At 37.2% G+C, this 138051-nt stretch overlaps 19 protein-coding genes and 1 pseudogene across 24 annotated transcripts; 8 read left to right on the top strand and 12 right to left on the bottom strand.

The window, feature by feature from the left end:
* Positions 1-4682: 4682 nt before the first annotated feature.
* LOC149400150 (uncharacterized) lies at positions 4683-5918 on the top strand. Its single transcript, XM_089610390.1, has one exon. The coding sequence runs from the start codon at positions 4683-4685 to the stop codon at positions 5916-5918; it is 1236 nt and encodes a 411-aa protein (XP_089466516.1).
* Positions 5919-8706: 2788 nt separating this feature from the next.
* LOC149400151 (60S ribosomal L18a-like protein) lies at positions 8707-10959 on the top strand. 2 transcript variants are annotated; one of them, XM_089613839.1, is made up of 6 exons: positions 8707-8971; positions 9508-9574; positions 9728-9820; positions 10088-10202; positions 10264-10381; positions 10487-10959. In XM_089613839.1, exons 2-6 carry the CDS (start codon positions 9565-9567, stop codon positions 10538-10540), a joined length of 390 nt encoding a protein of 129 aa, XP_089469965.1. In that variant the 5' UTR covers positions 8707-8971; positions 9508-9564; the 3' UTR covers positions 10541-10959. The 2 variants fall into 2 exon arrangements, with proteins under 2 accessions (XP_089469965.1, XP_089469964.1); XM_089613838.1 differs by having other exon boundaries at positions 8733-8975.
* A 1053-nt stretch (positions 10960-12012) lies between these two features.
* Positions 12013-14621, bottom strand: LOC149400152 (zinc ion binding protein). The gene is made up of 6 exons (XM_089613671.1): positions 14407-14621; positions 14154-14228; positions 13761-13891; positions 12997-13396; positions 12577-12690; positions 12013-12448 (listed from the first exon to the last, which is right to left on the bottom strand). Exons 1-6 carry the CDS (start codon positions 14491-14493, stop codon positions 12386-12388), a joined length of 870 nt encoding a protein of 289 aa, XP_089469797.1. The 5' UTR covers positions 14494-14621; the 3' UTR covers positions 12013-12385.
* Positions 14622-17249: 2628 nt separating this feature from the next.
* Positions 17250-21421, top strand: LOC149400153 (U-box domain-containing protein kinase family protein). Of its 2 annotated transcripts, none has more exons than XM_089612656.1 (9): positions 17250-17514; positions 17829-17947; positions 18025-18140; positions 18293-18414; positions 18502-18725; positions 18839-18940; positions 19496-19924; positions 20064-20813; positions 20925-21421. In XM_089612656.1, exons 1-9 carry the CDS (start codon positions 17361-17363, stop codon positions 21117-21119), a joined length of 2211 nt encoding a protein of 736 aa, XP_089468782.1. In that variant the 5' UTR covers positions 17250-17360; the 3' UTR covers positions 21120-21421. The 2 variants fall into 2 exon arrangements, with proteins under 2 accessions (XP_089468782.1, XP_089468781.1); XM_089612655.1 differs by having other exon boundaries at positions 17251-17514; positions 18827-18940.
* Positions 21422-34607: 13186 nt separating this feature from the next.
* On the top strand, positions 34608-37387 carry LOC149400154 (pollen receptor-like kinase 3). The gene is made up of 2 exons (XM_089610391.1): positions 34608-35895; positions 36628-37387. Exons 1-2 carry the CDS (start codon positions 34608-34610, stop codon positions 37185-37187), a joined length of 1848 nt encoding a protein of 615 aa, XP_089466517.1. The 3' UTR covers positions 37188-37387.
* A 2152-nt stretch (positions 37388-39539) lies between these two features.
* LOC149400155 (organic solute transporter ostalpha protein (DUF300)) lies at positions 39540-42156 on the top strand. The gene is made up of 8 exons (XM_089612201.1): positions 39540-39695; positions 39808-39864; positions 39998-40106; positions 40484-40692; positions 40791-40879; positions 41061-41310; positions 41544-41774; positions 41868-42156. The coding sequence occupies exons 1-8, from the start codon at positions 39540-39542 to the stop codon at positions 42036-42038; spliced, it is 1272 nt and encodes a 423-aa protein (XP_089468327.1). The 3' UTR covers positions 42039-42156.
* Positions 42157-42274: 118 nt separating this feature from the next.
* On the bottom strand, positions 42275-47091 carry LOC149400156 (inter-alpha-trypsin inhibitor heavy chain-like protein). Its single transcript, XM_089612200.1, has 13 exons — positions 46381-47091; positions 45754-45909; positions 45429-45641; positions 45229-45318; positions 45015-45131; positions 44647-44916; positions 44316-44472; positions 44071-44148; positions 43829-43935; positions 43484-43654; positions 43306-43380; positions 43082-43180; positions 42275-43015 (listed from the first exon to the last, which is right to left on the bottom strand). Exons 1-13 carry the CDS (start codon positions 46792-46794, stop codon positions 42653-42655), a joined length of 2310 nt encoding a protein of 769 aa, XP_089468326.1. The 5' UTR covers positions 46795-47091; the 3' UTR covers positions 42275-42652.
* Positions 47092-49083: 1992 nt separating this feature from the next.
* Positions 49084-51947, bottom strand: LOC149400157 (protein trichome birefringence-like 14). Its single transcript, XM_089612516.1, has 5 exons — positions 51766-51947; positions 51278-51438; positions 50504-50962; positions 50200-50395; positions 49084-50070 (listed from the first exon to the last, which is right to left on the bottom strand). Exons 2-5 carry the CDS (start codon positions 51423-51425, stop codon positions 49242-49244), a joined length of 1632 nt encoding a protein of 543 aa, XP_089468642.1. The 5' UTR covers positions 51426-51438; positions 51766-51947; the 3' UTR covers positions 49084-49241.
* Positions 51948-54423: 2476 nt separating this feature from the next.
* On the bottom strand, positions 54424-57486 carry LOC149400158 (eukaryotic initiation factor 4A-9). Its single transcript, XM_089611492.1, has 5 exons — positions 57292-57486; positions 56323-56392; positions 56085-56191; positions 55506-55936; positions 54424-55241 (listed from the first exon to the last, which is right to left on the bottom strand). Exons 2-5 carry the CDS (start codon positions 56388-56390, stop codon positions 54606-54608), a joined length of 1242 nt encoding a protein of 413 aa, XP_089467618.1. The 5' UTR covers positions 56391-56392; positions 57292-57486; the 3' UTR covers positions 54424-54605.
* A 2867-nt stretch (positions 57487-60353) lies between these two features.
* Positions 60354-64340, bottom strand: LUT2 (Lycopene beta/epsilon cyclase protein). Its single transcript, XM_089612250.1, has 11 exons — positions 63778-64340; positions 63277-63448; positions 63052-63187; positions 62800-62910; positions 62590-62692; positions 62307-62450; positions 62111-62218; positions 61512-61608; positions 61300-61401; positions 61067-61199; positions 60354-60794 (listed from the first exon to the last, which is right to left on the bottom strand). The coding sequence occupies exons 1-11, from the start codon at positions 64096-64098 to the stop codon at positions 60629-60631; spliced, it is 1593 nt and encodes a 530-aa protein (XP_089468376.1). The 5' UTR covers positions 64099-64340; the 3' UTR covers positions 60354-60628.
* An 8410-nt stretch (positions 64341-72750) lies between these two features.
* Positions 72751-73216, top strand: LOC149400160 (non-specific lipid transfer protein GPI-anchored 31-like; annotated as a pseudogene).
* A 692-nt stretch (positions 73217-73908) lies between these two features.
* Positions 73909-77867, bottom strand: DWA1 (DWD (DDB1-binding WD40 protein) hypersensitive to ABA 1). The gene is made up of 13 exons (XM_089613792.1): positions 77563-77867; positions 77444-77478; positions 77262-77360; positions 77004-77080; positions 76778-76823; positions 76428-76488; positions 76218-76271; positions 76050-76124; positions 75277-75316; positions 74968-75077; positions 74636-74746; positions 74417-74533; positions 73909-74252 (listed from the first exon to the last, which is right to left on the bottom strand). The coding sequence occupies exons 1-13, from the start codon at positions 77761-77763 to the stop codon at positions 74163-74165; spliced, it is 1116 nt and encodes a 371-aa protein (XP_089469918.1). The 5' UTR covers positions 77764-77867; the 3' UTR covers positions 73909-74162.
* Positions 77868-79615: 1748 nt separating this feature from the next.
* Positions 79616-83026, bottom strand: LOC149400162 (single myb histone 4-like). Its single transcript, XM_089610471.1, has 6 exons — positions 82665-83026; positions 81976-82178; positions 81365-81449; positions 80801-80884; positions 80171-80459; positions 79616-80079 (listed from the first exon to the last, which is right to left on the bottom strand). Exons 1-6 carry the CDS (start codon positions 82812-82814, stop codon positions 80048-80050), a joined length of 843 nt encoding a protein of 280 aa, XP_089466597.1. The 5' UTR covers positions 82815-83026; the 3' UTR covers positions 79616-80047.
* A 7434-nt stretch (positions 83027-90460) lies between these two features.
* PRXQ (Thioredoxin superfamily protein) lies at positions 90461-91920 on the bottom strand. Its single transcript, XM_089610291.1, has 4 exons — positions 91665-91920; positions 91435-91572; positions 91248-91337; positions 90461-90796 (listed from the first exon to the last, which is right to left on the bottom strand). The coding sequence occupies exons 1-4, from the start codon at positions 91854-91856 to the stop codon at positions 90578-90580; spliced, it is 639 nt and encodes a 212-aa protein (XP_089466417.1). The 5' UTR covers positions 91857-91920; the 3' UTR covers positions 90461-90577.
* A 9098-nt stretch (positions 91921-101018) lies between these two features.
* Positions 101019-101812, top strand: LOC149400164 (uncharacterized). Its single transcript, XM_089611284.1, has 2 exons — positions 101019-101219; positions 101330-101812. Exons 1-2 carry the CDS (start codon positions 101065-101067, stop codon positions 101463-101465), a joined length of 291 nt encoding a protein of 96 aa, XP_089467410.1. The 5' UTR covers positions 101019-101064; the 3' UTR covers positions 101466-101812.
* LOC149400165 (Riboflavin synthase-like superfamily protein) lies at positions 101643-107607 on the bottom strand. Of its 2 annotated transcripts, none has more exons than XM_089611283.1 (14): positions 106781-107607; positions 106523-106682; positions 106112-106160; positions 105621-105734; positions 105097-105528; positions 104217-104600; positions 104050-104145; positions 103855-103970; positions 103661-103764; positions 103359-103546; positions 103085-103273; positions 102878-103006; positions 102715-102793; positions 101643-102327 (listed from the first exon to the last, which is right to left on the bottom strand). In XM_089611283.1, the coding sequence occupies exons 1-14, from the start codon at positions 107394-107396 to the stop codon at positions 102218-102220; spliced, it is 2766 nt and encodes a 921-aa protein (XP_089467409.1). In that variant the 5' UTR covers positions 107397-107607; the 3' UTR covers positions 101643-102217. The 2 variants fall into 2 exon arrangements, with proteins under 2 accessions (XP_089467409.1, XP_089467408.1); XM_089611282.1 differs by having other exon boundaries at positions 103359-103512; positions 103594-103764; positions 106781-107606.
* Positions 107608-116581: 8974 nt separating this feature from the next.
* LOC149400166 (uncharacterized) lies at positions 116582-119995 on the bottom strand. Of its 2 annotated transcripts, none has more exons than XM_089612292.1 (8): positions 119774-119995; positions 119518-119632; positions 119259-119326; positions 118820-118923; positions 118187-118293; positions 117296-117345; positions 117094-117176; positions 116582-116971 (listed from the first exon to the last, which is right to left on the bottom strand). In XM_089612292.1, the coding sequence occupies exons 2-8, from the start codon at positions 119576-119578 to the stop codon at positions 116857-116859; spliced, it is 588 nt and encodes a 195-aa protein (XP_089468418.1). In that variant the 5' UTR covers positions 119579-119632; positions 119774-119995; the 3' UTR covers positions 116582-116856. The 2 variants fall into 2 exon arrangements, with proteins under 2 accessions (XP_089468418.1, XP_089468417.1); XM_089612291.1 differs by having other exon boundaries at positions 119518-119646.
* Positions 119996-122357: 2362 nt separating this feature from the next.
* Positions 122358-124871, top strand: LOC149400167 (SAUR-like auxin-responsive protein family). 2 transcript variants are annotated; one of them, XM_089612988.1, is made up of 3 exons: positions 122358-122893; positions 123549-124092; positions 124394-124871. In XM_089612988.1, exons 2-3 carry the CDS (start codon positions 123603-123605, stop codon positions 124414-124416), a joined length of 513 nt encoding a protein of 170 aa, XP_089469114.1. In that variant the 5' UTR covers positions 122358-122893; positions 123549-123602; the 3' UTR covers positions 124417-124871. The 2 variants fall into 2 exon arrangements, with proteins under 2 accessions (XP_089469114.1, XP_089469115.1); XM_089612989.1 differs by having other exon boundaries at positions 122814-122893; positions 123579-124092.
* Positions 124872-126171: 1300 nt separating this feature from the next.
* LOC149400168 (putative pectinesterase 63) lies at positions 126172-128982 on the bottom strand. The gene is made up of 4 exons (XM_089610392.1): positions 128488-128982; positions 127489-127695; positions 126703-126938; positions 126172-126389 (listed from the first exon to the last, which is right to left on the bottom strand). Exons 1-4 carry the CDS (start codon positions 128980-128982, stop codon positions 126197-126199), a joined length of 1131 nt encoding a protein of 376 aa, XP_089466518.1. The 3' UTR covers positions 126172-126196.
* A 2282-nt stretch (positions 128983-131264) lies between these two features.
* On the bottom strand, positions 131265-134257 carry LOC149400169 (putative pectinesterase 63). Its single transcript, XM_089610393.1, has 4 exons — positions 133775-134257; positions 132650-132856; positions 131712-131947; positions 131265-131457 (listed from the first exon to the last, which is right to left on the bottom strand). Exons 1-4 carry the CDS (start codon positions 134255-134257, stop codon positions 131265-131267), a joined length of 1119 nt encoding a protein of 372 aa, XP_089466519.1.
* Positions 134258-138051: the final 3794 nt, after the last annotated feature.

Raw genomic sequence — 138051 nt, forward strand, 5'->3', positions numbered from 1 at the left:
TGACTAAAACTGTTAGAATGCTGAATTCTGGGACTGACAGTCTTGACAAAATCCTCACCATCGGCAAACCCGCGAAGAACATGAAGGGACTTGGATATACCCATGGAGCTTCATCATCCCAGACTACGTTCGTTCCTCAAAAGCAGACTAGCCAGATGTCACGAAACTTGCCTCAACCATCTGGTAACAACAAATTTCATGACATTTCTCGATATCATCAATCTGGACCAAACAGGTCTCCTGTCAACAGACCTCGCTGGGTATGCCATTATTGTGGAAGAAAGGGACATATCCGTCCTTTATGCTATCGTTTGTATGAGAGAAATATCCGTCAACACAGGTCCATCCACAGAAGTGTCTCTTCTCATCAACAACCTGCTACTCGGCTTGAATGGAGAGTGAAAAATACCTCTTATCGTGCCAATATTGCCTACACCTCTCTGAGTGCTTCCACCGGGAATGACTGGTACTTCGACAGTGGCTATTCTCGTCACATGACTGGTGATCACACCTTCCTGACCAACGTAAAACCTTACTCCAACTGCCATGTTACCTTTGGAGATGGAGTCAAAGCCAAAATTGTGGGTAAAGGTCAATTAAACTATCCTGGTATGTCTTGTTTGACTGAGGCTTTGTTGGTAGAAGGACTCACTGCTAATCTCATTAGTATTAGTCAACTTTGTGATCTGAATTTGCATGTCAACTTTACTCGTGATAAGTGTGTGGTGATTAATGAAGATCAGGATGAACTTATGCGAGGAAACAGATCTCGTGACAACTGCTATATGTGGAACCCCGTACCAACCAGCAAGTGTCTCTTGACCAAAGCTGATGAAACCAAGCTGTGGCATCAAAAGCTTGGTCATCTAAATCTCAGGAGTATGCAGAAAATTGTCTCTGAGAATGCTATCATCGGTGTCCCAAACCTGAAGATTGTCGAAGGTAAAATTTGTGGTGAGTGCCAGGTTGGGAAACAGGTCAAGAAGTCCCACAAGATGGTGCAACATCTTACCACATCTCGGGTTCTGGAACTTCTCCACATGGACCTGATGGGACCAATGCAGGTCGAGAGCCTTGGAGGGAAGAGATATGTGTTCGTCTGTGTGGATGACTACTCCAGGTACACTTGGGTTGATTTTATTCGTGAAAAATCTGACACTTTTGCTGTTTTTGAAGCTCTTTGTAAGAAGGTTCAGAGAGAAAAAGGAGAGAGCATATGCAAAGTGATCAGAATTCGGAGTGATCATGGGAGGGAATTTGAGAACATGAGTTTTGCTAAGTTTTGTACTGAAGAAGGGATAGCACATGAGTTCTCAGCTCCTATCACACCTCAACAAAATGGAATTGTTGAAAGGAAAAATCGAACCCTTCAGGAAATGGCCAGAGTAATGATGTTGGCCAAGAATATTCCACCACATTTCTGGGCTGAAGCTCTCAATACTGCTTGCCATATTCACAATAGAGTTACTATTCGTCCAGGTACTTCCAGCACTCATTATGAAATATGGAGGGGGAGAAAGCCAAATGTGAAATACTTCCATGTCTTTGGTTCAGTGTGTTATATTCTTGCTGACAGGGATCCACGGCGTAAATTTGACCCGAAAAGTGATGAAGGTATATTCCTTGGATACTCTAGAAATAGTCGTGCATACCGTGTTTTTAACAAACGCACTAAGACTATAATGGAATCAATAAATGTGGTGATAAATGATGATGATCATGATGCTACTAACAGTCCTAATGATGAGGATGAAGTTTTTCCCAGTAACCCAGATGTCAGGACAGATGCTGATAACTCCTTGGACGACATCTCCACTGGAAATCCAAATGTCAGGACTGATGCTGATGACAAAGTTAGCGACATTGTTCCAGATGAAGGCTCCCCTCCTGAGACTGAACAGAGAGTCCCCTCTCGAAGAATTCAGAAAAATCATCCTGCTCATGAGGTGATTGGCGAAATCAGTGAAGGAATAAAGACTCGTCCAAAACCTCCTGTTAACTACCGGGAAATGATTGGTAATCTCTGCTTCGTCTCTAAGATTGAACCAAAAAATGTTAATGAGGCTATTGATGATGAATACTGGGTTAATGCTATGCAAGAAGAACTGGTTCAGTTTGAAAGAAACCAAGTCTGGGAGCTGGTCCCCAAGCCTGACAATGTAAATGTCATTAGGACTAAATGGATTTTTAAGAATAAATCTGATGAACATGGTAATATAACTCGGAACAAAGCTAGACTTGTGGCGCAGGGCTATTCACAGGTGGAAGGCGTTGATTTTGATGAAACCTTTGCCCCTGTTGCGAGACTAGAAGCTATCAGACTTTTGCTTGGCATCTCGTGTCACCTGCAATTCAAGCTCTATCAGATGGATGTTAAGAGTGATTTTCTCAATGGGTACCTGAATGAGGAAGTTTATGTTGCTCAACCAAAAGGGTTTACAGATCCCAGCTCTCCACAACATGTCTACAAACTCAGAAAAGCTCTATACGGCCTTAAGCAGGCCCCTCGTGCATGGTATGAAAGACTGACCCAATTTCTTGTGCAGAATGGGTATACTCAAGGTGGCGTTGACAAGACTTTGTTCGTGAAAAAGGAGAATGGCAATCTCATTATAGCTCAGATTTATGTTGACGACATCGTCTTTGGAGGAATGTCAAGCAAGATGGTGGATCTTTTTGTTCGACAAATGCAGTCAGAATTTGAGATGAGTATGGTCGGCGAATTAAACTACTTTCTGGGCTTTCAGATCAAACAAATGAATGATGGTATCTTCCTTTCCCAAAGTAAGTATGCCAAAAACTTGGTGAAAAAGTTTGGCATGGAGAAATCCTCTCACAAGCGGACCCCGACCGCTACTCACATCAAACTCACTAAGGATGAGCATGGAGAATCTGTTGATCAAAGTCTCTACAGGAGCATCATTGGCAGTCTTCTTTATCTCACTGCCAGCCGACCAGACATAGCCTACTCAGTAGGTGTTTGTGCGCGCTATCAAGCCAATCCCAAAGCTAGCCATCTGGCTCAAGCTAAGCGAATCATAAGGTACATCTCAGGTACTGCTGATTTCGGTTTACTATATACCTATGATACTTCTTCTACGCTTGTGGGATACTGTGATGCTGACTGGGCAGGTAGCACGGTTGATAGAAAGAGTACTTCTGGTGGATGTTTCTACCTTGGAAACAATCTCATCTCTTGGTTCAGCAAGAAGCAAAACTGTGTTTCCTTGTCCACAGCTGAGGCTGAATACATCGCTGCTGGGAGTAGTTGCACTCAGCTTCTCTGGATGAAGCAGATGCTCGCTGAGTATGATGTTGGACAAGATGTCATGACATTATTCTGCGACAACATTAGTGCCATCAACATCTCAAAGAATCCTGTTCAACACAGTAAGACCAAGCATGTTGAGATCAGACATCATTTTATTCGAGATCTTGTGGAAGAAAAGAAGATCAAACTCGAATACATTCACACCGAGAAACAGCTTGCAGACATTTTCACCAAGGCTTTGGATGCTAACCGGTTTGAAAATCTCAGATCTTCTCTTGGGTTATGTGTTATTGATCAATAGCAATTATTGTTTATCGAAGGATTTTTTGGTCTTAACTTTTGCGCTAATCCTTCGCTGACTCTTGTTCGTGTTACTGGTGTGTTATTTTTCTCATGGGCCCATGTTTCTGGTTGGCCCATTCGACTGATTTGCCGGGCTATATTGCCAAGTGTTGTCTCTCAGGGCCTAGGAACGTTCAAGGCCCACTTGAAGTTGCGACGTCGTTTTTCTTGCCATGTTCTCACTCATGCAGACGGTTACTCTTCCGAGAAAGAAGGGGAAGTTATTTCCTGTTTGAATTTCGAAATTTTCTATTCTTCTTTAGTGCTCTTAAGATTTGTTTCCCGAATTTGCTTTCTTACCCATTTTGACAGTTACCCTTGTGGCAGTTTCCCTAAATTTTTATTCAAAATGGTTGGGACGAGAAGTGGAATCAGTACTACCACTCCTTCTGAGAAAGCCACGATGAAGAAGAAACATGTCGCCTCAAAGAAACCTGGGGCTGAGAGTAACATGCATGGTGTCCGGGTTCGAGGTCTGAAACCCAGCATACGCGCCGATGGTCAGGCCGGAGGTGCGAACGCTGGGTTGACGGTCCCTCCTAAGAACCCATCTCTCTCTGCCGCCAGAAGTGCTATTCTGAAGAAAGCTGCTCTTTCCATCGCCGACATCACAGGAGAAGCAAGCTCCAGCAGTTCCTCCTCGGAAAAGGGACAAGACAATGCTGATCGCGAAGAAGAAGTTAGGTCTGGAGAGTCTCCTATCGAGAGCCCTCATAAGATTGTTCGAGCTAACCCCAAAGCTCCTAATGTCCCTGATGTTAGTTCTAGAAATAAGATTTCGCGCCCTGATGATCATGAGCCTACACCTGAGGATGTCATTAGTGGCATGATGGGCTTGAACAAAGATGTCACGAAAGATGTGCCCACATCTTCCCTAGGGCAAAAGAGGAAGGGTGATCAGGTTCAAGAGGCTGCAGAGGACATCCTCGCTTCTCTGAAGAAGAAGACTCAGAGAGATGATGATGTGTGCTTGGCTACTCTTCTGTCTGAAAAGAGGAAGAAGATGAAGTCTTCATAAGAAAGCTCTCCAGTTGTCCCCATCCCGGCTCAGAAAAAGAAAAGGGAAAAGATGGGCATGATCAAGAAACGTGTGAAGAAGCCGGCTCAGACTCCCTTGTCCCCAGTTGTTGAGGACCAGGTGATTGAAGAAGAAGACTCTGTTATCCCTCTCGGTTTGGGAAACAAAAGGTCTGTAGGAGGACAAAAGCTGCCGAAGAATATTCCTGCTGCTCCCATGGATAATGTCTCCTTCCACAAAGAAGACGGTGTTCTCAAGTGGAGATATGTCTATCATCGCGCCATTTTTTCTGAAAAGAAACTGTCCACTGAGGCGCTGAAAATTGATGCCATTATGGAGCTTCTTCACGACGCCGAGATGCTGAGGACTGTCACTGGCATTGGAGTGTTCTATCCGGCGCTGGTCAAAGAGTTCATTGTTAATCTCTCCTCTTCCTTTGATTCTCCAGAAGACCCAGAGTTCAGGAAGGTCTTTGTCAGAGGTCACTGTTTTGAGATCTCTCCTGATGTGATCAACAAGTTTTTGGGCCGTGGGAAGATCATCACAGCTGATCGTGTTCCCTCTCTAGACGTCATCGTGCAAGAAATTACTGGTAATAAGACCAAGGTCTGGCCCTCTAAGGAAACTTTGCCCTCTGCCGAGCTCACCGTCAAGTACTCTGTCCTGTATCGCATTGGCATCGCCAACTGGGCTCCCTCCTCTCATGGGTCCAGCATCACAGCAGATCTCGCTCGGCTCATTTTTCAGATAGGTACTCGCTCCTCTTTCGACTTTGGTGATTTTGTTTTTGATCACTTGGCAAAACATGCCAAGTCTTTTGCAGTAAAGCTTCCCATCGGCTTTCCCTCTCTTATCACTGGGATTCTGCTTGATCAAAACAAGAACATCTTGAGGAGCTCTGATGTGGTGGGTAAGCGTCCTGGTGCCCTTTCCTTCAGTCCCAAATTATTTGAAGGGAAACATGTTCAGGATCTTGTCAGACCTTCTGGCGAGACATCTGACGCACCTGCGAGCAATCTTCACTTGAGTTCCATGACTGAAGGTGTTCAGAGAAAAGTGGTGAAGGAACTCCTTGAAGAGGTTGAGATTCTGAAAAAGACCATCGAGACTCTCTCATCCAGGAAAGTCATGTGTGAAGCTCTTCTCAAAGATCTTATTGCCCCGAGCTCTGCCACCTCGTCTCAACCAGGTCCTGCCGCTGGGTCTCATTTCTCTGAAGCCACTGAAGACTCTGATTCTGAAGATGATGTGTATGTCTCTGAGAATGATCAGGATACTATTGGTTGATTCTTTCCTGGTCTGTATTTTTTCTCGTTTCTAGACATTTTTTTTTCTCTCTTTTGCGCTTCAGACTGATGTGGTTTGTTCTTGGATGGTTTGTAAGACAGCTTTATCGTACTTTTTCTGCTGAATGATATGCTGTTTTCCTAGTTCTCATTCCCTTTTCAGGCTTCTGTTCCTCCCTCTGTGTTGGTCGATTCTTGCCTTTGGTATCTTTTTGAGGCAATCAGGGGGAGATGCGTCATGAGGTCATTTATTTTGACTCTCTTTCTGGTTTTGACGCTTGTATGAGAACTGATCCTGGAAGTGCTTGCCTAAAAAATAGCCAAAGGGGGAGATTGTTGTTACGTTGTTTTGTTGGCTTTATTTTTTAGTGCAAGTGGTATGGAAAGATGTCGGGTGTTATGTTTCATCTTCTGGATTGACATCTTTCCTCGTGTGTGCAGACAGTATTTCAGGCAAGTTTCCAGTTTCGACAGATTGCTTCGCTGGTGACTTATTGCTGAGTTATTGCCTCGCTGCTGTCTTCATTACAAGATATCTGCCTCGCTGGAGCCTTCATTGCAAGATATCCTCCGCTGCTATCTTCATTGCACGAATATTCACTTTGATGGAGTCTTTACTTTGAGATATTCGCATGAGGCCGGGTAAGGAAACCCGAGATATCTTCCAGGATTGTCCAGCTGCTATAAAAGCCGTGTGCTCTCCCTTAGCAGCCTCGACACTTTTGATCAAACACTTAGAGCTCTTAGACGTGCAAGACCGGCGGACTGGGAGGCTGAGTGTTTTGGTTTTAAGTGGTGTATTCTCTCAAACACTTTTCCACAGATTGAGTGTATGTGAGAGTTGGGTTCTTGTGCTTTTCGTGATTGAAGGTTCACGTACAACTGAAGACTAAAGGTCATCCGAGCCAGGAGGTTGCTCGAAGAGTGGAATTGAGACGGAGCTCAAATTCAGGGGGAGTCCCTGTCTAGGTGATCACTGGTAGTAATAGTCTCTAGGTTTTATTGATTTGTTGATTGTAATCAGATATAACCTTGTGTGTACTATTGACTACAAGATAGTGAAAATCCTTTCCACTGACAGCGTGCCCCCAGATGTAGGTGTGTTTCACCGAACTGGGTAACCATATCCTGTGTACTTTGTTTTCTGCACTTTTGTTGTTTATCCATATCTGTGTTCAAGCAAGTTGTCGGACACATTGTCAACACATTGTGTGCGACATCTTGCCATTGCAACTAATCAGAATTTCATGTTGTAACTAGCCAAGTTTGTCATTCTTATTGGGGGAATAGCTCAAGTTTCATTTTATTAAGCAAATAGCCCATATTTTCGGCTCAGACCATAACGCCCTTGGTAAATTCGCGAATAGGTTAATTTAATTAACCTACCGGAGTGAGTTAGGTTAATTAATTAACTTATTGGTTGAATATTAGTTTAGGTTCTGATTTTTTTGTGAGTAAAATTAATTTACTAAATGATTGAATTCGGAATTAGGTTAATTAATTGAATGCTTTGAATATCAATTGACTTAAGTTATGATTTTTGTAAATTTTTTGTGAATTTCAAATCATTCATGAATCAGTTAATTAATTAACCTAACTCACTCCAGTAGGTTAATTCAATTAACTTACCGCGAATTTGGGGGTTCTGGGGTTCGTTCCTGGAAATTTCAACGCAGACCACGTGCTCGCCGGAAAAACCAGAAGAAAATGGTGGCGAAGCTTGAGAGTCGCAAGGAACCCCACCGCGCGAGACCGACGCCGGATCTGGAAGATCCCGCTCGGCACGCCGAAGAGAACGGGCTCGCCGAATCTGGAAGATCCCGAGCTCGGCACGCCGAAGAGAACGGGCTCGCCGGATCTAGAGGACCCCGGGCTCGACGCGCCGAAGAGGACAGGCTCGCCGGATCTGGAAGACCCCGGGCTCGACGCGCCGAAGAGGACAAGCTCGCCGGATCTGGAGGCGTGACTTTGGCAATGGTTGAGGAGAGAGAGAGAGAGCGTGTCTGTGTGTTCTGTGTGTACAGCTAGAGAGAGAGAGAGAGAGAGAGTTGTGTGAAAGGGTAATTTAGGTAGTTTAGATTAGTTGGGCTATTCCCTTAATTAAATGAAACTTTGGCTATTCTCTTAATATTAATAGGTTGATTTGGTTAGTTAGCAAAATAGCCCCTTTATTTATCTCCATTTTCATTAATATGAAACATTATAGATTAAAAAAAAGTACTGTTATACATAAAACTGCTTTCTAGAAATGTTTGCAATTGCCGCAATCAGTCGGGTCGGCTGAAGAGAAAATGCAATACAAGCAAAAAAAAGAACAGAACACAAGTTACTCAACGACATGGGCATATAAATTTCCAAGAAAATCCCGATATAACTGCTGGAATGCTAGTGTCTGAGTAAGGATATAATCGTCATTTCGGTTTTAGACTTCAAGACTGACCTACCATTGCATCTCTTGCAGACTAATTTAATTCAACGAATTTGAATTGAGCTACATATTTAATTTAAATAATAAAAAGCAAAACAAAGGGAAAAAGATTTATCTTTTTATTTTATTTTCTCTTTTTTACCTACTAGTACATCTCTTGCACAGACTTTAATTTAATGAAACGAAACATATTTAATTTTAATTAATAAAATAAAGGCAATAAGTTTATCTTCTATAGATTTTGTTTTTGTAAAAATAATATAATAAGTCAATTATAGCTACATATTCTTCCCAAAAGAAAAAAAAATTTGAAGCTACATAAATGCAATATAAAAAAGCCACATTAATGTATTTTATCCTTGTCCATATTCCCTTTAAAAAAAAAAAGTCCATATTTAAGACGAGAAAGTGAATGAAGGTCAATTTTCTCGAGCTTTCAAGTTGTTTAATGGTTGAAGCTGAGCTTTGCTTGCCATGTAAAACACTTCTCTAAATAACCAAACACTCTTCCTTCAGTTATCTCCGCATCCGTTTCTGATCCCTATGACACAACAAAATTAATTAAAATCAAAATTCAAAATATCGAAAGAATTGTTCTTTAGCCTTCCGAATTGCCAAATCCAAAGGCAGGTGATTCTTCTTCTTTCATGTTCTTATTGCTGACGTATATAAATACGGTTTAGGTTATGCATTTCTACCGCTGTTTTTCATACCAGATATGAATTTAGTATTAGCAATAGCATGGTGTTTGAAATTTTTTATGATCATTATGTGTACGGGTCAAAATTACAATTCGATTGTTCGTTCGTTTTTTTTCTTCAGTGATTTTACTTGTTATCTAGGGTTGTTTGGTTTGTGTTTTTTTAACCATGTACATGAGATGCGAATTTTCGGATGAATTAATCTGATTTGGATTCCAGAACTTAATGGTAAGGTTTCTATAGCAACGATCTGTGTATTCATTCCTAACTGTTCAGAAATTACATAGAAAGGGTTTTAAGTTTTCAATATGAATAATTGCGATTTCAGAGTATTCTAGTTAGTGCTCTTGAATTTCCGTACCCATCCTTCTGATCCCGAGTGACTTACAAAGAAATGGCATAGAATTGTGTTCCGAAACAGAATTGGATATTAATTAATGTCTTAATGTCTTATGAAATAGGTATATATATATACACTACACAACAAGGCAAAAGGGAAAACATCAGTGCAAGAGAAGATGGATCAAAGTATGACTATTCTTCCTTTATGATAAGAGCTATTCAACTAATAGATATATCATTCACCTTCTGTTCAGACGTGGGAATTCGGTTTGTTCAAACGATGATGATGTTTGGTCAATTTATTTCCAATCTCTCAACCAATTTGTTTTAGCGAAGCAGATCTGAACATTGGAGACGCGGATGGGTTGAGAAACGGGGTTGAGTTGGCGACATCTGTACCTGATAAGGTGAAGACTCTATTCAGGATTAAAGGTGAAGACTTTTTTTTGCGATCGCTAGAAACTATATGGCTATTGGTACAGGAAAACATAAATTGATGTGATCTTAGCAAAAGTTATGGTGGTTCCAATAATAATTTTGGTTTCATTTAGTTTCAAAGTAAATGGAAAATGGTCTCATAATCGCTCTCAAGTCCCCGTTTTATTTTTTTTTTCTGAAAAATAAATCGCTATCGATGTTTGTTATTGAGCGCTTGTCTGTGAAAGTTTGTGAGATTTATCTTGGTGATGACGATCATAGGGCAAGCGACTGATGTCAAGGGGAAATATGCTCTCATCCGAGACGTGGAGGACCCACAGACCGGAATTTACGATAAACCCCTGCCTTGCTTTGGCTGCGGAGTTGGATGGTTTTCGTGAGTTTCACTCATCTTTCACTCTCTTTCCATGTTCTTGGGCTTACTGTTCTTGTTTTAGTTTTCTGCTAGGCTTTGCGTTCCCATTAATGTGGTTCTACGGCACGTTCCTCTACCTCGGAAACCACTATCGCAAGGACCCCCGGGAGAGAGCGGGACTAGCAGCCTCGGCGGTCGCGGTAATTAATTCTCTCTTTTTTTTAATCGCCTATTTACTTTTTAGCTTTTGAGCTCAACTATGTCGGGAATTGTGATTGATATGGTTGTGACATTCTCTCTTGCAGGCTCTGGCTTGTTCTCTCGTATTGCTTGTCATCGTATTAATTAGGCTCTTCTAGCTGTCGCTGCTATCGGGGAACCCGGATTTGCATATCATTTTATTTAATTTTTCTCCCAAATGTGTTTTTAATTAATGATTGAGAAAGAAAGCGTCTAGAGGAGTTAATTGAGGCAGGTATCATGGAAAGAGAGTTATATTTTATATCACAGGGAAACAACGTGTAAAGCAAAGATGGATTCCAAGTCTTCGGATGTGTGTATATAGCAACGAAGATTCTTTTACCAAAGAAAAAAAAAAAATTCAATCTCTCTCTCTCCTTATTATGAATATATTATATATACATGTATAAGAGACGCCTTTTCTTTTGTCATTTGACGTGCCATGATGAAATAATGTCATTAGTTGTAATCAAGCTTTAAAGTTTACTTTGTTGATGCTTTATAATCATCAAAAGTTTTGTTCATCAATACAATACTTTCTAAATTTCGCAAATTTTAGTTGAAATTGCACGAAATTGCGTCTTTCGTTAATCCACCATCAAAATGATTGTGTCAGAATTTCGCTGAAATTTTGGTGAAAGATAATTTTCTGTGACGTTATTTTTTTTTACGTGATCCGTTTAAATTAATTTTTATATGAGCATTCCTCTCTCTCTCTCTCTCTCTCTCTCTCTCTCTCTCTCTCTCTCTCTCTACATATACATGTATATATATCATATACGTTTCCCATCATGCAAGGTTTTGAAAATTAAGATGATAAATTATAGAACACATTGTTATAATTTTTCTCACTGGAATTCATATCAATAGCAAGGTCTGAATTTTGTCCGAATTTTTCCCATAGGACAAAGCATGTTTTTCTTTAGTTTCGTGATCGATTTACCACAAACTACATTAGTTGTAACGATTTCATTTTATTTAAACTTACTATTTATGTATTTTTAAGATATTATTGTTTGACTTTGAGTTTTGAACGTATATACAAATTGTGAGGTAAAATATCGCCTCTACCATGTAACCAAGTACAATAAATGGTCAATTAATGGTCTAATTGACCGATTAACTCAAATGTACGACATGTGAAAAGGTCAAGAGCAGCTGAACTACCGAGCATATCATGGTCTCAACTTTGTTTGAGAACTTATCAAAGTTACTTCAAGATCGATAGCTATATTGACCCGATCAGGTTGATCCTCCAAAAGAAATTTGACGATGATAAGCGTCCTCTTAACAAACTTGTTTATGAGTAAACTCTAGAGGACTTGGTTCACCATGAAGGTTCATTTAATGTAGTATTTAAGCTATTGGTCAAGGGCAAACCTTGATCTCAAAGCCCTATCATACCTCAACTAGAGACATTCCTACCGACACCTACCCTGAATCGACAAGGTGACCGACCCGCCCATTTCGACTCAGTCGTATGGATCTACGGTATGTTATGTTAATCATGAATTAAAATAACTCATTACAAGATGTTCCATCTCCTCTTAAGTCTAGTCAAAAGTTATCGAGAGGGTCAAAACTTCCTATATCATTCAATAATCCAAATTTAGCTTTATCAAAATGCCACAACAGTACATTCATAACTCATTTTGTCACTCTTGAGTCTTTCTTGCAGACGTAAATCGGTCCTAACAATATAGTTCTGTCTGAAATATTCTGTAATGGAAAAGTGGATTAAAAAGCAGCAGAGGCAATCAAAATTTTATCGAATGAACTGATGATAGAAGCTCCAGCTGAACTTCGGATCCCAGCTCTTTCGACTAATGAGAAAAGAAGAAATATCAACTCGGTTCTGAATCTGATCACTGTCGAGTTCCAAAGAGGCCTAACATAAAAAAGTGTTTGCTAGAAAAATGTCCTCGGAAGAGTGTTAAAATTCCACTCTAGCAACTCTTTTACAGCTAATTTTTTGCCACCAAGCGAACATACTTGTTCTCAACGTTGAATCTCGAGCTTGATTTGACCTGCAATATACATGTTTACATTTATTGAAGGGTGACAGAAAAAGATCTCTAGGCTATGTTCCCTTATCATCATAAAAATGAACCAGATATTGAAATGTAGGAAAACCAAAAGCATAGAATGCACAAACCTTGCTTTCAAAGGTACTTATGAGTTGATCTTTGTCGTCTGTTATGCCAGATTCCCGAAGAACCTTGAGTACTTGCTTTCTCAGCTTCTTCATTTTCAAAATCCCCTCAGGACTCTAGTGGTCACCAGTGAGATAAAGATCAAAACTTAATACTATAAAAAAGATGCTAACTAATAAATACGGATGTATTATATAAGTTGTCAATGTAATGAAAGAACGATAGCAATAACTGCTTTCCCCTTTCACATTTCATACAATCCAGAGTATGGAAAATTCGAATCAGTATATTTTCACGCTACTCAATAATATCACAAAAGGCTTCATTTTCTCGCTCATGCAAATTCAACATTTTATTATGTATGGGTGCACAAATTTATTCATCGAAAAACAAAAGTGAAAGAAGATACGAAAAACACTTACCGATTTCAATGCTGAGGTAATCAACTTTTTCCAATTTATCGTCTCCTTGCTTACGCTCTGAACCACTTCTCCGTTGCCTAGCCCTTCCTTCGACTTCTTCCTCGAACCATCATCCTGGCCATCACCGGATTCATTCAACTTTCTTTTTTTCTCGGAATCCAGTTTTCCATTATTAGCTCCTCCGGAAACATTAGTTTTGGACTCAATTTCAGTAACATCCAACACTTTATGATTCTCGTCCACTTTTGAAGGAATTTCGGAAGGAGACTTTGCCTCTTGTCCAGACTCCTCTATCTGTTTTTGATTAGCGGCATGGATGGCTCGGGCTTTGCCTTTGTGCTTCTTTCCTTCCGCATGAAGAAGAAGTGTCTGTCTACTCGTAGCATTGGTATTGCAAAGACTGTATAACCACGACAAAAACAATTTTAGACGACCCAAAAAATCACCGCAAGCAAAGCTCATTCTTTTTTTTTTGCCTCTATATAGTTCAAAGGGAAAAAAAAAAACAAAAAATTAGAAAAATAGCCAACTTAAACGTTTGATATTGCTAAATGGCCAAAGTTTGGTAAATATTAGGTAAATAGTCATAAATGATGACGTGGCTTAATATGGCAGTGACTATTTACTTAATATTTACGTTTGTAAATATATAAAATTGGCTATTTACCTAATATTTACCAAACCTTGGCTATTTAGCAATTACCAACGTTTAAGTTGGCTATTTTGCTAAATTACGCAAAAAAAAATGGGACAGCCAAACCCACCTACAAAACCAGGGAGGCCGGTTTGACAAGCCAACAGTTATATCGAAATTTGGTTGCTGCTTGGAATCCTGGCTTTTCTTGGCACTCGCGCCATTCAAGGGCTTTGCTTGGCCTTTCGGACCATATTTTTCCTGAAGAGAAAAAAGGATAAAAAGGGAAAGCATATCAATTGATGAACAACAAACAATCACATTTGCTAATTGAAGTTGAACCGCAACAACGGCACCGAGTAGGAACAGGAAAATCAGGCAACAGATGCAAAAAAAAAAAAAAAGTACAAGACTTGTTATAAATCAATTCATGACCTCAAATCAGTCAACACAGCTCAGGTAGGATATTAAATTGATAAAACTGATAATATGAGAAAATTGATGACGAATCACTGAAGCGTACCGTCTCGGTAATACACTGAGTGTGACCCTGAACGCTTTCCTGGCCGAATATCTCTCCGCAATCAATGCACGAAAGCTGCAAAAGTTCATTTGTGGAACGAATATCACAATTTAAATCGGCTCGTAGTCGAAAAAAAATCCCTAAAAAAAAAACTTAAAGAACTAAGGAGCATCAACAGAAAATTCCAGGGACTAAAATGTCAGCGAACATCACGGAAGGGAATAGAGTCGTATCAAGGTCTGAGAAAGGAAACCTTGAAAGCAGAGCAAACGTTGAAGTGGTGGGCTAATTTAGGTTTCTTCAAGTTGTCTCCACAGTCCTCGCACTGAAACCAAACCATGTCTTCTTTGTTTTTTGGGCGTTTGTAAGAGAAGAGATGGAGAGAGACTGTGATTCGGCTCTCCCTCTCTCTCTCTCTCTCTCTGCAAGTTCTTCTGGTGGTGGGTTTAATAGCCTCGATAGGGTTTTAGGATTCAACTAATTTTGAACCCGATACTGAACTTCTTGCTAATTGTACTTCAGTCCTTTGTGCTTTTTAAGCTAGGTCATTCTATTTTCCACATTTTAATATCTTAGTGCTCTAAGTATTTTTATTTTGCAATTTGATTTTCATGGTGACTCGACTCTTCTCGTCTATTAGGCTTTGTGTGGTATGAATAAATAAGAGAGAATAGATAAATCCTTTAAAAGGGAAAAGAACAAAAAAAAAATGATTGAATGGTTTTTTAGGTATGTTTAGTAAAAAGGAATTGAGTAGATAAATTGTTTAAGAGTGTATTTGTAAAAAAAATTCACTTTTTTCTTCTCTATTTATCTTTTCTTGAAAAATTGTAGGGATTGAAAATAATAGGTTGATAAATTTGTAATCCCTTTAAATATTTTCTATTTTCTAACTTTTTTCCCTCTACCAAACAAGACAATAGAGAGAGAACGCTTTAATAACAAAGCTAGTCTTTCTTGTTAGCGCTCTAATTATTTAGTCAATCCAAGACTTAGGTTTTGTAAATTAATCTAAAACTCGAGTTTAGCAAATTACTCAACATTAATTTTCAAGAAAATAGCTAATGGGCTATACATGTTATTTTAATAAACAGTTACATTTTAAAATTACTTTTTCAAAGCATTATTTAAAAAATGTGAACGATTATCAATGAATTAAAAAAATTAGTTTAAGCTTTCGTGTAAGTCCACTTAACAAACATTAACGAATCTATCTATGTAGAGTTCCATTTGGTGTAATGTGAACGAATCAACTTTATCATATCCATTCTAAACTAAATTTAGATAATACACACAATTTATCCCCGTAACTTGGCCCAATTATAAAAAAAAACAATAAACACTTAGAGATTGGTAATTTTATTTATTACTCTCTTTCTTATAGTCAACCCAATTAAAAGCGGGTAAACTAGCAATGTAGCCATTTTGAAATATGATTTTTGGAATCTAGCCAACGTTTGGTAAATTTTGCAATCTAGCCATTTACTGAAATTTACGGATATAAAATATCTAATTTACCCTTTTTCTTATACTTACTTGATCAAAACACTAGCCCACGTTTGACCGGTTTGAATTGTATACAGCCAATTAATTTCAGATTTTTTCGCAATTTAATTGGATATTTAGCTAATTTTTAATAGGAGATTCGGTGATGTAATTAAAAGAGAAAATTTAAAGCAATAAATGCACAAAAAATTTACCATAATTAACAAAAATTAACAAATCAGCGGAGATTAACAAAAATTTACAACCATTTACACTGTATTTGCTTACACGGCTATAATTTCAGCAATTTAATTTCAGCTTTTTGAATTCATAATATGAGATTCGGTGATGTAATTAAAAGGAAAAGGAAATATTTATTTGATTGAATAAGTCAAACAAGATAATGAATACACGTAATTATGATAAAATCTCGTTCAAAATTAGAAAATAAATTTGGAAAACAAAAATACCGTATTAAATGCGTATTAAAGGAAAGGAAAGAAATCGGTTCTACCTGCACATATGTAAATTTACCATAATTAACAGAAATTAACAAAGCAACGGAGATTAACAAAAATTTACGAACATTTACACTGTATTTGCTTACACGGCTATAATGTTCATTAAAGAAAAAACGCTCAATAACCAACTTTGTCAAGTATATAATTTTTTTTAAAATTCGAAATATAAACCGAATATAACAAATTCGGTTACAAAACCAAGTTTCAAAACGTGAGCTAGTATTTTTGAAACCAAACCAAGGCTAATATAATAAATACCATCTTACATAAATATGACACGTCATCAAATTTGGTTAGATTCGAAAATTAAACGAAACGTTGACTAGATTACAATTGCAACATTTGATGTGGCTTAGATCGACTAATTTTTCATTAAAAACAACTATGGAAATTGATGTTGATGTATTTCTTTGTATTTTTGGCGTATCCCTTTTGATATATTATTTAGTCTATATGAGATATGAATACTATTTTATGAATAAAGAGCATACCAACAAATTAAATTGTCGTTTTGGGATGTGAGAAATCATGTTAATAAACATGACCAAATGATTACAAGTTAAATGTCGGTGCTCTACTTCCCCGTGATTCAAATCTCATCAGGCTATACTATATGAGATTCCACAAGGTTTGTTATGACAATTTCGCCATAGTCTTCAAGGTTCGCATTCAAAGAAATAAATAGAGACTACTCCTCTATACACCTTGGCTAATTATGAGGTTTTCAAATATGAAATTGTCAACATATTTGCCAAAGGAGTATGCAAAATGAGTGATCCATATTTTAAAGAGGCACTATTCTGTTTTTATCGAATTTAGATTTTTTTTTGTCTTATCTATCTACTATATTCTAACATGATTATTTAGGAGTCAATTCAGGCTTAGGTTGTCAAATTACATATTTTCTATGAACAACTAACTCATTTAGTGGAGGCTTATAATACATATTCAACAGTTTCCTAAAAAAAAATAATAATAACACATATTCAATTTCTAAAAAAAAAAATTAAGTTCAAAGTTCAAAGTTTGAACAGGCCTTTAAAGTCAATGGTCAGTCCCACCCCACATTAAAGTCAACACGTAGAACGTTCCCTGCTGGGCTCTGAATTTAATTAGACCAAAATAGAAACATTGCATTTGAAAAAAGGCATCAGATAATAATAATAATAGTAATACCGCGCGGGGCTAAGCGTTGCCGGAGATGACGTCAGTAGCGGTGGCCGTAAACGGCGGAGACAGCGGAGGAAGCGGAAGCAGACGCGCCGTGAAGTGGGCGGTGGAGAATCTGATGCCCACAGCCGTTCACTTCTACTTGGTCCACGTCATCCCTAACATCACCTCGATCCCAACGCCTAGTAAAACCACTTGTTCTTTCTCTTATTTCCTGTTTAAGATCGCCGATAGTTCTGTATATTACAAATTTGATTTTGAGTTTAGAAACAGATTATTTCAATTTTCATTTTTGGTTTGTTTTTTTTTTTTTTTTTTTTGGAATTCCTGTATTTTGCGAAATAGATTGAACCAAAATTTGAAAACGAATATCAAAATAATATTTTCTTTTTCTCGAAGGATCTTTATGCAGTATGTACAGGCTAGAAATGTTATGAATTACATGATTCACACTGTATCGTGATTGGTGTGTTTTGTGTTTGAATTATACGTTACTCAGCCGGAAACATTCCCATTGATGAACTCGAAGCAAACATAGTGGAAATGTATGTTCAGGACGTGAAAGAGAAGCTTGAAGAGGTTTTTGTTCCGTACAAAAAGCTATGCAAAACGATGAAGGTGTGACCTCAGTGTATAGGCTTATTATCGTTTGGCTCTGAAGTAAGAATCAAGTGTAATTTTTTTTTTCTTTTCAGGTAGAATCTTTGATTTTGGAGGATAACGATCCGGCAGCGGCTCTGCTTAGATATATGTCCGAATCAGAGATTAGCTGTTTAGTAATGGGATCATGTTCTTCAAATTTTCTAATGAGGTACGATGTATTCGATTTGCACTTCCTAATCAGGATTAGTTGATTTTCGTCTTAAAGAATAAATATTTGTTTTTGTTTTTAGTATAGGTAATTCAGTGTATGATATTTTTGCCTGAATCAAAAGCTAATTCTCAATCCAAATATTGGTTTAGGAAATTAAAGGGACCAGAGGTACCGGCAAGTGTTCTAAGATGCACTAATAATCCATGTGACATTTACGTCGTATCCAAGAACAACGTGATTAAAAGAGCGGCTAATCCATTAACTTTTGGTGGTATGTCTAAAGGCCTTGCTTTTTTTTCTTCTTCGTATATTTTATTTGTTGGTTAATTTTTGTGTTCTTTATTCTTTCTTTTAAAAGAATCCAGTGCTGCGAGGCCGAGTTACGCCGGAACATACAGCAGAGAAGGACTTGATGAAATCGATAGCCAGATATCCGATCTCCGTTCTCTCTCAGATGATTCTCAAGCTAATGAAAGTTTTAGAACATCTACGACATCAGTTCTCGATTACGGAAACTCTGCAAATTTTCCACAAGCAAGCTATCGAACAAATCCTAGGGGATATGCAAATCACCAAGACTTGGTAATTGGCTTCAGAACTCTTTCTTTGCAACACAACTCGGTTATACGGTTTCTTTAAATATTCTAGAAATTTTGGGTGTAAAACTAATCTCTAGTGTTTAGAAATTTATCCAGTCAGACGAAGAAGCCGAGGTTGAAAAGTTGCGCGAAGAATTGCAAAGTACATTGGCGATGTACAAGCATACATGTGAAGAGCTGGTCCATGCCCAAACCAAGGTGAGAGATCAAATATCTGGTATTTACGACCGCTATAATTTCTTGTCCATGTGGCGGGGTATTTCACATTTGCTTCAATATCGAAGGTAAAGATTTTGACAAAGCCTAGTTGAGAAATGTTTTTGCATAGTGCTTAAGGCATGATTTTGATAAACCCCCCGGTCCGCTTTACGTACGTGTTCGAAGAAAGTGGACGAAGCATCAGCAGTAAGACGCGAAGTGATGAAGTCTGCGTGGTTACATTTCTTCAGACAGTGATATCTCATGGGAACCATTTTTTAGCTTATTTCCCTTTTGAATAATTTGTCTTTTTCCGTGGCCAGCCATGTAGGCATTTTTCGGCCCTTTGTGTGAGTCAACGAAGTTAGTTATATAGGAGAAAGTGGAAGGGATGATGTGTGAAGGTGTAAGAAAAAGTGCGAGTACACTTCTGATAGAGGAGAGCCAAGGGAGTCCCGAACCCGAGTTTATGAATAAAATAGTAGATGATCCCCGTTAATTATTACTGTGTTTGTTATTCACTGACTCCTAACAGATCTAGATTTCAATATGCAGGTCCAGATAGTTTCTTCCGTGTGCCTTGAAGAAACGAGAAGACTGAACGCGGCCCTTGAAAGAGGAGAAGCCTTGAAGAAAATTGCCGCAGAAGAAAAAGAAAAGCATTTGGAAGCCGCGCGGGAGGCTGAGAGGGCCAAGCAGTTGCTATTGGAAGAGTGCCATGGAAGGCAAATTGCAGAAGAGAATGCCCTTGAAGAGTCGTTGGAGAAGAGGAAACTGGTCGACGCTCTCTTTACCGGAGATAAGAGGTACCGAAGGTTCACCAGGCAAGAAATAGAGATAGCGACGAGTTCTTACTCTAAAGAAAATGTGATCGGTGAAGGAGGGTACGGGAAAGTTTACAGATGCAATCTCGACCACACCCCAGTAGCCGTTAAAGTTCTTCAAAGCAATGCTGCCGAGAAAAGACAGGAATTCTTGAAAGAGGTACATCCTTCGTAGCCTGTTTCTTGGTTTAAATTGCCAAACTATGCATACAGAATTGTCTTTTTACTTAGTATTACTGCGAGTTCATGAAGCTATCTATCATTCTTGTTCTTGAAATCTTCTGGGTCGAATTTTTCAGGTGGAAGTTCTGAGTCAGCTACACCATCCCAACATTGTTCTGCTGCTTGGAGCTTGTCCCGAAAGTGGTTGCCTTGTCTACGAATACATGGAAAATGGAAGCTTGGAGGACTACATTTTCTGCCGAAGAGGAAAATCGCCACTTCCTTGGTACACAAGGTTCCGAATCATATTTGAAATCGCTTGTGGCCTTGCATTCTTGCACAACTCGAAGCCCGAGGCCATGGTTCACCGGGATCTGAAACCGGGCAATGTATTGTTAGATGGGAATTTTGTAAGCAAAATCGGGGATGTGGGTCTAGCGAAACTCATTTCAAACGTGGTTCCCGACAACGTCACGGAGTATCAAGACTCAATCATCGCGGGTACTCTCTTCTACATGGACCCGGAGTATCAAAGAACCGGAACGATCCGTCCGAAATCGGACTTGTTCGCTTTCGGAGTCATAATCCTGCAGATGTTGACAGCCCGTCATCCGAGGGGACTTCTATTGACTGTTGAGAAGGTCATTGCAAAGGGTTCATTGACCAGTGTTCTAGATAAATCGGTCACCGATTGGCCGCTAAGTGAAACAGAGGAATTGGCTCGACTCGCTCTCAAGTGTTTGAAACTCAGATGCAGGGACAGACCCGATCTCGATGCCGAAGTTCTTCCCGTTCTCGGACGGCTCGCTGACATGGCAAATGCAAGATCAAGATTGGAAAGAGACAGAAATATTGCACCAAGCCACTACTACTGCCCGATCCTACAGGTCTAATTAGCATCGATTTTTCTGTTTCAGCGTATTCATTGAAATATTATTCACTGTCACACATAAATAAAGTCCTTATTTGTTAAAATCATCGTTATGTTGTCGATACAGGAAATTATGGACGATCCCTATATCGCCTCGGATGGTTTTACTTACGAATACCGAGCGATCAAGGCGTGGCTTGATAAACACAACGTCTCGCCTGTGACGAAGGTTGGACTTCATCATTCTATGTTGACCCCGAACCATACATTACGTTCTGCCATTAAAGATTGGCATTCACGTTCAACATGCTCAGGTGCCTAAACTGTTGAAACTTTGTACAGTAAGCTTTCCTTTTAAATACCGTGTGAGTTGTGTAGTAAATATGTTTATAGCATCATACGGGTTTTATATTTGTGTAAAACTGTACACCTTGTGAAGAAATGATTGTCTTTTTTCAATAAGCTAATCATTGTTAGTCAGTCTTATGCGATTCAGTTGTAGAACAACAATGTTTGATATGTTCTGCATTAGTAGAACGAAAACAATAGATCATAAGTTTCTTTGATTGGGGTGTTTGGTATGTAATAGCTCATATTAATGAGATTTTTGAATTCCTTTTCAAAGTATTCAAATGCATCGGAATTGTACATTAGTGTTCCAGAATGATATGTGAATAAGATTTACTGAATAGATTAGTTTATAGCGCCGTTTTTTCATCGAGGAAAAACTACACTCTTAATGAAGAAATGACGCATGAACAATGGACCCGATCCATCAAACCCAAAATCAAGCCCAAGATGCCGAAAAAAGCGACAAAGCCATGCCTCGGCTGGACTTCTTGGATCCTGCCGGCCCCGGACTCCCCATGAAACCGGCAACAAGACTAATAGTCCTCTCAAGCCTCTCGTCTCGGCTCCTCTAAAACTAACAAGTGTCGTAATGTCGAGTAAAAAAATAAAATAAATAACAAGCCTTCATCAAGGCAAATTTAATCCTTCTCACTTGGCGAAATTCTCTCTCTCTCTCTCTCTCTCTCTCTCTCTCTCTCTCTCTCTCTCTCTCTCTCTCTCTCTCTCTCTCTTACAAGTAGAGATGTAGAGACAGAATGAGATTTTTACTCCATTTATGATAGTAGTTATACGAGTATATTTTTATACATAAAAGATATAATAATATAAGATAATAGTTATATAAAAGCCCCCCCTCATAAAAATGCTTCACATTAGTCCCTCTTAAACTAAGGTCTGGCTCCGTCATTGATTATAGGACAACTCTTTGACAGAATTTCTTTCGTGGGTTCCAATCTCGCAAATATAAAATTTTCCTATATTCTGAAGTTAATTTTTTTTTTCTTTCTATTTTTTATTTTGTGTGTGTGTGATTTGAACTAATATATTTGATTGTTAATTGAAAGTATGCTACAAATATGTAAAAAAAAAATTGTATCAGTAACTTTATATGGTATCTTAATTATTTTTCATGAAACAGAAGTATTTGAGGACTAGAATGCAAGTTTAAAGGAATTCGGCTAATTTAGCAAACCAGAAATAAATTTTTAATTTATCATTTGTTCATTTTATATTTTTGGGTTGTCCTCTTCCTCGTTGGTTCCTTCCTTGTCAAACGAACCTTCAACACCAGCCGCAATATTAAGCCAACGTTTTACCCTCGCTCAAAATCCACGTGTCCAAAGAATATAGAAAGAATCAATAATAGAAAAAACAAAAGAACCATGAATTCTTGAAGTCCACCCAACCGCGTAAAGCGTTCCCGCAGCACAAAGGAAATAGATATAACAATAATAAAAAAAACAAAAAAGATAAGAGTCAAAATATCGTCAAAAGCCCAATTTTCAGACGCGTTCACATTAGCGCGCAAACACGCTTGTCTCTGATGGGAAGCATATATGTAGAACGACGACTCTCATCTTCTCTTCACTTCCAATTCATCCTTAGACTCAATTCAATACTCAAACCCCCCCCCCCCCCCCCCCCCCCCCCCCCCCCCCCAATTAATAAGTAAAGGGAAAGAAATATTCAACCCGTTCACATCGAGCTCACACACACACCCCTGGAATTTTGTTGGCTATACTTACACATATATATATCCACATTCGAAACCCTCTAATCCAATCCTCATTTCTTTATGGAAATCACCTCTCTTCCGTTCCTCACCACGGAAGACCTCTCTAGCTTTTTCAACGCCATCAACGCAAACATGTTCCCCGATCTCGACGATGACAACCACATTGACTTCGCCGCCGACCTCTCCCCCGTCTCGAACAAACGCCGCCGCCTCGCCGCCGCCGCCACGGAAGACGAACACGAGAGTAAAGCGCGGCTCATCTCCGGCGAGATGAACGGAATCTTCACCCCACTTCTGTTGCTGGAGGAGGAGGAAGACGCGACGAAGCAGCAGGACCGGAGCTGCGCGCGGCGGTCCCGTCCGGCGTCCACCTCGGCTCCGGCGACAGGTCAGCAGCACCGGAGGCTATGGGTGAAGGACAGGTCGAAGGACTGGTGGGACCAGAGGAACCACCCAGACTTCCCAGAAGATCAGTTCCGAAAGGACTTCCGAATGAGCCGGTCCACATTCGAGTTCATCTGCAACGAGCTCGAAACCGCAGTAACCAAAAAGAACACGATGCTCCGCGACGCCATCCCGGTCCGGCAGCGCGTCGCCGTCTGCATCTGGCGGCTGGCCACGGGCGAGCCGCTCCGCCTCGTCTCGAAGCGCTTCGGGCTCGGAATCTCCACCTGCCACAAACTCGTCCTCGAGGTCTGCTCCGCCATCAAATCCCTCCTCATGCCGAAATTCGTCTCCTGGCCCGCCGCCGAGACCGACGACGAGGCCATCCAGAGCGGGTTCGAGTCCCTCTCGGGGATCAAGAACGTGGCCGGAGCGATGTACACGACGCACGTCCCGATCATCGCGCCGAAGGTGAACGTGTCCGCGTACTTCAACCGGCGCCACACGGAGCGCAACCAGCGGACCTCGTACTCGATCACGGTCCAGGGCGTGGCGGACCCGCGCGGGGTGTTCCGCGACGTGTGCATCGGGTGGCCCGGGTCGATGGCCGACGAGCGGGTCCTCGAGAAATCCGCCATCTTCCAGCGGGCCGCGAGAGGGGAGCTCGGCTGCAGGGACGGGGGGCGGGTCGTGGTGGGCGGGCCCGGGTACCCGCTCCTCGACTGGCTCCTCGTGCCTTACTCGAGGCAGAACCTGACGTGGGCCCAGCACGCGTTCAACGGGCGGGTCGAGGCCGCCCGCCGCCCCGCCAGGGAAGCTTTCTCGAGGCTCAAGGCGCGCTGGTCTTGCCTGCAGAAGCGAACCGAGGTCAAGCTTCAGGACTTGCCGGTGGTGCTCGGAGCTTGCTGTACTCTCCACAATATCTGCGAGATCAGAGGTGATCTCGTCGACCCCGAACACGCGTTCGAGGTCTTTGACGACGATATGCTCGCCTCTGAACTCGGATCTTCGTCGTCCTCTTCCGCCGCTGCTCAAACCAGGGACCAGATTGCACACCACTTGCTCCACCACAGCTCCCCCGGGACGGCGTTTCTTTGACCCGAGTTTTTTTTCTTTTTGTTGTTCTTGTTGTTTTAGTATGACTGTGTACAAGACACTGTGTTTGATATACGAAACATTATTGTACATTCTTTGTTACTTAGTTTGCTTAATCGGGTTGTTGTACTTTCGTTCTTTTGTCAAGTGATGATTGTATTTATTTTTTTGGGGTCCCATAAACGTAGAGGGAAGCGGTTTGTCATTGAATGATGGTCAATAATATCAGTATATAATATATACGCTAGTTCATGCCTCGTTTTTGGTCGCGTGATTTATTTATAATTTTGAGGTTTGTGTCTGACTTGCTCCTAATACTCCCTTGATTGATTCCAACGCGTTGATTCTCTCCCTAGTTTGACGCTACTTTGATGACGTTGTCGCGTTCAGATTGATTGCTCTGTTTTGGTCTGTTCCCTTTGACTTTTCAAAAATTCAACAATTAACGTTGCTCAAGTTTTATGTTGCATACCCTAATTTTTGTAACAGGATATGCTAATTCACTTTCCGGATCCACAGGCAAGAACTCAAATGAATAGATTTAAAATCAGATCGTGTGATCGCTTTAGAGCTAAGAGTTCTTCGAAATACACCTGTGAGAAAGAAAAGATACAATACGAAGTATTGAAGCGAACAGATTTGAAGAATGCGTGCGCTCCAAGATTTCCCGAGTGAAGCGATCAGCGCCAACGTTCATGGCTGGGACCAGGGCATTTGGCCCTAGTTGCGTCCACTTAAGGATCACAACAAAAAGAAGAGTACATGAGTTTTTTTTGTTGATTTTTCTAACATAATGACCAATAAATACCTTTTAGACGACACACCTTAAGTTATGTTAACGACCGATAGAGAAATTCAGTATGAAAATAAAGTAAAAATGACATCCACAACCTCTTTTATGTTCTTCTCCTAGTTTTAACACTTAAAAAAAAGGTATCGATTTGGAAATAAATTTGGAAAATTACGCAACCATGTCTAAATCCTGAAAATAAAATAGGAAAAACGACATAAACGTTGATGATAAACTTCCTCTGCAACATCACATTGGCCATACGTGGGCTATCCCATGTTGGAGAATTCTTCGAAATTGAAGACGTCGATGCTTGAATCACGCATGAGAACGCTTTCCTTATAGTATTTCGAGTACCCCAAAATGCCTTAAGGTTCTGTACAAGAATACCGCAGGATACGACAAGCCTAAATTCGGACTGCACCAAGACAGAGTGAAATCCGAATATAAGCAAGAACAGTGTTTCTGGATTTGTGTTTCGGGAAGAGAGAATGTAGGTTCAAAAATCTGTGTTGATTTCTGAATCTGAAGTCGGATTATATAAGCAATTGTACCCGTTCGTGAAGAGGTTCGACGAACAGACGCACTGTTTCGTTCGAACGACAATTACAGCCGCAAACGACACGACCGTTGGCCAAACGACCGTTCGTTTCGAAGCGACGTGACTGTCTAATCGAAAGGTAACAAAAAATAACCCCCGAATGAGGAGGCGCGACCGTTGGCGAGAATCGCCGCGAGAAGTCCGCGCCACGAGCCCACGTCTCACGAAGTGCCAAAGTGTGCCTACAAAGCGCCACTAACGCCTCTACGCCGGAGTCGGACGCCGGTGTCGCCGGTGGCGACACCGGCGAGGGCGGGTGTGAACGTGAAATGAAGCATAGGTCCGCCACCTCATCTCCACCTCACATCAACATAACACACTCTCCCATCATCCACTTGTTTATTCATGGTAATTGAGTGCAACATATATAAGGTGCTCTTCACCTTAGTGTTTGTTCCATGTGAGACTCTTTCCCACACACAAACACACTCTCTCAATCAACAACACACTATTTCGTCTTTTAGTGATCAAATTAAATTAAACTTTAAATAATTAAAACACCTAATTATTTAGCTCAATTTTCAACAATCTCCTACTTGTTCAGAAAAGACAAAATAGAATCCATAAGAGAAATAAAGAGTGTTAGTGCAGATAAATATCTTTCGATTTGAACTTATCCTTAGTATAAGCAACACAAGACTTTATCGGAAATTAGGTAGCTAGGCTTTGAACCTATTTTCCTTGTGACAAAATCGGTGTTACTCAACACACACCCTTTAGTGTTCTTTGCCTATATCACACGCTTAACACCGTTAATGGTCATGTGCTCATCCTGTCTCGTGAATTTTTCATGAGAGAAACTCCAACTCTCACTTTGGGACGACACCATCCCGAAATTCACATAGGTGAAGTTCTTACAACATCTCTGTTACTTATAGATACTTGTCCTCAAGACTGAACTTCATTAAGAGTTAAGAAACTCAACCTCCCGATTGTAATAGTCAACATTATTATATAATGTTACGAATATCCAAATCAATGACTTGTTTGTACCCATTGAACCTAATGTTAGTCATTTCCTAACCATAGGTTGGGTTGCCATCATTGTCAGATCACTTCTCAAGGAGTTTAAGACCAATACCTCTCGAGGTCGATTTAACCAAATCTCTTGCAAGAAGTTTAGTGAACGGATCAGCAATATTAAAGCTTGATCTTACATATGTGAGTGAAATAATTCCATCTTTGATCAATTTCCTCACATAGTCATGTCTAAGACTAATATGTCTAGACTTTCCATTATACACTTCACTGTATGCTCTAGCTAAAGTTGATTGACTATCACAATATATCGACACGGTTGATATATTGTCTTTAGCCAATGGAACTTCTAAAAGAAGATCCCTCAACCATTCAGCCTCTTGACCTGCGGAAGCCAGAGCCACGAACTCTGATTCCATGGTCGAATGAGTGATACAAGTTTGTTTATTTGATTTCCAAGAAACTGCCCCACCGACAAGTGTAAACACCCATCCCGTCGTAGATTTGTTATCTTCGACACTCGATATCCAACTTGCGTCAGTATATCCTTCTAGTACGGCAGGAAACTGTCCGTATTGAAGACCAAGATTTTTGGTTATCAAAAGAAATCCAAAAATTCTCCCAATGGTCTTCCAATGCTCTGCACTTGGATTGCTAGTAAATCTACTCATTTTACTAACGGCGAATGCTATGTCTGGTCGAGTACATTGCATCAAGTACATAAGACAACCAACAACACTAGCATATTCCAATCGAGCCACAGCCCTTCCATCATTCTTTTCAAGTTTTACACTTGTATCAAATGGGGTGTTCACCTCATTGAACTTTAAATGTTTGAACTTATCAAGCACTTTTTCAACATAGTGTGACTGACTAAGTTCATAACCCCCACTGGTTCTACGAACCTTGATACCCAAAATAGTATCAACTTGTCCAAGATCTTTCATTTTGAAAGTGGAAGATAGAAACCTCTTCGTTTCTAATATACATTTCATCTCATTGCTAATGATCAACATGTCATCAACATAGAGACATAGGAAGATCACAAGGTTACCACGTACCTTTGTGTACAAACACTTGTCACAAACGTTAGGAACAAATCCATTCGAAAGTATGACGGAGTCAAACTTTTGATGCCATTGTTTGAGTGCTTGTTTTAATCCATATAAGGATTTAACAAGTTTCCAAACCTTTTGTTCATTACCCGGGGGCACATAACCTTCCGGCTGCTCCATGTAAATCTCCTCATCGAGATCTCCATTTAAGAATGCCGTCTTGACATCCATTTGATGAACATTGAGATTATACAAAGAAGCCAAGGCAAACAACACTCTAATTGTTGTTGTCCTTGCTACCGGTGCATATGTGTCAAAGTAATCAATTTCTTCCCGTTGTCGAAATCATTTGGCTACTAATCTAGCCTTGTAAGTGTTAAGAGTACTATCACTATGGTACTTCTTTCGGAACGCCCACTTACACCCAATAGGTCTCGACCCTTTGGGCAGATCGACAATCTCCTAAGTGTGGTTAGACATAATAGAATCCATTTCATCTTGGATAGCATCCTTTCAAAAGGCGGAGTCCCGAGAAGCCATGGCTTCATTATAAGTCTTAGGTACATCTTCAACAAGAAGAATAATGAGAATCTTTCGAGCAAAACTCTCTCTATTTCCTTCTACTAGGTAAAAAGAAATAAGTCGAGAATCTATTTCGTTAGGTCCTAATTAAATCCTTAGTCTTACGGACTCTTTTGTTTAGCCGAAGTTCAGGTTGTTCTACAACTACCCTAGAAGAACTTTCCTCTTGAGGTTCGTCATTAGTGGAATTTTGAGATTTTTTTTCTTTCGAGTTAAGATTCTCAAAGAATTCCACATCTCGGGATTCTACTATGATATTAGACTTTAAGCTATTCGTAGCATAACCAACAAAAGCACTTCGTATCCCTCGAGGACCCAACTTGGTCCTTTTAGGATACATGTTTTTGTAGTAGGCTAGACACCCCCACACTTTGAAATACCAAATATTCGGCTTTCGCCCTTTCCATACCTCGTACGGAGATATTTGAGTTTTCTTTAAAGGAATACGCCTTTAAAATATGACATGCGGAAAGTAAAGCTTCACCCCACAAACTAAGATGTAATTCAGAATGCATTAACATGACATTTATCATCTCTTGAAGTGTCTTATTTTTACGTTCGACTAAACCGTTTTGTTGTGGTGTTCTAGGTGCGGAACATTCATGATTAATACCATTTTCTTCACAAAACGCATTAAAATCACTAGAAAAATATTCACCACCCTATCACTTCTAAGGACTTTAATATTAATTCCTAATTGATTTTCTACTTCAGCCTTATACACCTTAAAAGCATTAAAAGCATCATCTTTATGTTTCAATAAATACACATATGTAAATCTAGAGCAATCATCAATAAAGGTAATAAAGTACCTATTTCCCCCACGGGTTAACATGCCATTAAATTCACATAAATCAGAGTGTATAAGATCTAACAACTTAGAATTTCTTTCTACACTATAAAACGGTTTCTTTATCATTTTAGATTTCACACATATTTCACATTTATCTAATTTGTCAGATTTGAACGAAATTAAATCACATTTAATTAATCTTTTCATAGTGCTAAAACCAATATGTGCTAATCTACTATGCCATAAAGAAACGGAATCAAGCATATAAGCAGAATGAGAAATTTCATTAATAACATTGTCAATAATACATAGTTTGACCATCACTTCACTATGATAGCCTTTGCCAACAAATACACCATTACGGGTCAAGATAAGCTTGCCTGACTCATACACATATTTGATCCCTGGTTTGTCTAGGAGATCACCACTAACTAGGTTCCTACACATTTCCGGAACATGGAGAACATTGGTCAAAGTGACCGTCTTCCCGGAGGTGAAATTGAGATCCACGTTTCTGATGCCGACAACTTGAGAGCGATGCTCGTTTCTCATTTGAACCGCTTGTCCATCGTTGACTTCAAAATAGGTTTTGAAGGCAGCCCTATCATAGGTGACGTGAACGGTAGCACAAGTGTCGTACCACCACCCTTGAACCTTGCCGTTGACCGTCATGAGTTCGCTCAATGTAGCGACTATGTTAGCATCGGTCATAGTGGCGTCGAATTCTTTCTCATCCGTCTTGCGGTGTCGACAATCTCGAGCATAGTGACTGGGTTTGCCGCACACATAGCAACCCCCTTTGGACCCATTGGACACGGGCTTGTTACCGGACGTGGATTTGCCGGAATGCTTGAATTTCTTCGAGTCCTTTTTGGAACCCGAAGATCCTTCCTTGACATTCCTCTTCCTCTTGCCTTTAGCGTTCGCCGCATTGGCCTTGGAAGTACCGGCATCCGTCGTCTTCTCTCTCATCCTCGATTCCTCCTCGATTCGAAGATGTTTCTGGATTTGCTCCAAAGAGAAGTCCTCGGTGTTGTGAAGAAGTTTCTTCCAATAGTCTTTCCACGAATTGGGCAACTTCGCAATAATCGCACCAACTTGGAAAGTCTCCGGAACGTCTATCTTCACGGTCCTCAATTTGTTGACGATAACTTGCAATTCATGAACTTGAGCAAGTATAGACTTGTCATCAAACATCTTGAAATCAAAGTAACTCGAGACAAGGAACTTTTTGGTACCTTCTTCTTCCGCCTTGATCTTGTACTCGAGAGTCTTCCATATCTCGACCGCCGATGGATTGTTGGTGTAGAGATCGTAGAGTCGGTCCGATAGTGTGTTTAGAATGTGTCCCCGACACAGCAACTCGTCATCTTGACGCTTCTTCCGGTCCGCCTTGAGTTCTTCATCATCATTGTCCGTTGGCTCCGGGATGGGCTCCAACGTCGGGTCCAGCACGTAGAAGATTTTCATGGCGGTGAGGAAGAACCGCATCTTTTCCTGTCAGTGGGTGAAGTTGGTGCCGTCGAAGCGATCCAACTTGACGAAGTCCTGGCTCATCACTTTCAGACTCGAAACATGACGCCTCGGTAGCCATAGCACAAGATACTATAAGATTGTTGGAGAATTCTTCGAAATTGAAGACGTCGATGCTTGAATCACGCATGAGAACGCTTTCCTTATAGTATTTCGAGTACCCCAAAATGTCTTAAGGTTCTGTACAAGAATACCGCAGGATACGACAAGCCTAAATTCGGACTGCACCAAGACAGAGTGAAATCCGAATATAAGCAAGAACAGTGTTTCTGGATTTGTGTTTCGGGAGGAGAGAATGTAGGTTCGAAAACCTGTGTTGATTTCTGAATCCGAAGTCGGATTATATAAGCAATTGTACCCGTTCGTGAAGAGGTTCGACGAACAGACGCACTGTTTTGTTCGAACGACAGTTACAGCCGCAAACGACACGACCGTTGGCCAAACGACCGTTCGTTTCGAAGCGACGTGACTGTCTATTCGAACGGTAACAAAAAATAACCATCGAATGAGGAGTCGCGACCGTTGGCGAGAATCGCCGTGCGCCTACAAAGCACCACTAACACCTCTACGCCCGAGCCGGAGCCAGACGCCGGCCACCGGCGAGGGCGGGTGTGAACGTGAAATGACGCATATGTCCGCCACCTCACCTCCACCTCACATCCACATGGCACACTCTCCCCTCATCCACTTGTTTACTCATGGTAATTGAGTGCAACATATATAAGGTGCTCTTCACCTTAGTGTTTGTTCCATATAAGACTCTTTCCCACACACAAACACACTCTCTCAATCAACAACACATTATTTCGTCTTTTAGTGAACAAATTAAATTAAACTTTAAATAATTAAAACACCTAATTATTTAGCTCAATTTCCAACATCCCAATGTGTCGTGGCTCGGCTGGCTCAACTCAAGGAATTATAAATATATATATATATATATATATATATATATATATATATATATATATATATATATATATATATAACTAGCCCTGCTTTCGGCATCCCCTCCTTGCGGTTTTAGCGTACCCCTTGTATTTGCTTCTCCCGATGGTTGGTTGGGTAATAAAAATATTATATTTTCCGCATTAACTCTTCATGATCGTTGGTCTCTCCTATCATTCATTGAACATAACCCTTACTACGGATCACTACGGCAGATCAGGCAGGTATTAACTCCGGTATTATCAATGGCGATATATATATATATATATATATATATATATGTATGTATCGTCGGCCAAGTAAGATCAATAATATGAGGCTTTCCAAACTTGCTTTTGTTGGGTTTCTCTTCTGAGCCATCTACATTGAGAGTTACAATCCTATTCACAATCGCACCGCTCACCTTCCTGACTTTGGCCATGTGGAAACATTTTCTCCGTTAAAACATAACATTTTTACCTCCACACCATTATGGCATGCCATCTTGTTTATCTTTCGCATAGTAGCAATAATAATAATAATAATTAATTATTATTATTATCATAGTTATTATTATAATAATAATAATAATGAAAAACTACACCAACTAGAAATAAAATAAACGTGACACTTTGTAACTAACATGGATTTATTATAATATCCTTCTCATAAGACTCATTAAAAATACCCAAAAACCAGCATTGTTGAATTTTCTTTAAAAAAAATCTAGTCAAAATTTGAAGGCAATTTATGTTGTTTATTTTGCAATCTATATCCCTTAATATTATGAGGTGGTTATTAAGCAGTCCCTTCATTTATTTAGTCAGAATTTGAAAATTAGCTCGTATGTTATTTTGAAATTTATAACCTTAAATAGTACGGGAGGTAGTTATTACTAAACGTAATTATTTTATTCAAATTCTTATTTTGAATATTTGCACTTCATTTGTCTTATTCATTATCTTCACTGTCATGATTTATTTTTTCATCAACGTTATGGTAAGTTTTCGTTATATATTGTTTATTATCTGTTTTTTTTTTCTTTTTTTTTTGTTTTTTTTTGCTTATTCTAGTTTCTAATTCTATACTTTTTATTGGGCGCTCTAGCTTATTAGCATTTTTAAAACTTAGAATTGTGAAATAGCCAACGTTTTAGTAATATTTGATAATTAGCCAATCTTTCATGCAATAAGACATAATTACCTTTATTTTTTCCTCTAATTATTTACCAAAAATAAATTAAATGAAAATAATTTATTTATACCTAAATACTCTCTCTCTCTCTCTCTCTCTCTCTCTCTCTCTCTTTCTTTGTTACATTTTTAGTCATAACAGAGGTTAAAAAAAAACATCTCGCAGTTAATAGTCGGTAATAACAGTTAATAGGTTTCTACCAGAAACTTATTAACAGTTATTACCGACTATTAGTTAAAGCAGAAACCTATTAACAGTTATTAACGATTATTAACTGCGGTTTTTATGTTTTTGACATTTGTTCATAACTAAAAAAAGTGACGAGAGAGAGAGAGATGTGACGAGAGAGAGAAAGAGAGAGAGAGAGAGTCTGAACATGAAAAATAGAGAGAGAGAGATAGAGAGATAACTGAGATCCTAATAATTAGGGATTTTGAATAATAAATTAATTTTATTAATTTCGAAAATAAATTATATTAACTAATTTATAAGAGTAAAAATGGTATAAACAATATGCCACATAAGCAAAATGGTTATAAATCAAAAAAATTTGAAACGTATGACAGAATGGAATTCTTAAGTTTGAATTGGCTTAATCAGTTACAAAACTCCTTTTTATTTGTATACTTACAATTGTTTATACTCAAGAGTCTCAGATGAGCTTATTTCTAGTTTATTATATGTGTTTATAATAATTAACTAGCCTTTTGAGGTTGTCCCAATTAATGCTCACCTATTGATGATGTTATTAATAAGAGTATTTTAGTTTACTTCAATTTTGAGAGAGATAGGTTTTGTGTTTTTTTTTTTTTTTTTTTTTTTTTTTAAATTAAAAATCTGAGTAATTAATTAATGAGTTATGTTCCGAGTGGTTTTTATTTTGTTGTACTTTATAGTTTATATTTTTATTAATGACTAAATTATAGTATTAATTTAGCGTTAGGTGATTTATAATATATATGTTTGTCTATGACTAATTTGACTAATTTCTTATACTACCCCTAATGATTACATTGAGTCATGTAGCGACTTATTTATTAGTCTCCAAGCCAATTCACATCAAACATTTATTTACATAAAATCATTTCAGGGAAAAAAAAAAATAGATATGTATAGTAACATTACAACAATTATTCAAGTAATTAAGAAATACAAAAGGAAATATGTTGGTTACATTTTTTTCCATCAAAGTTGAAACAAATTAGAAATAACCATTTAATTTGACTACTTGACAAACTTTCCATTAATGTATTATTAGGACCCACAGTGGACTAGGCTAGGGCCCTGCAAATATTGTATCTATTACTCGAAGATGGTGGATTTCATGCACAGAACGAAATTTTTGGAGAAAAAAAAAATGGAATCACCCCTAATCTAGAATATGAATTATGACAAGGGCAAAAAAAAAAAAAATAACAAAAATCAAAGGTGTGGAATGAGCATTGACGAGGTCAACAAAGCTGTACCGACCTCTGTTAAAATTATAACCTCCTCATCTTGCTCTCTCCCTCCAAATCTATTCTTAGAATTTCTGATGCAAACCCTCACAAAACATCCAAAAGCGCACACGCACAAACGCTTCTCACCCAAACATGTCACACTTCACCCACCAAAACAACAACAACAACATCAACAATCGCCTCAAACAACAACAACAACAACAACAAGACCGAATCGAACCATCCCCTCGAAACAACTACAACAATCAATATCACAGCCTCTCCGAAACCAACTGCTGGCTCGTCTCGGATCGCCGTCGTCGTCATCGGCGGAGCCCAGCCGGAGCTCTCCGATGGCCTCTCGCCGCCTCTTGTTTTTGGCTCTCTTCTCGCTGATGATCCGTTCCTCGCTCGGGCTCACGGAAGCCGAGGCTCTCCTGAAGGTGAAGGCCGGGCTGGACCAGGGCGGCGCGGCCTCGGCTCTCGCCACGTGGACACCGGACTCGTCGCCGTGCAAGTCCAAATGGGCCGGCGTGATGTGCTTCAACGGGATCATAACGGGCCTTCATCTAACCGGAATGAACCTCTCCGGCGCCGTCGACGTGGACGCGCTCCTCCAAATCCGCGGGCTTCGAACCATCAGCCTCGTCAACAACAGCTTCTCCGGCCAGATCCCGGAGTTCAACCGCATCGGCGTCGTCAAGTCCCTCCTCCTCACCGGGAACTCCTTCTCCGGCGAGATCCCGCCGGACTTCTTCTCCCAACTCGGCTCCCTCAAGAAGGTCTGGCTCAACTCCAACAAATTCTCCGGCAAGATTCCCGACTCCGTCCGGTCTCTGAAGAACCTCCTGGAGCTCCACCTCGAGAACAACCGATTCTCCGGCGCGATCCCGGAGTTCCCCAAACCCATCCCCTCCCTCGACCTCTCGAACAACCTCCTCGAGGGCCCGATCCCGGAGGTCTTCTCATCGGTCCACGGCCTGGCTTTCACCGGCAACGACGGCCTCTGCGGAAAACCCGTGGGGAAGCCCTGCCCCGACCCAACCGCCGCCTCCGCCACGTCAGCGGAGACGGAGACGTCGGAGACGGCTCTGGCGAAAGAGAAGAACAACCACTCGAAGATGATCTTCGCAGGGCTGATCGGCATGATGGTGCTAGTGGGCGTGATCTCGATCCTGAGCTCGAAGAAAGACGAGGACTTCGCCGACAGCGGCAGCGAGTTCAGCCGTAAGACGACGATGAGCGCGCTGGCCGACGTGGAGGCCGAGAGCTCGCCGCCGCCGCCGAAGACGTCGAGGAACACGGAGGAGACGGTGACGGACCTGATAATGGTGAAGGAGGAGAAAGGGATGGTGAGGTTCGGGCTGTCGGATCTGATGAAGGCGGCGGCGGAGGTGATGGGGAGCGGGAATCTGGGGTCGGCGTACAAGGCGGTGATGACGTCAGGGGTGTCGGTGGCGGTGAAGAGGATGAGGGAGATGAACCGGCTGGGGAGGGAGGCGTTCGACGCAGAGATGAGGCGGTTGGGGCGGCTGAGGCACCCCAACATCCTAACGCCTCTGGCCTACCACTACCGCCGGGAGGAGAAGCTCCTCGTCTCCCACTACATCCCCAAGGGGAGCCTCCTCTACGTCCTGCATGGTAATTATTATATCATCTATACATGCATATTATTTTTCATTTTTTTTTTTAAATTTATAACTCACACTTAATACCTATTTGCACATTTTTTTTTAGAAAATCTTTGATTGTTTCACGTTTAAGACGATGTATAGCTAAACAAATATGATGATAATTGTCAGCTATATTTACTACTCACATAATTCATAGTTGCACATTTTTTTTTTCAAAACCTTGATTATTTCACGTTGAAGACGATATTATTTAGCTAGACAAAAATGACAATCCAATACGCTGATGGCGGTAACGTGCTCGCATATATTAGCGGTGGAGCTAGAAATTTCAATGAAGGGAGATAGATTTGAAAGAAAAAAGAAATCAAGAGAGACAAATTTTTTTAAAAAAATTATATGAATTTGGACTAAAAAATTATAATTTTCAAAAGTCGAAGAACAGTTCCGCCCCTACATATATAATGGATTCCACTTGTGAGTTCCACATACATCAGCGTCCCCCTGAAACAATCAGGAACATCATGTAGGGTTCAAGATGCATGATTAATGGGCTAAAGAAACCCATTAATCTTGATATTTTTGTTCGAAATAAGGACAAAAGTCAATTTTTAGATATTTTTGAAGTAAAATATCTAATCTTCATAATTTGTTAACTTCGAAGTCCACATGCATAATGAAATTTCTCTTTGTAAATCTTGTATAAGATAGTTTTTTTTTTCCGGAAAAAATTGTGGTTCAGGAGACCGGGGAAGCGTCCACGCGGAGCTGAACTGGGAGACCCGTCTGAAGATCGCGAAAGGCGTGGCCCGCGGGCTCGGGTTCCTCTACTCGGAGTTCCCGAGCCTCGAGCTCCCTCACGGAAACCTCAAGTCCAGCAACGTCCTCCTGTCCGACGACCACGAGCCCCTCCTCAGCGACTACGCGCTGGGCCCACTCATGAGCCCCGCCAGCGCCGCCAAATCCATGTTCGCCTACCGCACCCCCGACCGCGGGGCGGTCTCCCGCAAGACCGACGTCTTCTGCCTCGGCCTCATCCTGCTCGAGATTCTCACCGGGAAGTTCCCCTCTCAGTACCACACCAACGGCAAGGGCGGCACCGACGTCGTCCACTGGGCCCTCTCCGCCGCCGGCGACGGGGAGGCGGAGCTTCTCGACCCGGACATGCTCGCCACCGCCGGGCCGTCCGCCGTCGCTCAAATGCGGGCCCTGCTGCGGGTCGGGATCGCCTGCGTCGAGCCCGCGCCGCACCTTAGGATAGACCTCAGGGAGGCCATCTCCAGGATAGAGCAAATCCGCTGATGGTCATCAGTTCTAATTCTCTGCTTCTTTTGTTTGTTTGTTTGTTTGGGTTTAATTAATATGCGTCTCGGTCACATATGGTGTTTCATAGGGTTTATGTGAGCGGAGAGAGTGTGCGAGAGGAAGGTTGACTTATTTTTTGGTTTTTTATTTTATTTTAATGAATATACCTTATGTCCAGTCAGTGAGTCCTTGTATTGTCATCGTGTTGTGCATTTTTTTTTTTTTTTTTTTTTGAGAACATTTCTTTTAGCATGCATGTCTCTGTAAAGATATTGTCGTATGTGATGCATTCATATGATAGTAAAATATTAGTTTTTCTCTATTTGTGAATATTTCGATCTATTATACCGAGTTAGTAGTGATTTCCTTCATGTAAAGAGAATTAAATAGAAGAATGGTTTTCTTTTTCTTATTTTTACCATGCACTAGTTTAAGAACCGACATAGTATCTGAATTCCTAGTTTAATGCTTCTATATTATTTATGCGGGATTCACATATGATTAGGAGATCATCGATTGAACTGCATATTTATCTAAGTTAAATAGATTTAGTACATCCTATGTGGCACTAATAAATTCTTATTGTATCTACCGAAAACGTGAACTGCGAAGAGATGTTTATATCAATCGACATTTTTAGATTATTAATTGTGAGCTCCCTATCATCAAAGGAATAGGATAGGATGTTCAATTGGTTCTTAGGTTAATCATATCTAAAAGCCTTTTTTGTAGTGGTGACTCGCCTCAAATCTCATTTATCTTAGAACATATTAGTTATTTCAACTTTTTATTTATTATAAAAATAGTTATTTCAACCTTAATTTAGTGATTTTGATTGTATTAATTTATTATTCAATTCACATGTCATCGTGGTTCGATTTTCTATTCAACACTTTATTACCTTAAACGACATGTACACTTACATTTGATTACCTATAAATTATAAATAGGGTAATCTAGCGACGTAGCCAATTTCAAACATGGTTTTAAAGATGTAGCCAACGTTTGGTAAATTTTGTAATCTAGCCATTTACATAAATAAATGGTTAGAAAATATAAAAAATACCCTTATGTAACATAAATCATAGAAACCAAATACTAGTCAACGTTTCAGCCAGCCGAAGTTTATCGTGCGTAAAATAAACAGAAATTAACTGAAATTAACAAAGAAGCGGAGATTAACAAAAAATTAGAAAGAAATAGACGCTCAATAACTAACTTTGCCAAATATATAATTTTTTTTAAAATTCTCAATATATACACGTGTATTAACTTCGAAAATTCGTATTGAAAATTCGATCGACTTGTGAATAACACCGTATTAAATGCGTATTAAAGGAAATGAAAGAAATATCAATTGATAACACCATCGACCTCTACCTGCACATATGTAAATTTACGATAATTAACAGAAATTAACAAAGCAGCGGAGATTAACAAAAAATTAGAAAGAAATAAGAAAACGCTCAATAACAAACTTTGCCAAATATAAATTTTTTTTTAAATTCTAAATATATACACGTGTATTAACTTCGAAAATTTTGGTTGATCAAACGTGGGCTACAAGTTTTGTAAGCAAATTCTAGTATAGGATATTATAGTAATTAACATCTTATATAATTAAGACACGTCATCATTTTTTGCTAGAGTGAAAATTTGGACGAAACGTTGGTTAGATTACAATTTCAACGTTCCAGGTGGCTTAGTTCGATTAATTTTTCTTATAAATACTGATCTACTTTTATAGGAACATTTTCAATTTTTTAAAATTATTCTTAATTTTTATTGGCATGCATGATTTAATTTAATTTTTAAAAAACTAGATAAATTTATATTTCAATCTAAATAATACTAGTTATTATCATTATATTATCATATTGATGAATATTTAGATAATTATGTTAAATAGTTCACAATATTTTTATATGCTATGTATCTAACATACAATTGGAATGTTTGTTACCGGATACATTCTTTAGTTTTTTTTTCTTTTTCTTTCTTTAGTAGTAGAATTTTCGAACTGTTATTTGAATTTCTAGTTTGAAACTTTGAATATATGGTTGGTTCAAATACTAATTAGAGTGGTACACAAAAAAAAAATCCGAATGTGTTTGGCTCAATGGCCATTAAAAAACCAGGAACAATCCCATATATCTAAAATAAATACCTAATAAAAACCTTATAATATACAATTTTACTACACAATTTCACTCCAAAATTCGGTTTCCTTGAACAGCTCACAAAGTTGGTGTCCGCAGCGCCCACGTGTCGCTAGGCAGACACGTGTCAGTGTACACTATATAGCGTGGAAACTTTCTAAAGCCGTCGATATGGCCGTTTATTTCAGTCATGGAGGTACTAATCAATCGCATCTCGGATTCAGAAAAGCTCTACAAAGATCTTCACCAACCTGGCCTCATTATTGCAGGCTGTTTCGCCGCCGTGGCGTTTTCGCTCTCCGTTTTCCTTATCCATCAACACCTCAGATCATACACTAATCCCGCGGTTAGAATTCGTGCGTGTATATATATATATATATATATATATATATATATATATATATATATATTGTGCTCGGAATATATATGTGTTACGTATGTGTATATATGTGTTTCAGGAACAAAAATGGGTTGTTGCTGTTCTTCTCATGGTCCCCGTTTATGCTACTGAGTCCGTAAGAAATATAATTTATTGTTTATTTAAGTGCAATCATTTCCCGCCAAAATAGCAAATCTCTTCCTTCGTTGATTTGTTTATTTATATGTTTTATTTTATTTTATTGATATGTTTCCAATTTTTCCGGCCAGATTCTATCGTTGTGGAACTCAAAGCTGTCGCTCGCGTGTGACATACTGAGAAACTGCTATGAAGCTTTTGCGCTGTATTCTTTCGGAAGCTATTTGGTGGCATGTCTAGGTAAACATCACAGTTTCTGTCCATTAAATTAGGGCTGTGAGTCTGTGACATTGTGTGCTGAATTGATCAGATATCGTATTTTACTCTATTTTTCTCGTTTTTTTTTTATTATTTTATTTGACTTTTTTTGTTTTGTTCTGCTCATAGTTTTATTCAGCATTTTCGACAAAATCATCTAATTTTTTTTTTTTTTGGGGTAAAAAACGAGGTATTTATTGAGTATTGAAAATTCGAGATATTGAGTGAATTGCCATCTTGAGGTATTTCTCCATTGATCGCCGTGTTGATGAGAGAGTATCAGATAAGAGGTGTTGGTGATTTACTCGATTCTCCAATATATAATGCCCTCTGCGAATGGAATTCTGTGAATTTGGCAGGAGGAGAAACCAGAGTAAGAGGGTTACTTGAAAACCATTTGAGAAAGCAACTGAGCGGACCACTCCTACAAGAGCAAGACGAAGACGAAGACGAAGGAAAAGCCTGCAACGAGCAATACCACAGCAAGTCGATTCGGGACTTCTTTGTCCGACCATCTCGCATCGGTGAAGATTTGCTCTCCATCGAGAAATTCGGTCTCGTACAATACGTACTTTTATTACTTGCCTCTCTCTTCATTCTTCTTTGCTTATTGGTTTGGTGTACTTCTAATTTTTAAATATCTCCAAATAATTTATCGAAGCTCAGATGATTCTGAAGACACTGTGCGCCTTCTTAGCCTTCTTGTTGGAGCTCTTCGGCGTCTACGGTGACGGAGAGTTTAAGTGGTATTACGGGTATGTTTCTATATATATATATATCGAACTCCGTTCAGGAAGATTAGGTCATGAGTCACTCGTATCATTAGTAAAAAAAATGTGAATGAGAGCACCTAGTTAGTAATCAAGTTAGTAACCATGATCAGTTACACCAAAAGCTTAATAGGCTTGCTTTGTTTACTAATTAATTATATTGCAGGTATCCGTATATGGCAGTTATACTGAACTTCAGCCAGATGTGGGCTCTGTATTGCCTGGTTCAGTTCTATAACGTGACTCATGAGAAGCTTCGGCGCATAAAGCCTCTCGCAAAATTCATCAGCTTCAAGGCCATCGTGTTCGCCACTTGGTGGCAAGGCGTGGGAATAGCGCTCCTCTGCACGTTCGGAGTCTTACCCAATGAAGGAAAAATGCAGACCGCCTTGCAAGATTTCTTGATCTGCATCGAAGTAATATCGAATCCTTTCGTTTTTCACATTTGGTGCCTCCGTTTAAAACCCAAAAAAAAAATGAAAATAAAAGAAAAATATGAGAGAAAAATTTTATGTTGTGTTTTAGAAATCATGGAAAATGAGAGAGATGGGCCCACATATAGGAAGAATTTCATTTTTTTCATTCCGTCCTATTTTTCGGGTTCAAATAATACCCTTAGTGTTGTGTTTAACGATGATGTTTGTTGCAGATGGCTATCGCTGCCGTGGCTCATGTGTTTGTCTTCTCAGCCAAGCCATATCAGTACGTTCACTCACCTCCGCGAGGAAAAGTCGTCACTGAAACGATCAAAGAAGATATCAAGTTAGAAGGCAGCAACGATGGCCCGGCTTTGCTTGAGACACGAGAAACTAAGATCGAAGCCCCGGGAACAAGCGTCAAAGAGAGTGTTCAGGACATTGTTCTTCAAGGCGGTCAGACTGTAAGAGTTCATTTTTTTTCCTTCATACAAATATAGAGCTCGAAAATGTATTGTATGTTTATTATGAATGTCTGTGTGATGTTTTCTGAGCAGGTGGTTAAAGATGTTGTGTTGACGATAAACCAAGCTATGGGTCCAGTGGAGAAGGGAGTGACGAAAATTCAAGAAACCTTCCATGGCAAGTCAACTAGCTCGGACAATTTCGAGCTCGTCGAGGAACAAGTCCAGCAAACAATTACGAAGGAAACAGACAATATCACGTAGGAAAGTTGGAACAGAGAGCTAAAACTGTGTGTGAATAATCTTTTGGATGATTTTCTTATATTGGCCAAATGTTTTATTAACAACTCTCAAGCATTCAAATGTCAAACCTATTAACGAATATAGACCTTCTAAATTTTCTGTTGAACTTTACTACTTGGAGCTGATAAGCTTGTAGTTAAATCTTCAAGGAAAGAATTAAGTGCTTCTCGAAACAAAACTCCAAAAAAACTTGCAGGAATTCGAAAATTAAGACGCTCGATGTCTTAAACAACCTGAATTCGAAAAACTTTGTTTAATCGCCACACTTTATTAATCCATTTCCAAATCCAATAGACAAAAGAAATTATAGGGCATCTTTCATCAAGCGAATTTCATACACCGCAGAAACAACACGTATGGACACTAAAAACATGTCGAATCGAAACTTCTTCTATATTCCCCGTTGCCGTTGGTGCAACATGGGCTCATACATGAGAATCCTGACCAGCCAGAAAATAACAGCCCGAGTACAGATCAAGATCAGCACAATAGCAGCGCATTGATAGTACATCAAGCGTCTCTCTCGTAACGCTGCAGAAACACGTATAAACAAAATATCAAGCTGAAGCTTCTTGTTATCTACCATCACTACTGGCGCAACACAGGCTTGAACAGCATTCAAGACAACCGAGAATCGCCAGTCCAGTGCAGATCTGGGTCAGTACGATCACGCAGTGATCGTTCGTCTTCGAGCAGCACCGGACACAGCACATGCAACAGCAGTGCCTGAACACGCTCCCGAAGCAGCTCGACGCTGCCTTCACAAACATCTCTGCTGCATCGGGGAGCCTCTGTTCTTCGCAGCCGGGAGGGACGTTCTCGGCTGTGGCTGTCAAGCTGCCGAACCCGACACATAGGCTCCGCAGCGGAGCCGCTTTCGGAATCTCGAGCTCTTCCATCTTCTGTGGATGTGGCGGTGCCCGACCTCTCTTCGGTGCCTATCATTTTGTTTAGACAGTTCGTCAGAAAAGGGAAATGGGTTACGGAGATAAATGCACGAATACCTCTTGGAGTAGATCTGGTACTTCCTTTTGAACCATTTCGAGTACAATCATGCGTGTATATTCAGAGACTACTCCAGTCTGTATGCTCATTTTGGCAATCTACATATACGAAAAACAATGAACTATATATTTTAAGAAGCGGATTGGCAATGAACCTAATCCAACAAAAGAAGTTTTAGCCTGGCACTAACTAACAGACTAGTATAATCGAAAAAGCGATGAACCTTGTTCTCTAGCTCTTTGTCCTCTGAAAACCATGCTTGACAAGTGAGTTGCTCGATCTGGTCTTTTGCGGTTATCTATCATGGAGACCCAAAAAAAAGAAGAACAAAAAAAGGTAAAGATACTAGCCAAAAAGTAGAGTGAAGCTGGTTTTAATAAGCTCTGTCCTTGGTATCTTACCCTTATAAGCGGTATCTCCGTCGTATTAATTACTTTCAAGTTTACTATTAGATCCTTTGAATTGGCTAACATTCCTTTAGCTTTAAGAAAGTTGGGGAAACTTCCTCGACATCTACCAGAGATGACCAGCTGAGAATCGGATACGAGATCAGGAATCTGAGAAGGGAACAACTGCAGTAGAACCACATTTTGATGAATCAGATTAGAAACACAACAAAGTCATTAAAAATAAATCAGGTAATAATTATCTTAAACATGTATTAAAATCACAGAAGAAAAAATTCAAATAAATTGAGATGTAAAAAATGACTGTTGAGTTTTAATTGAAGACTTAAGAAAGCATACCTCAATATCGTCGAGGTTATCGACTTCATCAAAGTTTAAGGTTATATTTGAAAGAATCACAGATGAAGCTTTGGCAAGCAATTTCTCCAATCGATCTTCCACCAAATCTGTGCATTTATATAGGAATCACATATCGGAAAGTTTACAACGACAAACATTTGACAGAATGTCTATTTTTAAATCACCCAAGGGTACTAAGGATGTGTTCGACTCTTGTAGTAGATAAAGTAGACAAAACTGACCTACATGATATGCCCCATCGTAGTGGCCGCGAGTTATCATCGCAAGCATTCTCAAGAAGTAGTGGTTACAAAATGTACCTTTGCAAAAAAAAAAAAAAAAAAAAACACATAATAAATTTGATTAAGCAGAGACCAGGTTAAATGCCTGACCAAAAACTTAAGTTCATCATAAGCAGATATCATAATCAGCAATCCAAGAAAACATGTTGAAATAATAGTGGATTATATGATGATCCGAAGGTTACCTATTCCAAATGTATATATGCGCGGACATTTCGGACCCTTTTCTTTCAAATGATCTTTTACTACAATACATAGTTGTCTCTCATCTTCAACGGCTCCATCGGTAACAAGAACGATTGTGGGAGTTGAACCACGAGCATCAGATAGCATTTCTATTGCCTAAAATTAAGAGCATTGATGTAAAAAATAAATAGCTGAATACATATCAAGTGGTGCTCTAGGCATGGGGAACGAAAATGAAGTTTGAATAAAGTTAAATTTAGCTAGGGAACACGTCGAGAATAGTAACTTCAGAAGTAATATCTGTTATGAGTATTACGAGAAAAAAAAAACCTTGTTTAGGGGAACCGAAATATTCGTGTCCCCACCGGCAATGAAATTCACATTCATCCACTCAACCGCCCTTTCAACTGCCTCCTTGGTAGCAAATTCAAGCGAAGACGAGAAGAGATAAGTGTTTCCATTGAAAGCTATAACGCTGAATGAATCTTCTGGATCAAGCTTAGAGATCGCTGCAGATAAGACATTCCTAGTGTCGTCAAGTGGCCTCCCCCGCATGCTTCCACTTATGTCAACGATAAATACGATATCCTTTTTGTAAACCTATATAAATCAATATAAGAAACGAAGAAAAAGAAAGAAAGAAAAATGAAGTTGAAGACATTAATTCGCTGCTCGGTGAAGTAATAAGAGCAACAAACCTTTGTACTCTTCTTACTTCCTGGATATAGATAAACACAGAACATGTCTCTTTTATCGACTGAGTGAGTGGGCGGAGATTGCAAGAAAACAGCCCCATAAATGTCATTTGAAGAAACCTGAAGCAGCATAAATCCCACTAGAGTAAGATTAAATTAAAAAACGCAGCCATGCTTAAAATATGCATACCAATGAATTTTTTATCGTCTGACTTACAACATATGAGAAGTTCAAGTCCGTTGTTGACCAGGAATAGACTTCTGATTCGTATAAGAAACCTAATTTTCCTGCTTCACGTCTTACTTCCTGCAAGGCCAGATAAAAGGTACTATCACCACTATAAAACCAAGTATTCGAAAAATTCAAAAATAAAAAATAAAAATAAAAATTGAAGATCAATTCTAAGATGTATGTACCTTCAAAGGATGGCTAATGGTCCTGCATAACACTGTACCTCCAGTTCCGACATTGACGCTCAGTTGTATCTTCTCTTTCTTTGTGAGTTTTTTCACATACGGAGTGACACACTCGGGAAAAGTAAAGGGTACATTCAATGTGAATTGACCATCCTTGTACACGAGTTTCTGAGTCCAACTAATCTTAAACGAAAATGTTGAGCCTCCATCAACCTTGGAGTGCCAAAGAAAAAGAAGAAAAAAAAAAAAGAACCAAAGTTTAATGATAACAGTATTAGCAAACCACACCGTGGCGACAAAAACACAAACTCATGGAATGAGTCACCTTCGGTACTGTCAAGGTAAATATATTGGGCGTCAAAAAACCACCATCTTCTGGTTTTTCCTTCTCTATGTCCTTACTGTTGTTGTCCTCAACTTTTACAAGTTCAGTACGGTATGTTCTGTTAGATACTTCAACCTCAACACTGAGATTTGAACCCTGTTATGCAAATAAGACCAAACACTTTGAGAACACTGATGAAACAGAATACTATCTCATTCTAACTTAATTACACATCACTGATCAAAATAGTAATCACTCACTGTTTTTGTCTTAATATATTAAATGACACACAGCCGTTACTCACATCTATAACAGCTCAATTGGCTCCACAGACAGAAAGACAAAATTTGAATTGTCCCCATTCGGGCCCAAAAAAAAAAAAACGATCAACAATCTGTGGGACCCAGCCACAGGTCCCACAATAAACCGACAAGAATAACGATCAATCAAAGAGTTATGAGACCCCCAAACAAACCCCAAATTCACAGTTCAACCCCTAAAACGGTAAGACCTTCTCAAAAACGATCAATCAAAGAGTTATGAGTCCCCAAACAAACCCCAAATTCACAGTTTAACCCCTAAAACGGTAAGACCTTCACAAAAACGATCCTTCAGTGACTGACTGACCTGTTCCCCCATGGGGACGGCGACGAGGCACGCGCAGCTTCTGCTCCCCATGACGCAGTGGACCCTCCACGAGCCCGAAACCCTAACCACCGCCGTGTCGGCGAAGCACTCGGCGGCGAGCTCCACCCCGTGCATCGCCAGCGGAATCAGCGCCGCCGGGTCGCACCGGCCGTGCACGTGAGGCTGGTAGCTCGGTATGTCGGGGTTGTCCACGATCGCCGGGTCGGAGATCACCGCGTACGCCATCGGCGCCGTCGGAAGGAGCGTGTGGAAAGTCTCCTTCTCTCCGGCGGCCGAGGAGCGGTCCATCGCCGCCGGCTGCTTCGGCGGAGCCACCGTCGGGTCTTTGCCGAAGTAGAGGCGCTTCGTCAGCCTCAGACCGTCATCCACGGCTTTCGCGAAATCCTCAGCCATGGTTTAGCCTAGTTTTGATGATTTTCAGAGCTCTCTGACTCTCTCTGTATGAAATTAAAATTACGAATTCAGTATCTATATATGTATTTTTATATACTTTTGAAGAAGAAAAAAGAAGACGAATCGAAGAAGAAATGGAATCGTGATTATATTCTTCGTTGAAATACGTTTCGTATGATAGAAGGAATAAGGGTGTGTTCTCTCTGTTCTGTGTTGTTGGAAAATGGAAAGGAACGAGAAATGTTAGGAATTAAGAATTGTAATGAAATGAATGTAACAGGGTTTTCAAAAGTAGGAATTATTTATTGATAAATTTCAAAGTATGATTTTAGGCAGGGTTTATTTATTATTTAATTTATTTTCGTGCAAATAGTGAAATAGATTAGTGCTTCAAGTGACACTTTACTATCATTAAAAAAAAAAAAAAAAAAGTGACACGTTACTTGGTCTTCGAAGAAAAAAGTGCACTTTACTTGCTAAAATTATTGGTTTGATACGCAATTAGTGGGTCATGACTCGTTCCAATTAAAATAAGGATCAATTATTAAAAGAGATTTGTAAGTTCCAATTAAAATAAGGATCAATTATTAAAAGAGATTTGTAAACTTTTATGCAGCAAAGTATTTATTTATATTTGAATTGTGTAAACATTTAATTTTAACTTTGAACTTATTGCATAGCTGCTCATTATGTCATATATCTAACAAATGATGCCCAATTTGTCCTTTGCTTGAGCTCTCAATTGAAAATGGCAACGGGACTGATCGGATCTATTTATTCCGTTACTCGAACCCATTAAAAAAATAGATCCGAGATACAGACTCAACTCTTTTATTAGAGGATCACGCCGAGCCACACTTAAAAAATATTCGGGATTGATGTCGGGTCCGGACTTGAAAATGTCTTATATTGGGCTTCAAAGAGTTCAAATTATAATCCTGAAAATATGATATAAATATACTTTTTAAAATTAAAAAAAATACAATTTTAATCTAAACAATATATATTAATAAAAAAAAAACATTAAGATAAATTGTCTCATTTGCCACCAATTTCATAACATTTTATCACTTTCCATCAAAAGACTAATTTGGCCCAAAATGACACCATCTATGTCAACAATGTTGACATCTAATAGTGAAGGGCAAATGTCAACAATGTTAACATCTAATAGTGAAGGGCAAAAATAGATGTCAACATTGTTGACATAGATGGTGGCATTTTAAGCCAAATTAGTCTTTTGGTGAAAAATGGGAAAATACTATGAAATTGGTGGCAAATGAGGCAATTTCTCAAACATTAATATCATTAAATTTATATGTCAAAATATTTTTTATACATAAAAACATAAGGTTGAAACAAAAATATAGTATTATTTTATTTCAAAAGAGTTGGACCCGGGCCTAATAAGAGTTCGGACCGGGCCTGAGTTAAGGCTTTTTGAGGACCCGAACCGGGCTTGAGGGCCTATATCCTAAGCCCAGCTCAGACCCTTCATAAAGTCCGGTTCGGCCCGACCCTTTTTTTCGAAAAAGGCCGGCCGACCCTAAATCTCTAAAAAAAGGCCGGGCCGGTTAGCCCACGACGGCCCGGCCCAATTGACAGCTTCACGTAGGACTAACAAAACTGTTTTGGATAGCTGGAGAAAAAGATTAACAATATGTGTTGTCCTGAAATACAGAAAACCATTTTACAATCATATTTGCAATTCTTTCCAATGAAATAACACGGTCGCGTCGTCCGTTTTTTTAGGACAGTCACGTCGTCCGCGTTTTTGGGACGGTATTGTTGTCCGACTTTTTGAGCCGGTCCTGTCACTTGACTTTGTAGGCCGACTTCTCAAGTTGTCTTGACCCTCCTTGGGTTGGGAACGACGAGTCTCTTCTCCTTTTTTTGGGTTGGACCGTCACTTTGGGTAAAGGAAAATCACTCGGTAACAGGAACCATCCAAAAATCATTGCCGTTTGTAACCTAGCTTCTTTGAATAACTCACAGTAGCATTTGGGATTTCATTTGAGGCAATGAACTCGGAATCTCCTAATGATAATATTTGAAAGAGCCTTTCATTTATTACAAAATGAAAACAGCCTAGAATTTCATAGTTGCATCCATTGCAAGTCTTAGGAAAGCTCAAAAATCGACAAGAATTTCATTTTTAAATCTCTAGAGTGAATGGTTCTTTCGAATTTTCCCAGCTACCCAATGAACAGAAACCAAGACATGAGCTAAACCATGAAGAAACAACTAAGAAAAATGTAATCAAAACTATGCATCTCGTATAACACTTGCTGATCAAATCGGGGCTCTACGCTCCGTCAATTTCACTATAATGAGTAATCACATGCCGTTTTGTACAGGATTGCACTCCGAATTCCGCTACAAAATCTCTATTTACCCCTGAAACATATCATTACGTAAATAAACGTAGAAAAGTAATCAAGCGGATTCTATAACTGCGCAAAAAGGATTTCGTTCCACGTATCAGGGACGCCCGGCAGACACCAATGCAAGCAATCCGAGGATGTCGAGTTCACCGGGCCTCGAAACCGAGATATATGGGCCTCGTCTCTAAGCCCAGAAATCGCCGTAATGTCTAGAAGCTTCACCCCCGTCCCCATCACCGCGGAGCCCGCGATCGAATCACCAGACTCGTCGCTAACGATCTCCTTCCCGATCGACATCGGAGTCGTATTGTCGCAGCTACCCCCGGTGTTCCAGTCCCCGCCCACGAAATGCCTGGGCGAGATCGTCCGGTAGAACACTTTCAATCCGGGGTATTTCGGTAATTGCACGTCCGCCCACTTCACCACGCTGTGAACAGTCAGATTCCTCGCCTTCCAAATCTCCTGGAGGCGTTTGTTGGTGTTGAGCTCGCCGCCGACGTGCATGACCCAGCGGTTGGCTCTGAGCTTCCCTCTGTTCCAGTGGTGGGCTGTGTTGAGGACTAAGACGTGGATTCGGTGGATGTTTTGTGTCAAGAACGGCGCAGGGCGATCGAGGTGCATCGCGTAATCCGTGTTGGGGTTTGTGGAGTTCAATGGCTGGATGTCGCAGAGGCTGGCGGACCAGTAGTAGAGTACCGTGGTGTTGGTTGCGGGGAATCGGAACGCCCACCCGTCTGCTCGGGCGTTACCATGTGCTCGGGTGATCCCGTATTCTTCCCCGACCTCGACGATGTCGTTGCGTTCATTGCCACTCGTGATCATGCAGATCAGGGACTGAAATTGCTGTCTTCCCAGTGAATCTCCCACAAAAGCGAGGGTTTTGTTTCGCAACCTGTGGCATTACTCACAATAAGGTTACACTATTCATACACATAGTTAAATACAATGTTGAGACTTTCCGTGAAGGAATCAGACTCTATTCCCATGAATATAAGAAACTTCATTAAGATTTTATTAGTACCTTTTCAAGAACTTAGATTCTTGAAATCTTTCCAGCTGACAATGTTTTGGTCGCCACCGGAGATTCTCATACGCGAAGTCCGTACGCCGCGTCAGTCGACAAGACCACATCTCCGATAGCCATTGTTTACAGCCAAATCCAGAGTATAATGTTTGATTATGGTCAACAACCCACTTTCCTTTTGCATAGTTGCAGGCTAGATTAACAGACAAATATAAGCAAAACTTGTCAGTAACAGAATATCTTTCTCATTAAATAAGTTAACAACAAAACAAAATAATAGAACGCGTAATGTATACATTACCTTCAGTTTTGCTAACTTTTGAAGATCCTTCTTCAAACCCCACCGAAGAAGTTATTTCCTTTCCAATCTCTTCGTTCCGCTTTCTTTTTCTTTGACCTTCGACGTTCCCTTCTCCTTGTTTTGCGGTTTCTGTACTGCTTCTCTCTTCTGTTATCGTGCCTTCATTCCTACTTGTTTTTTCATTCCCCTCTTTAATCAAATTCACTTCCTTTGTTCTCTCTTCTGTTCTCGTGCCTTCATTCCTACTTGTTTTTTCCTTCCTCTTTTTTATTGAACTCATTTCCTTCGTTCTCTCTTCTTCTCTAGTATCTGTTTCGTCTTCTCTTCTTACTTCACTTATTACTTTATCTTCTAATCTACTTACTGCTTTCTTTGTTTCTTCTTCTCTATGTTCTCGTATTGCCTCACTAGCCACATCATCTCCGCTCCATCCAACACCAGGAACACCCCATTGTATATCTGCAAAAAGAAACCCAGCTATAGATCGCACTCTAGTTTTCGAATCTTCATCAACAAGGCTTGCAAACATTGAGCAACGAATACGACTAACAAGTACGAAAAGTTACAAAACGATAACTCTCGTGTACTACAATCCATCTAGAACTTATCTTTTTTTGCTGTAGAATATAGTGCTTCCAAGAATGAATTTTAATATTTTTTTTAATTTCTTAGTGAAACCTACTTGGAGTTTATCCATAAATTAGTAAATCACTTCCATTAATTCTGCTTAATTTAAAATAAAATTCGGTGCAATATGTACAGATTTAGACAAACCTTGAGCTAGTTCGAATCGGCCTTGGGCTGGTAATGTGCTAAGAGTTGGGGTTCCTTTCCATGTCCACACGAAAACCGTCGCGCACATAAGAACAATACTAAGAAGTGAGACTCCTTGAGCTCTCAATCCATAATAACCAACTTTCATTCTGTACTCGGCGCTAAAAAAAATATATGAAAAATAAAACAAATTTAAATAATTTCCTAATTAAGCACAAAACACATGAAGCATGTAAAAGGAAATAAATAAATCACGACATAAACAATTCGCATCTAAGAAAGCTCTGTTCGAACACGGTTCGATAATTAGATCCTCTAAATCTAGAGTTATTCGATCTGTCTGTATCACTACTGAATTTCCGAAAACAGAATCGAAAACATAAAAATTCGCATGAATCGGTGAGCTCAAATGTAAAATGGATTTCGATCTTCGTTCAGCTCGTAAAAGACATGTAGAGATTAGAGAGACGAGTCGAGAAGAGAAATACCTGAATCGACGGAGGTGGGAAATTAATATAAACAATGGTCCCCTAAATGTGTAAGAAATCGATCTTGATAATCAAAATATTTTCCCGACAATGGAAGCCGAAATAACCATATTCAAAGAATCTCTGAAATTGAAAAATAAGAAGAAAAAAAAAATATGTAGCTATAATTAAATATTTTATATATCTTCGACGTTTTTTTTTTTTTTTTTTTTTAGTAATATCTTCGACGTGTAACGTGTTAGGTCTATATATAATAGCTCAAAAGAAATTCACATATATATTTCCTCAAGCATAAAGTTTATTTATTTAGTATTTAATTTTAAGGCACAAAATAAATGTTTATTTAGTCTCGCCTTTAGTCAATTGTAGTACATATAGACTCTCGGGAGTTGGGATTAATAGATCTCAAGTCCCTCTCTATAAGTGTCTTAATACTTTATTACTTAATGCATGCGACTGAGCTTATCATAAGATAACAAATCTGATAAAATGGTTGATAAGGCCCCGTTTGGTTAAGTTTTTCATTCCTGTTTTCTGTTTTCTGATTCTAAATTCTAGAAAACAGTTTTAGAAAAACTGTTTGGTTATAAATTCTGAAAACAGATTTAGAATCATGTTTCTGTTTTCTTTGAAATTTGTTTAGAAAACAGAAAACAATGAAAAATTGTTTTCTATTTTATCTCTATACAATTGAATGGAAAACATAACCAAACAACATTTAAAATATTCCGAAACGTAATTCTAAATCTGTTTTTTAAATTTAAAAATTAGAATCAGAAAAAAAATTTAAAAACAGAAAACGAGTTTAGAAAACTAAACCAAACGGCCCCATAGTTTTCCTGAGATATTTCTATATATCTGATAATTATTGGGGTTGAGTTATTTTTATAATTATTCAATTATGCTCGTTATTCTTTCTTCTTTTTTAAATATTTACTGTCGGTGAGAATTGAACTCACGACATTCATTTTGAAATGGTACGAAAATATCACCAGATCAAATTAGATAGCGATGTACTTGCTCTTAAGCTATTCTTAAGAGATTTTGATTTGATTTAAATATAAATTGCTTTTGTGCTTTATTTTTCTGTTCTCCATTGGTTACTGTTCTCAAGTGTTCGCTAAATACTAACTAAAACTGTAGAGGGAAAATGATTTAAACATTAAAAAAAATTGATTGGGTTATAAATGATGTTGTCATTTGTTTGGCCTTCCATATCTAGAAAATGAGTGTGAAAAGACATACATCAAGCTCTATTCTAAACCATAATGTTCTTGTAGTTGCAATATGGTGTGATTGTTAAAATTATGTATTTAATCATGTGTTTGTCCTTGGTCTTCAAAGTATTATCTTAGATCAAAATAGAAAGATGCTGAATTTGTTGTAAATTGTGATTGTTCATTGTTGGCAATGTTTTAAGTTAGATAGAAGGTCATATTCTTTAATAATAATATGTCATTTTCCCCTTTTTTCGGAAAAAAAAAAAAAAAAAAAAAAAAAAAAAAAAAACTAGTTTATTAGATGGCTTCATTAAAAGAAAGAGCGAAGTACCATTTAAATAAGAATATATTAATCTATACCAGAAGTTGATATTGTAACGACACGTGGTTATCAATATTAAAGTGTACGTATCAATTAATGAAGTACTTTTGTGTATATGTCTGTCAAGTAGTGTAATGACTAACTTATCTTATCATTCTCTTTAATATTAATAATAATAAAATGATCAATTCCTTTGTATTTTATTCCAATTCATCACCGCCTGGTTTTGAAAAAGTGAGTCGGACAAGGTTATTGTCCAATACCACTTCCCGAATAATATAATGTGTTTTATAATTATTATAATAATAACATTGTATTAACAAACCATTAAATATACATGTAATCATTAAATTGAGAAGCACTTCAACTTTCTATGTTTTTTTATGATATTTTGACCGTGCCGTATTATATAAATACTTTCAGGGCAATCATTCTTTATATTCCTTATATGTATAAATGTTTACAAACTAATTAATTATATGAGGTTTTATGAATAAGAGAATCACAGGAACGTTACAAGGAATAATAAAAAAGAGGTTCATTTCAATTACCATGACTTTTGTGACAAAAGCGGAAATGTCACATTTCAATTTGTTGGTGATGTATCTAATCTTTTCACATATTCCCCCTCATTTCAAATTTATGAAGAATATATAGAGAAGCTAAATTGATGCCCTAAGTCTTGTTCCAAATCCAGCAAAAATGCTCAGCAAATGTCTCGGGGACAACCCTTTCGTAAAAAAAAATATGCAATTATAAGCTTTCTTTTTAGCACCAATATATTTCAATTCCATATGTTTAGCACACTTTAGTAGAATAAGTACACCATATCCCCAGAAATTGTTCGGTATTTTGATGAAAAAAGTTAGCTAAAAAAAATTAGTGACCGAAGAGTAAGAATTTTTCAGATCGAGATTCAATTTTATTCTCATCGTCATCTTGTAGAACCTCACTGAGAAGCTTCTCTAGCATTTATCCAATAAAATCAAGGCACTAGATAAACAATCAGTTAACAAGTTTCAATTTTCTTCCAGAATCTATATTTATAAACTCGATTTAGGCACTACTATATGACAGGCAGCCAAAAAAATAACTAAAACGATGAAAGAGCTCAAGTAGAAAGTTGAAACAAAACCCCATATGCAAAATATAAAATATTTAGTTGGCGGAAAATTTTCGACGGATGCCATGATGCAACAGCAAAAAGTTAAAAACAGCCTTAAATGAGGAGTAATAAAACTACTATCTTTAAACAGACTTCAAATAAGAGAAAAAAGTGGAGATTCCAGAGGGTTGAATCACAGGAGATCGGCGACGTTGGCTGGGAGTTCCTCGATGACGACGTTGTAGAACCTCTGGATATCGGAGATCATCCTGTCGTCGTCCAAGGTGATGAAGTTGATGGCCACACCTTTCCTTCCAAAACGCCCACTGCGACCGATACGGTGAAGGTAGTTCTCGGGCTGGGTTGGGAGATCGTAGTTTATGACGAGCGAGACTTGTTGGACGTCTATGCCACGGGCGAGAAGATCGGTGGTGATGAGGACCCTCGAGGACCCGGATCGGAACTCTCGCATGATTATGTCCCTCGTGTTCTGGTCCATGTCCCCGTGGGTCGCCGAGACGGTGTGGTCTCGGCTCCGCATCTTGTCAGTGAGCCAGTCGACCTTGCGTCGCGTGTTCACGAAGATCACGCTCTGTGTGATGGCCAGGGTCTCGTAGAGGTCGCACAGTGTTTCGAACTTCCATTCCTCCTTGTCCACCTTGACGAAAAACTGCTTGATTCCCTCGAGGGTCAGCTCGTCACGCTTCACGAGAATCCTCACTGGCTTGTTCATGAACTTCCTCGTGATTTCCAGAGCCTCTGGTGGCATGGTGGCCGAGAACACGCCGACCTGGATCTTTCCCGGAAGAAGCTGGAAGATATCGTAGATCTGACACCAGCAAATAAAAACCGACAGCGAATTAGCCAAATCAGCAAAGGACAAGGAAATTCAGACACGGTTAAGTGATTATCCGGTCAATCATCAACTCCAAAACGGTTAAAGATTTGACCGGTTATACGTGTTTCTTAGAACGATTAACCAATTAACCGGTTAAAATTAACTGCTTGGACCAAAAAAGAATGGTTAAAATGCAAGTTAACCGACCGGTTAAAACGCCGACCTTTAACCGTAACAAAGTGGGTAAAAGCAAACCTGATCCTTGAAACCACGCGAGAGCATTTCATCAGCCTCGTCGAGCACAAACATCTTGATGTGATCGGAGCGGAGAGATTGTCTTCTGAGCATGTCGAAAACACGGCCGGGGGTGCCGACAACAACGTGAACACCGCTGGAAAGAATACGCTGGTCTTCGCGCACACTGGTCCCACCAACACAAGCGTGAACCTTAACTCCAAGAAAGTCTCCAAGAGCACGCATAACCTTCTCAATTTGCTGAGCGAGCTCACGAGTCGGTGCCAGAACCAAGGCTTGGCACTCTACCAAGTCATAGTCGAGCTGTTGGAGTACACCCGAACAGAAAGTTGCAGTCTTTCCGGTTCCAGACTGTGCTTGCTGAATCACATCAAGTCCCATGCAAAATGGAACGATTCCCCGTTGTTGAATAGCCGAAGGCTTTTCAAAACCTATAAAATAAAGCATTCATAAAGATAAATAATAACAGCCATTCAACGACCATCTGCTACATGACCATGTACTCAATAAAAAATGTATCAAATACAAGGATAGGGAAGAATGATCAGAAAAAAAAATTGCAACATATCAACAGCATACCATAAGCATAGATTCCCCTGAGAAGGTTCTCTTTCAAACCCATATTATCAAAACTTTCGTGGACTTCATCATATGTTGTAAAAAACTCCTGTCCATCAACTGAAAGTCTGCAAAATTACAGATTAAAAACCCACCAAATCAACTGGGAAGCCTTATTTTGACAGTTTGCTAAACAAGATATGTTAGGATAAAATCTTAGATACTTAAAAAAAAAGTATTAATATGACGTTATACTTACAAGTCATTCATTTTAGCATCATACTGGTTTCCATCAAATTGCGATCCTTCCGGTGCTAGTCCCGCCATGGCTGTAAGACATCACAGAGTATTGCAGCATATATTAACGACTTATAAAGTAAACTTCACGAAATCAAACAGCCTATTGGATAACTAAGAATAAAAGTCACAAACTGAATGAACTAAGTAGAGGACCCCAAGGAAAAAAAATAAAAGTAGACTAATCCAAGAAGATTTTTTTTTTTTTTTTTTTTATTAACCGTGGTGTCTGGGTCAGACCCGACTAAAATCCACAAGGCCTTGGCATTATCGACGAGGAGACTATTAGTAAAGAAGACTAACAAGGTCCCAAGATAAAATATTAAACAGAAGAAATTTATTTAGCTTGTTATTCATCAATCGAGGTAAAGAAAAAAAACAATAAATATGCAGCTGTAATCAAGATACCATAAAAACTAATTTAATTTTCTATTCAAATCTGATAAACACTGAACCACAAAAGAAAATAAGTTCATTAATCATGTAATCTAATCATTCATCTAATACAAGACCTCAAAGAAGTTATTATATCTGCGATGAAATTTAACATAATAAGGTTGAAAACCGGAGGCTTAACTTCAGCTATGAAAATAGTAGTTATAAATTCATTAAATTGAGAGTTTGAACACAAACGAACGTGTAAAAACCTAAATCGATAACCTAAAAGGTAATTCTAGTTAGCTACCAGAGCCAAGAATATAAATTCGGAGGAATAAATAAAGTATGACAATGAATCGAGCGTTTGGTTTTACATATAATAGAGCCAAACAAAAACATAAAGTAAACCTATCAAACACGAAGCAAAATCATAGAAGAAACTATGACGAACCATTAATCGAATCAGAAAAGCCAATCAATTTAGATTTACGATAAAAAGGTGAAAAGGAGAAAAACGAACAAATAGAAAAGTTAAAGAGGATTATATAGATACCTGAATTGATTGATAACGGAGCTTGAAGATCTACGAAAACTGCGAAGAGAGAAGACTAGGGCTTCCCAAAAACCTCGGATCTACGTCGGAAAAATATGCGAGGGAACGGTATTGGTAGAGAAAAGAAAGCGCTTCTAGTTTCGCACAAAAGTTTTGAGTGTCGAGACTTGGAAAGTGTTTGCGAGTTCTGATGTGATAGGGATTCCAATATCTTATTTATTTATTTATACTTTCCATTGGGCATGCCATGTGGGAATTCCGACTTTTAGCATTCTTAGGCCCAGTTGGCAAATGCTTCTTAAAAGCCCATAAGCTATTGGGAAATTTTCAGGAATATGTTTTTAAAGTACAACCTTACCAAAATAAATTGTTTTGAATTCTTTAAAACAAATAGTATTTTATTATTTGGAATTATTTCATTTATATACAAATTTTACAATCATTGTTTATAACTTGAAAAAAATATTATTTTTTAGTTTTAATGTTGCTCCTTTAATCAATTTCAAAAACACATATCTTATGTAATTTCCACTAATAATTATTGCCAAAAGTAGGATTAAATTAAGGCAAAATTCCATTTTCCTATTTTTTTCAAAAATTTACCAAACTAGGACCGGTCAAACAAAAGTCAAATGAGAGATACACAAAAATCTACCTATTATACCATCATACTAATTACCAACCTACAATCTTCCCCAATAAAATCTCTTATTTTTTCTCTTTCTTTCTATTTTCCCGCTCATCCCATCGAAAAAACGAATTTTTTTTTATTAGTCCTAGTTTGGTAAATTTTTGAAAAAAAAATAGGAAAATGGAAATGTCCCTTAATTTAGTCCTAGTTAAGGAAATGTGTTAATGACTTGCCCATTCATAAGAGGAGAGTTAAAATTGTGGTCAAACTATCATTATATTTAGAGAAATAGCCCATAAATATAGTATATTTCTTTTTTGTCCTTTTCTAACTAATTTCGCGCTTCAATTTAACATAGAGTTATGTGTTCTTCAATTTAACAGACTTGGCTTTTGTTATCATTATTAAAATCAATTGTCACAATTATATCATGATTAATATTATTTATTATAATAGTTAATAATATTAACAGTTAAGAGTATTATTGGAATATTAAAATGTTATTATAATAAATTGGTTACTTTCTTAAATATGTTAATAGTTGGACTACTATTTTAAAATAAAGGGTTATTTGGGCTAGTTACTTAGCTTGCCCTTTTATTAATAACACATGGAGAATTTTGACTTTTAAAATTCATTTACCAAAATCCACTCACAAAAGTTCATTTTTTGTTATGCAAAATGACTTTTCAAACTGTTCAATTATTTTCTTAATGTTTACATGTTTTTTATTTTTTAAGGTCCATTAAGTAAATAGTCACATTTACAGTTTGACATTGCTAAATAGTCTAACATTTCGTAAATCTTTGATAAATAACCACTTTTATATAGAGAAATTTCATTTTCTAGACTCAAAAGTTATGGAAATATCTCAATTAGACCCGCTAGTTAAAAAATATCCAAAATTGGACTTTTGTACAAATTTTGGACGAAAATACCCTTAATTCAAAAATAAACCCTCTCTCCATCTCTTTCCATCTCTTTCATTCTCACTCTCATTTTCTCTCCACACCAAAGAACACCAAATCCGACGTGAGCCCCATTCCGACGCCCAACCACACCAAATCCGACGAGTTCCAACGCCCACCACACCAAATTCGACCGAATTGGAGGTTAATTTTTTTTATTTTTTTTAAGGTTGATTTGAATGAGATTTAGAGGTGAATTTTTTTTTTTTTTTTTAAAACTGGGAATTTCCGATGAAGATCATCGGAATCCACGACCGAATCCGATGGATTCCGATGGATTCCGACGAAGACCATCGGAATCCGATGGATTCCGATGATCTTCATCGGAAATTCCCAGTTTAAAAAAAAAAAAAAAAATCACCTCCAAAGATGGATTCCGACACGTTCCGACGAGTTCCGATGGATTCCGACACGTTCCGACGAGCTCGACCACCGAGAGTTCTAATCCTAGCGCAACCAATTCGAAAGTGACAAGAATTGTGATGAGATGATTTGAAAATGAGAGAAGAATATGAGTTATTTTGAATTAAGGGTATTTTCGTCCAAAATTGGTACAAAAGTCCAATTTTAGATATTTTTTAACTAGCGGGTCTAATTGAGATATTTCCATAACTTTTGGGTCTAGAAAATGAAATTTCTCTTTATATATCTACATACGTAAATCTTAAATGAATAACCACTTTCATTTATTAGGTCACGTCATTAGGGATGGCAATTTGACCCGTTACCCGCGTTCCGGCCCGTTACCCGATTTATTCGGGTCTGGTAATACCCGTTCTTTTTGGGTAAACGGGTAAACGGGTAATACCCGTTAAGGTTTTAACGGGTCCGGGTACGGGTAACGGAATAGTCATCCCGTATCCGGCTACCCGGGACCCGACCCGTTAACTTTTAAATATTTAAAAATATAATAAATCATATGTTTACCTAATTAGATGATATATTTTAAACATTGTTTTTAAAAATATAATAAATCATATGTTTACCTAAAGATGATATATTATTTTTAAATTTTATATTGTTGATGGATTTTTATTTTATAAACGGGTAAGCGGGTCTACCCAACCCGCTACCTTTTTTTAATCGGGTAAACGGGTAACGGGTCCAACATTTTTAACCCGTTTACCCGGCGGGTATCCCCGTTACCCGGCCCGTTTCAAAATCCGGATAAACGGGTCCGGGTAACGGGTAAAAAATTATAGCGGGTACGGATAACGGAATAGGTGTACCCGACCTTACCCGTACCCGTTGCCATCCCTACACGTCATCTTTATGATTACTTATTTAAGATTTACGAAAGCTTAGTATATAACAATTACCTGATTTTTTGTATTTTTTAACCGAATTGGACATCATGTACGGAGTTTCCCGTTAATTATACACACAAAAAAGGTTTTTTTTTTTTTCCCCGGTAAATGACTTAAAAGTTCTACACGAAGATCGAATTGTGGAGATAGTGCTACTGATGGTATACCTGTGACAACATTTTATAGCAATACCGGAGAATTTAAATCTCTGTTACTTACCATCATTTGTCAGGCAAGATATACTGCCTTGACATACATTTCTTGCTCTGGTTCGGGAGGAGGAGAAAAAAATAAAAATAAAACACCTAAGAAAAGCAGGGACACTCATTTTTCCGACTGCCAAAATAAGATGTTACAGTGGTATATCTATTTATCGATAATATCTACACAAAATAGACCTAGAAACTCTTAGATATAGTATGGCGCGGAAACTACAAGGTGAGATAAGTTCTTATCATGGTCGCTCCGGTAGGGTCAGACATTAGGTGTCTTATAAGGTTCATTCTCAAATCATTTGGTGCTATCACAAACATGTAAATCGCAAACGCTGCCAGGTCCGCCGACGAGAGACTAGACCCCAGAAATCCTTGCCACATCCTGGAAAACCAAGTAAGACATGTATCCCAAGTCTGTTAATCGCCACTTGGGTCATATTATGAATTTTGAAAGTTTCAAATAGTTGTTGTACAAGGGTTTTTGGCCCAAATGTCGCTTTCACTTTTAACAATAAAACAGACTTTTCAATAACATTTAGTCTTCTTGTGAGCTATATTGTTTCAAATCATTAACGACTAACTTACACCAACTATAAATTCTTGTAACTAGCTGGATATGAACGGGTTTTTTTTTTTTTTTGTTCAAGAACATACCAGGTTGGTAACTTGAAGAAAGTTCGAAAGAATACTCTGATTCCTTCGATGTCCAGTTGCACTATGAGCGCCAATCCGAATAGGAAGAAGGCCCTTTGCCGTTTCCTTTCTTGTGGCCAAAGTGTGTTCCAAGCTAAAATCATTTATGGCCAAAGTGTGAATTCTCATACTAATAGTGCTTGTAAAAATTCCAATTTGGGTGAGTAAATAAATTTTATGAGTTGATAAATTACCCTGCATGGATATATTCCCCGCAGCGCGACCCTGCTTCAAGATTTTTGCGATAGTTGCCGCGTAATTGGGAGCTTCAGACAAAGATCTTACAACCGAGTACCCTATCAGCAATAGTTGGCGATATCGATAGCACGCTCGGATTGAGAAATTTTTCAAAGGATGCCAAAAATGTTGTAATAATGACTTTTTTCAGTTTCTAAGTTCCTCTTACCTGTGGCTGGATGTACCATGCTTGCAGCGGCACCAAATGCGAGGTTCTTTTGTTGTGTGTTGGGTAACGATCCACCGACAGGAATATAAGACCATTCCTGAATTTATTAAATCAAATGTCAAGACTATGTTCTTGCAATTCTCAAATTTCAAAGTGTCGAGTTGTGGAACTTAATTCATCGGCAACACTATGAAGACCTTACGACAAGAATTCACGTTGATCGACCTGTAAGGATATTTTGTAGAGGGTATTTTAGGAATTTTGGACTTGTATCTGTCAACCCTAGTTTTTCTTTTCTCTATTATGCCAGGCACTGATGTTCTTTGTAGAGCGCAAGAGAGAATTGTAAAAACAACTCTTTATTTAGGTTATAGTGAAATTTGCAGCGGAAAAGTGGACGTAGTTCTCGCACTGAGAGTGATTTAGATTATAAATCCGCGTTTGGTATTTTTTTTTGTTTATTTTATTGTTTTCTGATTAGGTCGGGTTCGGGGCTCAAATCCGAATACAAAATAGTATCGACATTGACACAAGTGTACCCACAAACATGTGAGCACTGTTTGATATGTTAGATAAAGAGGAGGAAACCAGAAAGATACCTCTTCATATGTTTTTAAAATCCGAATCCCCATTGTGTTCAACCTCGACAAAAGCTTTTTCTTCAGCAAATCGAAGGGCATTGCGTCTTTGGAAGCCAAACAAGTTTCCTGTGAACACAAGTAGTACCCTAATCAGATACTTATGTTGGGTTGCATCGAGCAAAAAAAAAAAAAAAAAAAAAACAACAACTCCGACCTCGAAGAAGACTTTAGTTGGAGACATGGGCATGGCGTAAAGAAATGTCGGGTATTCTGCTTCGAGGCACGGAACTTTTTGCTTCATGTAATCCCTATAATCCATGAAAACCATCAGGTTCGGATCGTATGGATTATTTTCAACCTGAAATATTTTCAAGGAAAACGGATTGGTCATGCATATCTCCAAAAGAGCCCTCCCCGCGCACGAGTTCATAATTAATGATGTTGTTGAAACAAAACACGGACCTATAAAACAAACTCGATCTGAAAATTATTCATACCTCAACCTCGACTCCGTAAGCGGTTTGAACCGACACCTTTGGACCACCGACCTCATACTTCAACAGCTTCCCTGAAGCTGCTCCTGATGCAACAGAAACAAGCCTATAATACCGTGTTAGAGTGAAATACCAACTAAAAAGCCCTTTATACTTATATGTGCAAGCACTTAGATCAGAAGAAGAAGAAGTAGAAGAAAAAAAAAAAAGCACCTGCAAGGAACGATAATATCTTGCTCACACACAACAAGACTATGACCGCCGGAAGCTTCCTCAATGCTCTCCACTCGTAGGCTAAGATACGAAACACCCGACTCGACACACCTACGCAACATTTATTAACACAAATGTGCATAGAAAAAGGGATTTAGGGACAGGCTTCTATGAGAAAAACATGAGGCATAAAAGTCTATCATTCAAAAAGTAGGGGTAATTATTGCCATTTTTTTTTTCTTTCCTAATTACCTCCGTAACAACTCCTCGTGGAGCAAATGCCGACTGACTCGCCCGTAAGCGCGGTTAATCATGATCGGATCGTCATCATCGAGATATACGATGGTGTCTTCCCAAACATGCTCAATACACCCTGCTAGTCCAAGATCTGAAAAGAAAAGAAAAAAAATTGATCATTTTGTTTACACCGTTAAAATAAAGTTTTTAACTGCCCAAATGACTGTATCTAAAGTTTACCGTTGAATTCATCTTCCCAAACTCCGTAATTGTTTGTGAATGGAAGGTCCGGTCCGATGAGTCCTACGTTTAATCCTAATTTAGCCGACTCTGCGGCCAGAGCAAGACCCGCCGGACCACACCCGATCACCACCAAGTCTAGAATTTTATCTCCAATTGGAATCCGAGGTAGCTGAGAATGTATAGGCAAAATATAAGCTGTATAATATTCACTTAATTTGGAGGGGAAAAGAAGAAGTACTAAGGAAAGCTAATAAATACATAATTAGCATTAGCTAAACCACTGTATAACAACCTTTAATGAATTCTTAATTTAGAAAAACTCAGTGATTAGGTTACAATACAAGTCAACAACATTTTAAACCTACAGCTCTCGGGGGAAAAAAAAAAGCATATCCATTGTAAATACTGAATGTAAACCAGAATTATTAGCATACACAAACACTCACGCAAATCACCGGGAAAAAAAAAAAAAAAAAAAAAAAAAAAAAAAAAAGAGACCTTGTCAGAGAGCTTAGACTGCTTGCCCATGTCTTTCTTCTGTTGCATTTGGACGAATACGAGCTCCGAACCACCGGCTTTAACGTAGTCTTCCTCGTCGGCGAAACCTTTCTTCGTCGCCACGCAACTCTCGCTCTCCGCCGCCGCCGCAGCCACCGTCAGAGCCGCTCGCCGCTGAATTCCGTACCGACAGACCCGAACTTTCCGCCGATTCCTCGCCGCGTCTTTTCTCACCGCACCCCAAGCAGGGCAAAACGACACCGTCACTTCTCCGAAGCTCCTCCGAGCTCCGCCGAGCCCAACGCACTCCATTACCAGCATTTGTCTAATTTATTTATCAGGCTCTCTTATTCACTCCATGAAAAACTATGAACGCTTTTACACTCAGCGGTCTTTCTCTGGTTCTCCAATGGCGGTTTTTTTTCTTCTTTTGTTTTCTCTGTGATTAATTTTTTTTTCAGGCGTTTTGAGTTCTGGATAGAGAGAGGAAGAGTTTATGGTGTGCTTTTAATTTGCCGAGCTGTCAAAAGACAGAATCCACATATTGCCACGTAAAACTACGCTATTCGACAGTAGCTCAAAGAAACTAGCCTTATCGGAGAAAAGAAAAGCGGATTATTTGTTATTTTTTTATTCACAATGTGGACGTGGACCTACTAATACGTCTTAAGGCTTTTAACAGAAAACCACGATACAACGTGATTTTTATTTTCGGGGCTTTATTGAAACCGTTGAATTCAGAATATGGTAAAGTAGCTCCTGGGTGGGGAACTACTCCGTTAATTTTTTATAGCTTGGCTCATTTCCAAAGGCATCGTGTACCGTAAGAGCTCTTCAGAAGTCAAAGCTGTGAAGGTTTCGTATAAATCTCACAAGGAAACAATAATTTGATCAAAGACTAAATCAGTGTCGGCTATTCAATTAAAGTTCAATACACTTGATGAAGTTCTTAAAATATCACGAGAAGATGTACTTTGTAATGTTCGTAAAAGTTTATGAGGTCACATCAATTATTAGTAGACTTACAAGTAAATGAATATGTTGAAAATGCACATTTAGAAATCTAAACTTATTTTAAAAATAAGCTTAAAATATATTTTAAGCTTACGTAGCTTTTTTTGTCCGAAGTCTAAAATGAGTTTTGGACCAAGTTTTATTCCAACTCACATGTGTACTATCTTAGATTGATTTGTGAAATTTACTTTATGTAAATTAAGAGTGGTTGAATCTGCTAAGGAGAAAGGCTAAATGAAATATTTGCACGTGTTGTTCGTTCGTATTGTTTATACGGACGATTTCTGTGTAGATAATTGTTAAATTGCCCATTGATTCATTTTGCTTTTTTGGAGTTAGTACATATGTAATCCACTAAAGGTGTACATAGGTTTTTATGTAAATCAAATATTAATTGTGTACACAACCATAACCATGGATGGCCAAGAATTTCTATGGACACCTCAGCTCGAGAGTCTACTTGAAATCCGTAAAGCGTTAGTCAACTTCCTCTGCCGCACCAAAATCCACAACAAAAACCATAAGCCTGACGCCTAGGTGCCCAATCGGATCAAGAGCCGGACACAGGTAGGACCTACACAAAGAGGACACATGTCTTAGGTCCAATGCTCATTCGTGAATTGTGTACGGTCGGCCCTTTATGTAGCCTTCAAGCGAGATGTCTATATGTCGTATTGTGATTCAGATAGTTGACACGTCTGTCTGTGACTCGTTGACAAATTTTCCAAATATATGGATGTAATTTTGGTCATGAATTTCTTTTGTTTGTTTCACTATAGTTTGTACACGTGTCTTGTTTCTACTTGTACAGCTCATCCCTTTGTGTCTATAAAAGGGTGAAGCTTAAAGTTAGTTGGTTAGCGTTTTATTTTCTTTATGAGATCTGAATAGAGTTGTACATAGAGGTTCCTTGGGTTGTAAGGTTCTCTGGTTGTAGTTGTCCTCTGAGATCGCTTGTAAAGGAGAAAACGATAGTGAAGAAGAGGAAAAACAAGAAGAGACAATGTATCTCCCTCCAGTCTAGATTAGATCTTTTTTTATCGAACCAGGATACATCGATGTGTTCCTTTTCTTTTCAATTTTTCTTTCTCTGTTCATTCAAGCATTTTGTCAAACGCCTTAAACACATTCTGAGAGAACGTGAGGTTTCAAGAAGCAATTGTGAAATTGCTGTTACAATTGGTATCAGAGCTTTTGGTTAGGCTTACTATTCAAGAATGGGTGTCACAAAGATCGATCTCGACAGATTCGATGGAAAAGGGGATTTCAACCTTTGGCGACAAAGAATGCGAGCAATCTTGGTACAGATGAAGGTCGCAAGAGTTCTAGACGCAGAGAAGCCATGGCCAGAGAAAACGACACCTGAAGCGAAAGAAGAGGCGTTGGAACTGGCCTACAGCACAATCATTCTCCATCTCGGAGATAGGGTTCTTCGCGAAGTTGCCAAGGAGAAAACCGCCGCTGCAGTTTGGGCAAAATTGGAAAGTCTGTACATGATGAAATCGCTCACCAATCGCATCTATCTCAAAGGGAGGCTTTTCGGCTTCAAAATGAACGAAGAAAAGACGATCGACGACAATGTGGACGATTTCAACAGACTCGTCATTGACCTGGAGAACATCGGAGTTAAGGTTGAAGACGAAGACCAGGCGGTAATAATCTTGAATGCACTCCCAAAGACTTTTGCAAATTTTGTAGATACTATGAGATATGCAAGGGAAAAGTTGACACTCGGAGAGGTACAAGCGGCATTGAAGTCAAAAGAGATTGAGTCCAAGTCAACAAAGGAATTAGCAGAAGGATTAGTTGCTCGTGGAAGGTCGGATAAGAAGGATTCCAAGAAAAAGGGCAAGAATCGCTCAAAATCTCGGGACAACAACGCGCCGCCTAAGATCAAGTGCTACCACTGTCACAAAGAGGGCCATATTAGACGCAAATGTCCAGAGCGAGGGAAATCAACTGAGAATACCTCCAACTCAGGCGATGCCTCCATAGTTTCAGACGGATATGAAAGCGCAGAAGCCCTGAACGTAACCAGTAAAGATTCCAAGAATGATTGGATCTTGGACAGTGGATGCACATACCATATGACACCAAACAGGTCCTGGTTTGATGAATACAAAGATGTTGAAGAAGGCTCAGTGCTCCTTGGAAACAACAAAGCATGCAAGGTGATCGGAATTGGCATAGTCAAGATCAAGATGTTTGACGGCATTGAACGTACTCTCCCAGACGTAAGGTACATCCCTGAACTGAAGAGAAATATGATCTCTTTAGGTACCTTAGATGCCTTAGGATATAGGTTCAAAGCTAAAAACGGAACTATCAGAATATCTAAAGGCTCTATGACTGTTATGAAAGGAGCCCTGAGTAATGGCTTGTATAAGTTGTTTAGGAACACAATTTTGGCATCTTCTTTGAGTGTGACAGGTCCTGAAACTGATAAGGCCAAGTTGTGGCATGCCAGACTTGGCCATGTCAGTGAAAGGGGTTTAGCAGAATTGAGAAGACAAGGCTGTTTTGGAAAAGACACAGTTGAGAAATTGGGATTTTGTGAAAATTGTGTCTTTGGCAAATCAACCAGAGTCAAGTTCAGCAAAGGAGTACACAGAACAAAAGAAATCCTAGAGTATGTTCACTCGGATTTGTGGGGCCCAGCAAGGACTATTTCCCATGGAGGAAGCAGGTACTTCATGTCCATCATTGATGATCATTCAAGGAGAGCATGGGTGTTCATAATCAAACAGAAAAGTCAAGCTCTTGAGACGTTCAAGAACTGGAAAATCATGCTGGAAAAGCAAACATGGAAAAAGGTGAAGAGAATAAGGACAGACAATGGGCTTGAGTACTTCTCCGACGAGTTCAATCAGTTCTGCACTCAAGAGGGCATTCGGAGACATCACACCACAGTACACACGCCACAGCAAAATGGACTAGCTGAGCGTTTCAACCGTACTTTACTTGAAAGAGTAAGATGTATGCTCTCTTATGCAGGTCTATCAAAGTCATTATGGGCAGAGGCTGTTAAAACAGCTTGCCACTTGATAAACAGATCACCTTCTACAGCCATCGACTTGAAAACTCCCATGCAGGTTTGGTCTAACCATCCTGTTGATTATAGTACACTAAAGGTTTTTGGTTGCACAGCATATGCTCATATCAAGCAGGACAAGCTAGAGCCAAAAGCCTTGAAGTGTATCTTCATCGGCTATCCTGATGGGGTGAAGGGCTACAAGTTATGGTGCCTCGAACCGGGTCACAAAAAGGTCTTAATTAGCAGGGACGTCGTGTTTAATGAAAATGACTTCCAAGGAAGAGTAACTTGCACTGATGTAGGTTCTCTAGATCAAGATGCTTCAGGAACCATTGAGGTTGAGGTGGAGCTCCCCAAGGAACCTATTCTTGCCACTGACCCAAGTGGCTCAGGAGACCAGTCGCAACAGCAGAGTCAACACTCACAAGCCACAAGTCAGAGTCAGAGTCAGCAACCAGTAAACGACTACTCTCTAGTCAGAGATAGAGAGAAAAGAGCTTCTAGGCCCCCTGACAGATTTGGTTTTGCTGACATTATAGCTTATGCTTTCTTAGTTGCAGATGATATACAAAGCATGGAACCAAAGAGCTACAAGGAAGCTGTGAAGTCCAATGACTCTGACAAGTGGCAGGAAGCCATGCAAGAGGAATATGACTCTCTAATGAAGAACAAGACCTGGCAAATCGTCTCAAAACCAAGGGGTCAACGTCTAGTGGGATGCAAGTGGATCTTTAAGATCAAAGAAGCTGCAAGTCAAGCTGAGAAGCCAAGATACAAGGCACGCTTGGTGGCAAAGGGCTTCAGTCAACAAGAAGGAGTGGACTATAACGAAATCTTTTCACCAGTGGTCAAACACAGGTCAATCAGGTTCATCCTATCTCTTGTTGCTCAGTTTAACCTTGAGTTAGAGCAGTTGGACGTTAAAACTGCCTTTTTGCATGGAGACCTAGATGAGACCATTTATATGACCCAGCCAGAAGGTTTCGAGATTTATAAAAACCTGGAGAAAGTTTGTCTTTTGAAAAAATCCCTTTATGGACTCAAACAATCTCCAAGGCTTTGGTACTTCAGATTTGACAGTTTTATGATTAAACAGAATTTCCTGAGAAGTCAATTTGATTGGTGTGTCTACTACAAGAAGCTATCTGACCAGGTCGTGATTTTCCTACTCTTGTACATGGACGATATGTTGATAGCCTGTCAAGACAGTCTAGAAATAGACAGACTAAAGGTACAGCTCAGCCAAGAGTTTGACATGAAAGATCTCGGCATGGCAAGGAAAATTCTGGGAATGGAAATATCAAGGAATAGAAAGTGTTCTCGGTTACATCTGTGTCAAGAGGGTTATCTCTCTAAAGTCCTAGACAGGTTTGATATGAGGGATGCAAAGCCAGTTTCCACACCCCTTGCACCTCATTTCAAACTTTGTTTAGATCAATGCCCTGAAACAGATGAAGACCAAGCCTACATGGATAGGGTTCCTTATGCCAGTGCTGTTGGAAGCCTAATGTACGCCATGGTCTGTACTAGACCCGACCTCGCTCATGCCGTCAGTGTGGTCAGCAGGTTTATGTCTAAACCAGGGAAGGAACACTGGCAGGCAGTTAAGTGGATCTTAAGGTACGTGAGAGGTACTTTGAAAACAGGTCTCAGCTTTGGTGGAGCTAAGGAAGGGTCAGAGATTATTTCTGGCTACGTGGACTCAGAATTCGCAGCTAATATCGACACCAGAAAGTCAACCACAGGTCTTGTGTTCACATCCTTTGGCACAGCTATCAGTTGGAAAGCTACTCTACAGTCAGTGGTTGCCTTGTCGACTACGGAAGCAGAGTATATGGCCGTTACAGAAGCTGTCAAGGAGGCAATCTGGATGAGGGGTTTAGTTGCAGAGCTTGGTTATGCGCAGAAGAAAGTAATTGTGTTCTGCGACAATCAGAGCGCAATTCATTTGGCGAAACACCAAGTTTTTCATGAGCGGTCGAAGCACATAGACGTTTGTATGCATTTTGTACGAGATGTTGTGAGTTCCGGTGAAGTGGAGATTCAGAAGATATCAACTGATCATAACCCAGCTGATATGTTGACAAAATCAGTTCCAAGCAACAAGTTGTGCCACTGCATGGAGCTTGTACAGGTTATGGAAAAGGCTAAGCCCTAGGGGCTTGAAAAGGGGAGATACTTTGTCTGACATTCAAGATCAAGGTGGAGATTGTAATTTTGGTCATGAATTTCTTTTGTTTGTTTCACTATAGTTTGTACACGTGTCTTGTTTCTACTTGTACAGCTCATCCTTTTGTGTCTATAAAAGGGTGAAGCTTAAAGTTAGTTGGTTAGCGTTTTATTTTCTTTATGAGATCTGAATAGAGTTGTACATAGAGGTTCCTTGGGTTGTAAGGTTCTCTGGTTGTAGTTGTCCCCTGAGATCGCTTGTAAAGGAGAAAAAACGATAGTGAAGAAGAGGAAAAACAAGAAGAGACAGAGTATCTCCCTCCAGTCTGGATTAGATCTTTTTTTATCGAACCAGGATACATCGTTGCGTTCCTTTTATTTTCAGTTTTTCTTTCTCTGTTCATTCAAGCATTTTGTCAAACGCCTTAAACACATTCTGAGAGAACGTGAGGTTTCAAGAAGCAATTGTGAAATTGCTGTTACAATGGATACGTTGCATCTTCAAATGGCTCATTCGTAGTTTTTATATGATATGTTTGTGATCCATATGTGGCTCGTCCATGGACAAGTCTTATAGTATTTGTGGCTCGCCCACATGCATCTACGGCCAAGTTGTGTGTCCGAAGACCGCCAACTTGTTTTTTGTAGATTATTGGTGGCTCGGACAAAAGACCATATTTGGTCATTTACATGTCAAGCCCAAATAGGATGTTGTACGTCGCTGTATTTCCAATTCAAACTTGGTTTGTGACCAACTCTGTGTGTACCATCGTATCTTGACCAGGGCCGGCCCACCCACTAGGCTGGTTAGGCAGCTGCCTAGGGCCTCATATTTTCAGAGGAAAACAAGGCCCATATATTTTGTTAACAAGTGTACTTGGTTTGGACATTGAAGAAACATGATGCCCAATTATATATTTAGAATACTTAGTTACTTTTTGCTTACAAGAGGCTCAATCAGTTTTTTATGTGAGCAACAAAATTAGTTGTGCTTGACAGTTGGCACTCTGGCATAGTTTGGTAGATACAAAACAATTAAAACAAAAAATATATTAATTTCACTCTTTAACATGTGTATGCATGCCAACAAAAAAAAAAGTAAGTATGCAATATTACTATTTAAGCAAGATAAATTCAAAAATATTGTAAGCACATTTTTAAAAAAATAATGACTTTGACGTGGATTTTGCAAATATAGAATACCAAAGGAGGTTTTATTAGATTCTTTTAACTTATTAAAAATTATGGTTAAATACTATATATATATATATATATATATATATATATATATATATATATATATATTCTGTTATATTTTATTAAAGGCTTTTTTTTTTGCCTTAGGTCTCAGTATTTGTTGGGCCGGTCTTGATCTTGACCCACTACTCCAATTTTCCGGCGGATAGGCTTCTATCTATCTTTTTTTTTTTTTTTTTTTTGGCGAAGTGAAATGTCGATGTGACTTTGATTTTTAGGGATCTCACTCTTTGGGCAGCCGTTGGAGGGAATTTCATACCTCCATGTACTCTAGCTATAATGCACGATTGTTCATAAGGGATTTTTTTTTTCGCTTGAAGTTCAAAAGGGACTGTGAAGGTGAATATTGAACTTCTGAAAATTTTCCTCCAAAATAAAGTAATAGTAGATGATGAGAGACAAAAATGGACTCGATGATGAAAATATGAAGCATTGAGGTCAAGTCGCATTTTATCCAAATATAGGATTATTTTTATTTTATAGTATTTTTGGAAATCATACATTATTTATTATCAAGTCTATGTAGTGAAATGTATCTTATTATGAACAATAAAAATAATATTTTTTCAACATCCTATTTTTCACAATTCTACCTCAAGGCGATGGTGTAGGTTAGGCGAGTAGTTGTTATCACATTCTAAAATACTAAAAATTACCGACAAAGATCAACCGTTGCGAGATTAAATACTCTCAAGAAGTATGGTCATCGTCTTACATACAGATTGATCAAATAGATGAGAAATTTCATGAATAAAACCCTCTAATGTTTCTAAATTCATGAATAGATCTTACTGGAACTTTATCAAAAGTAAACTATTAGGACTATTTTGCCCTTAAAAATAATGTCCGATAATGAAAAGATTCATCGAGGAATGAGTTGGTCTATACTTCTCGAAACAATATTTCTAAAAATATATTCGTTGGTTAACTCATAATCACTTGCTTTTTTTCCCCCTCGTACGATGACCTAAATAAAATCCATATTTCTATTGAAAACAGTAGTTCTCTTTTATTTTTCTTCTTCGTATTCTAAAATATTTTTTAGAATGGGAAGATTGTTAACCATATCCATACATATCCAATCACTCACTCACTCACTCAGACTCGAGAGAGCCTCCACTTTATTAATAATCAAACATACATACATATCCATCAGCAGAGTTTTGAGTTTCGATTTAGGTTGTGTACCAACTAATGAAGACTGAATGAGTGCTTAGGAGGATAATATATGGGTGTGTTTGGTACCGATTAAATTCTACTGTTTTTGTTTTTAGTAGAAGCTAAATCGATTTTGTGGCGTTTGGTAAAACTGCTTTTGGGAAAAACTTTAAAATCGCTTTTGAAATTTATACAAGATTCAGAAAAGCTACTATTCTTAGCTTTTTTTAAAAGCGTTTTTAAAACAGCAAGAGAATTACTTTAATATCCTTAGTCAATTTTGGAAATCTCTGAACCCATACAAACAAATCACAAAACTCAAGACAGAGAGAGAAAGAGAGAGGGAGAGACTCAAATTCACTTCAAACGCACGCGCTTTCTCTCTCTATCTATCGATCTCAACCTTGTTTCAATGGCGGTTTCGCGGTGTTCGTCGGTGATGTTGGCGGTGGCGATGGCGATTCTGGCGGGATCGTGGACGACCGAAGAGGCGGCCGAGAACCACGCGCCGGCACCGGCGGTGGACTGTTCGAGCCTGATATGGAACATGGTCGACTGCTTGTCGTTCGTGTCGAACAACAGCACGACGGAGACGTCGGAGCCGACTTGCTGCACCGGACTGAAGACGGTGCTGGAGAGCGGACCGGAGTGTCTGTGCGAGGCCTTAACAGCGCTCAGCTCAGCGTCGTTCTCAACGTCACCAAAGCCACTTCTCTCCCCGCCGCTTGCAAGGTTTCCGCTCCCTCCGTCACCAATTGCGGCCGTGAGTTCTCTCTCTCTGATCTCCCTTTCACTTATTCCACCTAGTGAACAGAGAATCGGAATACCGATGATCGGAAACGAAATCTATTTTAAATCGTTAGATTCGTAACACACAATACACATAGTAGGCGCTGAAGAAGAACTCCGTCTCCGGCGAGAGAATCTCCTCGTGGTTCGAGGTTTGGTACAGAGAAGAAGAAGAAGAGCCATCGAAGACAACGAAAATGAAAAAAAAACAGAGCAAGAGAAGCGTGAGCGAAGTTTTGTTCCTTTTCTGAGTTTTTATTTATTTATATATTTGTATTTGTCAGTGTTATTTGTTTCAATAATGGAAATCTATTTGTTGGCTTTCTCTGTATCTCTCTGTGAATCAGAGTTTTTTTTTTTTTTTGGGAGTATGAGAGTTGAGACAACAATGCAATGCAGAGAAGGAGAGACACGGTCCACTTATGAGCTTTGAGCTTTGCTGCAATTTCTCTCTTTTTGAAATACTAGAGCGTATTGGCTGGTTCATACTTCGAATATGTCTATTTTAGTCATTTGATCATAATATATTTATTTTACCAAACGTTAAATCAACTTTTGTTATCAACAACAACTGTTTTATAAACAGTTTACCAAACACCTGTCAATTTTAAAAAAAAACAGTTTTTTTAAAAAAGTGAAACTAAAAGCACTTTTTTAAAAACCAAAGCTGTGCCAAACAGACCCATTGTGTGCTTTGTTTTCGAGACAAGATTTTTTTTTTTTGTTTATGTTTTTATTATTATTAGTATAATTAGATGTGGAGGGCTATTTGTGTCTAAATATGGGACAAAAGCCTAGTTTTGATAAAGTTTCGTATCAAGACTGTTCATGAATTAAGACCAATTAAAGACGTTAAGCTAATGCCTCTTTGAGTTCCTGTAAAACATGGGAATCACTCAACTCTTAAACTTGGACCTCTTACAGGGGTTTCCGAGCAATTGGATCTTCTTTTCACTTGCACACCCTATTCAAAATGGCAGCTGAATGTGCACAAGTGACTTCCAAATTGTGAGATGACATCAACAAGACCACCATATCCGCCGATCGCTACAACCTGAACAAAACACATATGTATGTACTTAGACACCTCGGAAGACCGCCATGATTTCCCAGTAGTGAGAATACTACAGGAACAAAACTTGTGAAGAATGAAAATCCATATGGATTGCAATTTGATTTGAAAAGAGAAAGAAAAGTTGGGGTTTAGCGAAAACATACACCAGATGGATGTAATGCAACAGAGAAAGCTGACTGAGGAGCGCATTGAATTCGTGAGAGTATGGTCTCGTTTATGTCATAACGGTAAAGAACGGGTTCTGCTCCGACTGCCAGCACCTGAAAGAAGAGCCAATACATTTTTGAACCCAAGTCCCATGAGACAAATTGTGGTGTTTACTTGGCCACAGAGAGAAGAAGAAGAAGAAACTAAAAACTCACCTGATTCTCGTCAAAAACTATATCCTGCACAGACGCTGGAGTCGAAACATTATATATACATTCAGAAGCAGCAAGATTCCAAACCGATAAACCCTGGCCACTTCCACAAGCCTGCCAGAGCACACAAGAAAATGTGAAGAAAAAAATATTTAGCCAGAAACTGAAGAACACTGCTCTGGCTAGAAAATTGAGGGAGAAGATGCAATAAATTATGCCCGAGCCATATAGCTTAAAAAGAACATAAATAGTTACGTGTTGTAGTATGTCAATGCAAACAGGACGTTGAAATGTCTGATCTTCGGACTTAGGTTTAATTGTGCTTAGTTACTTACCAACCAGCTTTGACTGGTGTCGAGAGCAATACAGCTAACATACGAGTGCCCTTTTGCCCCCATCTTCTCAGCTGGCCGAACTGCCTTCGTACACTTTCCAGTTCTGCAATCTTAAAGTGGATATCCAGTATTATTTATAGACAGCAAAGTTTGAACACGGATATTGGTGTGCAATGCAAACAACCCATACAAAGCAATAGACTTTTTAAAGTTAGGGGAGGGGAAACAAACAAAAAGATCCTCCGCTTACATAATTTTCTGCCACAAGTACATTAAAACGGAACTACAGAAAGTGAGCGAGATATTTACCCCATATGCGTGCGGTCCCATCCTCCGAGCCAGTTATTATCTGAATTTTAATTTACAAAAAATGAAAACAAAAAAAAATATAGGATGTGCACAATGAACGCGTCTTACTAAAATTATATATATAGAAGAAACTTGCTAAGATTATTTTTTATAGAAGAAACTTTCATTATATATACTAAAATTGTGACTGGAAATTGCCAAGACAGCGAATTACTGAACACTGAAACCGAAACAAGAGAACTGAACCAGCACTGGTAGGGGTGTGTACGTCCGGTTTGGTAAAAAACCGGCCTCTAAACCGGACTGGACCGGACCGTTCTAAACGGTTTGGAAAAATTGAGACTGGACTGATTAAGAAAATACACAGAATCATACCAAGCCATTTTAGACTAGTCCGGTCTGGTTCGGACCGGTTTACACCGTTTAGAATATTTTTTAATTTTTTTTTATACAAAGTTACTAAGAGAAAAGCTAAAAAAATATTTTTTTTTACAAACATTTACACAAGCCTTCTAGTAATCAAGATATTCAACTCAAATTAGTAGAGGATTAAATGTTTTAGAATTATAGAAATATATATTAAAAAAAATAATAAAAAAAAACTTTAGGATGTGACACTCAAATTAGGCTAGCAAACTCGCTGTTGAGGACAATGTCACACTGTTTACATGCTATCGCTACGGGTTGACCCAATCTCTAGAATAGATGGCTAAATAACAGAAAAAAAAAAAAAAAAAAAAAAAAAAAAGAAAAAAAAAGGAAGATGATTTTACCTGATCATTTGTTGCAATTATACTATGTAGATAGTCTGAGTGCCCCTTGAATACCATTTTAATTTGACCGCACTCCTAAAAGGTGATAGTGGAGAAGAATATCATGGATGACATTTTTTAAGGAGGAAAAAAAAAGAGTGCATTCTTTTCCTTTTAACATAAACGTACCACATCCCAACAATAAGCACAAGAATCACCAGCAGCAGCATATATAGATCCCGCCTGAAAAAAAAAAAAAAAAAAAAAAAAAAAAAAAAAAAAAAAAAAAGGTATTTTTTTTAATGGAAAAGAATGTAGTTCGATGGGGTTATAAATATTTTGACATATCCAACAGAGAGTCTAATGGGCAATAATAATTAAAATTTGAAGGAAACTTACCAACGAATTAACAGCAATAGCATTGTTTTCAGGGATTGGAGATAGAGCTCCCCAAGGACCTCTACAGAGTACAATAACAAAATTATAAAAGGAAAGGGAGAAACGAGAAATCTTTTTGACGAAAACTATAATATCAATGCAAAATGCGTCAACCAAAACCACCACCAAACAAGTAGTGTTTCGTAGATAGCTTAAATAATTCCACACCTGCAAATCTTATTACAGTTTACCTGTCACTGCAGTAAATTCATAATAAATGATATTGCACTTCTAGTTCAGACCTAGCGTCAGAAACTCAAGTACAAACAAGTAGCGCAAAACAAACTAATGTATCATGACAGCCAACTCACTTATGCTGAGGATTCACCAGATCAAGTATCGGCTTCATGTGCTTTCCTGAAGAAATGGAATGAGCATAACAATAATTATAATATTATTATGGATGGTAACAACGAAATAAGAACAGCATCGCAATTATCGAACGCGCAGGCTTGCATAGTCATAACTATGCCAAACAGAATTTATACGTGCGATATAAATTCACAGATAACGATAATCACAAGTTACATTCTGTACCCTGAAAAGTAACAGGCACCTTAGATTCTGTACAGTCCATCCACCTCCATCCACGAATCCGACCATCGTCACCACAACTACACAGTAAAAACCATTACAAAACCAGCTATGACTACCTCAAACTACACACACGCGTTTTTCTCGGCTATATGCTCAGCAGTTTCAAGCTCTTGCCATATCCCCAGAAGTGACAGAATTCTAAGATATATACGCATCTATCTACATACATACGAAACACACACATACAGACATTGATACCTCAGCAACAAAGCATCTTCACCATCTCCATAGAATTTCGCATCATAAACAGGCCCGTCGTGAGCCTGAAGAAAGCAATCCGGTTCTGCCACTAAAAACCTGAAGAAAAAAAAAGAGCACACACAGCCAAAGCTCAAATCCAAATCAACCTAACCATGACTGAATTCAAAGCGGAGACTCACTGCGAAGAAGACTTCACGTCGCCGAATCCCAATGGCTGCACAAAAATGCAATAAGTAAAACACACTCTCAGAGCAACTCGAGAACACGGCTAAAAAAAAGGGAGGGGTTTGAGAGTTACGAGCTCGGAGACGATAGAGGAAATGGAGTAGGAAGCGAGCGCTCCGTCGCTGGAAGCAACGACGACGGAGTCTGGATTGGCGTTAGGGTTTAGCGAAGGAGGCCAAACGGTACGGAACACCGTTCGGGTGTGGATTTCTCGGTCTTTGAGAATGCTTTCTCTGTAGGTCTCTACGTCCCAGTTGGTGGCGTCGCCGCACATTCTGGTCTGTATGTAACCTCTGACTCTGACCTCGCTTCGTTTTTTTTTTTTTCTTTTTTTCTTTTTTTACTCTTCAACTCTGCCCATTTGTGCACAGTCCTGGTGTTTTTTTTTTTCCTACTGTGTAAGATAACATAAAAAGCGACGTTAAAAACATGTATAAAAAAATTAAAAATAAAAGGGCTAATTCCACAATTTTTTTTTTATATCGAAAATTCCACAATGTTAATGAGTTATAACTTATAACTAGTCTAAGTTGTGATACCTGCTATTTAATAATATAAATAATAATAATAATAAAATTAATAATACAGGCGTTAATTAGTTCTAGTACAACAATCAACTCAATAGTGACATAAATTGAGAGTTCATATCCATGTAATATATAGAGTTAAGTCGAAAAATAATTTGGCATGAGAGTTTAAGCAACATCCTAAATGTTTGGATCAAATGACATATTTAAAAATATATTGAATTTTTGTATATAAGAAGGGGAAATGTTGTTTATGAACGCATCAGTCGTGATGAGACTGAATTTGATTGAACATAATGTATGGCAGAGCTCAATACTCATTTGAATGACTCAAACAGCTGATAGCTCATCAACATTGCTCTTTAAGAAAGAAGCAAATCATCTCATTCTTTTCGAGAGAAGTTTGTTGGTATCCCGTTCCCGCCTCCTCTATCTCTCCCCTCGTTGGTTAGGCTTTAATTTGATGCTAAGTGGCACGAAAATTGATCACTTTGTTCACTTAAGCACTCGTTTAAATTCTACCAAACTTTGAGTTTATATTATTTGATTCTTCTTCTGGCTGTTTTAATGTTCTTCATTGTTAATATACTTGAAGCCATACGTAGAAATTCATATATATTTTAGCATCATTAAAAATGACACTCCTACTAAGAAAATGACACAAATACAGCGAAATATGACTCTCCCAAAACCAATATCTAAGCTCAATGATCAGTCCAAGGCCATGTCCCTCCAAAGAAATTGGAAAATTTTCATAACTAACATAAAACGTGCATTACTTTTCATATTTCACTCATATTTTAAAAATAATTTACCAGTAATCGTTTCTTTTTTTTTGGATAAAAATACCCTAATGTTTCTAAATGTAGTTAACAACAATTGAAATCTGATCACCAATTATTGAAATTTGATCAACAACTATTGAAATCTGGTTACCTGTTATTGAAATTCGTTTAACTGTTATTGAAATCTGGTCGACAGCTTTTATAATATGGTCAACGACTATGGAAATCTGGTTAACTGTTATTGAAAACTGTTATTTATGAAATTTAAAAGGTTCAGCAACTAATATTGAAAAAATTACGAAAAACAGTTATTTCGACTATTTCCACAAAGAGACTTGGCAAAAAGAAGCTGGCATTACTAGGGTGTAAAATCATCATCTATCGGTTTATTAGTGGCTCATTCATGGCCCGATCGACGGTCTTGATAACTGATACGCCTATGGCCCGTCCATGACTCGACCACGGCCAATCCGTGACGATCGTCTGGCCGTATAAAAATGAAAGAGCGATTTTTCATTCATGTTTTTATATATAAATTATAGTTTATTACAGTTGATTCCCCATCGTCGCGACTAAAAAAAAGCATGAAATGATTTCGAATATAGAAAACAAATAACATGAACTTACAAGTACACATATAATAAGACTTGAGTCCAATAATTGCTGCGATACGTTCAAGCACAGCCTCTTCAGTGATGCTATAATGACCAGAGTAAAAAATGAATTTATACTTCCCATCAATAGTAATCATCAAATGTTTCCAAAAATTAAAAAAATAATAATAATAAAAAAAACAAAAAAAAACAGTATGTAATTAAATAAATAAAGTAATTAAATTATTGAACTGCCAGTTTGTATTCTGATAAGAAAAGACACCCAGAAATGCTTATGCTCCATGAAAAAAAACACATTTTCACTGCTTTCAGGATCATTTCGCCGTCAACTCCTTCTCATTCCCATATGCACAACAAAACATAATGTTTCAAATTCAACTAAGCTATTCCACTATCGAGACTTAGTCAGTAAATAAGGACTAAAATTACCCGTTGTTACGGCATCCAAAACTGTGAGATTTGAAGTATAAAAAAAAGTATCTATTTCACAACTTTCACTCTTCCGTCACGAATGACGCAAATTTCAATCTAGATTCTTACCTGAAGGCTAATTTTTTTTTTTTTTTTTTAAGATTTACAATATCCCAATAATAAGGACAGCCTTCCTAAAGAATAACGGACCGAGGCATCACTTACGCCTGCTCCGCAGCTTCGGCAGCTAGGTCTGCAAAAAAAAGAATAATAATAATAATAATAATTCAAATGTTGACTAAAAAGAAGATATGGGGTTCATCCAAATATTTATTATTATTTACATTTCTCGTGATGCTCCACTGCGAGTTTCAACATGGAGTCGGAATCCTCGACCATGAAAGCGATCTTCTCGGCCTCCCTGACCGCTTCGGCCGCCACAAACGATTTGTGGTCGGCATCAGCTACCAGCATGGCTGCGGCTATCGCTGCCTCCTCCTGAGGATCGATGGTCATTTTAGGAACGGCGGTTGGCAATTGGCGAGGCGGGGTTTCCACTCTCGGTCCTGGCGTTTTCGGCACCAAAGACGCACCACCACCGTTGCTGCTCTTCAACTTATAGTTATTGTTCACCTGTAATAATTTGGGAACATATAAAGCTTATTTTTTTGGTATATATAAAAAAAAATAACTGTTTTCCGTAGATTTGTCCAGTTTACTAAGCTTGACATGAATGGATAGAACTTTGGGGGTGGACTAAAGTGTATTTTCAATGGTGTGTTAACCCCCAAGGGGTTGGTCGGACCCTGTACGTCTCTCGGTCGATGATGCCCGGGTTTCGTGGTTTATGATAAATGATATTTTCTGATTTCCTATCATTTATTTTTATTTAAATAAATAAATGTATATATAAGTTTAAATAAAGCCGTAAATCATCTTTCAGGTTATTTATAAGCAAACAGATGCATAGAAACCTTTTCAAGTTTGTCTTGTGCAACCAGCCGTCTCAATCTTGTACTTAATAGCCTCCTGAAATTTTGGGGAACCTCGTGCTTTTGCTGCAAAATAAAAAAATAAATAAAAACACACTTATACTTCAGATTAAATAGGAATTTCAAACAATTAAAATGATGTAGCTTTAAGAAGATCATCGAAAAGCTATAAAATAACATAACAAGTTTCATGTACATATAATCATGTAGCTGTTTCACACTGAAAGCAACTTCTCTGAAAAACAATGTTTAGTCCAGAAGTATGGGACTAAAAAAACCAGATAGGTTTTTTGGTAGATGAAAATTTCAGCATTAAGTTATACTTTTCCAATTCGAATGAGAGCCCTTTACCAAGTTCGGTAGTCCGTAGTTAAGAGTTAAAAAGCTCATTAAGAGGTATACTATACTTATTCAGTTGAGAGTTACATTCAAAGAACCCTATAAAACTCTTATTCCATTCTGTGGTCTGCCAACTCACAGGGATAGTTCATCATTCACTTAATTAAAGCTTATATAACCATGAATGATTATAAGTGTTTAGCATACCTCGATATAGCTCACAATTGCACTGGTATCTGATCCATTTGGTTCTTTCAACATAGAAATTGCTTCAAATATCATGGAGTTGTTCCTAAATGAAAACGTTTACCAGCATAAAATTAGTTGACCAAGCAGAAAGGAAGTGTAAACATGTTGGCTATCAAATGATGACAGAACAGAGATTTATCAGTATAGTGAAGCTAAGATTCATGCGAATGAACTAATTTCTAACTGTAAAATATACTAGACGTATAACAGCACTATCAAACCAGAGTATTACTCTCCAACTTCCTTGAAATTTTACTGGGGTCTAACTAATAAAGTCTTGAGGGTTCATAATCAAGTCTTTTATAGATTTTTTTTCAGCACAGTTAAAAACACGAAAGGAAACAATTACACCAACTCATTAAGAGCTACATTAACCCGGAAAAAAATGAATTTACGTAAGGGGAAAAAAAAATCTTAAGCGTTCCCATAAATCAATTTGCAATGCTTCTGGCTGAGCACTTCGAAACCAGAAATCCTAGCTCCCAAATACCAAATTATTCACTGAATAACTTTTTTTTCCTACACGGAATACGGTAACGAAAGAAAAGAGAGTGTCGTATAATTCATACATTGAAGAGTTCTTTCCATCGGGCAAGCCTTTGGAAGAGTCGTCCGTGTTTAACGGAGCTGTGACTGCAACAGCGGCGGCGCTCTGTGACGGGGTGGTCGATTGAGTGGCTGGATCTTCGGGGTTTATTTTCGGTTTCGGGGTCCTCGACTTTTCCCTCGGGCCTTGGCCGTTGGCGCTGCAACTCAGGTTCCGCCACTTGTCCTGCGCGCCGCCAAACGAAATTTATTTCTTGATAATGAATTTGAAAAAGTTCAATTTTCTTTCCATAGTCTCTTTGAGAAAATTATTCTGTGTTTTGAATACAAGAATCATATACCATGTACCACCATTGCTTTGAAATCAAATACTCAAAATCCAGCAAGTATATGATTTGACATGGTGATATTTTTCTTCCATGAACACTTGGAAAACCTAGAAATATTGCCGAACAGGTACTGAAGGACAATAGTGAGTCCAAATACTATTGTGACGACTTATTCAGAATATTTCAAAATAAACACACATTAATTTGGAGTCGTACCAAGCGTCGATTGTAGAGAAGAACCTAAAACGCAAATAAGCATGGATTTCTGCAACGGCGTATAGGTTTTATGAAGAAGAAAAAAAACTGGACATTTTTGCACCGTTTAAGAGAGACTGAAACAGATTAAGAAGCGAAAGAAAAAAATAGGGAAAAGAATGAGTGACCTTGAGATCAATATTGGAGCGATTGAGAAGGTAGGGATTGAACTCGGGGTCTCTCTGGATATCCTTCCACTTCCCAGTGCCATGCTTCAACACTCCTTTCCTCAGTGCTTCTTCTTCCTCCGACGTCCACTTTTGCTTCGGATTACCCATCTCTCTCTCTCTCTCTCTCTCTCTCTCTCTCTCTCTCTCTCTCTCTCTCTCTCTCTCTCTCTTTTTCCTTCTTCTTCTACTTCTTCTTCTTCAATCGCTTCCAAGACAGACGAGTAAATAAGGAAGAGAAATTCTAATAATTAGTAAAAGAAATCAAAGTGAGGGTTGATTCTGATTATCTTTCTTCTGTCTCTCTTTCTGTACCTGGAAAAACCGGCAACACTAAATTACCATGGACCGCGATTCGGAACGACGGCGTTTTATTGTTTTCACCTTTTCACAGTGTAGTTTTTCTTTTATATATCGTGTGTTTTAGAGATATGTCAAATTTAGTGTTTAGTTTTCAAAAAATATCGAATTCATATCCTATGTTTAATTAAAATGACGAGATTATACTTTAAAATGAATAACAGTGCCACGTTGATTTTTCATTGATGTTAACTCTAATATTTATATGTAAACTTCAATTTTACTCATGTTCATTTGCACTATATATGTAATTTATTTAAAAACGAAAAAATAAACAACAATCTTTGAATCATAGAAAATGCAGATAGAGGAAATGGGTAAAAATCGAGAGTCGTTAGTCATCAAAATCATTTATTCGAGCATGAAATTCAGGATCCGAAGTTGCAATTTGAACACGAAAATAAAGTCATCTTTTGATTTTTACTAGTCTATTTCGATTTAGTGCTATTTTTTTATTTCAAAATCGAGAATTTTGGAATTAAAGTAATAATTTGGGTTTTGTTTCGGTTTCTTATATCAAAGTCAACATCAATAAAAAAAAATCAATAAAAGATATATTTGTGGCGCTGTTATCTATTTTATGATATAATTTTGTCATTTTATTAAAAACAAATCACAAACTCGACATTTTTGAAAACTTGAAGTTAAACTTGATATTTCACTAAATTACAATGTATATACATGTGTCTTTTTCTTTTTCTTATTGTTAATGTTGAACTTGAACTCAAACTCAATGTTTGAGTTATGGACTTGAGTATTTTACAAGTAAACTGTCTATTTAATGTATGTGGAAATAGTCGAAAATAACCATTTCTCGTTAATATATATATATATATATATATATTAATATTAGCCGCTAAACCGTCTAAATTTCACAAATAACCGTTTTCAATAACAGTTAACCAAAATTCAATAGTTGTTGATCAGATTTCAATAACAGTTAATCACATTTTATTACTTGTTGACCGTATTTCAATATTGTTGACCAGATTTCATTAACATTTAACCATATTTTAATAACAATTAACCAAATTTCAGTAATTGGTGATCAGCTTTCAATAATAGTTGGCTAGATTTCTGAAACATGAGGGTATTTTTGTCCAAAAAAAGGAAACGGTTAATGGTGAAATATTTTGAAAATATGAGTGAAATATGAAAAGTGATGCACATTTTAAAGGGATTATTCCTAAACTATGACATTTACAATAATTTTGGACCAAAATCCAATATCTCTAATTTAATAAAAAAACATGACTTGCTTTTTTACACAATTACGTTTTTATCCTTTTATTTCTTTCAATTTTTTCTCATTGATTCTCTATTTCTCCTTTCTCTCGCTCCACTTCTCTCGCTCCACCATTTTTTCCCTATTCTACTCAGCCATCTTTGAAAACAACAGATGATTCACTTCACAAGTGTTGACGCGAAATCAAAAGAGGAAGAACACCGCCAAGAGGATTGAGCTCTCTCCGTCGAAGCGCATCGATGTCTCGAAATCGGAATCAAAGCTTGCAACTTTTGAAATCAGGATCGAAGCACACCACGCCGCGGGAGAAAACGCATCACCATGTTCGTTTCGAAGCTCGCCTAGCCGTTGTACAACAATTTCTGTTCTTATTAGGGTTTTGATTTAGAGTTGGTCTCGTGAGATTTATGTATATTTATTTGTTTATTTATCTGAAAAGGCTTTGATTTGTTGAATTCCTGTGGTCTTTGAAGTTAAAAAACAATGAAAGAACGATTCTTGGAAGCATGGAAAATCTGGAAAAAATTCTGAAAATTTCTGGGAATCGTTGAAGATTTATTGACATTGTTGCATTTTTATTGACATTAATGTCAATAAATCTTCAACGGTTCTGAGAAAATTCTTTGAAGATTTATTGACATCAATGTCAATAAAAATGCAATTTTATTGACATTAATGTCAATAAATCTTCACAGTTTTTTTTTTTTTTTTATGATTTTAAATGTTTATAAAGGAATTTTAAACGTTTAAAATATGAAATTAACATCCCGATTACACTCTTTTTATGCAGTAATGTGTGATATTTTAGTGTATGTCAAGCATAGTGGTACATGGGTTAAACCATGTGTATACAAGGAGGGTGCATCGTTTGTACTTGTGCTTTCGGAGCCGAGACCTTTCCATGTCAAATTATCATCGTATTATAAATAATATAAACAAACAATGTTTATTGACATTGATATAAAAAAACAGGAATTAATTATTTTTCAATAACTCACTGTGACTTTTTAGTGACATTAATACAAATAAGTTCCAATGTTTATTGACATAAATATAAATAAATAAATAAAAAACATGAATTAATTATTTTTCAATAACTCACTGTGACTTTTTATTGACATTAATATAAATAAAAAAGAACATGAATTAATTATTTTTCAATAACTCACTGTGACTTTTTATTGACATTAATACAAATAAGTTCCAATGTTTACACGAGCATGTTCTTTTTTTTTTATTTATATTAATGTCAATAAATAAAGAGATTTGTAACTAATTAGGCCACTTTAAACATGTGATTTTGGATCTAGCCTATGTTTGACAATTTTTAGGGATATAGCCAAATGTCTTAAGTGGCAATAATTATAGTCTTATTTGCCCTTATTTATTAATAAATTCGTCACTTTCTCTCTCCTATTTTTTTTCAAATAATTTTTTTTGCATCAAAACTTCAAAAATTTGTATCTTTCTCATACGAACTCGAAATTGAGTGATTTCAAATCCTACAAATTCGTGGCGTCGAGATCTTAAAAAATAGACTCATTGTGTTTGATAAAAATTATTTTTAATGCATCATATTTACATTTCCATTTATTTTTTTGATAATTTCAAAAAAATTCAGTTATTTCCATATTTAAGGTAGATTTTTCTACATCTATGGTATTAAAAATTATTTTCCATCAAACACAATGAGTCTATTTTTGAAGATCTCGGCGTCACGAATCCGTAGGATTTGGAATCACTCAATTTCGAGTTCATATGAGATAGATATGGTTATTTGAAGTTTTATGTAAAAAAAAGTGTAGGAAAAAAATAGGAAAGAGAAAATGACGAATTTATTAATAAATAAGGGTAAATAAGACATTAATTATTGTCACATAATCATGTTGACTATTTTCCTAAATGTCGTGAAACATAGGCTAAAAAATAATTTTATAGTTTCATTTTGGCTATTTCGCTACAATGCCCATAAATAAATGGAACTTATTTGTATTAATGTCAATAAAAAGTCACAGTGAGTTATTGAAAAATAATTAATTCATGTTCTTTTTTTATTTATATTAATGTCAATAAACATTGGAACTTATTTCTATTAATGTCAATAAAAAGTCACAGTGAGTTATTGAAAAATAATTAATTCCTGTTCTTTTTTATTTATATTAATGTCAATAAACATTGGAACTTATTTGTATTAATGTCAATAAAAAGTCACATTGGAACTTATTTGACGTGGCTATCGTTTGTAATCTTTATTGGCAATGCCGAAAATGGTGTCTCATATTTGATCACAATGGAATGAGTGGACGGTAAGAGCCTCATCTCAGCATACACGGCGTCCATGAGATGGTTGTACTCAAAACCATCCGAAAGCACAAGTACAAATGATGCACCCTCCTTGTATACACATAATTAATTCATGTTCTTTTTTATATATATTAATGTCAATAAACATTGGAACTTATTTGTATTAATGTCAATAAAAAGTCACATTGGAACTTATTTGACGTGGCTATCGTTTGTAATCTTTATTGGCAATGCCGAAAATGGTGTCTCATATTTGATCACAATGGAATGAGTGGACGGTAAGAGCCCCATCTCAGCATACACGACGTCCATGAGATGGTTGTACTCAAAACCATCCGAAAGCACAAGTACAAACGATGCACCCTCCTTGTATACACATGGTTTAACCCATGTACCACTATGTTTGACATACACTAAAATATATATCACCCATTACTGCATAAAAAGAGTGTAATCGGGATGTTAATTTCATATTTTTAAACGTTTAAAATTCCTTTATAAACATTTAAAATCATTAAAAAAAAAAAAAAAAAAACTGTGAAGATTTATTGACATTGATGTCAATAAAATTGCATTTTTATTGACATTGATGTCAATAAATCTTCAAAGAATTTTCCCAGAACCGTTGAAGATTTATTGACATTAATGTCAATAAAAATGCAACAATGTCAATAAATCTTCAACGATTCCCAAAATTTTTCAGATTTTTTTTCTTCAGATTTTCCATGCTTCCAAGAATCGTTCTTTCATTGTTTTTTAACTTCAAAGACCACATGAATTCAACAAATCAAAGCCATTTCAGATAAATAAACAAATAAATATACATAAATCTCACGAGACCAACTCTAAATCAAAACCCTAATAAGAACAGAAATCGTTGTACAACGGCGCGGCGAGCTTCGAAACGAACATGGTGATGCGTTTTCTCCCGCGGCGTGGTGAGCTTCGATCCTGATTTCAAAAGTTGCGAGCTTTGATTCCGATTTCGAGACATCGATGGGCTTCGACGGAGAGAGCTCAATCCTCTTGGCGGTGTTCTTCCTGTTTTGATTTCGCGTCAACGCTTGTGAAGTGAATCATCTGTTGTTTTCAAAGATGGCTGAGTAGAGGAGGGAAAAAATGGTGGAGCGAAAGAAAGGAGATATAGAAAATCAATGAGAAAAAATTGAAAGAAATAAAAGGATACAAACGTAATTGTGTAAAAAAAGCAAGTCATGTTTTTGGATTAAATTAGAGATATTGGATTTTGGTCCAAAACTATTGTGAAGGTCATAGTTTAGGAATAATCCCCATTTTAAATTAGTTATAAAATTGTCCATTAATGTATAAGCATGTCATAGATAAATAGAGAAAAATAGCAATTATTGGTAAGTAAATCGTTATTATGTAGCTTAACTATCATTAGAGAGGTATACGAAAGGGCATTAAGGAGAATCCCAAACTAAAGTCAACACATCATGAAGAAGAATCGTATGTGGCTCGTTAGTGGTGTATTAGTGGCTCATATGTGGCGTCGATCTCAACACACATTCTAGTCTCTCTTAGGCCCCTAACACGAGATCCAAACCATGATCCTTTCTCTTCGAGAACCCAAACCGAACTCAAACAAGCGGTCTAGGCCCGCGACCCTCTCTTCGCGAGGCCCTATACATGAGGTCCGAACCATACGTAGGGCTCAGATAGGTAGGCTGGGACCCGTCCCATCTTCCCGAGGCTATGTAAATGAGCATTTTGTATGCACGTGGCCCATTTTCCTAGCAAAACCCACTTTCATGTTGTTTGCACTTTCTGCATGTTGTGTGGAATTTCATATGAGGTGATGTGTCCAATTTGGCTTGTGGGTTTATGGACCTAGTGTTGTCAATAGCTTGTTGGCTAACCTGTCAGACCATTTGGAGGTTTTAGGTCGAAAGGGTCGGGTCAAATTGGGCTTGTTGAAGAACCTGGGCTATATAGGACCTCAAGTCCAGCCTGATCCGAGGTCTCATAAAAGCTCAACCAGTGCCGGGCCCTGGACCTGATTAGGCCAATGTAGGCCTAACCATTTCTGAATAGAACAAATATATATATATATATATATATATATATATATATATATATGTGTGTGTGTGTATATATATATATATTTATAAAATTTTATGTTTTTATGTATATATATACTTTTTACACATAAATTCAATTTTATTATTAACGATTTAAATATTTTTTGCTGTTTTAATTTTAAAAAATATTTATTTTTAGTTTAGGCATTTTCAAGTCCGGGCCTGGACTCGGCCCTCGGCCTCGAAGATTGAGGGTTTGGGCCCGAGTTGATCCTTGGGCGACATTCTTAGGCCCGGCCCGTTCCGTTGTTAAAAATCGTTCTATTTTCTAAATGGATCGCTCTATTATTTTCATATTTTCAACGCTCTTAATTTCTAGTTTCAAGCTTCAGCTTCTCGATAATCACTCAAAATTGCGTGAGATAATTAAATGAATTGCAATTAGCCAATTCTCAAGTTTATTTTAAGATTCTAACCAACGTTTCATTTTATTAAGAAACATAGCCCACCGTGACGAAGTTAATTAATTAACTAAATCAGTTAATTTAATTTACTTAAGTCGGATGAGCTATTTTTTAAAGCAAATTAAATTAACCTAACTAGTTAATTAATTAACTTCGGTCTGCTAGACTATTTTCTTAATAAAATAAAACTTTGGCTATTTTTTTAAAAAGAGGGTTCTGTTGGGCTACTGGCCGAATTATCCATAATTAAAATATAACTGAAAATGTTACTAAAATAATAAAATATAATGCACTTACCGAAAATTCCCCACATTATCGTTTTGTGCGTATTCGGATAAAATTAATCTCTAAAAATCATTAAATTAAACGAAATTAAAAAAAAGACATTAAAAAAAACAATATTCTCCAAATCAATGATAAGCTTGTCGAGCTCCTCTTCATTTCCTTCCGCAATCTTGAATGCGAAATGCTATGCCTTGAGAAACAACTGACTCAGTGAAGTCTTCGTCATAAAAAGTTACTCTAGCTTCAACCATACATCGGTAGCTGACATACACCGTAGCATTTTGCATTATCTTATCACTGAGGCGAATAATCAAAGTAATGAAGCCCTTTCCAACTCTTCCTCATTTTTCATCAAGTCCCACGTCACCGGAAGTCTATCGCCACCGTTAGAGCTAACATCGGACCCATTCACTTTTCATTAAAGAACCCATTCAAGAAATATGAACAAAATTGAAAATATACACACACAAAAAAAATGGTATCATTCCAATTTTGGAATGTTGTGAAACTAAAAACATTGCAACATTAATGAATTTTTTAAATAGTCAAATTTATATAAAATTAGTGAAATAACAAAATTTACAATAAGTACTAGATTTCAATTATTTTTTTATCATGTCATTAATTTTTTGGACATGGTCAAAATTTTGAATGATAGTGTAAAAAAAAATTGACAAGGTAACGTGGATTATTTTGCTAAAAAATATATATATTTTTATTTTATTACTCAATTAGTTTCAAAAGTCTGTTTTATATAATTTTATATGCTAATGTTGCCGACAATTATGTGAGACTGCTGCCTCAGCTTAGCTCAGAGGTGCTCTATAATCATGGACATTAAAACTTCAATGATATTTGCCTCCATCTGTTTTATCCTCGCCGGATTTTGATTTTTGTTTTAGCGATAAACAGAAACAGACTGAGCAAACTGACACAACTAATAGCAGATAATTGGTTTATAATTATCAACTGAATGATAGGCCGGTAACATATAGAAGCTTAAAAAAAAGTATTCGGAGGATTATAAACAAATCCTACAATATGTGATTTGAGAGAGAAAGAGAGAAAAAAATTGGTTGCCGTATATACTCGGTAAAATCAAAACACTTCAACATGATTGACAAAAGTATTGAAAGGGACGGAAAAGAAGATACACAGATATATATATGATCATCAAACGGAGCTGAGGAATTTGAGGGTCTCGTCGATGTGCTTCTCGGGTTGGAACTGATTGTTGTAGACGAGCTGAACGACGCCGTCTCTGTCGAGCACGTAAGTCTCTCTCCCGGGCAAAGTCCCGAACAAATCCCCCGGAACCCCCCACTCTTTCCTCACCTTGTTCCCTTCGTCCGCAAGCAACGTGTACGGAAGCTTGTATTTCTTCGCAAACGCCTTGTATATCATATATACACATACACCAATATATATATCAGGCAATATGTTGTTAATCTTAAGCTACATCTCATTTTTCTTTCATGGGGGCTGCACTGCGTTTTTGGCTTTGTAGCCGATTAAAACTAATGGAGTCGCAAAAGAACAAAGGTTTATCTTAAACTAATGAAATAGAAAAAAATTCATAAAAATGTGCCTGTCCCTGATTTCAATTATATATATATTTTTTACCTTCTCAATAAATTTTTTGACAATTGAATTTGTTTATATATAGGGTCAACATGTTTATTGACAACGTCGAAATTTGTTAACAATGTGATTTTGGCTAGTTGGCTAAAAAAAATTAAAATTTCGGCTATTTTACAGTTTCAAATGCTGTTTTGTATGTATATTTATTTATTTTTTCCTTGACACAAAAGTAACAAGGTTAACAATGGAGTTTTGGAGATACCTTGTGTGAGGCAACATCGTCACCGCTGATCCCAACCACCTCAGCCCCGGCTTTCTTAAACTTCTCATAAGAATCCCTGAAAGCGCAAGCCTAGTTGGCCAATATATACATATATATATGCATATAATCAAATTGGGTATAGGCCTTTTAACATCAAGCCATGATTCTAGTGTGAAAATCAATTCACCTGTTTAGTGCAACCTGGGGATTCATCAGCAGGGTAGAAATAAACAATGACGGGCTTTCCTTTGAAATTGGAGAGACTCACGTTCTTCCCATCTTGATTTTTCAGTGTGAACGCTGGTGGCTTACTACCCTTTGTAACCTTTCAACATCAATGAAATTAAAAAAAAAATGTTATACACACAAGCTAAGAGAAAAATAATAAATAAAAAAACGCAGATTAGGGAAATGTACCTTGGCGGTGATAACGTTCTTGGTGGTGTAAGAGCATGGGAGTGAAGAGGAAGTTGAGTACGAGAGCTTGGTGCCGTGGAAATTGGATGTGGGCAAGATTCTTAGGGTTTGAGAAGAAGATGGGTCTTTGCGAGCCTGAGAAGGAAGGGTGTGAGAAGGGAGAGAGTGGTTTGGGAGAGAGAGAGAAGCCATGTTTTGCGATACAGAAATCCCAGAGACAGAGAGAGATAAGGTTGTCACTTGTTATTGGATTTGGTTGGTTAACAGCTTGTAACTTGTGACTTATAAAGGCGTGTAATGTGCAATCAGCTAGAGATGACACAAAGTACAACACTTGGTCATTTCCAACGCTAGTTGCCAGCGCTGATGTGGCACGTTGCCAACTGTAAATCAACTTTTTTAATAGTAGAGTCCTGAGTAAACCTGGCCTAACGGGACGAGACGGAATCCCCGCTACCGTTCGGAACAGTAACGGGAGCGAGACTCTCGTTACTGATGACAGACGAGACGGGACTCCCGTTAAGGGGACTAACGGGATCTGGTGATCCCGTTAGTCCCGGTTTTTTTTAAATCTCGATCGTTGGATCAGCCGTTAATAAATATAGCTGTTATACCCATTTCGGCCGAATTTTTAAATTTTTTTTTTACCCGTTTATTTCTAAAATCTATAAATACCCCACATTTCATTCATTTTCTTCACACCATTCCTTCAAACTCTCTCAAATTCTCTCAATCTCAATCTCAAATACTCTCAAAACGCTCTCGATTTTAATCTCTAATACTCTTTACCGCTTTCAATTTTTCATGGCATCCTCATCTGACAACCGAGGAGGTCGAAGGGGAAGAGCTTCCCGAGGTCAACAAATGCACCGTTTTGAAGAAAATTGATTGCACTTGTCTCAAAACGCCCACGACCTAACCACCCAATACTCTTTCGATCCAAATTATGTTGCTCCTACTTTCGGCCATTCGGAATTCACCGAAATTCCAAACACCCAAGTGCCATACTACCCTCAAATAGATCCCGAGCAAGCATATCAAGCTCAAATTCCGCCATCCGAAGTGGCTTTTCAAGAATTTCAAGAATTCGAGCAACATTATCGTGAATCCCAAAATCCAAATGAAGAATAAGATGACGATGAAACCCAAAATCCAAATGAAGAGTAAGAGGAGGAGGAAGAAGAAGAAGAAGAAGACGTACCACCATCACCATCTCAACGTCGAAGTCAAGTTCCACGACCTCGACAACGTGAACAACAAGAGGAAACACAACAACGACGACAACGACGAGCACGACAACAACAACAACATGAAGGTGCTCAAGAAAACCAACAACCACCTCAACAACAACAACCACCACGACGTCGTACTAGGTCCGTTGTTTGGACTTTCTTTGGAGATGTGATGGCGAACGGAGAAAAAACCGAAAAATGTCACAGTTGTGGAAAAATCTTCAGCGCTCACAACACAAGAGTCGGGACGTCGCTATTGTGGAGTCATCACAGGCACTGCCAGGAGAATCAATCTGGAGCCTCGTTGTTGCGAATTTTCTCGCACACGCAAGTGCACGTGGTCGCAATAGTAATAAATCGTAAGAACGAGTCGATCCCACGAGGACTAGCTAAATTGAAGATTCAAGATTCACAAGCTAATATAGAACTAAATATAGTTGATGGAATCGTTGTCACAAAAATTCACTAACATGTCACAAAATTAAATAACTAGATGCACAAAAAATTCTAATGGCTAAAGGGAAGGACTATGGTTCACGGGTTCACAAAACAACTTAGATTCGCTGAATTAGGAAAAGAAACAAGCTATTGAGATTCATACTTTTCACTACTCATACTCACTTTAATAGAATTGATAGATCTCTCTCAAGCATCTAACAACCTAAACCGATACTGGAATATCATCTCTCGATCTCAACTCCTAACAAGAACGGCTAGCATAAAAACAAGAGTATTCTCACGAGTCTAGAACAACCTAGCTATATCTAGCCTAGGAATGAATTCTAGTAATCCACACAAAAACACAACAACCTAATCTTTCTCAAGCATTAGAGTTGAACATAAAACAAGCATGAGTTCATGACATTCATACAAACATTAAGCATAGTTGTGGATTAAGTAAAAGTGATGAGAAAAACAACAACCTAACAATTCTAATACCATGAATCCTACATCGTAATGAACCCGCTACACCATAGCCCTACATGAGACTAATTCATATTAATAACCATGATAATAAAAATACTTAAAGATGAACACAAGAACAACACATCAAGAAACATCATAAACATATGGAGAACTTGAATTAAAAAAATAAGAGTTTAGAGTATAGAACACTTTTATTAGGATTGTAGCAATGGTAAAACTCTGCAGCTCTCTCCTTCTCTTCAAATCGGAGCCACAAAGTATGAACAAGTCTGGAAAATTTAGGAAAAATAATGAAAAAAACTAAGAAAATGAAAAGATGTTCTTGATAGATTCTACAAAATCTCTTCCATGCATGACTTCTTCTGAAAGCATTGGTCTTTTTAAGGTTGAATGGACTTATTTTCGGAGCAATCTAGGCCTTCCAATCACATCCAATGGCCAAAATCCGCTCAGAAACGCAACATTGGAAAAAGCTGATTTTTGGACCGCGCGGCGCGCCCTTTTGTCTGCGCGGCGCGCACTTTTGATTTTCTGCTTCGCGCGGTCCGCGCGTACGACTCTGGAGGCGAAAACGGCAAAATTTTTGTCCGCGCGGCGCGCGCTTTTTTCCGCGCGCCGCGCGCTTCCGGGTCGCTGCACACCGTTTTTTAAACGGTCGTAACTCCTAGCTACGACGTCCGATTTCTGCAAATAAACATGCGTTGGAAAGCTAAGAGGGAGCTCTATCCAATTCTGGAAGTGGATAATCCAAAATCATCATTTAAAAATCCCAAAATCCTGCTGAAGAGGACGTCGTTCCTTGTTTCGCTCCAAGTTGTCCAAATGTGTATGAATCTCCTTGAAATTGTTCGGAATCGTCACATGATGCGCTAATAACCTCCTCAAGACCCAATTGACCTTTTAAACCTGAAAATCACTCATAAACACACAAAAACTATCAAAAACATTTGAGGACTCGTTAGTTTTTAGTCCGAGAAATAGGAGTTTTACGCGTAATAAACGCACCTATCACTCGTCAAGCCAGGTAAGTCACATCAATCCTGTAACCTTTAGACGTGATTTAGTAGAATATTTTGTTTCCACCGATCAATCTTTTAGTCATATCGAATCTCAAGGCTTCGTTAGATTCATGAGTTCTATAATTCCAAACGTTCAAATAATATCTAGGAAAGCCTTGAGATCCGGTATCCTAAAATGGTTTTTAGGAGAAAAGGAACAAATGAAACAAACAATATCATCTGGTAGGTATAGCGTAGCCTTAACCTCGGATATCTGGACTGGTCAATCTAAGATGGATTTCATTAGCATTATAGTGCATAATATAGACGACGATTGGAACCTCAACAAACGTATCATAGCGTTTAGGAGGATAGAAGGTTTTCACACTGGTGAAACCATCTTAGACATCATAGTTAGTGTTATAGCTGAGTGGGGTTTGACCGATATGATTATATCTGTAACCTTAGATAATGTCACAAGCAACAACGCCATGATTAGAGAGTTAAAGGAGAAACTTAATGTTGACGATACCATTTTGCATCAACGATGTGCTACCCATATCATAAACCTCATAGTTCAAGCCGGAGCCGCTAGTTATGACCCTTCGATCAACAATATTAAGAATTATATTAGTTGGATAAATAGTTCAACCTCTAGAGTAGATGAGCTTAAGAGACGCCTTAGAGTAAACGGTCTCCAAGAGCGCACCTTTCACCTAGATAACAAAATTAGGTGGAATTCTACATTTCTCATGTTGACCAACTTTTTATCCGAGCATTATGTCGATGTTATTGTTTCTTACATTAACAGCGAACATGGCGATAACGCTATATCCGAATATGATATTAGGATGACTGAATCAGTTGTTTCTTTTCTCGACATTTTTTATAAAGAAACTTGTTATCTCTCTGCTATTTACACTCCTACTTCTTTTCTCGGTCTTCATACTATGACCGCAATTGCTGTGCATCTTGATAAATATAAAAACGAAACAATTTTTGAAGATTCTATTCAAGCAATGACAGCCAAGTTTTTAAAATATTGGGGGGCTGGAAAGGTTCCATTATTATACGGTTTTGGAGCCATTCTATACTGCCGATATAAAATTGGTGGTTTAAAAAAATTTCTTAAGTACATTAGAAACCATTTCGTGGACCAAGATTACGTTGCACTTGATCTCGCGAGGATCGTGCAAGCTTTTTTTTTTTTTATCTTTTCAAGGTATACGAGGCGAAACTCCTACCGCAATATCGAACACAACCAACTCAATCACAGACGCAGTATCCAATAAGACACCAATACACAAATGTCTTCGTCAACGCCCCCGCTTACAGCCCATCGCCTCAACAACAAGAAGCTGGGACAAGTCAGACAAGGTCGAGCGCAACCGACTCACGGTCACATCCGGAGATCCAAGAGTACGATAGGAACGGTTGGGTCAAACCGGATGACGAAGCCATCGACCTATTGGTTTGGTGGAGACAGAATACGAGGAGGTTCCCGGTCTTGTCATCTATGGCACAAGACATCCTCGCCATCTTTGTTTCAACCGTGTCATCTGAGGCGGCTTTTAGTAGCGCGGGCCGCATCATCGACGATAGAAGATGTAGCTTGAAACCGGAGATGGTCGAAGCCATTGACGTGTGGTAAGGATTGGATTCAACATAGAAATTGAGCACAAGAAACATTCATGTGCTTCGATATTCTTGACGATTTTGAAGTTGATTTCGCAAATGTAAACATAAATGGTTAGACTAACTTGTATAACTAAGGGATATCCCGGCCCTTGTCCGGGATAAATTTTTAAATAATTAACGAGGAAAGGGGTGCTCTTTTTCCTCGCCGTCGCACCTTTTTAAGGGTCGGTGAGGTTTTTTATGAGGCACATTTTTAAATTTACATTCTTTTTTATTCTTTTTTTCTACCCACTTAGTTTAAAATCCTATCAATTATAGCCTTCTATTTAATTATTTAAATTCTTTTAAAACGTTTTTTTTTTATTATTTATGCCTAACGGGGTCCGAATCCCGTTAGGCCAAGTCCCGTTCCCGTCCCATTACTTAACGGGACGGGATTCCCGTTTGGTCAATTAACGGGAGTGGGACACACGCGGTAGCGGGAGTGGCGGTATCTCCCGCTAAGCCACGTTTAGTCCTGAGGCCAATTTTACCATATTTATTTTACAAAAAATTATAACCATCTTACTAAAACATTTGAAATTACTATATAATCAACGTTTCGTAAATTTTAGATAAATAATAATAAAAATGATGTGACATACTATATAAAAAATGATTATTTATCTAAGATTTACGTATGTAAATATATATAAATTGTTATTTACTAAGATTTACAAAATGTTGACTATTTAACAATGTCAAATTGTAAATGTAACTGTATAAAAGTCCTTTATTTTACTACTATCCAACTGCCCAATTTACCGTACTTCAAAATTATTCTCAATTTTCTTTTACATTAACTCGATTTCAGAGCAGTAATTTACATCCAGGGACGAAGCCAAAATTTCACTTTAGAGGGGGCTAATTTGTAAAAAAAAATCAGAGAGGGCTAATTTGTAAATTTTAAAGGTAAAAATTTGTAAAAATAAAATAAAAAATGGGTAAAAAGTGCAAAAAAAAAAATTGAGGGGGGCTATAGCCTACCCTCACTTACACTTGACTTACATCTAACAAATTATATTTAATTGTTCCATATTCCCAAAGAGGAATTTAATTACTTTTCTTCTATAAATAACCATTTTCCTATCCATCTACACACTCAAAATCGAAGTATTCCAGAGTCTTCCAGTTATTGATTTGAATTCTTTTGTTAATTTACAGTAATGGCTGGTTTTTCATTCTATATGGTTGGATGCAAGGTGATGAATTTCATTTTTTTATCCAGATCTTTGACTTGATCAGGGTATTTTCAGAGATCACGTTTTATTTATTTATTATATTGTCAGTGATTTTACTATGATTTACTAGTTTTTCATTTGTTTTGCGGGACGATGAATGTAAGTCCACTATCTCTTTTAAGTTTTTAATTTGATGCTAGAACGATGAATGTAGTGAACATAAAATTTGATGTATATATGAGACATTATTAGTAGAAAAATAAAAACTACATAACAGCTTATCCATAACATAGTAATAAGAGGCAATGCCTCCTCCAACTTTAACCACATGCCGTCACATGGCGTCGCCATATGACGACACGTGGCGGCCCTAATATTTTTTTTTGTCCTTGGCCTTTAATTATTATTTTTTTTCCTCCATCTCTCATCAATATATTTTGTTTCATTTTTTTATGTATATTATGATCATAATTACTAATACTATATTATACTATATCAATAACATACATTATTTGGATGTATAAAAATTATGTAATATTAATATTACACGTAGATTTTATATTAATATAAATATAAGAAACTTTGAATCATAAATGAGTTTTTTTCCATTCTTTTGTTATTTTTTTAAAAAAAATTATTAACAACGATTTTGCTAAATTTAATTTGATACAATTAAAAGTCTTTAACTTACTCTATTTTCCTTATTTTTATTTTTCACCATTTATTTAAAAACAAATAATAATTTTGCTGACTCGCGCAACACGCGTTGCCAAAACTAGTAACTATAAAAGCATTCAATTAATACCATTTTACTTGAAGAAAAAAAATAATATTAAATACTAATAATTAAGGACAGATCAACCTGGTGATAGGTGCGTTTATCACGCGTAAAACTCCTATTTCCCGAACCAAAAACCGACGAGTCCTCAAGTATTTTAATGTTTTTAGTAGGTTTTTGAGTAATTTCAGGTTCAGAGGAGCATTAGAGCATCTACAATCAATTTCGTGGAAAGATTATGGGATTCGGAGTAAAAATGGTCAAAATGGAGTCAAAATTGAGATGGGCAAGAAACTTGGCGACTACGCGCGCCGCGGGAAGACAGGATCCGAGACCGCGCGCCGCGTGCCTCTAGTCGCGCGCCGCGCATACGGGATCACAAACCACGAAATCACACAGAGTCTTATGCGCGGAGCGCACATAACCTGGAGCTGAGTCCGCGCGCCGCGCAGTGACTACCGCGCGCCGCGCGCCTTCGGATTACTGGAATATGAAATTAGCGATTTCTGAAGATTTTTGACCCTTGGATCGAATTGGAAGGCTCAGATCACTCCGAAAAACACACAACCAGGGCTAAAAAACACCTCTTGTAACCTAATTAACTCATTCTAGTTTGTTTTGAGTTTTTTCTACTTTTTGGCTGCACTTTTCTTTGGAGAGCGTTTGTTTGGGAGCGAAGTTGAGTCGACAATCCGACGAACAAGCAACCGTGAACTCCCGTTTTTAATAGTTTTTCTTTCTTTCCTTCACTCTCCATTACTTTTATTTCTCAATTAATTGATAGTTTCATTCTTCCTGTCATGAATCTCATAGTGTTTCTCTTATTTATGATTATGTTGATTATTGTTTTGATCATTATGGTGTTAACTATGGATTCCGTTAGAGGCTAGATTTTTTAGCGGAGTTGCGATGCAACCGGATTAAATTGGGTTAGGGGGTTCGTTAGGGTGAAATGCTTTGATTTACTTAATTATTCATGCTTGTGTGGATGTGTTCTTAATGCGTTCTTTAGATTGGCCATCTTTAGGATTGTTTTTAGGAGAATTCTGTCACTCGAGAGAGGGCGAAAACTCATGCTCATAATCCATGCTTCGTTTTGGTCTTAGGTTGCTAGACGGCTTAAGCTTAATGTAATCGTTTGAATTCTCGTGTTTATTGCTCGTGATTGTTTTAATAGGATTAGAGGCCGAGAGGATATATAATCCGTCAATTGCGTAGGTTGCTAGATCACTCGAGAGAGGCTAGTAATATCGTAGGGAGAATGAGATTAGCATGAGTAGAGTAGGTCAAGTTGTAGGAACCCGAAACCCCCGAGTCTTAATTTTCCGGTGAAGTCGTGACCCCCATTTTCTCTTATTTGAAGTTTCGTGTTAAATTTCCGTTGCTGTTTTGTTATTTTTTTTTTATTGTAGTTAATTCTTGCACCTCCCACCTTAATATAGTGAAATCAATTTGCTTTAGGTTGTTTAACGTCGCTAGAGTAACTAGTCTCTGTGGGATCGATATCCGTTACTTACGTAACACTATTACTTGTTCGATACGTCCACTTGCGTGCTAGTTATAAAAATATCGCAACACCTGGCTTAACGGAAATATCGGCCTTCCAATAAGCCAATAAGGACGGCTTAATGGCTTAACGGAAAATTTTCTTCCGTTAAGCCATTAAGCCGTTTCCGTTTCTTATTGGAAGCCATTCTTCCGTTAGGCCAATAAGCCGTTTTGATTTCAATTAAAATGTAAAATCAAAAGGACTAAAATGTTACGTTTTTAATAAAAAGGGTTAATATGCAAACTAAATTTTATCTTTACATACAAACTATATAATGAAAATATTTTCGAGACGTTTTTGTTTTAAGTAAGAAACGTGGACGGAACCACGAAAATTTTATTAATGAACCCTCACTTGTGGCGGAGGAAAACCGTGGTTACAATAAATATCATAAAAAGAAAAATAAAACGAAAGGATTACAAAAATTCAAGAAACATGATTATATTCTCATGTTTTCTAAGTTGACACCAAAATGATCAAATTCATCAACGGAAATAAACGTTTCTTGAGAACGATGTTCGTGTTGACACCAATCTTTGATGAATGATGTTGTGAAAAATTGGATTGAAATGAGTTATATTTATAGAAAAAAGGATGAAAGTGTAAAATTTTTAATAAATCCGTGTATAAACAGTAAAATAACGGCTATTTTTTTTACCATTGATTAAAAAACGGTAATCAAATCAATGGCCGAGATTAAAACGCAAGCAACGGTCAAATGTGTGCAACGGCTCTGACGGAAGCCGCGGAAGCCGAATTTCCGTGTAAACGGCTCCGCGGAAGCCTTCTTTCCGTATAGACGGAAGCCGCTAAGCCGAGCCACGCGCGGAAGGAAGGACGGCTTCCGCATTTCCGTCTCCAATAAGCCAGGTTGAAGGACAGATAGCAGTCGAGATCGAAAACGAAATTTCGGGGACTAAGTTTAAAATATTTTAAAATAAGGGACAAACTCTAATAGGATAAGAAAGTTTAGGAGCCAAAATAAAATAATACAATTTAGGTTGTAGTTTTCATTTTTCGAATTAAGCAAAACCATCTCGGTTTCCCCAAGTCCAACAATGGAAGGTTTACAGACGGCGTTCCGAAACTTCTCGAAAGACTCGAAGCTGCTCTCATCTGCGTCCAACTTCGATGGCTCTCGTCTCAACGAAGGTCTCTCTGCTGCTTTGTCCTCTTCCGACAACTCTCGCGTCTTGGTCACTAGACCTCCCAGGTTCATTAGCTCCTTCCTCTAATTACCGATCCTCATTGTTTTTTCCAGTGATTTTTTCGCTTCGTTATTTCTGTGAAATTTGAATCGATCGTCGAAAAATGGTTGTACAGACAAGTAATTTCGCTGTGGACGTGCTCAAAGCTGTGCGCGATCTGCTTCGTGGTCGGAGTGGTGGCTGGCTACACTCTCAAGCGGCGTGTCCGTCGCTGGGCGTCGAAGCTTCTCAAGCGCATGAAAGACGACTGACGATCGGACCTTCTCATCGTCTGGTCTTCGTTCGGTTTCGATTTGATAAAATTTTCCATTCGCCGAGAAAAAGTGGTACTCGGTTTGTAAAACTCGATCTATATCATGCATTTTTTAAGCTGCAATTTTCTTTTTTGGGGAAGCGCTGTTCTGGATTTTGATCTTCAGTTTTTCTTACACTGTGTTTAGGTGGCTTTTGTTGTTGTGAGTGTCACTCTTCAGAGCATATGTATTGTCAAAGAAAATAGAGCATGTGGTATATTAGTTACTTTGATGGTATGAGCTTTATAGTAAAAACATGGATTGATTGTCTTCAGGGTATTTTATTAAAAATATTTTGCTGAGATTATATTGAGCGATGTCTTTCTGTTGCTTCTGTTCTGCAGAACTGATTCTTCAAAATTAAGCAACGATTGTTCATTTTTTTGTACAAATTATTGGTGCTGTTACTACTTATGCTTAGACAAGGCTATTGATTTCTAAGCACTCAAAGTTCTGGATTCTCGAATTACTTGAATCTTTGTCAGAATAGAGCTGAAAAAACTATAACGTACTCTGTTTGTACTGTTTCTTCTTTATACACTCAGTTTATTAAATCTAGTTGTAGTTCAAGACATCACGTATACTTGTAGCAAAAATTGAATTTACATTTTCTTTTAGATTACTTTTATACAATATATATATATAGATATATTCTGTTTTCATGAATGAATAGTTGGAACCAATTCGGACTCGCTGGTGATTGTATGAGTTCAGAAATACTCCTTGTGGAATTCGAAGCGCGTGGATGTTTTGTGACTCATTTCGTGGGATAGCCTCTTTAATTCCTTCGCCAACACTGGCATTCCGCAGTAGAAGACTCCTGTGATTCGTTGAAACAAAAAAAAAACTTGGTAAACCTTTCTTATTATTTCTTACAATGTCGATTCAAGTGTAATAAGTGTTGCTGATTCCTTGAGTCTCAACAAACTGAAATCTATGCACTTATGCAGTTTCTGAGGCTATGCTAACAACTTTATGGGCCGAGTTTCGCATTTTAATTTCAAAATTTTTACCAAGACAAGGATGTGGTTCTTAATTTCCCCCATTCTCTCAACATCAGAAAATACTTTATCCTATAAACAATGATGTTGTGTAACCATAGACGGTCAATATACTGTAGCATTATAATTTTTTTTTCCTAAATGGAAAACTGTAAGTTAGTTGAAACATGAAGAATCGAGTTCATAGTGTTCTGAGATGTCCTTACCAACTGTTGCATACGGATGTTTTGATGCTATTTTGGTGAACACCTCTTTCCAGTTTGGTCTTGCAAAATGAGTTCTTACCTGCAACAAGGCCAATGTCAAAGAACTCACTGTTAGTGGTTTGTGAATTAATACACAGTTTTTGAGGATGACTAGAATGCTTACGCGGGTGCCAGAAAGGATGTCGTAGCCATGTTTAGCATGGTTGAGAGCTTGGACCATGGTGATCAGAGTTGACCTCGCGTCACCCTCTTCATATACACTCGTTAGGTAATTGTGCATCTCAATCTGACCCTGATATGTTCAACGGGGTAACAAGGTTGAGTAAAATGCTTTTAATTGGCATGTGCATGAGAAAATATAGTAATTTACCTTGTGGTCCATTTCTGCAACATCATCCATAACCTCTTTAAACCATTCAAAAGAGCCTGGTTCTCTTGTAACCCAGTAGAAATGAGCATTTGTAATCCTCTGCGGTTTCTTCTTTACACCGGGTGTCACACTCGACGATGCAATACTGTTGGAGCTGTCATCTGATCTACTCGTTTCGGTGTTTGAATCCTAAACCATTGATAAAACGCAGAGTCAGAGAAAGAGAAAGAAGTTGTCTCCAAAAAAGATGTGCAAAATTTCGTCAACACAGTACCAGTTCTTCAGATCTCGTCGTGTTGATGATATCTCTGACGATGCTTATAAAAGGTGTAGCTCCAATCCCAAGGCCGACAAGAAGCAACACATCATAGTTTTTGTAGTATTGGGCCGGGGCTCCGTACGGGCCGTCGACAAACAATCTGGGATGGCTGCATTTAGAGTTGTCCCGGATTAGAATTTGTTCTGCAGAAATATGAAGTTTAGAAGGTAAAATTTGCTGTCAAGAACACCTTCTGTGATATGGAATCTCATGCTGGCCAAAATGACCTCGACCAATCACAGCCGTCGGGTCGTTACCTTCAGTAACGACTCGGTGCAACTCCTGCGTCCAATCCCCCACTGTTCGGATGTGAACGCTAAGATAGTCGTCTCCGGGAGCGGAGGTGATCGAAAAAGGGTGCCTAAAAAGAAAACACAAAGAGGTATTATCAGAGTTTCAAAAGCGCCACGAAAGAAGATCTTTCGTAAGGAATTAGGGTCTGGACTCTCACCATTCGAAGGGAGAGATTGTTGTGCATTGCAGAAAAATGTATTGTCCGCTCTTGTACTTGAATCCCGTGGGCTTCGACAATATTAAGTTGAAAACATTCCCTGGCAATACGGTAACCTATTGACACCGCTCACACTCTGTCAATACCGTAAACCGGTATCTCAAACTTCGAGAAACTCCGAGAAAGAAAATCTACCTTCAAAATTGTGACCGAGTAGTGTTCAGATCGCCGTGTTCGCAGGTGCCTCTCGGCCATGTAAAGCAGGAACGGAGCCGAGACGTACATCCATGTCTGCAAAATAGTTTGGTCTATAAATATTCTATTTTTGCGACTCGCGTGTGTTTTGGGATCGTGTTTATTACCGTTTTCTGGTACCAGTCATGTGCCAAGTACAAGTAATAGCCGTGGAAGCAGAGCATAACGTAGACTATGCCGAGGAGGTGGTGGGAGTACCAGAAGGCGTTGAAGCCCGTGAGCTTGTTGAATGGGGCCGGAAGTCTGATCATGTTTCTGCGGAAGCGACGAGCCGCGAGAGTGAAGGAGATGATCATGAACACCACCATCGTGATTCCGGTCACTCCTTCGATCCCCTTCAGTAGATCCCTGTACGTCGGTTGTTTTCCCCCAAAATCCGTGGCAATGAGAGCGAATTTTTCCGGCGGAGCGCTCACCAGCCTTGGGAAATCGCACGCCAGGTGGGTCCCGGCGTGTACGGCCACCCCTACTGCTATAGCATAAGCTATTATCTGCCACACAAAGTATGTCAAATTTATTTATCATTATTTTTTAAAAAAATATCATTAGTATTACTATTGCTTTTTTAGCAACATATTTAAAGAATATTGTCATACTTGCTCCTTGAAATGATGTGATTGTATCACTCTTCTCACACATTTGTGAATAAAGAGCAATACGGCTAAACTAATATGTAGAACTCATCCGAATATCTCATGTATATGGCTGGAGGAATTGACCCATCTATAACTAAAATGAGGCAACTTTCCTTTTTTTTTTAGATTAAAAAAAAAAAAAAAAACCCTTACAATTCTACGAGTAATTTGTGACAATGTTGTCATAAAATAATCAGTTTTGTGACAACATTGTCACAAAGTGCTCACAGAATTAGAAGATTGTTTTGTTTTATAGGAAAAAAATTTACTCATTTATATGTCCATTTCTCATACGACGACTAAGCGGCGTTTGTAGAGATCATTCAAAATGATTCACGCAAATGATTTTTACCTTATGAAAGTTGATACTATCGTCGAATGGAATGAATGACCTAGCCTTGGTGGACCGGAGCCAAGTCAAGGTGTTGCGACAAACGGGGAAGAGTACGAGAGCCATGTTGAGCTTGAGAGTCTCCGCGGCCCCTTTGGCCACGGGAAGGCAATAGCCCATCACCTCGTACGAGTTCCTGTGCCTGTACTGCCAAAACTTCCATACGAAGAGACACGTCATCGCAACCACCCACAGAGCCAAAACCCACCCTCTTTGCCAATTCTCCACCACCGCGTACCGGACTGCCCCGCTTATTCTTCGGGCCACGTTCTTGGCCCGTAATAGCTGGCCTTGGTGGGTCTGGTGGGCCCGGCCCACGCTCCCAGTGCTCAGTGACCGGCTATAGTTCATGTACGTCTCTCTCTGCAGCAGCAACTCCTCCAATTGCCATAACTGTAAATAATCGCCCAAACCCGTCAAATCAAATTCGCGTTACGTCTTTTTTTGTTGTTCAAATTCATTTATTTGGTTGTGCTATTATGTACCTCGATGTATCCGAGGTTTTCGGGGTCGAGTTCTTCCATGATTAACGAAGCGTACTCCTCGGCTCGCTCCTTTAGCTGGCTAAGCTTGTTCGCCGAAGCGCTTAGCATGATGAGCTGTGGGTTTTTTCAAAGATTTGATTTAGTCAATGGTTAGTTTGACTTTGGAGAGTAAGGAATTAAAAATGATAATGAATAAAAAAATTCAAGTTTGTACTCTTTGTTGCACACACGTCCTGCTTAACGTGATGTTCATTAATAGTGAACAAAAAAGCAGTCAATCAAGATTAGGTAAATTAAAATTTATAAAAATATATTTAGAAACTTTAGAAGAATTTGTAGGTATTATATATTTGTTTTTTGGTTGCCACTGTATGAAAGATTCTTTCCAACTCACTCATTAATTAGATTAAAAGGGGTTCAATAGTAAATTTTCCTAGATGAAAAATACATCTAACTTGGTTCAAATATATAAAATAAAAATAGCATCTTACTTCCTGGACTTCATCTCTTGTGATTCGTCCATCTGAATTGCTATCAGCCCTGAGGATGACAGATGATTAAGGAAAAAAAATTAATATTAAAATAACATGAGGTCAATGAGAAAAAAGAAAAAAAAAACATAAACCCGGGAGACTCAACTACTACTATTATCACCTATGATTCACGCATCAAAAATGATTAATCTGTTATCTTCGTCATCTTCTTCAACTCATCATCAAAACAATTGGAAACATATTATTTCAAATAATTTAAACAACAAACCTAACAGCTCTTAGTAAAATAATAAGATGCTAAAAATAAAAAAATTATATTTTATTGACCAGTAACATGCAATGATTCATCCAATCCCCACCGCCACTGTTCAACCGCCGTAAAATATCGAGAGAGATCAGATAACTGACATTTCAAAGAAAATCTGAAGCCTGGCATCGAAGCTGTGATCGGAAATCTGGAGCCAAAAATCTCGAAGCTCTTCCTTGTTGACCTTGTCGATCTTCTGTCTCCTTCTTCTTGCCAATGCGTCGAATATCCCCAGAGCGAACTCCTTCGAATCCACCATTCCTTTCGTGTTCACACAGTACAATTAATCAGTATATATATACTAGTGAATCATCATGATCATGAATATATATATAGCCGTAGGTACGTACGGTACGTACCTATGCACTCGCCGAAGTCTTCTCTGCTAAGCAATCCGTTTTTGGCGAGGGAGTTGAACTTGGACTCGACGTGCGACCAGATTCGCTCCTCGTCGGAGCCTCTGGTGGCGGAGGTGCTCTTGTTGATGAAGCGGAGTCCGTTGAGAGCCCTCTGCGCTCCGGACCTCGTCCTCGTCAGCTTCGCCCTCATCCGCCGCGCGTCCCTCGCCGACATCGGCGCCGGAGAAGACGCCTCCCCGGCCTCCGACGACGCCCTGGACGCCGGCGCCGTCTTCAGCCACGGGAGCTTCCGCCGGATGCTCTTCGACACGTTGGAGACGCTCCGCGCCACCACTCCTCCGCCGGCGGACGAGGACGGCGGCGCCGGCGGGGGAGCGGCGACGCTGCGGACGACGATGGAGTCGTGGTCGAGCTCCAGGGTGACCTCGACGAGGTCCCGCTGGGAGTTCCGGCGGAGGTCGTTGAGGAAGACGGAGAGCATTGCGCCGCCCACTCCGTAGTGGTGGCTCTCTTCCGCCGCCACGTCATCATCGGCGTTGTCGTCCGGCAAGTCGAATCCCCGGCTGTAGCTCGACAGCTTCGAGCTGCTTCGCCCGAACGACGGCGACGATCTCATTTATTTATTTATTTACTTATTGTGTTACTGTTGTGATGATCGGTGGTGATGATCATAGGTTCTGTTTCTTTGGTTAAAATGAGAGAGCGAGAGAGAGAGAGAGATTTTCTGTCTCTCCGTGTGTTTGTGAAACTTCACTTACGTCTAAAATATGAAGGGAATAGGCAAAAAAATATACCAAAATGGAAAAAAGAAAAGAAAAAAAGAGAGAGGGTTTTGGCTGACTTGGCTCTTACGTTTGAGCTAAAAGCCTAAAAATGATCGCCAACAACAAAAGAAAAAAAAATAATGAGCGAGAGAGAGAGGGAGAGAGAAGAAGAATAGAATAAAACAAGACAAACACTTCTCAACCGACTCTCTCACGCAATTTCAACGCTTTCTTGCTTGGTCGATTGTGTTCTATATCTCCCTGTGGTTGAGTAGGTGAGGTTTTTTTAACATGAAAATTTAAGATATTTTTCCTCAAATTTTAAATATAAATTATTGCGCTATGCCCTTTTCTTGTCACCCATTTTTCTGAACATTTCTATTTCCATAAAGATGTTTTTATTTTGGGTTGGTTATTATTAAATACATTTTTACGTGATATATGTATCTAGCGGAAGAGCTGGCTATGGATATCCGGCGGCTTATATTTACAATATATGCTATATTTTATGATGAGCTTGTCCAGACTCCAGAGGAACATCTACATACACATATATACATAGATTCTGGAACAAGCTGTATGTATATATATATATATATATATATATATATATATTTAAGAGAGATTAAAAAAATAGTAAAAATTAAATGAATAAGTCAAAGTGTGTGAGGTGTTGGACAAGGAAAATCCGGCGATTATCTCAGTTCAATTCCGTATCAATTCATTATTAATTCTATATCTATGCTTTCCTAACCGGCGACATAATTAGGTATAATAATTTTTTTTGGTAATAATTAGGTATAATAATTAATAATTCATCGCCTACAATTTACATTACTGCTAGTCCTATATAGGAAAAAGGTTTGTAATCTGAATTTTTTTTTTCTTTATCATATAATAATTCATGCAGAAATCGAAATAATTCAATTATGTTTCTTTGTGTGTACATAATTATCTATTCATCATGCTTCTTGTATGATATTCAACTTTTATATTACTTTCGTGAAGATTTAAATTTATATGCTGTGGCGTGAAACCAATACCACCTGAAAAAAAGTACAGAAAAATAAACTAAATAAAACACATTAATTACCACTGATCATATTTATGTGAATTGTTTGATAGTGTCACATCAAGAATACTGAGTAGGGAAACAAAAAGGAAGTTGTGTCACGATTCCTGAGTGAGTAGGTCTTTTGATTATTATAGTAGAAAATCAGTACTGCAAAAATTGACACGTAAGTGAGTATATTAATGTTTATATTTCGAAGGAAATGGAAATTAAATAACTAATTGCAAGTTACAAGATATTTTACAGATGTATTCATGGCCCGTACACATATGAATTAGAGAATTAATTACATATTAACGTCTGTTTTACTATATACTTACAAAAATACTCCAACTTATATACGATTTTTATTAAAAATATGAATTTCTTTTTTTTTTCAGATGCATACGTTGCAAAAATTTGTTAGGGGTACTTATACCAATCAAACAAGATTTCAAATTCTCCAAAATGCGTTAAAACTTCTAAAAGTTATAAAAGAATTATCAAGTGATTTATTACATTCACGTATTGTAACTTAAAAATCATTTCTCATCAAAATAAGATTTAGTAATTTTAACTGGATGGTAGTGCAAGCAACTTTCTTTGGCCACAATCAGAGAAACTTTCACATATGTTTTTATTGGTTCCATCACAAATTATATATATATATATACATATATATATATATATATATATCTATATATATCTATATATATCATATATGATTGCGTCAAATTAAACCGCTAATATAGTATACTTGATAAGTTGTAGACAGAGATATGCACATTTATTTTTCTCAGTGAATATTTAGCATATACACAATTACACTCAAACATTTTCCACCCAATCTTCAATTCAAATAATTTTATATATATTGATCTGATAAAGGCATATTACTTGCTATGTAAGATTATAACTTTTTGAGAAGTTATTGATGATTGAAGAGCATTGCAAGGTGAAGTGGCTATTTACGTAACAATATGCGCTGAAAACAAAACTAGGATCGGTCTGTAACTTTGTTGCTGGTTGATTTTTCATAAGGCTAATTCTTGACGAAAAGTATTAGATAGTCAGAATTTTCCGTAAATAATAATAATAATAATCAGAAAATTTGGAAAATAGCATAATGACAATGGAAATATTACCAAACTTACCCTTTATCTAAGTGCAGAAAGCAGACGTAAAATTTATTGTGTCCTCTATTTTTCTTGCAGTTCAAAAAGTCAACCCTTCTAGAATATTTTGAATAGGAAGCATCATGCACGTTTTATTGTTGTTATGAAACAATAAAAAATACATAATAATGTAAAATGTCGATGGCTAACCATTTCTTGGGTTTTCTTGAATCTCATAATCGTACGTATAATAAAGCTAATTTTTTTGCGACTTGCTAATAATTATGAAAAGTTTAACCTATTAACTTAACCATTGTTACACATTTTAGCTATTTGCTTGGTAAAGCAAATTAGCTCTATAGAGCAAACTGACTCTAAACTAAGCTAATGTGTCCCACTTATTTTTCAACCAATGAGAATGCAATAAAATGTAAAAAAAAAAAAAATGATTAATGTTTAAGCAATAAGATGGAGATTGACTTACCACTAAAGAGTTGCTTAAAAAAATGGTAGCTTAAAAAATTGATTTGATAAATTAAGCTAATGTACCATTGAATATGCTAAATAAGTCATTAAACCGAAAATCAATTTAATACACAACTGTAAAATATTTAATACATATCTCTCATGTTGTGAGAGTATTGTGTTGCAACTTGGGATTGTGGCTAAAATGTTATTCGAGTTATGCTGGCTTTGGCGGAAAACAAAGACTATGCGCGTTTCCAAGTGTGCGTGCATGTGTATATAATGGCGGATCTAGAATTTGTAGCTGGGAGTAAGGTTGTGTTTGGTAGTTAACTCAAAAAGTTTTTTGTTTTCTGTTTTCTAATTTTTGTAGTTGTATTGAAAAACTGTTTTGTAGTTGTTTTCAAAAAAATGTTTGGTACAGTTTTCATTTTTGTTTTTGAGAAAGTGAAAAAACTGAAAAAAGTGTTTGGTATAGTTTTCATTTTTGTTTTTGAAAGAATGAAAAGAGAAGATGAGGAGAAAGATGAGAGAAGAGAAGAAATTTTTTTTCAAAAACACCTTTTATTTGTTTTCAGTTTTCTTTACTTTTTTCCAAAACAACTTCAAAAATTTTTGAAATTTTTTTCCAAAAACACCTAAGCAAACATGTTTTCAATTTTGGTTTTCAATTTTTTCAACCCAAAAACTAGAAAACAGTTTTTGAGTGAAGAAACAAACATAACCTAAATCTAATCAATTTTTTAAAAAAAATCTTTAAAGAACGTGTGAGAAAAAAAATATTCAGTAAGGATAAATATGTAAAATTTATATAATTTTGGGTTAAAAATATTAAATTTTGAGGTAAAAACTGTAAATTTATAAACGGCATGTAAAAATATTCAGGAGAGGCAAATATAAAAAAAATTCTATAATTTTGGAAAAAATATAAAATTTTAAGGCAAAAATTTTAATTTTTAAAAGTTCATGGAGGGCATTGCCCCACCTTGGACCTAAACTAGTTCCACCCAAGGAATAAAATGTCGCCGAAATTCCTGGAAAGTCGGCCCGAAAGTCGTTGCCGGAGAGACAGCGGCCGACGACATGCGTGAACCTCGTTTTGTCGTTTTTTTTCTGTGGAAAATCGACGAAACGACATGTCGTTTCCATCACAGAATCCAAAACCCCCAAAAATGAGCATAAACCCTAACTTCGAAATCCAATCTGAGAAAAAGGATTCCTCACCTCAATCCGTGAAATTTCTCGTTCCCGATGCTTCCTTGTCCTCTTTCCGGCGGTTACTCCTTGGTCCGGCGTCTCGGCGGCTCACGGCGGTGGCTGTTCGTCCCTGTCGGAGCGCGCGGTAGAGGGAGACTCGGTGATGGCGCGCGAAGAGGAGAAAGGGAGAAGAAGAGAGAAAGAATGTGGCGGTGATGGTGAAGCTCGGTGGGTGTGAGGATTTGAGCTCGATTTTTTTTTCCTTTGTGTCTGTAGATGTGCGCGCGCGGAGAAGAGAAGGAGAGAAGAATAAAGAAAGAAAAAGAAGAAAGAGATAGAGAAAGTGAGGTGGCCGAGAGAGAGGAGAAGGGAGAAAAAATTGCCACTTGGCACCCTCGCGTCATGCCACATGTGCACAGGTGGCCGCCTCTCCCAAAACAACCTCTTTTCATCTTTTCCTTTCAATCTCGTCCTTCAAAATGTTGCACACAAGTCCTTTTAAAATAAAATCTCACAATTTTGTCCTTATTTAATTAAAAATAATCTTGAAAAATAACTGAAAAAATTATTATTATTTCCCGTTATCTTGAATATATTTAAGGGATCTCGGAATTTATTTCCACTCTCGAGATTTTTAAATCTCCGAGTATGTATAAAACAATATCGAGTTTACTCGAATATTGTTATTCCGAAATTTCGTTGACCTTAAATATTATTATTTTCAAAGATATTTAAAATTTAAGGACGTCTCATATGCAACAAGAATTTGAAATAAAACCCGTCTATCTTATTCAAATTCACAAGTCGAGCGTTTACAAAAGTTTATACATTACAGTTTTAAATTTGAACTACATTTAAATATATATATATATATATATATATATATATATGTGTGTGTGTGTGTGTGTGTGTGTGTGTGTGTGTGTGTGTGTGTGTGTGTGTGTTTGTTTCGCCACATTATTTCCGTTCGGTTTTCCGTCGGCACGTCGGTTTTCCATCGAAAACGGTATTTGAAAACGGCATTTCACTTGCCCTTTTCCAAAATTTTTCCGTTCGATTTTCCATCGGCATGACGATTTTCCGTAAACAGGAGGCTAGAAACGGCAACGAAAACGGCATTTTTTTCCTTAGTTCCACCCATATGTATATATATATATATATATATATATATATATATTTATATTATTTTTTAATAAAGACATGACGGTGCTATTTTTTTTTCTGGATGCAACACGGAGACTTCTCAGAAGGTCACCCATTCTAGTATAACTCTCGTCCAAATGATTCTTAACTTCGGAGTTCTGATGAGGTACAAAGCATTACTGTTGATCGCATTCAGACACTGCTATTTTAATTGAGTGAATTTATTTTATAGAATTTCAGTGATTCATTTAGACCTTTTATTCTAACATAATTATCTAGTAATAGTTAATAAGAAATTAGACAGGAAGAACGAGTGTTTCATATGATTCGAGAGTTAGACATAAGCTGAATAAAATTATAATATTATAACTCAAAATAGCAATTGAAGTATGTCAAACAGTTTTTTGAATATATTATTGAGAAATTGCCCCATTTGTCAACAATTTCATAACATTTTCTCACTTTCTACCAAAACACTAATTTGTCCCAAAATGCCACCATTAGATGTCAACAATGTTGACATCTATTTTTTCCCTTCACTATGAGATGTCAACATTGTTGACATAGATGTCAACAATGTTGATATCTCGGTGGCATTTTGAGACAAATTATTGTTTTGGTGGAAAATGGGAAAATGTTATGTAATTGGTGGCAAATGGGGTAATTTCTCTATATTATTTGCACTCTACAAATAATAATAATAATAATAATAATAATAATAAAGAAGAAGAAGAAGAAGAAGAAGAAGAAGTAGTAGTAGTAGAAGAAGATGAAGAAGAGTCAGCGTTCATTGGACTAACTCTTGGCATATTAGTTGCAATTAAAACTAAGTAGTAATGTTCACAGTTAATCATTATAATACGGTATTACGGTTATTAATGGAGAGGAGTCAGCGTTCATTGGATTATTTAATGTTTAGAAGAAGAGGAAAAAAAGGTGAAAATGATTAAGAAGGGAAAAAAAAAATTGCATGACACTTAGCATTCTGTTATAATGGTTCCTATCGTAGCTCATCACCAATACCTGAAATGACTTCTTATTTTATTGATTTATTTATTCAATTCGTATATAAAAAATCTGAATCCCTCCTTCACCAACTAAACGTGGACGGCTTCATATATATAATATATAGAGCTATATATTTACGTATATATATGTGTATTTATAATATAATATTTCCATCTTCATATATAGAAAATATTATGAAATTCCTCTCAAGTGATTTTTGGGTTTGACGTTAAATATATTGCTTAAAAGAAGGACCAAGTTGTTCATTTGTTCATATGTATATACAACTGAAGGGTAAATTTGATCCGCTATGTAGAGTCGAAACAAACGATGTGTCATAATTCTCTAGAAGCTTTGGAATTTTCTCGCTGAGATTTTGTTATTTAATTTACAAACAATCTCAAGCCCAAACTTGTCTTTTTGTTCCATTACGTGAAAGCCACATAAGAGAGGCATTTATCTTCTGGTTCTTGGATCAAGTTGGATTTTATAAAAAGAACCTGCTTAGGCTTGACTTTTATAAACCCTCCAATGAAATTTCAGCTTCGTTTTCTTAGTTTTAGCAATTAGTTGGATTACATTACATTAGAAAGCGATTACGAATAATAAGACATACAGTAGTACCATCCATCTTAATTTTTAATTTTTTTAGGTTTTTTTTTCTTTCTTTTCATTTCTTAAATTTGAAGGCATGCACTTGATCTCTTAATCAAAGAAACAAGGCATGGCAATCTAGAAGGAAATAAAAACAAGTAGTTATGATTGTATACATTTGTTTAAAGAAGAAAAAAAACATCACTTCAGAAAGATGTTAGTTTAGCTAATCGTGATTCGATTGTGCACTGCCATTTTTACGCCCCCAGAAAAATAATTTTATCACATATTGGGATTTAAAACAAGGGAAATTAATATAAAGTCGCTAATATTATATTAATATATCTCTACCAATACTCGATCATAGAAGTACATATATACATCCTCGAAAAATTCAAGCAGAAGTGGAAATGTATGTATTGTTACAGAAAACACCAAATAATTACTAAACTATACAATTACACATATAACTTTATTCGTTTATTATTCAACAACTTAATCTTATTACTATTAAGTATGTGAACTTTATATCTTGACGAACTTCAATAATTGTGATCAAACCTGCTATTACTAATTAAGAAGTTATAAGGTCTATGAATTTTTTTTAAGCAACTGATGAATTCTGATTTAGTCATTTATTCACAAAATCGCGTTTGCGATACATTTGTATGTGATAAATAATAAATGGATTATTCATAAACTACAATCTCCTCAATACTTTAGGATTAAAATTCAATAAGTCAAAATTAATCCAAAAGTAAATACAAAAATATCTACAATAAAATATCATTTTATTTTTTTATGTATTTAATTTTATTATTTTCTTTTATATTTAATTTTGGAAAAAAAAAAACGCCTACCAAGTACCAACTCGATAAGATACGTAACAGACATTGCTTTGGAATCAGCATTTCTGATTTTGTCGCTAGAGTTTTGCAGAATTGTACGTCCTTGATATTGTAATGAAATTGTACCGCAAAATTCCAAAATTAATTATTCTATCGTTACAAATCGTTTTATTTATCAGCTTAAAGCATGAAATGGTCCTGAATAGTCCCTGGAAGCCGCAGTACATTAGTCCCTGAATTTATATTTTGTCGCTTTTATTAGTTTTAGTTCCTAAACTTATATTTTATTGCAATTTAGTCTGTATTCCTTATACCGTCAACTTATAAAATCGCAAAAAATAAGAGTTCAAGGAACAAATCGCAACAACCGAAAAAGTTATTGAGCAATCAGAACCAATTCCCCTAATTTATAGTACTAAGTACTAACTGAGATTCAACCAAGAGAATATGAGCCACATTCTTTTTGCATCACCTTTCATTATCTTCTTTTTCTTTTTTTTCAAACCTTTTGATTCATTTAGGTAACACCTCATTATCATCAACAAAATGAAAAGAGGAAATAAGATCAACTTAAAGTATTTACGTCCTTGAAAAAACATAAAGTATTTACAGAAATGAACTGCTTAGATGATGCCACGTTCTAGGCCCATCTAAAATTCTAGACTGGTAGTCTGGTATATAAGAAATATTATTATAATATTAGCGACTTAAAAATTTCCAAATAAGATGAGAGTTAGACTAGTTGACTAGTCAACCGATTTGGTTTTTTAAAAATAAGCCAGAAAGCCGGCAATCAAGAACTTCCCAACTTTTAAATTATTGACAAACAAAAGAAACAGCAATAATAATAATAATAATAATAATAAAATGAAATCTTTGTTGAAGGCATTACAAGTTTTGACAGTTTTTTAGATTTGTCTAATCTTATTGCCAAATGATGAAGCGAGGGATTTTGGAAGGCGAGGGATTTGTCAGATTCAAACTTCATCACCATATTTTGAACAAATATTGCTGCTATCTATCATGTTTCATTGAGCTACGTAATAGTAATAGCCCATTAAACTCGTTCTGTTTATTGAAAGCATGATACAACTATAAACTTCTTCAGCAACACATATACTCTTCGAAACCGACTGTGGATTGAGATCTTGTTATACAAATCAGCTTTAAAAAGGCTATATAATTTGCTTGGAAAATTTGTTAAGTTACACGAGGTTGGTAAAAAAAATAGGCTAGATGCTATATTAATATTAGACTCAAGCCAGCTGTTGAAGCCTTATTAAAAAAAATATAAGGATCAAGGAAAAAAAAAAAAAAAAAAAAAAAAAAAAAAAAAAAAAAAACAACCTATAGCCTAGACGCTTTTAGAGTTGTATATAATCTGAATTAAAATACCGATCAATTGTAATTTGGGGTTGGAAGAGTAAGAAAAAGATAAAAATGTCTATCATTGTTCCCAAACTACGAAACAAGGTCGTCTGTTAGGATCCAGGAGGCACTAGCGTAATAAGAAATTATTAGTTTATTAGATAAACTAATTAAGAAGAGTAGAGTGAGAAGATTAGCAAATATTGAATGAAAATCAGGGCGGGTCCTTTCGAAAATAACAAATCATCTAGAAGGTTTTTGATTATCTTGTATTTCTTATTTCTTTATCAATTCGTATCATAATTCGCCTCCAAAATCAGCGAAACAATTTGAAACTAGTTTCCGAGGGTGAACTTTAATTAGAAACAGTAAATAATAAGTTAAAATCCCAACAAAGAAAATCATAACTTGCCATAAAGGCATTGTAACAAGCTAAAAGAATGTGATGTTTACATCCGATTAAATATGTATATTATTTGAACTTTCTCTCTTTGCTCGGAATCATTTTTTCTGCTTCTATTGTCTAGTGTGGTTTTGGAACGTACCCGTCAACGGCAAAGTTTCTAGTAGCAGAAGGGATGGCTAGCCGAACGCCATCTAGTTCCGGGGAAGCTATCACTTGACAACCCAAACGAGACCTATAAATACAATCAATGTTGATATTGAGAAGAAAAAAAGTTCAAACCCTTGCCTTGATGTCAAAGGAAGATAAGGAAAATATAGTTTCTTATACCACAAGAGCTTGTTTTGGTACACTTACGTTTCTGTGAGTCCAAACGCGAGATCCAACATATCATTTTCCTCATCGGTCGGGTCTTCTAGTTTATTATAGTACTCCATATCCTACATGCATTAACATGCTGGATTAGATCCATATGGTCCAATCCCAACAGTATTGAAAAATAAAAATAAAACATAATGTAGTTTGAATTATAGCTTGTTTTGGCGATAATCTAACGTACCATCACAATTACATGACAAGTTGAACAAGCAAGGGAAGCTTCACATGCTCCTGAAAAAGAACACACGAAGCATATGCTAATTCAGACTTTGCAACAAAGAATGGTCAAGTAAAAACCGATTGGACTAATTGATTTGAAAGAAACACACCAGCTTCATTTCGATTACCTCGTTCACAGACAAGTAATCAATAAAAAAAAAACATAAGAGTTTTTCTGGGAATTCGGTGGGCATACTTGCAATATTGTCTAGTCGTTAGTTGATGTGCACAGAGTACTAGTTTGGGTTGTCATGTTGTAAAAGTAATATTATATTGTTAAGTGTAATAGAAGTAGAGAAAAAGCTTGATTGTAAAGATACAGACGTTGTAACAGAAACTCTTGCAGAGAGGGGAAAGTAACGGAAGAGGGAGTGGTGTCTGATAGAGTTGTACGGCAGTCTTTATATCAAAAGACTTGAAGTTTTAAAAAAGAATCAATTTTCTTCTGGTTATTTAACCTTCTCGTGTGTTCTTGCTATTTCTTTTCTCTCAAATTGGTTCAAAGAAAGGTTCGATTTTTGACAATTTTCTTGGGTTTTTTTTTTAGGAAAATTCTATTTTGCTAGTAATCAAAGTCGTTAATTTTCAACGGTATGTACAGAGCCGAAATGGTAATATCATGATGCAAGGTCACCTTAAAAATCATGTACTTTCCGAAGTCACAAATACGATGATCCTTCCTTGTTGAGGAATATTATCTATGTTTACAATGACAAGAGGCTAATATACACCAAATAAGAGATGATGGTTAACAAAAACCACGGACAATCGCGAGCACATAAATTTTATATTAATATCAAGAATCGTGCTTGTAGAATAAAACACAATGTGGGTAGAAACAATGTAGTCTTACCTTCAAGGTCAATGTCATTTTCATGGGCAGCCTCTAAGATTGACATACCAATCGGAACTTTGAGATCATGCTCTTCCCCGTCCTTGTCAACAAATGTCACGGATATCCTGATAAGATATATATATATATATATATATATATATATATATATATATAGAGAGAGAGAGAGAGAGCGAGAGAGAGAGAGAAGAGAATAAAATTAAAGAAATTAAGGCACATGATAGAATATTTTCAGAACAATCAAGTGTACCACCAAGAACATCTTTGTTCATATTCCTTGACCAATTAGCTATGAATCAGTTAATCAGAACGTCCTTGTCTAAAATAAAAATGAGAACAAGGCAACATACTCAACATCTACTTCATAGCACAGACTCAGTTTTTTTTTTTTAAACAATAACTTTTCTATTGATAATGACAAAAGCCAGATTTACACAAAAGATGAAACGGAGAAAGACCCTCCCAAGGATCCCATCATCGATAATTCAAATTTCATAAATCCTTATCCTTTACATCTTTTACAGTAATGGATCGAATTTGGCGAATCACACAACATCAAGGTTTCACTTTCACGTCATTGCAGTACCATCATCAATAATTCAGATTTCATAAGACCAAAAACAAAAAACTTACGTTTTCACTGGCTCATTGCCTTCCTCTGAAGAATCTGTTGACGCTGCCGAAGAAAAATGATGGCACTTCCGAAAGAGTTCTCCATTCCACACCTCACTTTTCGACTGTTCTTCAATAAATTCATACAGCAATATCTCACAAACATGGTAAATTCTCCCCAAACATGAGCAAAAAAGCTTAATAAATACAGGAACTAATGCATCAACTAAGCACAGATGTTTCTTTTCATCTCCAACTCCTATCCAACATTTGAAAGTAACAAAGACCAATATATCATTTCTATTCTCCAATAGCTTTCAGAAAATTCGTTAAGGCTATCACTAATAAAGCTTGAACATAACATAAACCACTTATTGCTCCGATGATCGTAATTAGATAAGAAAAAAAAAAGGAACTAAGACTAAGATTAAAATCGCAATAAGGAAACGAGACAACTGACCTGCGTTTGCAAGTAATGGCTGAAAGACCTCTGTGTATATCCATCGCTAGTTATGGCTCTAGCATTTACTGAAAGTTTGACACAAACAAAATAATAAATTTTACTCTAGTGTTTTTCTTATAATTAGAATTTAGAAAGAGAGGAAAAAATAACAAAAGGCTAAAACCCTAAATCACTGTCTGCCTGAATTCGATCAAAGCATCCTAATATCGTAGATTCGTGATCATTGTCGACATAAGGATGTACACCAACGGATTACCTCTAGATAGATTTTTGACCATCAAAAGTCCAAGTCGTGATAATCTGGAAGTGAACATCATCGCCGAAGCTCAAAGACTTCTTTGTTAGACCTGAAACAATAATCCTCGTACTCTCTGCAGATACAGAGCTTGACATGAAAGAATCAATATGAAAATCAGGCAAAGACATAGCCGAAAAACAAGAATAGGAAACAAACAGCACACGAAGAGACATATCGTCGAATACATGGGGGGCGAAGGAAATAGAGCATTTACATGAAGAGAAACACGAAACCGCGGAGACAACGATCTCGGAATCAGTAGTTGATTGGTGTATCAACAATGGTTCATGCAACACAATTAATAAGAATTCACAGAGAAGCTGAGAGTATTTCCTCTTCTCTCTGTGTCTCCACTCTCTCTCTCTCGCTCACTTGGGTTTTTCGGTCTCACAAATTGTGCGCCAAAAACATTGCTGCGTTGTTTTCCTGTACTCGTGAAATTACAATTTAACATTTAAACCCTTAAGTTTTATTTTTTTTTTTATGAGACTTTGAACCCAGACCGTTAGATGTTAGGGGTATTTGGCGGCCAAGATGTCTTGGATTATGGAATGTCTAAAATTTTAGTTCCTTAACAATCTATTACTATTTTTTTAATAATTATTTTTTTTTACATTGTATCATCAATTATATTAAACATTTGAGCACAAATTACAATATATAATCTTCACATGTCAATGATGCGTTTTCTAGGATTGAACTAACGTCATTTCTTAATTACACTAAATAAGTTTTTTTTTTAAATATTTGTAAACGTCAAGAAACACTACTAAAACAACATTTAATGATGTTTTTTTTAATAGCGCCTTGTTATAAAAGCACCATGTACGACTTTTTCTCCGTTAAATTAACTCTGATTAATAATAATTGATCATGTAAATAGTATAATCAAACGCTATGTAAAACTATAGATAAAGCTCATTTATTGAGTGCTTTTTATTGTCGCAGTCCACACACTCGATGCCACGTTGTTATAGCAACAAGAGTATAGACGGCGCTCAAGACCGTCTATACTAACGATCCAACCAAAATCCGCAGCGTGGCCGTGACATAGTATAGACGACGCTCAAATATGAGCGTAATCTATAAGTTTAATTATAATATTAATACTGCGATTTCTTCTTCACTTTCTCAAACTTCAATAAATTAGATTCTCCCTCACAAGCTCTACCGCTCTCGTCCACCATAACTCTCGCTGCAACCGTTAAGTCAAGCACGTCTTTACCGTTATTGAATCTTTGTCTGACGATGACCATAGTTCTTGAAAATTGAGGTGGGGTATGGTTGTGGCGAAAGATTGGAGCAATTTTGTGAATATAGTTTAGAGAGAACTATGAAATGAAGTTACGAATGTATGAGAGAGAACGAGGGAATATCACAAGTGGAGGAGCATCTGCATCTCAATGATATGTATCTTCTTGTGATAGGAGACTTGCAAACATAGTTGCAAGATGTATTGTTATAGATACAAGAAAGACGATCCAAATCCTCGAATTCACAAGAGGCCACTTGGGATGGATAATGTTTGTGTGGAGTTGCTACACATTAAACCTTGATGACGATTTACTGATACCAATAGAAGACGATATGACTTTTATCACCAATGTTGTTAACTCGATGGTCGCAAGGCAAAAGTATCTCGTTGTGTTCAAAGAAGACATTAGTATTTCTAGTTTTAGTATAAGTCGACACTTATTACAAAACTCCATTAATCACGTTTTCACATGAAAAGTTACGACAATCGCAAAGAAAGTGAAAATACGTCGTAAATCGCCAACGAAATCAGTTGTCGACATTTATGTGTCAATTGTTGACATCTACGTCAACAAATAAACAAAATTTCCAGTGTTGTCATTGTTGACATATATATGTCAACAAATCAAACAAGACTCAAAGAAAAAAATTAGAAAAAAGTAAAGAAAATAAGAGGGTAAAATGGATAAAAAAAATTATCTATCAACTTTTTTCTAATATTTTTGTTCAAATTATGTTTTTGGTCGGAAATGAGAAAAAGTTATGAGCGGGTAGTTCTTGAGACAATTTGGTTTTAAGAATCTTTCATAGGTGAGTACCGACCTATTGGAGTCACTCATTTCTCCGACTTTAAACTTTTTTTTTTTTTTTTGGAATTATTGGTACTGTGTGAATTATCATCTCAAACTAGTATGGGTGATGCACTTCAGTTAGCCCACTTGGTCACGTAGATTGAATTTTGTCATAGTATTCCAAGTTCCAACTATACTATGTGGTATATATACTTTAATATTCTCAAGTGTTGTCTCAAGTCATTCAAGAATATCTAGTATATAATTTATATAGCTCGAATGATATTAACATTTTGGCTATGTTAAGTTTTATTCAGGCTCGAGGATAAAGTAATTCTGGTATTTTTATATTAAAAATTAAATGTTTTTTTTAGCGTGCGAGTAATTTGATAATTTATTCTAAATGATGTGAAACTCTGATTATGAAATATGAAAATTTCAAATGCTTAAATGATAAAAAGGAGACCTAGTTATATGGTCCGTTTCAACCCTATGTTTTAAAATTCTAGAATAATTATTTAACAATTTTAAAAAAGTTCAAATCAAGATAACAAGGTGTATGTGCGATAACACGAGAGACAGACATAAACTGTGCTGTAGTTATATATTCAAAAATTCACAATTTCAAACAGTTTTAATTGGGTGTAGGTATTGAACTATTTCAAGCAATTTCTTCATTATTAAATTAATTTCTCAATTAAAAGACATAATTATATTTTAATTATCCTAAAAAACAGAGAATCGATTCGTGTATAAAACTCTATAAATAAGAAAAATAAAGCTAGTCGGCGAAAGGCAAAAGTTAAACCCCAAAAGATTCCCCCAAAGCACGTGGATTCATTGCTCCAATCATTTCATTACAAACACAGATCGTCACATTTTAAGATCTCTCTCTCTCTCTCTCTCTGCCCAAAAACTGACTAGGCCCGAAAACAGAAACCGTTTGTGTAAACTCTGTTTTGGCTCGCGAGAAAAGAGACATTTATAAGACGAACGCAGTGATTCCATCGAGGCCGTCGGTTTCGCATTGCTGATCGATTGAGTGAGAGAGAAAGAAGAAACGGAAAACAAAATACGTTAGATTACCAAACTTAGATTCGAGATCGTGTATTTTTAGGCAACCATTCATTCGCAATTAGAAAATTCGTTAGAACCAAAAAAAAAAAAAAAAAATCAAAATCAAAGCTATTCTCGAACCTCTCTCTCTCTCTGTCTCTATTGAGCTCCGTCTCTCTCTGCCATGGCGTTCCTCCTCGGGCATTGCTGCTGACGCCATCCTCTTTCAGCAGGTATAGCTTCATTTTTGTTTACATGTATATTTATTTACATTACATTAATGGCTCATAAAAAAAATTCAACTATGAAAAACCGAAGCTCATGCAATGAGAAGCGACGTAATAAGGTGATAATCCACAAAAGTTGTAAGGATAGGAAAGGAAACGAAATTGACAGAAGAAAAAACAAGAGTTAAATCTCAGATTAAAGTGTATTATTTTTCTTTTCTTAGTGACCAAAGATCATATAATACAATTTATATGGCTGTTCAATTGATCCCTTATAAGCCTTAAAAATAATCGAAATTATTTTATTTTATAAATCATGACCTTATAAACTTTGTTCAATTAATATATATATATATATATATATATATATATATATATATATATATATATTTTAATTACGAATAGATCTCACTAAGGCCTACCTACGGGGACCCCCCCAATTTTATTCATTAACACTTGCATGAAAAATATCCATATAATCCCTCTTCAATTTTTTATTTCAAATTAGCCCCCGCTAAATATGTCATCTAGCTCCATCCTTGATAAAAAAAAACACAAAATTATAAAAATTAACCAAACCTTACGCAAATCATCAAAATTTAAATTTTTTTCCTTCCCCGCACTAAAAAAATTTACATGTTTTGCTTATTGCCGAAAAAAGGCGCGAAGCTACCTTATACGTTAATCAAAGAGGAGTAGGGCCGGTGTTCGAGGCATGGAGGAGGACAACAACGGGCACGCGGGAAAGGGGAGTGCGATTAGACAAATCGTGAGATTGAAGGAGATGCTGCACAAGTGGCAGTCTGCGGCGGCTAGCCAGAGCCAAAAGACAGAGACAGAGACAGAGAGACAGAGACGTGGGGCCCGGGGAGGGATTCCCCCGGCTATAAACAGGAGACTGGCTGAGGTGGCGATGATGGGGGGCGGGTGCGAGTCTGATGACGAGAGTAGTGGATGCGCGAGCCCCGAGGACGTCCCCAGAGGGTACCTGGCGGTCTACGTGGGGCCCGAGATGAGGAGGTTCGTCATCCCGACCTCCTACCTCGCCCACTCCCTCTTCAAGGTCCTCCTCGAGAAGGCCGAGGAGGAGTTCGGCTTCCACCACCGCGCCGGCCTCACCATCCCATGCGAGATTGAGACATTCAAGTACCTCATCAACTGCATCGAGAATCACCCCAACAATGACGATCATAACGTCTCTTCCGGTAACAATTTCGCAACATCTCACCCTTATTTTCAAGAAGAAGAAAAAAAACACACTAAATTTATGTGATTACAAGTGTTTTTATTTATTTTATTTTGCAAAATTGTCAATTTTTTTTTTTGTTTTCTAATGCACTAGTTATTTTAGTGCATAGTTAAACTTGAGTATATGATCTAAAAAAAAACATTTATATCACTATTTATTTTTTGTTTTTTATGGATCTATGTTTTTTTTCTTCACATTTTTGTCCTGTAAATTTCACTAAGACACTTGACTTAGTCTTGGTGGTGGTTTTGCTATAGGAAGCTCCTTCAGGGAAGATTGACAAACTGGGAACACAATTCAGCGCCTAGGTTTTTTTTTGGGGAAGTTGGTTTTCAGACACACCGCGCTTAATGGCAATAGGTGTAGTGGTGTTTTTTTTTTTTTTTTTTGGGAAATTGAGAGTGTCACAGACTCACAAACGTAGGACATTTCTATAGTTAGAGTGGTGACATGTATTATTCTGTTTTCGCTCCTCTGTCTTTCACCCTCTACAATCAACATTGATGGAACTTTGAAAATGGAAAAAAAAAAGCCCTACTGTTCAGTCTATTTTTAAATAATCGATATTTTCACTTTGATCCCTAATCATTTTTTATCTTCAAATTTTTTGCTGAGATAAATTAAAGAGGTCCACAAATACATAATTTTGTATACTCAGAATATAGTGTGATGTTGTGTACAATATTTTAATCCATAATTTAAAATTACTTTTGATTGTGGAATATTTTGTATAAACCCGGCGGTGTTATTTGTATTCTACTTTATTTGGCATGATATCATCATGTGATATATACATATTTTGATTCCTTATGTTCTGATAAAATCATACATGAATTAGCTGTCATCATATAATGTATGATTACAAATTTTTATATTATTTACCCGTATCCTCTTGCACATGCTGGAAGATTTCTATCGAAGATTATTGCACATACATAACAAGTTACATTGCTGGAAAGAATGCGTCACGAAACATACACGCGCCTATGCACAGCATGCAATATTGGTTTCTAAGAAAAAGAATGTGAATGAAGTTTTGTAATGTTATTTATGCCACAATATTATATAAAATCCAGTTGGGATAACATAAAACAAGGGAATGACAGTTCTACAGCAACGATTCCGACCTTTTTCGGGCAAAATTGTGATCCGGGCGGTGTATAGAATATAGATTATAGAGAATGGGACCAGAGGCGGCTCGTAGTGGAGTTTTGGGCTGGAGACAAAAAAAAAAAAAAAAAAAAAAAGACCTTTTTTTATTATATTAAAATTAATTAAAAAATAAATATAAACTCATCTATATGAAAATAACAAAAAAAAAAATATTTATTTCATATTTTTCTTGACTATAATAACCTTTTTTGGATTTTGAATATGATAATTAATCACTTAAAATAAATATAAAATAAGAGAAAAAAATTGTAAACGAGGTACTTTTTGAAGGAAATAATGTATTATCCGAAAAAGAATGAAAATGGAGGTATTATCACAATTTTTTATTTTTATTTTATTTATGAATGTAGTTAGGCATTTTTCAGACTTGAAACACATATAAATGGGTGATAAATTGTAAACTGAGGTATTCTTGGAATATATATTACTGTCTTAATGTGATACTTGGGAGCAGAGACGGAGGCACAATGTTCAGCCATCTTCGAAAAATAAATAAATTCCCAACTTTTGTCTATTTTTTTAAAAAAATTCATTTTAGTTTACCTTAAAATGTTACCGATCAGCTCCCCTGATTTTTTTACACATTAATCCCTAATTTACATTTTTGGCCCCGTCCCTGCTTGGGGATTAATTGAACTAATGGTGCTTAAGATTTTCTTCTTGGCCGAGTTATAGTTTTGTTTTAAAAAATAGTGATCAACTATAGTTACAAAACAAGTTCGAAATTAAACGTTTAATATATACGTGCAGCGCAACTAATAATAACTTATAATTAAAAGACTTTTTTTTTTGGGTGCCATAATAGATTTCCTACCAAGTCAGCACATAATCGTGTTAACATGAGATGATGTTACATAGCAATCATGATTTACATGCTAATAACCCGATTATATATCAGAGGTTCCCAACATGCGGTATTGGTTAAGGGCACGAGGAGAGAGAAGCCATTTATTGCCTTCAATGTAAGTCATACTCATAAACGGCTTCACTTCTTGGTCCGTCATTCTTCTCGCGTAATCTGCTCTTTTTGCCTCTTCCGCTCCTGGTCCCATGCACTCGAACTCTCCATAGTACACAGTCCTATAAATTTACGGGTCCATTAGGTATATAGGCACATTTACAGTTTGACATTGTTAAACAGCCAACGTTTCGTAAATCTTAGGTAAATAATCACTTCCATATATTTACAGACGTAAATCTTAGGTAAATAGCTACTTTCATGTATTAGGCCACATCATTTATATGGCTATTTACCTAAGATTTACGAAACGTTGACTATATAGCAATCTCAAACGTTTTAGTAGGCTAATTACCTAGTTTTTTTTTTTTTTTTTGTAAATATTTCATATTCATGTAACGCAATTATTAATGTGAAAATTAATGTTATTATTACCTGTTGTGGTCGTTGGACATGCTGTTGGACCAGCCTTGGGGGTTGATAAGTCTGCCCATGTAGGTGTATGCGAAAACGACTCTGGGCCTCTCCTTCCAGGCCCGGCCCAAATAAGTGTTGCCAGTGCCGGACACGTTGCAGTGGACGAATGCGAATCCACTGTCATCCGACGCGTCGCTCCTAGCTTGTGCCGTTATTGCCCCCATCTCCTTCGCCACCGACACTAAAGTCGAGTTCTGTGTGTGTTCAACGTCAATGAAATTATCAAAATATAATCATATGAAAACTCATGTTTTGCCATATAGCTAACTTTTGATAAATTTAAAGTAAATAGCAACGAGATTTTATTAATAAAACCAAACATATATTAATAGTTGAAAATATTTGTTAATAGTTGTAAATAACCATTAAACTCCAAGAGCATAAATGGAATGCTAAAAACGTCCAAATAATGTCACGTCACCATAATGACTATTTACTTAAAATTTACAATAAAATTGACTATTTAGCAAATTTTCAAATTTTGCTGGCTTAGTTACTCAAGTAATTGAATTATTAAATGTCAAAATAAATAAATTAAGAGTGATAAACATTAGGAATTGAACTTAAATTATGTGAAGAAATTTAAGTAACGTCATTACTAATTTAATCGGATAGATAGAAAATGTTAAAACCATTGAAATAAATGGGCATGTTTTGAATTTTTCATGTAAATGTGGTTTTGGGCAGCAGGCATGTAAATGTGACTTGTCAGAAATTAATTAGATAAAGAAATTATATACATACCAAGTAGAGAGATTGTCCATTGCCAAAAATGAAATCAACCGTGCCTTGGATGTGACAGTCTCCAAAGAAATGCCTGCCTTTGTCATCACATAAGGTGTCTTGGTAGCCAATGAACTTGCAGTTGTGGAACGCTGCTTTGTCACCGGATATTCTCATTGCCACTGCCTGAGCTCCGTTCGTTTTCCCGTCCGGCATCGGAGATGAGTTCTGTAAATATAAACCCATCCTTCTCATTGTTCTAAGATTAATTAACTTTTGTAAAAGGGAAAAAAAAAATACCATTTTACTGAAATGAGTCTTTTTAAGTCTAATATATATTGAGATGTGCTATTAGATTGTCTCGTTATCACTTGTTATCATTTAGAGTGAATAAAATTACACATGTCTTTTTTAAGCTAAATATTATTTAAGTAGGAGCTCTTTTAAATCTTCTAATAAATAGTTTTAAAAATAAATAGTGTTTTTAAAACTGTAAATTATAAATTCTTATAAATGAAACAGCAAATTAGTAAACAAAATAAATTTGAGTTCAAACAATAAATAATGTTTATAAAAAGGGGGTAATATGCAAAAAAATATAATTAGAGGATCTAATTTATAAAATTTTTAAGATAAAATAAAAAGAAACAAAAATAAAAAGAGCAAAATATATCATTTTATCTAGGTCTTCATCTGGCTCCATTAGTGCTCGGAATAAGTATGAGAAGTAAAATATTATAGTACATTTTGTTTTAAAAGGAGAAAATCACTTGAAATTACCACACGTTTTAAAATCAATTAAACAAGTAGTCTGTCCACTATTTAAATAGTCAAAGTTTCATTTAATAAATAAAAAAAATAAAAAAATTTCCTCTTTAATTAATTGTTTAATACGGATTTAATCTATTATTTTCTTAATAAAATGACATTTCTACTAAAATCTTATTAAAAAAAAATTAAGGAATTAACTAATTGCAACAAGTTTTCATTTTATTTCATACTAATCTGAAATATACTTACCACAAACGCGATATTAACAGCGACAAAGTAGTCGGACTCCACAGCCACGGTGGCGCTGTAAACGGTGCCGTACTTGGCGGCCGTACCGTCGTAGGTGATGACTGGGACGTCTCTGGCGTCGCCGTAGAAGGCAATGAAGGCTTTGGAGCGGTCGATGGTGATCTTCTCGCGGTACTCTCCACCGCCGATATAGATCAAAACCCGGCGAGTATTCCCGGCCGGAACGCTCGCCAGAGCCTCCGTGACGGTCTTGAAATCTCCAGTCCCGTCTTTCCTCACCTTTATCACCCTCACCGATTTCTCAGCCTCCATTAGAGGCCCGTCCAGAGCGTACTTGAATTCCTTGCTCTCGTTCTCGTACTTCCTTATGTTGCGTGAAAGCCACTCGTCCAGCTTAGAGCTGTCCGCCGGAATCTGGCTCGGAGGCGGTTCCGGCCGGGCTGACGCCGCCGACACGGCTATAGCAGCCAATAGAAATAGCACCAACTTATCCATTTGCTTTTCTTGGAGGATATATATATTTTATATTATTATTTAATATATTTAATGTTTTATAGTATATAAATATATACTTCTCTTTTTTTTTTTTTTTTTCCTCATCGAGATTGTGGAGTTTTCTTGGTTTATATGGAACGAGTTAGTTTTCATGCAGTTTCGTACGTGGGGTGTTTTATTCCTATCAGCGTGGGGTGTGTTCGAATGAGGGGTGTTTTCGGGATATGAAAGATTGGTTTAGGATTAGTGGAGAGCGTGAGTTTTGGAGAGAGGAAAGTGTTAAAACATATGATTAAGTAACCGCAGCATAAAGAACAACATGTTAGTGGCTGTTTAGATTACAATAAAGATCTGGTAATTAGGTGACTAATTTATAGTTCGATGTGAAAATAAACAACATATAGACACTTCAGGAACAAAAAGCTAATGTACATGAACTTGTACAGATATGAATGCAAAAGCAATCTAAAATTTAGACGCTCAAATTCCTGGCCTATGAAGTACTAGCAAAATTAATGAGCATTGATCGAGAAGTAGAAATTGCCCAAACTACTTTATATTAGAAAAAAAATCGAAAAGAACTTACTACGAGAAAAAAAATCGAAAAGAACTTATTTTGTCCCGAGCCAGTGGGGACCCGTGCACCCGCTGGTCCCCACGTAGCTCCGCCCCTGACCAGAATATATCTCTTTTTTCATATTTTTTTTTTCTTTCTTGTTTGCCGGTTTATTTGACTTATATTTCTTACAATTTACAACTTCTTCATTTAATTTTCTTATTTGTTTACTATTTCATTTTAAAATAACGTCAAAACCATTTGAAAAAACAAAGAGACGTTTAGGTAATATTTAAAAGTTCTAGATACTAAGAGTTATCATCTACAAACGAGATACGGGTGAAATTTATCGATCTATTAAAAGTGTCTAGACCCAGTGGAGGTGGAGACTTGAGAAGACTGTTTTGGTGATTTCCCGAGTCTTGGAGTAGATTAGGGCAAGTCTTGGAGTTTGTCCGAGATGAGATAGTGGATTGTCCCGGGTCTAGGGGTTCGGATATGCAAATTACACGAAGCGTCAATGTTAGAATATATATAAGAAAACCTTTAGAGCCGGGGATAAATTAGAAGAGTGTTCAAGAGCTAAGGAAAGTGAGCCTTGGGTTTTATATTTTTACCTAAATAGACTTGGTTGTCTGTGTAAGTGAATTTCATTATGTTGTATGTATTTTTGTACAAGGGACTGGATATGATGTGTTTGGTCTTTGATTGAGAGATTTAATTTACATTAATAATAATTGTCAGCGGTATCAGCGCCATCAGCGCTGACGTGACAGCTTGTTATTGGCCTAAAAAAATGGGATCTAGTGCTTGTGTCACATCGCCGACGCACTGACAATTAATTATCAATGTTGTTTTATCTATGTAGGTCTTGAGAAATGGCAGAATTTTGCATCCGTGGAAACCTCATGGGCCACACGTGCCTCGATTAAATCAGAACACAAGCTCTAACTTTGTTCAAACTCGTTTGACGTCTAATCGATATCGGTTTTTGGACCGCGCAAAGCAAGTGTAGCGAATTCACTATGTTTAGGGTCGATGATAGAAGACGTGTTAGATTTCAAGGTGGAGGTTGTTGGAAAATGAAGCTCACCATACGACGGCCCAAATAGTTATATATGGGCTTAAACTTAGGGATTTTGACATAAATATTACTTCACTTTACTAAAATCAATAAAAACTTAAAATTTTGACAATTCTACTATTGAAATCAGCATAGATAATTATTTTTTTACAAAAATACCTCTTTGTGTTCGTTTACTTATTTTGTTACAGATCTACCATGAAATTATGAAGGGTATTACAGTCTTTAAATAACTCATTTAATAATAGAATTGTCAAATGTTAAATTTTATTTTATTTTGTTAAGGTGACATGAGTTTAGTAATATTTGTATATAACACGTGTTGGACTCAAGAGTGGAGGTTGTTGGAGAATGAAGCTCACAATACAAAGGCCCAAATAGTTGTATATGGGCTTAAACTTAAGGAAGTGATTTTTTTTCTTCTAACAATTACATGTGATAGGGTTTTTTTGTATCACGAAATACTGGTTTCTTAGTTTAATTATAAATAATTGTATCGCGAATAAAATTACAATTCTTTCCATGTCATCATATAAATATATATATATATATATATCAACACGATGTAGCGTGACATATCGCAATTAGATCATGACTCATGTATGTACGTATAAATGTATGTTATGAATCCGATTAATTAATTTATGTATTAGAGGTGCCCAACATTCGGTACTGGTTGAGGGCGCGAGGGGAGAGAAGCCATTTGTTGCCTTGAATGTAAGTCATGCTCATGAATGGCCTCACTTGCACATCCGTCATTCTGCTCGCATAATCCGCTCTTTTCGCTGCCTCCGCTCCCGGTCCCATGCAATGGTACTCTCCATAGTACACACTCCTATATATTCATATAACCGTGGACCGAGTCAGAAATTTCTTTTATAATGTTCTAAATTTCATATAAACATTCATATCCCGGCTATGAGATAATTTTTTTTTTATTTACAAAAATGTTTATCAATAAACACAGTTGTTTATTGACATGTTTGTGAATAAGCACAATTATTTATTGACAAACTTGTCAATAATTAGTCGTAGTTTTGGAATTATCCCATAAAACCCACGTTGCATTGTGCGAGTTCATGCTATTACCTTTTGTGGTCGTTGTACATGTTGTCGGACCAGCCTCTGGGATTGATAAGCCTACCCATGTAGGTGTATGCGAAAACGACTCTGGGCCTCTCTTTCCAGGCCCGGCCCAGATAAGTGTCGCCTGTGCCGGACACGTTGCAGTGAACAAATGCGAACCCGCTGTCCTCCGACGCGTCACCTCTCGCCTGCGCCGTTATTGCCCCCATCCCCTTCGCCACCGACACTAAAGTCGTGTTCTGCATATACAAAATATCAAGAAATTACTATTAGTAACATACTTGAAATGAGTTTAAAGAGGGATAAACATTAGGAATTGAATTTAAAATGAGTTTAGCATAACTCTTGGAAAAAAATTATCAGAAAAATTTAACAAAAGGTAGTATCTAATTTATCAAATAGGTAGGAAATTATAAAATCATTAAATAAAGGTGGGTAGGTTTTGAATACTTCGTGTATAAAATAACTGAATGAGTGGAGAATTATAAAATTAAGGGTGATGTAGCTAAAATGTGAAGTAAGTTGGTTTAAAAAAAATTAATCTTGGCTGTCAAAATTTTTTTGAAAACGTAAATTTGGCTATTTTGCTGAAAAGTTGAAACCTCGACTATTTTGCTAATCAATAAGTTTCAAATAGTTATTAATTTGTATAATTTTTCCTAAAATTAATGGGAATGGAAAGTTTCGGTCCGAATATTTCGTTCAATTTAATTACGATGTATGTTCGCGAATAAAAAAATATTAAAAAATAAAACTAAAATATATCATAATATTCAGAAGAAAAAAATATCGAAACAATACGGGAAAGATACTGATTTTGTGAATAGTATACCGTAACAGAATTTGGCAAGAACGAGCAAATTTGGATTCTATTCTGTTTTCGCCACCCAAGTTAGCGTAGATGTTAATCTAAGTTAGATAAAGAAATTATATATACATACCAAGTAGAGAGATTGTCCATTGCCAAAAATGAAATCAACCGTGCCTTGGATGTAACAGTCTCCAAAGAAATGCCTGCCTTTGTCATCGCACAAGGTGTCTTGGTAGCCAATGAACTTGCAGTTGTGAAACGCGGCTTTGTCACCGGATATCCTCATCGCCACCGCCTGAGCTCCGTTCATTTTCCCGTCCGGCATCGGAGACGAGTTCTGTAAATATAAAACCATATCCATCTCATCATTGCTGCTGGATTAAAACTTATAGAAGAAGAAAAATGATACTATTTTACTGAAATGATCAATCTGATCCGATCCTGCTTCAGGCTTATCTGATGGTACGTCAGAATCAGCTTATTGATTAACATAATATTAATATTAGGTAAGTAGCTCAATAGTCTAATTAGACCAATTTTATCATTTTAATTTATTTTTAAATAAATAGAAATGATTAATTAAATAAAAATGATGATATGTCTTATTTTGATTGGAGGGACACCAAGACTTTAGACACCAAAAAAGATAGAGGATCCGAGTTCAGATTGAAATTGTGAGTTCATTTATGTACTTATCCCACTAATCAGGAGAAGAAGAAAAAATGAGGAGGAAATAATAGAAGTCCGTCGTCTGTTTTTCAATATAAAGAACATATAAGATAATGACAAAGATAATACCCGAAAATTAAATAGCTTCTTAAAAATTAAAAATTAAAACTAATACTTAACAGCTCGCTTTACTAAAATAACAATTAACAATAATCTATCCAAAAAAGGAAAACTGGCCCAATTACAAGAATTCCTTAATATTAAAAGTTTAAAAATTAACATCTCAGCTCATTTTGACGAGTGCTTTCAATTATAATTATAACTCAATGATTCAAATATTAAAAATATAGCTTAATTTTTTTTATTTTTTTTATAATAGATGCAGGTATTTTGTTTTTATTTATACTGTTTATTTAATTATTGGATAATTAAACCAAAATTTTAAAAGGTTCAACTATAGCAAATTCAATATATTTTTCCAGCTTCTCCAAACAATGCTACACATCCAACCATGCATGCAACCACATTTCAATAATATTAACAATATAACTAAGACGTATATTTAACGAAGTAAGTATATACGTACCACAAACGCGATATTTACAGCGACAAAGTAGTCAGACTCCACAGCCACGGTGGCGCTGTAAACGGTGCCGTATTTGGCGGCGTTACCGTTGTAGGTGATGACTGGGACGTCTCTGGCGTCGCCGTAAAAGGCAATGAAGGCTTTAGAGCGGTCGATGGTGATCTTCTCGCGGTACTCTCCGCCGCCGATGAAGATCAAAACCCGGCGAGTGTTCCCGGCCGGAACGCTCGCCAGAGCCGCCGTGACGGTCTTGAAATCTCCAGTCCCGTCTTTCCTCACCTTTATCACCCTCACCGATTTCTCCGCCGCCGCCAGAGGCCCGTCCAGAGCGTACTTGAAGTGCCTGCTCTCGTTCTCGTAATTCCTTATGTTGCGTGAAAGCCACGCGCTCAGCTTCGAGCTATCCGCCGGAATCACGCTCGGCCGGGCCTCCACCGCCGCCACCGCCACCGCCAGCAGCAACAACAACACCGCACTATCCATTTTCTTGGGAGGATTAATTATATAATTTTTTATAATTTATTTTATTTATTTATTTTCCTCATCGTGTTTGTGGATTTTTTCATTGGTTATATATAGTGAGGGTTTTCATGCAGTTTAACTCTTACGTGGTTTTTCGTGTGTTACGCGTGCTAATTACAGGAAGTGCCAATCAGCGTTGGCGTGATCGATTGAGGGGTGTTTTCGGAATACGACGGGTTTGTTTAGGATTAGTGGAAGACGTGAGTTTTGGAGAGAGAGGGAAGTTGTGATTGAGTAACTGGAGTTCGAGAACATATCAATATTACCACATTGGGTTGTGTCAGTGTTTGTTGAGATAACTATATAAAGATCCGGTAATTAGGGGACTAATTAAAAGTTCGACGACAGAGATTAAAAAAAAAAAAATACACGTTTTGGAACAAAAAGATGTGTGTATGTCAGTATGTGTATATCAAAGCATCAAATTAAGAAAAACCAATTTGAAATTTAGATGCTCAAATTAAGTTTTAACGAAATAGATAGGTAGAGTTTATATAAATAACTTAAATATGATCATTTTAAGAATATTTCGTTATTTCAAACTTTTTATGAATACATTTTTTTTAAAAAAAATTAAGATGATTTTGACCTTATTCTAAATAAAAGTATGAACATGACAAAATTAAATGAAACTGTAAAACCGTATAAAAATAAATTAAGTGAAATAAAATTGTACTCAACAAGAATATAGACAATGTAACTTGTGGAAATGGATGAGCGTTGTCCTTGCAAGTGTGTTAATAAAGATGGCTTATATTTGGGTTATGGACACCACTATGACTAAATTATAGTCACTTTTCCTTTTCCTATCAAAATCTCAAAAAGACTAACATATGAGTGTTAAAGGAGAGATAAAGACAGTCAAAGAAGAGATAAATTATTTTTACTTATTCTAACTAACCTCTTCTTATTTACTTATTTACTTAGCATTTAGTTTTCCAACCTACTTCATTAAGTACCCCTAATTATTATATCTTCTTCCTTCTTTCTTCCTCACTTTCCTCCTTATCTCATGTCGATCGGCCGCGACCCAAGTTAGTGTTTTTTCGTCTTAAATCTGCATGGGTGTGATGTTCTTGATGTTTCGGATACACGTAAATTTTGTTTCTTGTTTTTTTTCTTCATACTTTTGAGTTTCGAATAAGAACAAAAATTTGAGAACTTGTAATTTTGTGGATTGCGTTTTTTCTTTATTTTTAGTAGTACATAAGTTTTATCTGACAAATACATTTAGAAAATCATGTTTTTAAGCTTCAAATCTAGAAAACAAAATTTAAATTTTTAAAAAAATGGGTTCTATTTGAAGATTTAGTTGGTCACTATTTCGATTTTTTTTTTGAATTAGTGACGAAGCTGTAAATCTTCAAGCAAACTCTGAGTTTGTGCTTTGAAAATTTAGTGACAAGTTTGAAACTAATCCGATTTATTTTTTATTTAGTGACAAATTTGTCACTATATCGATTTTTTTTAACAAAAAATTGGCTACGTAAGCCACCTAAACTATAGAAATTTTAAATTAACCAAGTTTTGGTAAATACTTTGTAAATAGCCAACTTGCATACGTGGCAGTCTATTAACTACATTTTTTACATGTTTGGCTGAGTTAAATAAGTCTTTTATTAATCTGTTAATAAGTTAACTTGACTATTTACAAGAAATTAACCAAAGGTGGGTTATATCTCAATTCACTCTAACCGTGTGACTATATAACTTAATAACCCATTTTTTTAATAGTTACAAACTTGACATTAAATCTTCAAAGTTTAATTACAAACTAATCACTAAAGGAGGTTCCGTAAGGCTTGGGTGTGTAAGACATGGTCTACTAGGTCTTGGGAACTATTTTTAATGCCATCCAAAACCCACTAAAATAGGTCATTATGAAATTATTTAACAATTAACTATTTATTTGTCAAATCTCTTTTATTAAGCTAAAATGTGTTTTAGTTAGACTCAAAATATGAGATTGTTACTAATCAAATATTACTATAGAGTATCCCAATATATTTTGTTAGAGTCAACTCGGGGACAACCTAATGACAAAAGCTTTTTCTTACGCTTAAACGATTTATCAATTTTGGTGTCTGGAAATGTACTCTTTTGTTATTATAATTATATCTACTAGAAATAGGAGTATTCATTGATATACTCACATTACGAGTGATGATCCTCCACGTTCCAATCGTTAAAAAATAGAACATAACAATGCTATATACCATTTAAGTGACATATTAGCCCTGAGTATCATTGATGTCCCAACCAAAATTTTATTTTGCTAATCATATTATGAAGTGCGTGCAATCAATTGATTATGGAATATATCCTTAGGTGATTGTAATTTAATTCTACTCCTTTTTTAGAGATAGATTTCGTGATCGTAAATCTCATTCGTAGTGATCATATTTCAAATTATAAAAACAAGGGATTAAACCAAGGGTTGAAATCTCGCACGAGATGGGAGTATCTCGCGCGACTTCTCGCTTCTTGCATAGGGGCGAGAGCAAGTTGAGAATAACTTGCAAATTGGTCTGTTTCTCGCGCTAACTCGCAATATTTCTCGCGTAAAAGATCTCGCTACGAGACAACGAGTTTTGGTATAAAAATCTCACAATTTTCTCCATTACCCTAGTTCTTGGATTAAACCCAAATTACTATCAGTGAATGAATCAAAGAATTCAAGACTATGATCTAGAAGTTTAGGAGCACCTTGGGATTAAGATTGATTCTTATATAACCATCATTCAAGAATGTGTATCACTAAAATTCTTTAAACGACATATCATAAAGAAATTTGTCCAGACCATGTCTACAAGGAATGGTCTCATTTAGTGAGCATACTCCTCGTGTTTCACATATGTGATTCTGAATCAAATTATGTAGACGTATATCAATCAATGACCATGTTTAAATGCTCCACATAGACCTAGATGTTTCATTCTAAAATATAAACATGTTGTTTAGTTTCTACAGAAGGTTATGGCTTTGATAAATATTTATAAAATAAATGAATTAAGGCTTCTAACCAATTGAAAATAATGGCGTTTCATTTTATTAATGAAGCAAATGCAATAAAAAATTACAATGATCTTCTAGTGGACAATATATCCTAAGAATATCGAGAACCACTATTTTTCATATATATATATATATATATATATATATATATATATATATATATATTGCTATTAGTGACAGTGATTCTAATTTATTAAAGCTCGTTTAGTGATTGAAACGTTCTTGATTGAGAAATCAGATTTCAAATTTGCCTTTATAATGTTAATCTTGAGATAATATTTAGCACATAGTACTATTTATTTGAATCATTTAGATCACATAGATGTTTGTACTCTTATACTTCTAATATAGAAGTTAGAAGAAATAGCCATGTCGAAGGAATCGCTCAACAATTGACAACTGTTAATGATACCTAATTCTTTTTTATTTTTATTTTCGTATTTAAATATTTAGTATACAGTAATACTCTTACTTCATTTATGCCTCGTTCTCTCTCGTCCATACTTCTAAAAATAAAAATTGATGATTGGACCACAATTATTGACAAACTTGATGTATGTTAGAGTTTAGGGAGTGTTTGGATCAAGAAGAGAAGAAGAAGAACTCATTCATTGATACCGCTCAGATTTGAAATGTACAGAGCATTTATACATCTAGCTAAGCTGTAAACGACACAGACAAAAGGATATTAAAAAACGACTAGTCGTACACCTAAGGTACTCCAGATCTGAGCAGAAGTT

The sequence above is a fragment of the Urtica dioica genome, chromosome 4 (assembly GCF_054948205.1).
Source record: "Urtica dioica subsp. dioica isolate 48M chromosome 4, U.dioica_male_clone48M_v1_H2, whole genome shotgun sequence".
Lineage (NCBI taxonomy): Eukaryota > Viridiplantae > Streptophyta > Magnoliopsida > Rosales > Urticaceae > Urtica > Urtica dioica.

Excerpts from the sequence above, each read along its gene's own strand:
- LOC149400162 (XM_089610471.1), bottom strand. The coding sequence starts at position 82,814 with ATGGGTAATCCGAAGCAAAAGTGGACGTCGGAGGAAGAAGAAGCACTG. Across the intron at positions 80,460-80,800 it reads CACAAGACAAACTTGAAAAG|GTGAACAATAACTATAAGTT; the intron begins GTTTCTATGCAT and ends AAATTATTACAG. Across the intron at positions 80,080-80,170 it reads AGTGGAGCATCACGAGAAAT|ACCTAGCTGCCGAAGCTGCG; the intron begins GTAAATAATAAT and ends TTTTTTTTGCAG.
- LOC149400165 (XM_089611282.1), bottom strand. The coding sequence starts at position 107,396 with ATGAGATCGTCGCCGTCGTTCGGGCGAAGCAGCTCGAAGCTGTCGAGC. Across the intron at positions 105,529-105,620 it reads AAAACCTCGGATACATCGAG|TTATGGCAATTGGAGGAGTT; the intron begins GTACATAATAGC and ends GATTATTTACAG. Across the intron at positions 103,007-103,084 it reads TTGCAGAAATGGACCACAAG|GGTCAGATTGAGATGCACAA; the intron begins GTAAATTACTAT and ends TGAACATATCAG.
- LOC149400156 (XM_089612200.1), bottom strand. The coding sequence starts at position 46,794 with ATGGCTGAGGATTTCGCGAAAGCCGTGGATGACGGTCTGAGGCTGACG. Across the intron at positions 43,936-44,070 it reads CGATGGGGCATATCATGTAG|ATTTGGTGGAAGATCGATTG; the intron begins GTCAGTTTTGTC and ends ATAAATGCACAG. Across the intron at positions 43,181-43,305 it reads ACAAAGAGCTAGAGAACAAG|ATTGCCAAAATGAGCATACA; the intron begins GTTCATCGCTTT and ends TCGTATATGTAG.
- LOC149400158 (XM_089611492.1), bottom strand. The coding sequence starts at position 56,390 with ATGGCGGGACTAGCACCGGAAGGATCGCAATTTGATGGAAACCAGTAT. Across the intron at positions 56,192-56,322 it reads GATGCTAAAATGAATGACTT|ACTTTCAGTTGATGGACAGG; the intron begins GTAAGTATAACG and ends GTAATTTTGCAG. Across the intron at positions 55,937-56,084 it reads CAGGGGAATCTATGCTTATG|GTTTTGAAAAGCCTTCGGCT; the intron begins GTATGCTGTTGA and ends TTTATTTTATAG.
- LOC149400164 (XM_089611284.1), top strand. The coding sequence starts at position 101,065 with ATGGAAGGTTTACAGACGGCGTTCCGAAACTTCTCGAAAGACTCGAAG. Across the intron at positions 101,220-101,329 it reads TTGGTCACTAGACCTCCCAG|ACAAGTAATTTCGCTGTGGA; the intron begins GTTCATTAGCTC and ends ATGGTTGTACAG.
- LOC149400155 (XM_089612201.1), top strand. The coding sequence starts at position 39,540 with ATGGAGGTACTAATCAATCGCATCTCGGATTCAGAAAAGCTCTACAAA. Across the intron at positions 40,693-40,790 it reads AATTCGGTCTCGTACAATAC|ATGATTCTGAAGACACTGTG; the intron begins GTACTTTTATTA and ends ATCGAAGCTCAG. Across the intron at positions 40,880-41,060 it reads GAGTTTAAGTGGTATTACGG|GTATCCGTATATGGCAGTTA; the intron begins GTATGTTTCTAT and ends ATTATATTGCAG.
- LOC149400168 (XM_089610392.1), bottom strand. The coding sequence starts at position 128,982 with ATGGATAAGTTGGTGCTATTTCTATTGGCTGCTATAGCCGTGTCGGCG. Across the intron at positions 127,696-128,487 it reads CTGTTAATATCGCGTTTGTG|AACTCATCTCCGATGCCGGA; the intron begins GTAAGTATATTT and ends TTATATTTACAG. Across the intron at positions 126,939-127,488 it reads ATGGACAATCTCTCTACTTG|AACTCGACTTTAGTGTCGGT; the intron begins GTATGTATATAA and ends GAACACACACAG.
- LOC149400167 (XM_089612988.1), top strand. The coding sequence starts at position 123,603 with ATGGAGGAGGACAACAACGGGCACGCGGGAAAGGGGAGTGCGATTAGA. Across the intron at positions 124,093-124,393 it reads CGATCATAACGTCTCTTCCG|GAAGCTCCTTCAGGGAAGAT; the intron begins GTAACAATTTCG and ends GTTTTGCTATAG.
- LOC149400157 (XM_089612516.1), bottom strand. The coding sequence starts at position 51,425 with ATGAAAGTTGGTTATTATGGATTGAGAGCTCAAGGAGTCTCACTTCTT. Across the intron at positions 50,963-51,277 it reads CCGATTCGAACTAGCTCAAG|ATATACAATGGGGTGTTCCT; the intron begins GTTTGTCTAAAT and ends TTCTTTTTGCAG. Across the intron at positions 50,071-50,199 it reads GAATCTAAGTTCTTGAAAAG|GTTGCGAAACAAAACCCTCG; the intron begins GTACTAATAAAA and ends GTAATGCCACAG.
- LOC149400150 (XM_089610390.1), top strand. The coding sequence starts at position 4,683 with ATGGGCATGATCAAGAAACGTGTGAAGAAGCCGGCTCAGACTCCCTTG.
- PRXQ (XM_089610291.1), bottom strand. The coding sequence starts at position 91,856 with ATGGCTTCTCTCTCTCTCCCAAACCACTCTCTCCCTTCTCACACCCTT. Across the intron at positions 91,573-91,664 it reads AGAACGTTATCACCGCCAAG|GTTACAAAGGGTAGTAAGCC; the intron begins GTACATTTCCCT and ends TGATGTTGAAAG. Across the intron at positions 91,338-91,434 it reads CCCCAGGTTGCACTAAACAG|GCTTGCGCTTTCAGGGATTC; the intron begins GTGAATTGATTT and ends TTGGCCAACTAG.
- LUT2 (XM_089612250.1), bottom strand. The coding sequence starts at position 64,098 with ATGCTGGTAATGGAGTGCGTTGGGCTCGGCGGAGCTCGGAGGAGCTTC. Across the intron at positions 62,693-62,799 it reads GATATTATCGTTCCTTGCAG|GCTTGTTTCTGTTGCATCAG; the intron begins GTGCTTTTTTTT and ends ACGGTATTATAG. Across the intron at positions 61,402-61,511 it reads CATGGTACATCCAGCCACAG|GGTACTCGGTTGTAAGATCT; the intron begins GTAAGAGGAACT and ends TATTGCTGATAG.
- LOC149400166 (XM_089612292.1), bottom strand. The coding sequence starts at position 119,578 with ATGATGTTCACTTCCAGATTATCACGACTTGGACTTTTGATGGTCAAA. Across the intron at positions 119,327-119,517 it reads GGTCAAAAATCTATCTAGAG|TAAATGCTAGAGCCATAACT; the intron begins GTAATCCGTTGG and ends TCAAACTTTCAG. Across the intron at positions 117,177-117,295 it reads CTTGTCATGTAATTGTGATG|GATATGGAGTACTATAATAA; the intron begins GTACGTTAGATT and ends TAATGCATGTAG.
- LOC149400154 (XM_089610391.1), top strand. The coding sequence starts at position 34,608 with ATGGCCTCTCGCCGCCTCTTGTTTTTGGCTCTCTTCTCGCTGATGATC. Across the intron at positions 35,896-36,627 it reads CCTCCTCTACGTCCTGCATG|GAGACCGGGGAAGCGTCCAC; the intron begins GTAATTATTATA and ends ATTGTGGTTCAG.
- LOC149400153 (XM_089612655.1), top strand. The coding sequence starts at position 17,361 with ATGACGTCAGTAGCGGTGGCCGTAAACGGCGGAGACAGCGGAGGAAGC. Across the intron at positions 18,941-19,495 it reads TGGTCCATGCCCAAACCAAG|GTCCAGATAGTTTCTTCCGT; the intron begins GTGAGAGATCAA and ends TTCAATATGCAG. Across the intron at positions 20,814-20,924 it reads ACTACTGCCCGATCCTACAG|GAAATTATGGACGATCCCTA; the intron begins GTCTAATTAGCA and ends TTGTCGATACAG.
- DWA1 (XM_089613792.1), bottom strand. The coding sequence starts at position 77,763 with ATGTGCGGCGACGCCACCAACTGGGACGTAGAGACCTACAGAGAAAGC. Across the intron at positions 77,479-77,562 it reads CCTCTATCGTCTCCGAGCTC|CCATTGGGATTCGGCGACGT; the intron begins GTAACTCTCAAA and ends ATTTTTGTGCAG. Across the intron at positions 76,489-76,777 it reads CTGGTGAATCCTCAGCATAA|AGGTCCTTGGGGAGCTCTAT; the intron begins GTGAGTTGGCTG and ends TGTACTCTGTAG.
- LOC149400151 (XM_089613839.1), top strand. Across the intron at positions 9,821-10,087 it reads GACTCTATTCAGGATTAAAG|GGCAAGCGACTGATGTCAAG; the intron begins GTGAAGACTTTT and ends TGACGATCATAG. Across the intron at positions 10,382-10,486 it reads TAGCAGCCTCGGCGGTCGCG|GCTCTGGCTTGTTCTCTCGT; the intron begins GTAATTAATTCT and ends TCTCTCTTGCAG.
- LOC149400169 (XM_089610393.1), bottom strand. The coding sequence starts at position 134,257 with ATGGATAGTGCGGTGTTGTTGTTGCTGCTGGCGGTGGCGGTGGCGGCG. Across the intron at positions 132,857-133,774 it reads CTGTAAATATCGCGTTTGTG|AACTCGTCTCCGATGCCGGA; the intron begins GTACGTATATAC and ends TTATATTTACAG. Across the intron at positions 131,458-131,711 it reads ATGTACAACGACCACAAAAG|GAGTGTGTACTATGGAGAGT; the intron begins GTAATAGCATGA and ends ATGAATATATAG.
- LOC149400152 (XM_089613671.1), bottom strand. The coding sequence starts at position 14,493 with ATGGTTTGGTTTCAGTGCGAGGACTGTGGAGACAACTTGAAGAAACCT. Across the intron at positions 12,691-12,996 it reads TTACCTCAGCATTGAAATCG|AGTCCTGAGGGGATTTTGAA; the intron begins GTAAGTGTTTTT and ends GGTGACCACTAG. Across the intron at positions 12,449-12,576 it reads TAAGTACCTTTGAAAGCAAG|GTCAAATCAAGCTCGAGATT; the intron begins GTTTGTGCATTC and ends TGTATATTGCAG.